The sequence below is a fragment of the Podarcis raffonei genome, chromosome 2 (assembly GCF_027172205.1).
Source record: "Podarcis raffonei isolate rPodRaf1 chromosome 2, rPodRaf1.pri, whole genome shotgun sequence".
Lineage (NCBI taxonomy): Eukaryota > Metazoa > Chordata > Lepidosauria > Squamata > Lacertidae > Podarcis > Podarcis raffonei.
The window spans coordinates 124958364-125100614 of NC_070603.1; the positions used below are offsets into that span (position 1 = coordinate 124958364).

Genomic DNA, 142251 nt, shown 5'->3' on the forward strand with positions numbered 1-142251 from the left:
GGCACGACTTCCCCCTTCTCTCTCACAAGCTGTGATCCTGTTTTTGACCCCAAACAGGTCAATGTGGAAGTCTATATCCAAGCCTTTCACACAATGAACTATGGAGATGTGGAACAGATGGTATAAAAACACTCAAGGTAAGAAAAGCCTGCCACAGAAACATTCTATTCCTAAACTACACGATCAGCACTAAGAAAAATAACAGGGTGGGAGTCAGGTTGAGAAGTCCACATAGCATAGAAATTATTACAGCATTCATACTCTGGTTATCTCCCACTTGAACTACTGCAATGTGCTCTATGTGGGGCTACCTTTAAAGGTGACATGGAATCTACAACTAATCCAGAATGCAGCAGCTAGTGATTGGGAGCAGCCGCTGAGACCACATAACACTGGTCCTAAAAGAAGTACATTGGCTCCCTGTACGTTATCGAGCACAATGCAAAGTGTTGGTGCTGACCTTTAAAGCCCGAAACAGCCTAAGCCCTGTAGACCTGAAAGAGCATCTCCACCCCCATCATCCAGCCTGGACATGGAAGTCCTCCTCTGAGGGCCTTCTGGCCGTTCCCTCACTGCAAGAAGTGATGTTACAGGGAACCAGGGGAGGCCATCCCTGTAGAATGCCCTCCCAAGGAAATAAACAACTACTTGACTTTTAGAAAACATCTGAAGGCAGCCCTGTTCAGGGAAGTTTTTAATGTTAGATTTTTTTTCTGTGTTTTTATATATGCTATAAGCTGCCCAGAGTGGCTGGGGAGACCCAGCCAGATGAGCAGGGGTATTATTGTTGTTATTATTATTATTATAGTATTATAGTATTATTACTACTACTACTACATGGGGTATATTCAGGTATTACAAAAATACATAAATTTGTAAAATTTAGCATTGAATAAATTGTCTCGTATGCTAAATGGGTTAACTAATTTTATAAGAGATAAACCTCTTCAGTCCCGACTTGGGAGGTTACAAGATGTGGGGCCAGCTCCCCCAAGGGAAAAAAGGCGACATCATCTGGTCTAGCAAACACCCTCTCCCCCCAGGGGCCTTGCAGGTCTCACAGCCACCCAGACACCTGACCAGATTCTACTGGATTAAATCCCACCACAGAGATACCAGTTTTAGTTTGCTAAAGCTCCTTTCATTTGAGGCAACTGAAACTGGAATTGTATGGAGGATTTTCAAAACTGCGGTTATGCCCCCATTAAATAAAGTGTACACATCTCACTGTATGCAAACTACAAAAATCTATACAATTTACCAGTGTTTATCTTGTAGTGAGTGAATATTGAACAAAAAACAGAGTTTTATTAATAAAAAGAATCTTTTGAAAGAATGTGGGTCAGGAAATGTGTTCTCCCGGGTAGAAGTCAACTTATTTACTTAAACTATAAGATGTTTCAGTCTTAAACACAGGATTACAGTCACCGCTTCTCTTAAACTCTCTTCACTTAAAAAAAAAAGTTGTTATATGTCAGTTTCTGTTAGTTAGGACAGGTGGTTCAGTTAAATAATACAACACATCTTCCTTCCGCCATCAATGCCCTGGTTCATGAGCAAGGGGCACTTTCCCTCACTAAGCAACCCAACTGCTGAGGTAATTCCAAAATGGCGTAACAGACCCAGGGGTCCCCTTCCCCCCTTGTGACTGGCTTGGGGGGTCTTCTCTCCCTAGAAGAACTGCCCCCTCCTGACTGGAAGGGGACCCAGAAGAGCCTGAATCCCCCAGGATCTGCTTCTCCTGCCTCAAGAGTCAGCCATCCCAGGACACCCCTGTTTGTAAACCTTCCCCAGACCCCTACCGAGTCTCCCTCTCCAGGCTGGGAGGGTCTTTCCTCTCTCAGGGAGGGTGTTCAACTCAACTAGAACCAGTTCTCCCTCAGGCAAATCCTATTCTCCTCCCCAACTCCCACCTCAAAACAATCCCTCTTCATGTTCTCTCATATCAAACTCTCTCCCTCAGTAACAGCTCCTTTTATTTTCCCTCCAAAAGTGCTGTTGTCCAATCAGAGAGAGGTTCCATCCCTCTGGTGGAATTTCAGGGGGACTGAATGACCAGACTCCGGTCCGTCTCTGCCGTCCGTCCGTCACACTTCTGCCTGACAACAACCAGTACAGGTCAGCAGTAGGAAATTTCTGTCCCTCATCACAACCACCAGATCTACTAAAGGTCAATACTTTGTAAGGAAAACTTCAGGAACCTGGAATCTCCATGTATCTACATCACCTTTGGTTTCACGATATGGCAGTTCTAAAAGCGCGGGGGGGGGGGAGCAGGAGTTTGCCTGTGAGAGGAAGAGTTTTGGGCTCCTTGTGAAAGGGAATTCCAGGAAGCAGGAACAACTTCAGACAAGGCCTTTCCCAGGATGGAAAGGAGGTGAGGGAAATCTGACACTCCCTTGTTCATTTTGAAATAGTTTATTACAGGCTTTACAATACGGGGTAAGAATTTCCTTCCAAACCACCACTCAGTGGTTCATGGCCAGGGGAAGGAATAACACCTCAAAGAAAAACACAGCCAAGAGATAGGAAAATTCAATGTCCGGAACGGACCCAGTTTATTGAGAGAGAGATAAGCTATTGCAAAAGCTCCAGTGACCCAAAACCAGAGGTTCATTTTAGTACAACTTTGAGAGGGTTTTTTTGGAGAATGGTACAGGCATTAGCTCATAGAAGTTATACATGTAAGGGAAGGTCAGTCAGGGAGCTAAAACGGTTCTTCTGCCCATTATTTTGGGTATCCTGGGGTCTTGCTGTCTTAGGATTTTCATTTCACTCATTTATTGTCCATCTCCCTGACAACCAGACCATTATAAAGTCCTTAGCTTACCACTCCAATGGCTCCCAACGCCTGGGTAGAAGACTCAAGGGAAGAAGAGTCGGTCACATAAATTTTCTATTTCTAAACATTCCTAAACATTTTAAACAATAGTTTGAAACATAAGTGGGTGGAAGTCGGGGTTGAGAAGTCCACATAGCCTAGAAATTATTAGAGCAGAGACATGTTTCTCTCTCTCCACCACCTTCTCTTCCCCCAGGGTTGCTTTTATTCATCTAGAGGAGCGGGGGAGGGGGTCTCTTTCACACCCCCTCTGGACACTCCAGGAACCCTGCTTTCTTCATTCCTCTATTCCTGCTGCCACTGGAAATAATGTTTTATCTGAACATTGTGCCCATCAGAGAACCAAGGAAGAGGAAGGGTTGTAACACAATTAGTGTATCCATTATAAAAACTACAGAAGGGTTTTATACACATAAGAAGATGGCCTCACTCTTTCTGTGTCTTCATTGTTCATTTAGTATAATTACAACAATAGGTGTTATACGGTTGTTCGTATACTACTAATATAACGAACCCTGCTTCCAAAGCATCACAACTTTGACCCTGTAATTTCCACAATGCTCTATTAGCAATCCCAAAACACCAACATTTCCAACTCCCTCTACCAAAGACTGAACTTCAGCCGACTCAAAGAGCATCAACATTGACCACCAGCATTGCAGGTTCACGCTCTCTGCACACTGCAAACAGTTCATGACGTATGATATTGCATTTCCTATTGTGAGACATCACCTTCATTACTTGAATACATGGGTACAAATTTACATGCAGACACCAGAACTTCGCATGTCCTCTATGCATCCAACGGCTGATTTATATTAAGATCTGCACTCCAACTGAAGCTCCTTCCACACTGACTGAAGCTCTTTCCAGATTCCATATATTTAAATGATTTCTTACTATCAGTAAAGTTCTTGCACACACAATCCCCACATTTAAATGCTTTCCCCCCTGCTGTGAATGTTCTCTGGTGTCTTTAAAATGTCCGCTTTGACCGAGTCTCTTTCCACACTCCTTACAATTCAATGGTTATTCTCTGGTGTGAGTTCGCTGGTGTTTCTTAAGGTTTCCACTTTGACTGAAGCTTTTCCCACATTCCATACATTTAAATGGTTTCTCCTTTGTGTGAGTCTGTAGATGCCTTCTAAGGGTTCCACCATTACTGAAGCTCTTTCCACACTCCATACATTTAAATGGTTTCTCCCCTGTGTGAGTTCTTTGGTGGCTTTTATAATTTCCACTTTGACTGAAGCTCTTTCCACAGTCTATACAGTTATATGGGTTCTCCCCTGTGTGAGTTCTTTGGTGCTGTCTAAGGTTTTTGGTTGAAGTGAAGCTCTTTCCACACTCCATACATTTATATGGTTTCTCCCCTGTGTGAGTTCGCTGATGTGTTCTAAAGGTTACACTATGACAAAAACTCTTTCCACACTCCATACATTTAAATGGTTTCTCCCCTGTGTGTGTTCTTTGGTGGCTTTTATAATTTCCAATTTGACTGAAGCTCTTTCCACACTCTTTGCAGTTATATGGGTTCTCCCCTGTGTGAGTTCTTTGGTGCAGTCTAAGGTTTCCACTTTGACTGAAGTTCTTTCCACACTCCATACATTTAAATGGTTTCTCCCCTGTGTGAGTTTTCTGATGTGTTCTGAGGTATCCACTTTGACTGAAACTCTTCCCACATTCCATACATTTAAATGGTTTCTCCCCTGTGTGAGTTTTCTGATGTGTTCTGAGGTATCCACTTTGATTGAAGCTCGCTCCACACTCCATACATTTAAATGGTTTCTCCCCTGTGTGAGTTTTCTGATGTGTTCTGAGGTATCCACTTTGACTGAAGCTCTTCCCACATTCCATACATTTAAATGATTTCTCCCCTGTGTGAGTTTTCTGATGTGTACTAAGGTTTCCACTTTGACTGAAGCTCTTTCCACATTCCATACATTTAAATGGTTTCTCCCCTGTGTGAGTTTGCTGATGTATTCGAAGCGAGCCATTTTTATGGAAGCTCTTTCCACACTCCATACAGTGGAATGGTTTCTCCCCTGTGTGAGTTTTCTGATGTATACTAAGGTTTCCACTTTGACTGAAGTTCTTTCCACATTCCATACATTTAAATGGTTTCATCCCTGTGTGAGTTCGCTGATGTATTGTAAGGGCATCCCTACGACCAAAGCTCTTTCTACATTCCATACATTTAAATGGTTTCTCTCCTGTGTGAATTCTTTGATGGATTCTAAGTGCTCCACACTGACTGAAGCTCTTTCCACACTCCATACATTTAATTGGTTTCTCTCCCTTGGGCATTTGTTGATGTTTCCTATGAGTTTTGCTCCAGTTCAAGTTCTTTTTGCACTGCATAGCTTTAGATGGTTTATCTTCTGTTGAGTTCATTATTGTAAACTCAGTGTGCACACAGACAGAAGAACATTATGCACATTTTAACTTTGTCTTCATTATTCTCAATGAAATTGAAGGTGTCTCCTCAGAATTTGGATCGCCTTCTCCTTTGGGGGAAAGAAAACCATTTTAGGGTTTCACGGAAGAGGGAAAAGGAACTTAACACAAAGGGAGCCTAATTAACACCACTGTCTTTTTTATTTAAAAGCATCTCCTAGATTCTCTCCTCTCTTCTCTATGTCTCCCTGAGGAAGTATGGCCAGGGAATGGACCACCTGATCTCATGCCCGTCTTGTGATATAGAACTATCCTTGTGGAAATTATCTGTCCGGGACTCCTTTCTCCTTTGGGGTGGGTGGTTAAGCAAATATGTGTGACACTGAAAAAGCTGAATTCTAATGGGAAGACTTTCAGAGGAAAATATCCTTTGGAATAATATACCAATTGCATGTAAGCTGTCAATTGGATTACAAAAGTGGATTATGCATTTCCTAAATGTGGCCAAAAGACTGATACTGATAAATTAGAGGAATAAAGATATGTTTCACCTTAATTAATTAATATATCATTATTCAAACCCCATCCATAAGGCTGGGTTTTCCAACCCTCTGCGCAGCTCCCAACAGAATATTAAAGACACGCTAAAACATCAAACATCGACTTCCAGTTGGTCCACAGAGCTGAGAAGAGATGGGACTCAGCCCTTAGGGGAGAGTTCAGCTCTTTGCGAAACAAAGGGGGAGTCTGCAAGGGCACCACAGCCCCCCCCCAACCCTCAAAAGGATTATTTTGAGGCCACCAGCAGCATAAGGACGTCTCTCCGGCGCCGAAAACGCTCCCCTTGGAGAGCGGAAAGTGCAGCGAGATCAAGACGCCAGCGCGGGACGCCATTAACTACTCGGAGGATTGAAGCCTTGAGTCTATCCTGTACAGCGGCCAGTTCTCGAAGAAAAAGAAACCTGAATCTGGCAAAATGTTGGGAAGTTCTAATTGAGAAAGATTCGGAAGACAGAAGGGATAAAAAAGGAGGCCAGTCCCGATTGTGATTGATTTACACTGCATGAATTACCTGCAAAACGGAGTAAGATTCTAATCTCCTACAGCGAATAAAAATAATAAATATACTTTTTTAGTTCTGAAGGTTTGGTTTACTGAAAGGGAGGTGGAAATCCCTAGAAAATAAACTTATTTGAAACCCTTTGGGAGTTGAAGGAGAATGCTGGAGAAGGAGCTTCCGGCTTTTACTTTCAATTTTAATTTAAACTGCGCAATTTGTAAATTTGCATGAGACATTAATGGACTATTTGGATTACAATGTAATTATGATGGGAGATATGAATGGAGTGGTCTCTACAAATATGGACAAAGCACAAAGACAGGTGGTTTCCAAGGATGGGAGACTACCAAAGACTTTTTTTGAAATGACAGACAATATGGACCTGATTGATATCTGGAGAACAAGGAACCCTCTTGAGAGAGAGGGAACTTTCTTTTCTGAAGCAAAAATGACCTGGACTAGAATCGACCAAATTTGGGTAACTAGTGGGATGGCACCAAAGATAAAGAAAGTGGAAATCTGCCCAAAGACTTGCTCCGACCATAACGCCGTAAGGATGGAAATGAACATAACAACAGCTGGTTCATTCAGATGGAGGATGAATGACTCCCTATTTAGAGATGAAGAGGTGTACAAAAAGGCCCAGAAAACTGTGAAAGATTATTTTGAGATAAATCTGAGAACAGAGGTGGAGAAAAGAATAATTTGGGACGCAAGTAAAGCCGTTATGCGAGGATTTTTGATACAGCAGAACACTTTAAAAAAGAAGAGACAGAATGAGAAGAAAGATAAGATTCTGGAAAGAATAAAAGAAGGTGAAAAAAACCTGAGATCAAAGCCAAAGTCTCATGAAATTTTGAGAGAAATTAAGTTTTATCAGAGGCAGTATATGGAACTGATGAACCAGGAGATAGAATGGAAAATAAAGCAAATGAGACAAAAGACATTTGAATCGGCAGATAAATGTGGGAAACTCCTGGCATGGCAATTGAAGAAAAGACAAAAATTGAATATGGTTACAAGCTTAGAGGTTGAAGGAAAGAACATTTATAGACCAAACGAGATTAGAAACTGTTTTCAGAGTTATTTCAGAAGACTTTATGCACAAGGGCCGGTGGATGAAAAAGAGATAGAAGAATTTCTCAAAAAATATGGATTACAAAAAATATCTGAACAAAGTAAAGTGATCCTGAACCAGAAAATAACTGAACAAGAAATAGAGGGAGCCATTCAAAATATGCAATTGGGAAAATCTCCAGGACCAGATGGATTGACTTCCAGATATTACAAAGCTTTGAAAGAATGGTTGGTACAACCGTTGAAGGAAGTCTGTAATGAAATTTTGGAGGGGAAGAAGGCACCCGAATCGTGGAAAGAAGCGTATATTACACTTATACCAAAATCTGAGACTGAGAAGAACTTGATTAAGAACTACCGCCCTATATCGTTACTTAATGTGGATTACAAAATTTTTGCAGACATTTTGGCAAAAAGATTGAAGAGGGTTTTGGTGGGTGAGATTCATAAAGACCAGGCCGGCTTTCTTCCAGAAAGACATTTATCTGACAATGTAAGAAACCTAATAGATATTATGGAATTACTAGAAGCTAATATTAATACTAAGGCAGTATTAATATTTGTGGACGCGGAGAAAGCCTTTGACAATATCTCTTGGAGCTTTATGAAAAAGAATCTTAAAGGGATGGGGGTAGGCCAAGGTTTTGAGAATGGTATAGGTGCAATTTATTCTGAACAAAAAGCAAAATTAATTGTAAATAATGTGGTTACTGAAGAATTTGCTATTGAAAAAGGGACACGACAGGGGTGCCCAATATCCCCATTACTCTTTATATCTGTCTTGGAGGTTTTATTAAACATGATTAGAGGGGACCAGCTGGTCAAAGGGATTCAGGTCGGAGCTAAACAATATAAATTGAGAGCGTTTGCAGATGATCTAGTATTAACTTTACAAGAGCCAGACACTAGTACAAAAAGAGTTTTAGAGCTAATACAAGTATTTGGTCAAGTAGCAGGTTTTAAGGTGAATAAACAAAAAACGAAGGTATTGGAAAAAAATCTAACAGCAGCGGAAAGAGAGAGGTTTCACAGGGAAACTGGATTAATGGTAGCAAAGAAAGTGAAATATTTGGGGATCAATTTAACATCTAAAAATGTAAACTTATTTAAAGATAATTATGAGAAATGTTGGACAGAAATTAAGAAAGACTTAGAAATATGGTCAAACTTGAGACTTTCCTTGTTAGGTCGAATTGCTGTTATTAAGATGAATGTTTTGCCGAGAATGTTATTTTTGTTTCAAACATTGCAGATTGTGGACAAAATGGACTGCTTCAAGAGGTGGCAGAAAGATATATCTAGATTTGTCTGGCAGGGCAAAAAGCCCAGAATAAAATTTAAGATATTAACTGATGCAAAAGAAAGAGGGGGGTTTGCCCTGCCGGACTTAAAACTGTATTATGAATCAGCGGCTTTTTGCTGGCTGAAAGACTGGCTACTTCTTGAGAACACAGACATTTTGGACTTGGAAGGGTTTAATAACAGGTTTGGTTGGCATGCATATATATGGTATGACAAGGTAAAGACTCATAAAGGTTTTAAGAACCATATTGTTAGGAAAGCACTATATAATGTCTGGATTCGGTATAAAGACTTGTTGGAAAATAAAACCCCCAGGTGGCTGTCACCAATGGAAGCTAAGGAAGTGAAAAAACTTAATATGGAATCCAAATGGCCAAAATATTGGGAAATTATAGAACAAGAGGGGGGGAAAGTGAAACTACAGAGTTATGAGAAACTGAAGTCTAAAGTAAGAGACTGGCTTCACTATTACCAGATAAATGAAGTATTCAAACAGGACAGGAAAATTGGCTTCCAGGTGGAGAGATCAAAATTAGAAACAGAATTGTTAGAACCCAATACTAAGAATTTGTCAAGAATGTACAACTTGCTGTTGAAATGGAATACACAGGATGAAACGGTTAAATCAGCTATGATTAAATGGGCACAAGACATTGGTCATGACATTATGTTTGCTGACTGGGAGCAGTTATGGACCACCGGTATAAAGTTCACGGCATGTAATGCCTTAAGAGAGAATATTATGAAAATGATTTATAGGTGGTACATGATCCCAGTCAAGCTTGCAAAAATCTATCATTTGCCCAATAATAAATGCTGGAAATGTAAGGAAACTGAAGGTACTTTCTATCACCTTTGCGGACGTGCCCAAGGATTAAGGTCTTCTGGGAGATGATCTATAATGAAATTAAGAAGGTTCTTAAGTGTACCTTTCATAAGAAACCAGAGGCTTTTCTCCTGGGCATGGTAGGCCAATTGGTGTCAAGGAAAGATAGGACTTTTTTATGTACGCTACAACAGCAGCAAGAGTTCTCTTAGCAAAGTATTGGAAGACACAAGAACTAGCCACGCTGGAAGAGTGGCAGACGAAGGTGATTGACTATATGGGATTGGCTGAGATGACGGGCAGAATCCGTGACCAAGGAAAAGAGACGGTGGAAGAAGACTGGAAGAAATTCAAACTTTATCTTAAGAACTGTTGTAGAATTAATGAGTGCTAAAATGTTATGGGCAAGGTAAAACAGATTTGCAGCGGTAAATGATTGGGTAAGAGAAAAAGGATTAAAGAAAGTGAATTACAAGTAATTGAGATTAGGGGTTGCTGAAAAAGTTTAAAACAGGGATGCAGAAAAGGGAGGCATGGGGAAGTCGTTGAAATTGGGCTTAAGAAAAAGAGGTTATGAAATTATACGTGTTTATATGTTTGTTTGTCTATGTATTGTGAGTTGTAATGTGTCTTAATTTATGTTGGAAAATCAATAAAAAAATTTATAAAAAAAAAAGGAGCTTCCGGCTTTTACTTTCAATTTTAATTTAAACTACGCAATTTGTAAAAAATATGTTTATGGAGCTATTTTTGCGAGTTAAAATACCAGATCAGCAGAGACAAATATAAAAAGACTGCTAAAGTCTGGTACTGTAAGAAATTTGAGGAGACATTTACAGGAAGAGACTTGGGGACACCCTCCCCCTTTTGGTTAATGAGCATGATGGATTTATTTTCTCTCTCTCTTTTAACTTCACCTTTTTCATTGTTAAGACATTATAATTGTAGTGAATACCTTCCTCTTTTCCTTTCTCCTGGAATATAATGCGGTGGAAGTTGGATTAAGCCACCAAGAGGCGGAAGAATTTGTTTTGTTTTGTTGGTACTTGGTTTTGATTTCTTCTTTTTCTTGGGACGGGGACACAGTGGAAAGTGCGAAAAATCTGTGGAAGTGGTGGAAGACGTTTTTCTCCTGCTTTCTCTTTGTTTTTGTACAAATAATTATTGGATTATTGCAGCATTTACCCTTTGTCCCCCTCTCAGCTATATACATTTGATATAGAACTGGTTGGAGGAAAAAGGGCCACCTAGTGGTGAAAGAGGAAATGACAGTTTAAGAATGACATCATCACAGAAAAAAGGAGGGGAGGGGCAACATCAGGAGAGACCCGGAGAGGGTCAAAGCAAGAAATGGAAGGGAAAGGAGATGTTGCAAAAATGTTTGCAGAACTGAAGAAAGATATTAAAGATATTAAACAAAGTGAGAAAAATATGGAAAGTAGACGGGAGCAGATGGACAAAAAATTAGATTTAACTGTGAATGAGATGAAGAAGAAGAAGAAGAAGAGTTTGGATTTGATATCCCGCCTTTCACTCCCTTTAAGGAGTCTCAAAGCGGCTAACATTCTCCTTTCCCTTCCTCCCCCACAACAAACACTCTGTGAGGTGAGTGGGGCTGAGAGACTTCAAAGAAGTGTGACTGGCCCAAGGTCACCCAGCAGCTGCATGTGGAGGAGCGGAGACGCGAACCCGGTTCCCCAGATTACGTGACTACCGCTCTTAACCACTACACCATACTGGCCCAGATAAAAGATGTGAGCAAGAGAACACAAAATTTAGAGGAAAGATTGAAACCTATGCAACGAAAAGTAAGGAATTTAAAAAAGGAGGATGAGAAAAATAAAAGTGCAGTGTCAGAGCTGAATAAGGAACAGGAGGAATTGTGGGATGCAATTGTGGTGCAGGAATTGAAGCAAAGAGAGATAAATTTGAGAATCAGATCTCTCCCAGAAACAGCAGGACAGAATATTTTAGAAGAATTAATTATTGAAATTGCACAATGGCTAGGAATTGGAAAAGATGAATTTGCCAATACAGTATTGAATGCATTTAGGATAAAAGTTAAATCAAAAAAAGGAAAAAAGTTTCCAGGAGATTGTTTGATGATATTTAAAGATAAGTAGATGAGAAATTTAATTTTGCTAAAAAAATAAGAGAAAAGAAGCTCTATATTGATAGAGCAATGATAATCATATTTAAGGAAATTCCACTTTGTCAGCTGAAATGACGTGATGGATATAAACCTCTGACACAAGTGCTGAGAAAAAACAATATTGATTTTAAATGGGAGTATCTGGAAGGAGTCTCATTCTACTACAAGGAAAAGTTAAACTGAAAAAGATGAAGTAAAAAAATTCCTCCAGAGGTACAGGGAACTGGATAAAGAGGAAGAAGGGGCAGCAGCAGCAGGAACAGATACCATAGACCAAGAATAAGAAGTAGAAGTAGAAGATAATAAATTAGAAGAAGAAGAAGAAGAGGAGGAGGAGGAGGAAGGATAAGTTGAAAAGACTCTAGTTCACAAATAGTAGCAAAAACAAAACGACATGAACACTTATGACATGGAGTGTTAATGGTTTGAATAACAAAACTAAAAGAAATAATGTTGAAAAGATTCTATTAAAAAGAACTTTTTTTAAGAGAGACTCATGTTTTTTTGAGAGACTCATGTTGCAAGAAAACATAGAAGAATTTTGGTAAAAAAGAAATTAGGAAGTGAATTTATTTCATCAGACAAGAGTAAAAAGAGGGGTGGTGTTGTATATAAAAAATAAATATGAAGCGAGACAAATCTTTGTGGATCAAAAAATAATTATGGGGGACCTGAATGGGGTAATTTCATTGGAAATTGATAGAATGAGAAATGGGAATAGAATAGAAAGAAGGTAAACTACCCAAAACTTTCTTCTCTATGGTAGAAAGCTGCAATTTGATTGATGTGTGGAGATTAAAACACCCGTTGGAGAAACAATTTACAGTGGTACCTCGGGTTAAGAACTTAATTCGTTCTTGAGGTCCGTTCTTAACCTGACACTGTTCTTAACCTGAGATACCACTTTAGCTAATGGGGCCTCCCGCTGCTGCTGCGAGATTTCTGTTCTTATCCTGAAGCAAAGTTCTTAACCCCAGGTACTATTTCTGCTGTTTACCAGCTCCATCTGGTATGCAGGCTGAGACCCTATCTTCCCCTCGGACTGCTTCGCCAGAGTGGTGCATGCTCTGGTTATCTCTTGCTTGGAGTACTGCAATGCGCTCTATGTGGGGCTACCTTTGAAGGTGACCCAGAAACTACAACTAATCCAGAATGCGGCAGCTAGACTGGTGACTGGGAGTGGCCGGCAAGACCACATAACATCGGTCTTGAAAGACCTACATTAGCTCCCAGTACGTTTCCGAGCACAATTCAAAGTAACCTTTAAAGCCCTAAACAGCCTCAGTCCAGTATATCTGTAGGAGCATCTCCACCCCCATCGTTCTACCCGGACACTGAGGTCCAGCACCAAGGGCCTTCTGGCGGTTGCCTCACTGCGAAAAGCCAAGTTACAGGGAACCAGGCAGAGGCCCTTCTCGGTAGTGGCACCCATCCTGACAAACGCCCTCCCACAAGATGTCAAAGAGAAAAACAACTACCAGACTTTTAGAAGACATCTGAAGGCAGCCCTGTTTGGGGAAGCTTTTAATGTTTGATGCATTACCGTATTTTAATATTTTGTTGGAAGCCGCCCAGAGTGCCTGAGGAAGCCCAGCCAGATGGGTGGGGTAAATAAGTAATAAATAAATAAATAAATAATGATAAAAATTTCAGCTAGACCCTACTGGCACCATTGGAGGAAGTAATGAACAATATTTTGAAAAAAGGAGATACACCAGAGACTTGGAAAGAAGCATATATTACACTGATACCCAAACCAGACTCAGACTTATGACAGGTTAAAAACTACAGGCCGATTTCTTTGTTGAACAGTGATTATAAACTATTTGCAAATATTAAGGTTTTCTTCCTGGCCGCCAGATGAAGGACAATATAAGGAATATTGTGAATATTATTGAATACTTGACGGCCAGGAATGAAAAGCAGGCAGCCATAATATTTGTGGAAGCTGAGAAGGCCTTTGATAATATATTTGGGAATTTATGATTAAAGACTTAGAAATGATGGAAATGGGTCAATTGTTTATGAGAAGTTTAAAAGCAATATATTCAAGTCAAAAGGCAAAATCTATTGTGGATAATGTATTCACAGAAAATATTGAAATTACAAAAGGGACAAGACAAGGGTGTCCACTATCACCATTGTTATTCATATCGGTTCTGGAATTCTCCTGAATAATATAAGGTTAGCAGAAGGAATTAAAGGAATATCAGTCAGAAGGAAAGAATATAAAGTAAAAGCCTTTATGGATGAGTTGGTAATAACAATTGAACCAATAACAAGTCCGAAGGAAGTACTAGAAAAAAGTGAACAGTTTAGACAAGTAGCAGGCTTTAAAGTAAATAAAAATAATCAGTTTGTTAAAAATATGGACAAAAAGATAGTGGATCAGTTGCAATAATAAACAGAAACAGGGGTGGTAAAGAAAGTGAAATACCTAAGAATATTGTTAACCCCCCCAAATATAAATTTCTATCAAGAAAAGCACAACCAGGTATGGAATAAGATTAAGAGAGATTTGGAAGTGTGGGGAAGGATGAAATTGTCACTTTGGGGAAGGATATCGGTTATAAAAATGAATGTGCTACCAAAAATGTTATTTTTGTTTCAGTCAATTGATGGAGTACACAGAATTAGCTAAGATGACCGGGAGAATCCGAGAACAGCGGGACCAAAAATTCCTGAAGGACTGGAGTAAATTTGTGAATTATTCGAAGGGCAATGGTGTTCAATTGAATACGCTTGTAGGATAACAAGAAGTCTTGTGAAAAATGGAGATAAGAAATAATAAGAGTTAAAAGATAGGATGTTAAGATTTTGATTATATAAACAGTAGTAAAGAGACAAATTGTAAACAGAAGAGAGATAGGATGAAATCATTAGAAGGGAATGATGGAAGTCACTGGCTAAAAGTAGCCAAGATGTGTAAGAGATGATAAGATGGATGTTTTGTTTGGAAAGTTTATGTTAAAAATCTTTAAACTTCCCTAAATAGGGCTGCCTTCAGATGAATTGACAATATGAGAACACTCACAATGGTTGAATGGATTGCTTATAGACGTAGACTTTGTTTGGATAAACAAGGGCTCTGGTACATGTTTATGGACTCTGGGCTTATTTGCAACCATTCAGATGTAATTGGCCAGTACTAAGCCATTCCACTTGAAGTCTGGAATGTCATGTGGATTTATAGCTCTTCTTTGTGCTTTGGTTTCCTGCGCTCTGAATGCTGCTGTTTGTGTGAACTCTGTGGAGAGGCCAGTTTGGCGAAATGATACTGGACCCAAGTAGTCAGTGAATTATGAGCAGAATACCATAATTCCTTAATATCCTACAGATCTGGAAGGGCTCTTTCTATGTTCCTACACGCTGAAAGGAAACACACAAAGATACAGTCTCACAGAAAAGTGGAAGTACAGACCTCTCAATTTCTCCAGGACACGTCTCCGCGATTTTCTTTTTCAATGCAGCTGATGTCAGACTGGTGTATCAGACGCTGTCCTAACTGGAATAAACAAAAGAGAAGTGTTATTGATGTCCTATGGGATTGTTAAAAGTATTCAAAAATATTCATCTTTAGAAGCAGAGCTACACGTTCCTCCAGTTGCTGGACTTTGTCTTCTAAGAGGGCAATCAACATACAATTGCTGCAGGTAAAGCTGCCTGCAAACTTTGGCAAGATGGCAAACATTGCGCAGGAACCGCAGGCGACTGCAGCTGTTCCCTCACCCTCCATCTTGAAAACGTGTCGTAGGGGGTGGCTACAGTGGTCCTCCATCTTAAAAAGCGTGAAGACAGGACAAATAATCCCCCCAAAAAACCTAGGTCTCCCCCAACAAACGTTTGAGACTAGCTCCCCTAAATCTAAAAGATGGATCAAACTGCGCGCGCCGCCAGGCCTCTGACCTTTGCACAGGTAGAGCAGCTAATCAGCCACAAAGAAACACACACACAAGAAAACCCTTTTGCTCCTCCTTCAGCTGCTGCCTTCCTGACAGTAAGAGCTGTTCGACAGTGGAATTTGCTGCCAAGGAGTGTGGTGGAGTCTCCTGCTTTGGAGGTCTTTAAGCAGAGGCTTGACAACCATACGTCAGGAGTGCTCTGATGGTGTTTCCTGCTTGGCAGGGGGTTGGACTCGATGGCCCTTGTGGTCTCTTCCAACTCTATGATTCTATGAAATTTGGACGTCCTGCCAGCACAGAGGTGGGCCAGGACCACCCACACGGGACCTCCCTCCTGCAATAAACTCGAAGCCTGAGCAAGTGAGAAATTTTCCGGTAACTTAAGGGAGGGGGTTCCTCGCAGGATCTTCCTGCCTTTTCTCTCCAGTGGCTGGACTTGGGAGAAAGAAGCATCCTGGAAAGAACTGGGTGGGGAAATGGGACCCCCCCCCCTTTTCAAGGATCCCTCCCCGTCCCTCTCTCCAAGGCAGATTTCTTGCCAGGAAGGGAAAAGCCAAGGCAGCCCCTCTGGAGATTCCCCCGCCAGCGCCCAAGATGGAGACATCTCTTCCAAAAGGCCACGGGTCTCTCCCTCTCCCCCCCCCCACAGGGTTCCCCCCTCCCCCGCCAAAGATGCTTCCATTGATCCCCCGGCCTCCAAACTTCCTTCGCCCTCCTCCCTCCGTCGCCCCTGCGCCCAGAAACCCCCTTGGCTCCGCACGCCCCTGCGCCCCCAAATGCGCGTGGCGCGGGGGCTTCCAAGGAGAAGGCGCCGCGGAATCCCGGCAGGGGCCTCCTGTGCAGAAAGGACCCCTGCACCCCCGCCCTTGTGCATGTCCCATAGTGCTATGGTGTTTCTGGGGGGGGGGCTCCAAAGGAGATGGAGCCATGCAAGTCCTGCAGGTCTTGGGTCCCCACTTCGCAGCGGGATTGCATGGATCCAGACCCTCCTGGTGGGCCCCAGTAAAGGCGCTTTTGGGGAAGGTGGGGAGAAATGGAGGGGTCTTTGTCCTTTCCCCCCTCCCCATTTCACCCCCTTCCCCATCCCTGCATCTTTACCCCTTTGTCCTCTCTTCTGCCCCTCCGCCTCCCTTGCTCGCTCTTCCGATGTCTTTTCCTGCAACAGAAAGAGCAGGGCGGGAGGAGTTAGTCCAGCGACGCCCCCCACCCCTTCTCAAGCCCCTCCCGATGCTCCTTTTTCCCGCCTGCCAGGAAAAGTCCGGCCCATAGAGCTATGGGGCAGAGCAGCCCCTGCCGGTGCTCGGATGGGAACCGGCACTGAGGATTTTCCCAGGCGTTGCATGGGAGGCCTCTCTGTCTCTCTCCTCTCTATGATACGGGGGGGGGGCAGTTCTTCCCTGCTCAGTTCGTCTGGGATCCTGCATCTCAGCCCGCAAGGCCCCTTTTCTGTGGTTAGACCAAGCCTGCAGGGCGGTTCTTTGGCCACTGCTTCCCTGCCTCTGCTTTACAGGAAGAGCAGCAAACTCTGTACATGCCCAGAGAATACTGTATGAACTCCCACCACACTGTTACCAGTTTTAGTTTGCCACTAAACGAACCACCCGTCAATAATGCAGGGCTCTTTTGCCCCACGTGGATCATGAACCCGCAACCCTGAAAGGAGGGGCCTCATGCTGTGCCCACTGAGCTCTCCCACCTTTCGCCCCTAAGGGACCGGGGCCCCTAGGGGTTGGCCCCTCTGGATGCACCTTTCCCACCATGAGAGCCTAGCCGAGCGTTGCCACGTCCAGAATCTGGTGGGATCCCATGGCGGGATCCAGATCCCTCTTGGTGCCTTGCCCACTTTCTCCCTGGGCAGAAATCCCCGAGCGGCAAGGCCACGTAAGGGTTAAGGGGAGAGAGAGCCCGGCTGCCTAGTGCGGCCCGGAAAAGGCCCCTCTCTCCATCACCCCACTTCTCTTGCCGCTTGTTTTGGGAGGCCTCGGGGGGGGCAAGTCCTTTGGGTGAAGGGGAGGCTCTGGGGCGGCTGGGGTGCAGAAAAGGCTGTTGGGGGGCTGAGAGATGAATGGGAGGATCCCCTGGGTGGGTGGGTGGAAAGGAAACCATGGGGCCCAAGGCCTTTGAGGTCCCTGCAACCCCCTGCCCAACCCCCACGAACCCGGGGGGGGGGAGAGAGCTCTTTGGGGGCTCAGAAATGGGTGTCCCTTGAGAAGGGGGGAGGACTCCAAGTGGGGGAAGAGGGTGGGCCCCTGTATTTGGCAGATGCTTTCTTTGTGACCCCTGCATTGCAGAGGGGTTGGACTAGATGACCCTGGGGTCCCTTCGAGCTCCACCGTTTTATGGTTCTGGGGGGTAGAGGACAGATTGAATAAGTATCACCAGAAAACATTTAAAAACGGGGCTCCTTGTGTGACCTGAACTGTGGGTTCTCACATATGGGAATGTCCAAAATTCAGCAATCGATTGACGTTGGAGAGAGACTAAGTTGAGAAATAAGACCAAGGGTAGATATTGATATAGGAATGTATTAGATAAAATGTAAAGAAATATACAATAAGAAGAGTACATTCATTTGTAAAAAAGGAATATACAGTGGTACCTCTGGATGCGAACGGGATCGTGTTCCGTTACTTCCAGGTGCTCACGGAATTCAACCCGAAAACGCTCAACCTTAAGCTCTCTTCACTAAAAAAAAGTTGTTATACTTCATTTTCTGTTACTTAGTTATGACAGGTGGTTCAGTTAAATACAGCACAGCTTCCTTCCCCGATCAATACCCTGGTTCATGAGCGAGGGGCACTTTTCCCCAGCTCCCCCTCTAAGCAACCCCACTGCTGAGGTAATTCCAAAATGGCGTAACAGACCCAGGGGTCCCCTTCCCCCCTTGTGACTGGCTTGGGGGGTCTTCTCTCCCTAGAAGAACTGCCCCCTCCTGACTGGAAGGGGACCCAGAAGAGCCTGAATCCCCCAGGATCTGCTTCTCCTGCCTCAAGAGTCAGCCCTCCCAGGACACCCCTGTTTGTCGACCTCCCCCAGACCCCCAACCGAGTCTCCCTCTCCAGGCTGGGAGGGTCTTTCCTCTCTCAGGGAGGGTGTTCAACTCAAACCAGAACCAGTTCTCCCTCAGGCAAATCCTATCCTCCTCCCCAACTCCCACCTCAAAACAATCCCTCTTCATCTTCTCTCATATCAAACACTATCTAACTCTCTCCCTCAGAAATGGCTCCTTTTATTTTCCCTCCAAAAGTGCTGTTGTCCAATCAGAGAGAGGTTCCATCCCTCTGGTGCAATTTCTGGGGGACTGAATGACCATAGAATCATAGAATCATAGAGTTGGAAGAGACCACAAGGGCCATCGAGTCCAACCCCCTGCCAAGCAGGAAACACCATCAGAGCACTCCTGACATATGGTTGTCAAGCCTCTGCTTAAAGACCTCCAAAGAAGGAGACTCCACCACACTCCTTGGCAGCAAATTCCACTGTCGAACAGCTCTTACTGTCAGGAAGTTCTTCCTAATGTTTAGGTGGAATCTTCTTTCTTGTAGTTTGGATCCATTGCTCCGTGTCCGCTTCTCTGGAGCAGCAGAAAACAACCTTTCTCCCTCCTCTATGTGACATCCTTTTATATATTTGAACATGGCTATCATATCACCCCTTAACCTCCTCTTCTCCAGGCTAAACATGCCCAGCTCCCTTAGCCGTTCCTCATAAGGCATCGTTTCCAGGCCTTTGACCATTTTGGTTGCCCTCCTCTGGACACGTTCCAGTTTGTCAATGTCCTTCTTGAACTGTGGTGCCCAGAACTGGACACAGTACTCCAGGTGAGGTCTGACCAGAGCAGAATACAGTGGCACTATTACTTCCCTTGATCTAGATGCTATACTCCTATTGATGCAGCCCAGAATTGCATTGGCTTTTTTAGCTGCCGCGTCACACTGTTGGCTCATGTCAAGTTTGTGGTCAACCAAGACTCCTAGATCCTTTTCACATGTAGTGCTCTCAAGCCAGGTGTCACCCATCTTGTATTTGTGCCTCTCATTTTTTTTGCCCAAGTGCAATACTTTACATTTCTCCCTGTTAAAATTCATCTTGTTTGTTTTGGCCCAGTTCTCTAATCTGTCAAGGTCGTTTTGAAGTGTGATCCTCTCCTCTGGGGTGTTAGCCACCCCTCCCAGTTTGGTGTCATCTGCAAATTTGATCAGGATGCCCTTGAGTCCATCATCCAAGTCGTTGATAAAGATGTTGAATAAGACCGGGCCCAAGACAGAACCCTGTGGCACCCCACTAGTCACTCTTCTCCAGGATGAAGAGGAACCATTGATGAGCACCCTTTGGGTTCGGTCAGTCAGCCAGTTACAAATCCACTGAGTGGTAGCAAAGTCAAGACCGCATTTTACCAGCTTCTTTACAAGAATATCATGGGGCACCTTGTCAAATGCCTTGCTGAAATCAAGGTAGGCTACATCCACTGCGTTCCCTTCATCTACCAGGCTTGTAATTCTGTCAAAAAACGAGATCAGGTTAGTCTGACATGACTTATTTTTCAGAAATCCATGCTGACTATTGGTGATCACAGCATTCCTTTCTAGGTGCTCACAGACTGTTTGCTTAATGATCTGCTCCAGAATCTTCCCTGGTATTGATGTCAGACTGACTGGGCGGTAATTATTTGGGTCCTCTCTTTTCCCCTTTTTGAAAATAGGGACAACATTTGCCCTCTTCCAGTCTGCCGGGACTTCGCCTGTTCTCCAGGAATTCTCAAAGATGACTGCCAGTGGTTCTGAAATCACATCTGCCAGTTCTTTTAATACTCTTGGATGCAGTTCATCTGGCCCTGGAGACTTGAATACATCTAGACTAGCCAAGTATTCTTGTACTATCTCCTTAGTTATTCTGGGCTGTGTTTCCTCTGCTGAATCATTTGCTCCAAATTCTTCAGGTCGGGCATTGTTTTCTTTATCGGAGAAGACTGAGGCAAAGAAGGCATTGAGGAGTTCAGCCCTTTCTGTGTCCCCTGTTTGCATTTCACCATCTTCTCCTCTGAGTGACCCCACTGTTTCTTTGTTCTTCCTTTTGCTACGAACATACCCATAAAAGCCTTTTTTGTTGCTTTTAACCTCTCTAGCAAGCCTGAGTTCATTCTGTGCTTTAGCTTTTCTGACTTTGTGTCTACACGTGCTGGCTATTTGTTTGAATTCCTCTTTGGTGGTTTCCCCCCTTTTCCATTTTTTGTACACATCCTTTTTTAATCTTAACTCAGTTAAAAGTTCTTTAGATAGCCACCCTGGCTTCTTTAGGCACCTTCCATGTTTCCGTCTCATTGGTATTGCCTGAAGTTGTGCTTTTACTATCTCCCTCTTAACAAACTCCCAACCATCATGAACTCCGGTCCATCTCTGCCGTCCATCCGTCACACTTCTGCCTGACAACAACCAGTACAGGTCAGCAGTAGGAAATTTCTGTCCCTCATCACAACCACCAGACCTACAAAAGGTCAATACTTTGTAAGGAAAACTTCAGGAACCTGGAATCTCCATGTATCTACATCACCTTTGGTTTCACGATATGGCAGTTCTAAGAGCAGAGGTGGGGAAAGCAGGAGTTTGCCTGTGAGAGGAAGAGTTTTGGGCTCCTTGTGAAAGGGGATTCCAGGAAGCAGGAACAACTTCAGACAAGGCCTTTCCTAGGATGGAAAGAGAGTGAGGGAAATCTGACCCTCCCTTATTCCTTTTGAAATAGTTTATTCCAGGCTTTAAGATACGGGGTAAGAATTTCCTTCCAAACTACCCCTCAATGGTCCATGGCCAGGGGAAGGAATAACATCTCAAAGAAAAACACAGTCAAGAGATAGGAAAATTCAACGTCCGGAAGGGACCCAGTTTATTGAGAGAAAAGCTATTGCAATACCTCCAGCGACTCAAAACCAGAGGTTCATTTTAGTACAACTTTGAGAGGGATTTTTTGAAAAAGGTACAGGCATTAGCTCATAGAAGTTATACATGTAAGGGAAGGTCTGTCAGGGAGCTAAAACGGTTCTTCTGTCCATTATTTTGGGTATCCTGGTGTCTTGCTGTCTTAGGATTTACATTTCATTCCTTTATTGTCCATCTCCCTGACAACCAGACCTTTAGAAAGTCCTTAGCTTACCATTCCAATGGCTCCCAACGCCTGGGAAGAAGACTCAAGGGAAGAAGAGTCGGACACATAAATTTTCTATTTCTAAACGTTTCAAACAATAGTTTGAAAGATAAGCGGGTGGAAGTCGGGGTTGAGAAGTCCACGTAGCCTAGAAATTAATACAGCACTGAGACAGCTTCCATCAGAGAAAGTAAGATGAAGGTATAACAAAGGTACATATGTTTCATTCACTGTTAGGTTATATGAATTCTATCATATGCTAAATGGGTTAACTAATTTTACAACAGAAACACCAGTTCAGTCTTGGCTTGAGAGGTTGCATAACGTGGGGGCAGATACAGAAGGAAGATCCAGCCCCCCCCAAAGAGAAACAAGGCTGCAGCAGCTGGTCTAGAACACTCTTTCCCTCCAAGCCGTATTAACGGATCCTTCTCTAGGAGGACTTGGAGGAGCCACAGACCCTTGGGAAGGGGAGAGGAGCAAAGGATGCCCCAGAGCCCCTCTGGAGAAGTTACTGACAGCACCCCAAACAGAATCACCCACCCAAGGCCATGTTTCTCTCTCTCCACCGCCTTCTCTTCCCCCAGGGTTGCTTTTATTCATCTAGAGGAGCGGGGGAGGGGGTGTCTTTCACACCCCCTCTGGACACTGCAGGAACCCTGCTTTCTTCATTCCTCTATTCCTGCTGCCACTGGAAATAATGTTTTATCTGAACATTGTGCCCATCAGAGAACCAAGGAAGAGGAAGGGTTGTAACACAATTAGTGTATCAATTATAAAAACTACAGAAGGGGTTTATGCACATAAGAAGATGGCCTCACTCTTTCTGTGTCTTATTTGTTCATTTAGTATAATTATAACAATAGGTGTTACAGTTGTTTGTATTGTTGTTGTTATGGTTGTTCGTATACTACTAATATAACGAACCCTGCTTCCAAAGCATCACAACTTTCACCCTGTAATTTCCACAATGCTCTATTAGCAATCCCAAAACACCAACATTTCCAACTCCCTCTACCAAAGACTGAACTTCAGCCGACTCAAAGAGCATCAACATTGACCACCAGCATTGCAGGTGCACGCTCTCTGCAAACTGCAAACAGTTCATGACATATGATATTGCATTTACTATTGTGAGAAATCATTACTTGATTACATGGCTACAAATTTACATGCAGACACCAGAACTTCACATATACTCTATGTATCTAGCGGCTGATGGATATTAAGATCTGCACTCCAACTGAAGCTCCTTCCACACTCCATGCATTTAAATGGTTTCTTCCTATGCGAGTTCACTACTGTTTTGCACAGTTTTCACTCTGATTGAAGCTCTTTAAACACTCCATATATTTAAATGATTTCTCGCTGATTTATGTCCTTCCACACTGACTGAAGCCCTTTCCACATTCCATATATTTAAATGATTTCTCACTATCAGTAAAGCTCTTTGCACACACAATCCTCACATTTAAATGCTCCCCCCCCCGCTGTGAATGTTCTCTGGGGTCTTTAAAATGTCCGCTTTGACCGAGGCTCTTTCCACACTCCTTACATTTAAATGGTTATTCTCTGGTGTGAGTTTGCTGATGTCTCTTAAGGTTTCCACTTTGACTGAAGAGCTTTCCACATTCCATACATTTAAATGGTTTCTCCTTTGTGTGAGTCTGTAGATGGCTTCTAAGGGTTCCACCATTACGGAAGCTCTTTCCACACTCCATACATTTAAAAGGTTTCTCCCCTGTGTGAGTTCTTTGGTGGCTTTTATAATTTCCACTTTGACTGAAGCTCTTTCCACAGTCTATACAGTTATATGGGTTCTCCCCTGTGTGAGTTCTTTGGTGCAGTCTAAGGTTTTTGGTTGAAGTGAAGCTCTTTCCACACTCCATACATTTATATGGTTTCTCCCCTGTGTGAGTTCGCTGATGTATTCTAAAGGTTAGACTATGATGAAAACTCTTTCCACACTCCATACATTTAAATGGTTTCTCCCCTGTGTGAGTTCTTTGGTGTATTCTATAATTTCCAATTTGACTGAAGCTCTTTCCACACTCTATACAGTTATACGGGTTCTCCCCTGTGTGAGTTCTTTGGTGCAGTCTAAGGTATCCACTTCGATTGAAGCTCTTTCCACACTCCGTACATTTAAATGATTTCTCCCCTGTGTGAGTTTTCTGATGTGTACTAAGGTTTCCACTTTGACTGAAGCTCTTTCCACATTCCATACATTTAAATGGTTTCTCCCCTGTGTGAGTTTGCTGATGTATTTGAAGGGGCCCACTTTGATGGAAGCTCTTTCCACACTCCATACAATGGAATGGTTTCTCCCCTGTGTGAGTTTTCTGATGTGTTCTAAGGTTTCCACTTTGACTGAAGTTCTTTCCACATTCCATACATTTAAATGGTTTCATCCCTGTGTGAGTTCGCTGATGTATTGTAAGGGCGTCCCTACGACCAAAGCTCTTTCCACATTCCATACATTTAAATGGTTTCTCCCCTGTGTGAGTTTTCTGATGTATTCTATAATTTCCAATTTGACTGAAGCTCTTTCCGCACTCAACACATTTAAATGGTTTCTCCCCCGTGTGAGTTCTTTGGTGCAGTCTAAGATATTCACTTTGATTGAAGCTGTTTCCACACTCCATACATTTAAATGGTTTCTCTCCTGTATGAGTTCGCTGATGTGTTCTTAGGCTTCCATTATGGACAAAGCTCTTTCCACACTCCATACATTTGAATGGTTTTTCTCCCGTGTGAATTCGCTGGTGTGTTCTAAGGTGTCCACTTTGACTGAAGCTCTTTCCACACTCAACACATTTAAATGGTTTCTCCCTTGTGTGAATTCTTTGATGGATTCTAAGTGCTCCACGCTGACTGAAGCTCTTTCCACACTCCATACATTTAATTGGTTTCCCCCCCTTACGAGTTTGTTGATGTTTCCTAGAACACTCTTTCCCTCCAAGCCGTATTAATGGATCCTTCTCTAGGAGGACTTGGAGGAGCCACAGACCCTTGGGAAGGAGAGAGGAGCAAAGGATGCCCCAGAGCCCCTCTGGAGAAGTTACTGAGAGCACCCCAAACAGAATCACCCACCCAAGGCCATGTTTCTCTCTCTCCACCACCTTCTCTTCCCCCAGGGTTGCTTTTATTCATCTAGAGGAGTGGGGGAGGGGGTCTCTTTCACACCCCCTCTGGACACTCCAGGAACCCTGCTTTCTTCATTCCTCTATTCCTGCTGCCACTGGAAATAATGTTTTATCTGAACATTGTGCCCATCAGAGAACCAAGGAAGAGGAAGGGTTGTAACACAATTAGTGTATCAATTATAAAAACTACAGAAGGGGTTTATGCACATAAGAAGATGGCCTCACTCTTTCTGTGTCTTCATTGTTCATTTCGTATAATAACAACAATAGGTGTTATACGGTTGTTCGTATACTACTAATATAACGAACCCTGCTTCCAAAGCATCACAACTTTCACCCTGTAATTTCCACAATGCTCTATTAGCAATCCCAAAACACCAACATTTCCAACTCTCTCTACCAAAGACTGAACTTCAGCCGACTCAAAGAGCATCAACATTGACCACCAGCATTGCAGGTTCACACTCTCTGCACACTGCAAACAGTTCATGACATATGATATTGCATTTACTATTGTGAGACATCACCTTCATTACTTGAATACATGGGTACAAATTTACATGCAGACACCAGAACTTCGCATGTACTCTATGCATCCAACGGCTGATTTATATTAAGATCTGCACTCCAACTGAAGCTCCTTCCACACTGACTGAAGCTCTTTACAGATTCCATATATTTAAATGATTTCTCACTATCAGTAAAGTTCTTGCACACACAATCCTCACATTTAAATGCTTTCCCCCCTGCTGTGAATGTTCTCTGGTGTCTTTAAAATGTCCACTTTGACCGAGGCTCTTTCCACACTCCTTACAATTCAATGGTTATTCTCTGGTGTGAGTTCGCTGATGTCTCTTAAGGTTTCCACTTTGACTGAAGCTTTTTCCACATTCCATACATTTAAATGGTTTCTCCTTTGTGTGAGTCTGTAGATGGCTTCTAAGGGTTTCACCATTACTGAAGCTCTTTCCACACTCCATACATTTAAATGGTTTCTCCCCTGTGTGTGTTCTTTGGTGGCTTTTATAATTTCCACTTTGACTGAAGCTCTTTCCACAGTCTATACAGTTATATGGTTTCTCCCCTGTGTGAGTTCTTTGGTGCAGTCTAAGGTTTTTGGTTGAAGTGAAGCTCTTTCCACACTCCATACATTTATATGGTTTCTCCCCTGTGTGAGTTCGCTGATGTATTCTAAAGGTTACACTATGACGAAAACTCTTTCCACACTCCATACATTTAAATGGTTTCTCCCCTGTGTGTGTTCTTTGGTGTCTTTTATAATTTCCACTTTGACTGAAGCTCTTTCCACAGTCTATACAGTTATATGGGTTCTCCCCTGTGTGAGTTCTTTGGTGCAGTCTGAGTACACTTTGACTGAAGCTCTTTCCACACTCCATACATTTAAATGGTTTCTCCCCTGTGTGTGTTTTCTGATGTGTTCTGAGGTATCCACTTTGATTGAAGCTCTTCCCACATTCCATACATTTAAATGGTTTCTCCCCTGTGTGAGTTTCCTGATGTGTTCTGAGGTTTCCACTTTGACTGAAGCTCTTCCCACATTCCATACACTTAAATGGTTTCTCCCCTGTGTGAGTTTGCTGATGTTTACTAAGGTTTCCACTTTGACTGAAGTTCTTTCCACATTCCATACATTTAAATGGTTTCATCCCTGTGTGAGTTCGCTGATGTATTGTAAGGGCGTCCCTACGACCAAAGCTCTTTCTACATTCCATACATTTAAATGGTTTCTCTCCCGTGTGAATTTGCTGGTGTGTTCTAAGGTCCCGACTTTGACTGAAGCTCTTTCCACACTCAACACATTTAAATGGTTTTTCCCTTGTGTGAATTCTTTGATGGATTCTAAGTGCTCCACGCTGACTGAAGCTCTTTCCACACTCCATACATTTAATTGGTTTCTCTCCCTTGGGCGTTTGTTGATGTTTCCTATGAGTTTTGCTCCAGTTCAAGCTCTTTTTGCACTGCATAGCTTTAGATGGTTTATCTTCTGTTGAGTTCATTATTGTAAACTCAGTGTGCACACAGACAGAAGAACATTATGCACATTTTAACTTTGTCTTCATTATTCTCAATGAAATTGAAGGTGTCTCCTCAGAATTTGGATCGCCTTCTCCTTTGGGGGAAAGAAAACCATTTTAGGGTTTCACGGAAGAGGGAAAAGGAACTTAACACAAAGTGAGCCTAATTAACACCACCGTCTTTTTTATTTAAAAGCATCTCCTAGATTCTCTCCTCTCCTCTCTATGTCTCCCTGAAGAAGTATGGCCAGGGAATGGACCACCTGATCTCACGCCCGTCTTGTGATATAGAACTATCCTTGTGGAAATTATCTGTCCAGGACTCTCTCACTTTCCTTTCTCCTTTGGGGTGGGTGGTTAAGCAAATATGTGTGACACTGAAAAAGCTGAATTCTAATGGGAAGACTTTTAGAGGAAAATATCCTTTGGAATAATATACCAATTGCATGTAAGCTGTCAATTGGATTACAAAAGTGGATTATGCATTTCCTAAATGTGGCCAAAAGACTGATACTGATAAATTAGAGGAATAAAGATATGTTTCACCTTAATTAATTAATATATCATTATTCAAACCCCATCCATAAGGCTGGGTTTTCCAACCCTCTGGGCAGCTTCCAACAGAATATTAAAGACACGCTAAAACATCAAACATCGACTTCCAGTTGGTCCACAGAGCTGAGAAGAGATGGGACTCAGCCCTTAGGGGAGAGTTCAGCCCTTTGCGAAACAAAGGGGGAGTCTGCAAGGGCACCGCAGCCCCCCAAACCCTCAAAAGGATTATTTTGAGGCCACCAGCACTATAAGGACGTCTCTCCGGCGCCAAAAACGCTCCCCTTGGAGAGCGGAAAGTGCAGCGAGATCAAGACGCCAGCGCGGGACGCCATTAACTACTCGGAGGATTGAAGCCTTGAGTCTATCCAGCACAGTGGCTGATTTTCGAAGAAAAAGAAACCTGAATCTGGCAAAATGTTGGGAAATTCTAATTGAGAAAAGATTCGGAAGACAGCAGGGATAAAAAAGGAGGCAGCCCCGACTGTGATTGATTTACACTGCATTTACACTGCATGAATTACCTGCAAATCTCCTACAGCGAATAAAAATAATAAAATAATAAATATACTTTTTTAGTTCTGAAGGTTTGGTTTACTGAAAGGGAGGTGGAAATCCCTAGAAAATAAACTTATTTGAAACCCTTTGGGAGTTGAAGGAGCCCGCTGGAGAAGGAGCTTCCGGCTTCTACTTTCAATTTTAATTTAAACTGCGCAATTTGTAAAAAATATGTTTATGGAGCTATTTTTGCGAGTTAAAATACCAGACCAGCAGAGACAAATATAAAAAGACTGCTAAAGTCTGGTACTGTAAGAAATTTGAGGAGACATTTACAGGAAGAGACTTGGGGACACCCTCCCCCTTTTGGTTAATGAGCATGATGGATTTATTTTCTCTCTCTCTTTTAACTTCACCTTTTTCATTGTTAAGACATTATAATTGTAGTGAATACCTTCCTCTTTTCCTTTCTCCTGGAATATAATATGGTGAAAGTTGGATTAAGCCACCAAGAGGCGGAAGAATTTGTTTTGTTTTGTTTTGTTGGTACTTGGTTTTGATTTCTTCTTTTTCTTGGGACGGGGACACAGTGGAAAGTGCGAAAAATCTGTGGAAGTGGTGGAAGACATTTTTCTCCCGCTTTCTCTTTGTTTTTGTACAAATAATTATTGGACTATTGCAGCATTTACCCTTTGTCCCCCTCTCAGCTATATACATTTGATATAGAACTGGTTGGAGGCAAAAGGGCCACCTAGTGGTGAAAGAGGAAATAACAGTTTAAGAATGACATCATCACAGAAAAAAGGAGGGGAGGGGCAACATCAGGAGAGACCCGGAGAGGGTCAAAGCAAGAAATGGAAGGGAAAGGAGATGTTGCAAAAATGTTTGCAGAACTGAAGAAAGATATTAAAGATATTAAACAAAGTGAGAAAAATATGGAAAGTAGACGGGAGCAGATGGAGAAAAAATTATCGATTTAACTGTGAATGAGATGAAAGCCCAGATAAAGGATGTGAGCAAGAGAACACAAAATTTAGAGGAAAGATTGAAACCTACAGAACGAAAAGTAAGGAATTTAAAAAAGGAGGATGAGAAAAATAAAAGTGCAGTGTCAGAGCTGAATAAGGAACAGGAGGAATTGTGGGATGCAATTGTGGTGCAGGAACTGAAGCAAAGAGAGATAAATTTGAGAATCAGATCTCTCCCAGAAACAGCAGGACAGAATATTTTAGAAGAATTAATTATTGAAATTGCACAATGGCTAGGAATTGGAAAAGATGAATTTGCCAATACAGTATTGAATGCATTTAGGATAAAAGTTAAATCAAAAAAGGAAAAAAAGTTTCCAGGAGATTGTTTGATGATATTTAAAGATAAGTAGATGAGAAATTTATTTTGCTAAAAAAATAAGAGAAAAGAAGCTCTATATTGATAGAGCAATGATAATCATATTTAAGGAAATTCCACTTTGTCAGCTGAAATGACGTGATGGATATAAACCTCTGACACAAGTGCTGAGAAAACACAATATTGATTTTAAATGGGAGTATCTGGAAGGAGTCTCATTCTACTACAAGGAAAAGTTAAACTGAAAAAGATGAAGTAAAAAAATTCCTCCAGAGGTACAGGGAACTGGATAAAGAGGACCTACATTAGCTCCCAGTACGTTTCCGAGCACAATTCAAAGTAACCTTTAAAGCCCTAAACAGCCTCAGTCCAGTATATCTGAAGGAGCATCTCCACCCCCATCGTTCTACCCGGACACTGAGGTCCAGCACCAAGGGCCTTCTGGCGGTTGCCTCACTGCGAAAAGCCAAGTTACAGGGAACCAGGCAGAGGCCCTTCTCGGCAGTGGCACCCATCCTGACAAACGCCCTCCCACAAGATGTCAAAGAGAAAAACAACTACCAGACTTTTAGAAGACATCTGAAGGCAGCCCTGTTTGGGGAAGCTTTTAATGTTTGATGCATTACCGTATTTTAATATTTTGTTGGAAGCCGCCCAGAGTGCCTGAGTAAGCCCAGCCAGATGGGTGGGGTAAATAGGTAATAAATAAATAAATAAATAAATAATGATAAAAATTTCAGCTAGACCCTACTGGCACCATTGGAGGAAGTAATGAACAATATTTTGAAAAAAGGAGATACACCAGAGACTTGGAAAGAAGCATATATTACACTGATACCCAAACCAGACTCAGACTTATGACAGGTTAAAAACTACAGGCCGATTTCTTTGTTGAACAGTGATTATAAAACTATTTGCAAATATTAAGGTTTTCTTCCTGGCCGCCAGATGAAGGACAATATAAGGAATATTGTGAATATTATTGAATACTTGACGGCCAGGAATGAAAAGCAGGCAGCCATAATATTTGAGGAAGCTGAGAAGGCCTTTGATAATATATCTAGGGAATTTAAGATTAAAAACTTAGAAAGGATGGAAATGGGTCAATTGTTTATGAGAAGTTTAAAAGCAATATATTCAAGTCAAAAGGCAAAAATTATTGAAAATAATGTATTAACAGAAAATATTGAAATTACAAAAGGGACAAGACAAGGGTGTCCACTATCACCATTGTTATTCATATCGGTTCTGGAATTCTCCTGAATAATATAAGGTTAGCAGAAGGAATTAAAGGAATATCAGTCAGAAGGAAAGAATATGAAGTAAAAGCCTTTATGGATGAGTTGGTAATAACAATTGAACCAATAACAAGTCCGAAGGAAGTACTAGAAAAAAGTGAACAGTTTAGACAAGTAGCAGGCTTTAAAGTAAATAAAAATAAAAAGTTTGTTAAAAATATGGACAAAAAGATAGTGGATCAGTTGCAATAATAAACAGAAACAGGGGTGGTAAAGAAAGTGAAATACCTAAGAATATTGTTAACCCCCCAAAATATAAATTTCTATCAAGAAAAGCACAACCAGGTATGGAATAAGATTAAGAGAGATTTGGAAGTGTGGGGATGGATGAAATTGTCACTTTGGGGAAGGATATCGGTTATAAAAATGAATGTGCTACCAAAAATGTTATTTTTGTTTCAGTCAATTGATGGAGTACACAGAATTAGCTAAGATGACCGGGAGAATCCGAGAACAGCGGGACCAAAAATTCCTGAAGGACTGGAGTAAATTTGTGAATTATTTGAAGGGCAATGGTGTTCAATTGAATACGCTTGTAGGATAACAAGAAGTCTTGTGAAAAATGGAGATAAGAAATATTGTTAATAAGAGTTAAAAGATAGGATGTTAAGATTTTGATTATATAAACAGTAGTAAAGAGACAAATTGTAAACAGAAGAGAGATAGGATGAAATCATTAGAAGGGAATGATGGAAGTCACTGGCTAAAAGTAGCCAAGATGTGTAAGAGATGATAAGATGGATGTTTTGTTTGGAAAGTTTATGTTAAAAATCTTTAAACTTCCCTAAATAGGGCTGCCTTCAGATGAATTGACAATATGAGAACACTCACAATGGTTGAATGGATTGCTTATAGACGTAGACTTTGTTTGGATAAACAAGGGCTCTGGTACATGTTTATGGACTCTGGGCTTATTTGCAACCATTCAGATGTAATTGGCCAGTACTAAACCATTCCACTTGAAGTCTGGAATGTCATGTGGCTTTATAGCTCTTCTTCGTGCTTTGGTTTCCTGCGCTCTGAATGCTGCTGTTTGTGTGAACTCTGTGGAGAGGCCAGTTTGGCGAAATGATATTGGACCCAAGTAGTCAGTGAATTCTGAGCAGAATACCATAATTCCTTAATATCCTACAGATCTGGAAGGGCTCTTTCTATGTTCCTACACGCTGAAAGGAAACACACAAAGATACAGTCTCACAGAAAAGTGGAAGTACAGACCTCTCAATTTCTCCAGGACACGCCTCCGCGATTTTCTTTTTCAATGCAGCTGATGTCAGACTGGTGTATCAGACTCTGTTCTAACTGGAATAAACAAAACAGAAGTGTTATTGATGTCCTATGTGATTGTTAAAAGTATTCAAAAATATTCATCTTTAGAAGCAGAGCTACACGTTCCTCCAGTTGCTGGACTTTGTCTTCTAAGAGGGCAATCAACATACAATTGCTGCAGGTAAAGCTGCCTGCAACCTTTGGCATGATGGGAAACATTGCGCAGGAACCGCAGGCGACTGCAGCTGTTCCCTCACCCTCCATCTTGAAAACGTGTCGTAGGGGGTGGCTACAGTGGTCCTCCATCTTAAAAAGCGTGAAGACAGGACAAATAATCCCCCCCAACCACAAAGAACTCATAACCCACCTACTTTCAGCAGCCAGAAACACCATAACCAGACACTGGAGAGACCTGTCAGGAGTAAGCATGGACCAATGGTACCAAATAGTATGGGAAACAGCCCTACTGGAAAAATTAACTAATAAACTGAAACTGACAGGGGGACAAACAGAAGAAGACACCTTCACCCCGGTATGGCTCCTCTTTATCACATACACAGCCCAACAAGACAATGACAATAATCCACCAATAGCATACAAATCAATATGGCTAACCTGATCCAAAACACCCACCCACCCCATTCACACATGAAAACAAAGATCACCACAGCCAATCACAAGCAAACAATCACACCCTAGGCCAACCCCAACCTCTCTCACCACCAAAGGAACACAAGTGAACAACACAAGCAACGCTGACACCAAACTCTACATACACTAAGCATAATAGAAACACCACCACCTGACCCCACCCCCATCCATCTTCCCTCCCTCCACCCCCTTTCTTTTCCCTTTTTTTTTCTTCTCCCCCTAATGCCTCAACAAATGAAACGGATTTGTCAAAATGTTACATGGGGGGGGGGGGGAAATACGAGGCATTACACTTCTGTAAAACAAGAAAATCCTAAATAAAATATTTTAAAAAAATAACCCCCCCAAAACCTAGGTCTCCCCCAACAAACGTTTGAGACTAGCTCCCCTAAATCTGAAAGATGGATCAAACTGCGCGCGCCGCCAGGCCTCTGACCTTTGCACAGGAAGAGCAGCTAATCAGCCACAAAGAAACACACACACAAGAAAACCCTTTTGCTCCTCCTTCAGCTGCTGCCTTCCTGACAGTAAGAGCTGTTCGACAGTGGAATTTGCTGCCAAGGAGTGTGGTGGAGTCTCCTGCTTTGGAGGTCTTTAAGCAGAGGCTTGACAACCATACGTCAGGAGTGCTCTGATGGTGTTTCCTGCTTGGCAGGGAGTTGGACTTGATGGCCCTTGTGGTCTCTTCCAACTCTATGATTCTATGAAATTTGGACGTCCTGCCAGCACAGAGGTGGGCCAGGACCACCCACACGGGACCTCCCTCCTGCAATAAACTCGAAGCCTGAGCATGTGAGAAATTTTCCGGTAACTTAAGGGAGGGGGTTCCTCGCAGGATCTTCCTGCCTTTTCTCTCCAGTGGCTGGACTTGGGAGAAAGAAGCATCCTGGAAAGAACTGGGTGGGGAAATGGGACCCCCCTTTTTTCAAGGATCCCTCCCCGTCCCTCTCTCCAAGGCAGATTTCTTGTCAGGAAGGGAAAAGCCAAGGCAGCCCCTCCGGAGATTCCCCCGCCAGCGCCCAAGATGGAGACATCTCTTCCAAAAGGCCACGGGTCTCTCCCTCTCCCCCCCCCCACAGGGTTCCCCCCTCCCCCGCCAAAGATGCTTCCATTGATCCCCCGGCCTCCAAACTTCCTTCGCCCTCCTCCCTCCGTCGCCCCTGCGCCCAGAAACCCCCTTGGCTCCGCACGCCCCTGCGCCCCCAAATGCGCGTGGCGCGGGGGCTTCCAAGGAGAAGGCGCCGCGGAATCCCGGCAGGGGCCTCCTGTGCAGAAAGGACCCCTGCACCCCCGCCCTTGTGCATGTCCCATAGTGCTATGGTGTTTCTGGGGGGGGGGCTCCAAAGGAGATGGAGCCATGCAAGTCCTGCAGGTCTTGGGTCCCCACTTCGCAGCGGGATTGCATGGATCCAGACCCTCCTGGTGGGCCCCAGTAAAGGCGCTTTTGGGGAAGGTGGGGAGAAATGGAGGGGTCTTTGTCCTTTCCCCCCTCCCCATTTCACCCCCTTCCCCATCCCTGCATCTTTACCCCTTTGTCCTCTCTTCTGCCCCTCCGCCTCCCTTGCTCGCTCTTCCGATGTCTTTTCCTGCAACAGAAAGAGCAGGGCGGGAGGAGTTAGTCCAGCGACGCCCCCCACCCCTTCTCAAGCCCCTCCCGATGCTCCTTTTTCCCGCCTGCCAGGAAAAGTCCGGCCCATAGAGCTATGGGGCAGAGCAGCCCCTGCCGGTGCTCGGATGGGAACCGGCACTGAGGATTTTCCCAATCGTTGCATGGGAGGCCTCTCTGTCTCTCTCTCCTCTCTATGATACAGGGGGGGGCAGTTCTTCCCTGCTCAGTTCGTCTGGGATCCTGCATCTCAGCCCGCAAGGCCCCTTTTCTGTGGTTAGACCAAGCCTGCAGGGCGGTTCTTTGGCTACTGCTTCCCTGCCTCTGCTTTACAGGAAGAGCAGCAAACTCTGCACATGCCCAGAGAATACTGTATGAACTCCCACCACACCGTTTTCACTTTTCACCAGTCAATAATGCAGGGCTCTTTTGCCCCACGTGGATCATGAACCCGCAACCCTGAAAGGAGGGGCCTCATGCTGTGCCCACTGAGCTCTCCCACCTTTCGCCCCTAAGGGACCGGGGCCCCTAGGGGTTGGCCCCTCTGGATGCACCTTTCCCACCATGAGAGCCTAGCCGAGCGTTGCCACGTCCAGAATCTGGTGGGATCCCATGGCGGGATCCAGATCCCTCTTGGTGCCTTGCCCACTTTCTCCCTGGGCAGAAATCCCCGAGCGGCAAGGCCACGTAAGGGTTAAGGGGAGAGAGAGCCCGGCTGCCTAGTGCGGCCCGGAAAAGGCCCCTCTCTCCATCACCCCACTTCTCTTGCCGCTTGTTTTGGGAGGCCTCTGGGGTGGCAAGTCCTTTGGGTGAAGGGGAGGCTCTGGGGCGGCTGGGGTGCAGAAAAGGCTGTTGGGGGGCTGAGAGATGAATGGGAGGATCCCCTGGGTGGGTGGGTGGAAAGGAAACCATGGGGCCCAAGGCCTTTGAGGTCCCTGCAACCCCCTGCCCAACCCCCACGAACCCGGGGGGGGGGGGGAGAGAGCTCTTTGGGGGCTCAGAAATGGGTGTCCCTTGAGAAGGGGGGAGGACTCCAAGTGGGGGAAGAGGGTGGGCCCCTGTATTTGGCAGATGCTTTCTTTGTGACCCCTGCATTGCAGAGGGGTTGGACTAGATGACCCTGGGGTCCCTTCGAGCTCCACCGTTTTATGGTTCTGGGGGGTAGAGGACAGAAGAAGAAGAAGAAGAGTTTGGATTTGATATCCCGCTTTATCACTACCCTAAGGAGTCTCAAAGCGGCTAACATCCTCCTTTCCCTTCCTCCCCCACAACAAACACCCTGTGGGGTGAGTGGGGCTGAGAGACTTCAAAGAAGTGTGACTGGCCCAAGGTCACCCAGCAGCTGCATGTGGAGGAGCGGAGACGCGAACCCGGTTCCCCAGATTGCAAGACTACCGCTCTTAACCACTACACCACACTGGCTTGATTGAATAAGTATCACCAGAAAACATTTAAAAACGGGGCTCCTTGTGTGACCTGAGCTGTGGGTTCTCACATATGGGAATGTCCAAAATTCACCATTCGATTGACGTTGGAGAGAGACTAAGTTGAGAAATAAGCCCAAGGGTACATATTGATATTGCAATGTATTAGATAAATGGTAAAGAAATATAAAATAATAAGTGTACATTCATTTTTTAAAAAGGAATATACAGTGGTACCTCTGGATGCGAACGGGATCGTGTTCCCTTACTTCCAGGTGCCCGCGGAAATCAACCCGAAAACGCTCAACCCAAAGCTACTTTAACCTGAGGTACGACTGTACAACGGGATATAAAGGAAGTCCGAAGTGTTGGAATATATATAATTTTGGAATAGTTTTTTGTCCTTGTGTTTCCCCCCCCCCTTTAAGCATATAAACTTTGTATACAAGCTGAAAATTACAGTATAATAAGCCTTGTGATATAATATGATTATGTTAACCGATGTAACATAAGACCATTAATAAATAAATAAAACTGGAAGGCCCACCCCCCAAGTTTATTATTATTATTGGGCAAAAAAAATTCCTGCATTGCAGGGGTTGGACTTGATGACCCTCGGGGGTCCCTTCCAACTCTGTAGTTCTATGATTAACCACCAGTCAATAATGTGGGGGACTCACCCGCTAACTGCCCCCTATTAAATATACAGTGGTACCTCGGGTTACATATTGTCAGGGAACTGCCATCGCAGCCAGGAGTGGAGGAAGGGCTCCCAAGCGATGCCGGAGAAGGGCCCCTTCAGGGAGAGAGGGGACTCATCGGCCGGGGAAGGAAATCAGCGTTACACCAGGGAGAAAGGCGGGCAGAGGCAGGCTTCGGAGAGATGGCTCCAGGACTCTTCGCCAGAGACCAGCGGGGAGAGCACGGGTCCTCCGCTGCCCACACCCACCCTGCACAGAAGACTTCCGCGCAGGGAGGCTAGGCGGAGACTATCCATCAAGGATCTTTTATGTTGGAAGAAGTTCAGGAAACGCCCACTGATGGATTCTGCCAGTGACTGAGACAGACACGGAATCAGGACTGTCCAGCCAGGGAAAGGTTTATCCAGGCAATCTCGCCGAGAGTGGCGGCAACTTACGCACGAGCAACCCCCAATTCCCATTACACATATGCTTCAGGTACATACGCTTCAGGTTACAGACTCAGCTAACCCAGAAATAGTGCTTCAGGTTAAGAACTTTGCTTCAGGATGAGAACAGAAATCGTGCCATGCGGCACGGCAGCAGCTGGAGGCCCCATTAGCTAAAATGGTGCTTCGGGTTAAGAACAGTTTCAGGTTAAGTACGGACCTCCAGAACGAATTAAGTACTTAACCCGAGATACCACTGTAGCGCGCACATCTCACTGTATGCAAACTACAAAAATCCATACAATTTACCACAGTTTATCTTGTAGTGAGTGAATATTGTCTCGGGCAGAAGTTGAACAAACAACAAGGAGTTTTATTAATAAAAAAAAGTTTTTGAAAGAAAGTGGGTCAGGAAATGTGTTCTAGGTAGAAGTCAACTTATTTACTTAAACTTTAAGATGTCTCAGGCTTAAACACAGGATTACAGTCAAAGCTTTTCTTAAGCTCTCTTCACTAAAAAAAAGTTGTTATACTTCATTTTCATGTCCATTACTTCTGTCCATTATTTTGGGTATCCTGGTGTCTTGCTGTCTTAGGATTTACATTTCATTCATTTATTGTCCATCTACCTGACAACCAGACCTTTAGAAAGCCCTTAGCTTACCATTCCAATGGCTCCCAACGCCTGGGAAGAAGACTCAAGGGAAGAAGAGTCGGTCACATAAATTTTCTATTTCTAAACGTTTCAAACAATAGTTTGAAAGATAAGCGGGTGGAAGTCGGGGTTGAGAAGTCCACGTAGCCTAGAAATTATTAGAGCACTGAGACATAGCTTCCATCAGAGAAAGTAAGATGAAGGTATAACAAAGGTACATATGTTTCATTCACTGTTAGGTTATATGAATTCTATCATATGCTAAATGGGTTAACTAATTTTACAACAGAAACACCAGTTCAGTCTTGGCTTGAGAGGTTGCATAACGTGGGGGCAGATACAGAAGGAAGATCCAGCCCCCCCCAAAGAGAAACAAGGCTGCAGCAGCTGGTCTAGAACACTCTTTCCCTCCAAGCCGTATTAACGGATCCTTCTCTAGGAGGACTTGGAGGAGCCACAGACCCTTGGGAAGGGGAGAGGAGCAAAGGATGCCCCAGAGCCCCTCTGGAGAAGTTACTGACAGCACCCCAAACAGAATCACCCACCCAAGGCCATGTTTCTCTCTCTCCACCGCCTTCTCTTCCCCCAGGGTTGCTTTTATTCATCTAGAGGAGCGGGGGAGGGGGTGTCTTTCACACCCCCTCTGGACACTGCAGGAACCCTGCTTTCTTCATTCCTCTATTCCTGCTGCCACTGGAAATAATGTTTTATCTGAACATTGTGCCCATCAGAGAACCAAGGAAGAGGAAGGGTTGTAACACAATTAGTGTATCCATTATAAAAACTACAGAAGGGGTTTATGCACATAAGAAGATGGCCTCACTCTTTCTGTGTCTTATTTGTTCATTTAGTATAATTATAACAATAGGTGTTACAGTTGTTTGTATTGTTGTTGTTATGGTTGTTTGTATACTACTAATATAACGAACCCTGCTTCCAAAGCATCACAACTTTCACCCTGTAATTTCCACAATGCTCTATTAGCAATCCCAAAACACCAACATTTCCAACTCCCTCTACCAAAGACTGAACTTCAGCCGACTCAAAGAGCATCAACATTGACCACCAGCATTGCAGGTGCACGCTCTCTGCAAACTGCAAACAGTTCATGACATATGATATTGCATTTACTATTGTGAGAAATCATTACTTGATTACATGGCTACAAATTTACATGCAGACACCAGAACTTCACATATACTCTATGTATCTAGCGGCTGATGGATATTAAGATCTGCACTCCAACTGAAGCTCCTTCCACACTCCATGCATTTAAATGGTTTCTTCCTATGCGAGTTCACTACTGTTTTGCACAGTTTTCACTCTGATTGAAGCTCTTTAAACACTCCATATATTTATATGATTTCTCGCTGATTTATGTCCTTCCACACTGACTGAAGCCCTTTCCACATTCCATATATTTAAATGATTTCTCACTATCAGTAAAGCTCTTTGCACACACAATCCTCACATTTAAATGCTCCCCCCCCCCCGCTGTGAATGTTCTCTGGGGTCTTTAAAATGTCCGCTTTGACCGAGGCTCTTTCCACACTCCTTACATTTAAATGGTTATTCTCTGGTGTGAGTTTGCTGATGTCTCTTAAGGTTTCCACTTTGACTGAAGAGCTTTCCACATTCCATACATTTAAATGGTTTCTCCTTTGTGTGAGTCTGTAGATGGCTTCTAAGGGTTCCACCATTACGGAAGCTCTTTCCACACTCCATACATTTAAAAGGTTTCTCCCCTGTGTGAGTTCTTTGGTGGCTTTTATAATTTCCACTTTGACTGAAGCTCTTTCCACAGTCTATACAGTTATATGGGTTCTCCCCTGTGTGAGTTCTTTGGTGCAGTCTAAGGTTTTTGGTTGAAGTGAAGCTCTTTCCACACTCCATACATTTATATGGTTTCTCCCCTGTGTGAGTTCGCTGATGTATTCTAAAGGTTAGACTATGACGAAAACTCTTTCCACACTCCATACATTTAAATGGTTTCTCCCCTGTGTGAGTTCTTTGGTGTATTCTATAATTTCCAATTTGACTGAAGCTCTTTCCACACTCTATACAGTTATACGGGTTCTCCCCTGTGTGAGTTCTTTGGTGCAGTCTAAGGTATCCACTTCGATTGAAGCTCTTTCCACACTCCGTACATTTAAATGATTTCTCCCCTGTGTGAGTTTTCTGATGTGTACTAAGGTTTCCACTTTGACTGAAGCTCTTTCCACATTCCATACATTTAAATGGTTTCTCCCCTGTGTGAGTTTGCTGATGTATTTGAAGGGGCCCACTTTGATGGAAGCTCTTTCCACACTCCATACAATGGAATGGTTTCTCCCCTGTGTGAGTTTTCTGATGTGTTCTAAGGTTTCCACTTTGACTGAAGTTCTTTCCACATTCCATACATTTAAATGGTTTCATCCCTGTGTGAGTTCGCTGATGTATTGTAAGGGCGTCCCTACGACCAAAGCTCTTTCCACATTCCATACATTTAAATGGTTTCTCCCCTGTGTGAGTTTTCTGATGTATTCTATAATTTCCAATTTGACTGAAGCTCTTTCCGCACTCAACACATTTAAATGGTTTCTCCCCCGTGTGAGTTCTTTGGTGCAGTCTAAGATATTCACTTTGATTGAAGCTGTTTCCACACTCCATACATTTAAATGGTTTCTCTCCTGTATGAGTTCGCTGATGTGTTCTTAGGCTTCCATTATGGACAAAGCTCTTTCCACACTCCATACATTTGAATGGTTTTTCTCCCGTGTGAATTCGCTGGTGTGTTCTAAGGTGTCCACTTTGACTGAAGCTCTTTCCACACTCAACACATTTAAATGGTTTCTCCCTTGTGTGAATTCTTTGATGGATTCTAAGTGCTCCACGCTGACTGAAGCTCTTTCCACACTCCATACATTTAATTGGTTTCCCCCCCTTACGAGTTTGTTGATTTTTCCTAAGAGTTTTGCTCCAGTTCAAGCTCTTTTTGCACTGCATAGCTTTAGATGGTTTCTCTTCTGTTGAGTTCATTATTGTAAACGCAGTGTACGCAGTGACAGAAGGACATTATGTACATTTTAACTTTGCCTTCATTATTCTCAATGAAATTGAAGTTGTCTCCTCAGAATTTGGATCACCTTCTCCTTTGGGAGGAAAAAAATCATTTTAGGGTTTCATGGAAGAGGGAAATGGAACTTAACACAAAGTGAGTCTAATTAACAGCACCGTCTTTTTTTTTAAAGCATCTCCTAGATTCTCCCCTCTCTTCTCTACGTCTCCCTGAGGAAGTATGGCCAGGGAATGGACCACCTGATCTCATGCCCTTCTTGTAATATAGAACTATCCTCGTGGAAATTATCTGTCCAGGACTCTCTCACTTTCCTTTCTTCTTTGGGTGAGTGGCTAAGCAAATATGTGTGACACTGAAAAAGCTGAATCCTAACGGGAAGACTTTCAGAAGAAAATATCCTTTGGAATAATATACCAATTGCATGTAAGCTGTCAATTGGATTACAAAAGTGGATTATGCCTTTCCTAAATGTGACCAAGAGAATGATACTATAAATTAAAGGGGGAAAATATGTTCCACCTTAATTAATCAATTAATTAATTATAATATATTATTCAAATCCCACCCATCCGGCTGGGTTCCCCCAGCCCTCTGGGCAGCTCTCAATGGAATATTAAAACATGATTAAACATAAAACATCGGCTTCCTGTTGGTCCGCAGAGCTGAGAAGAGACGGGACTCAGCCCTTAGGGGAGAGTTCAGCTCTTTGCGAGACAAAGGGGGAGTCTGCAAGGGCGCCCCCCCCAAAACAGGAGTAAAAAGAGAGGGGTGGTGTTTTATTAAAAAAATATGAAGTGAGACAAATCTTTAAGGTCAAAGAAGGGAGGAAAACTGATAATTGTCAGGATTTATGCACCAAATGGCAGTAACACTGAATTTTATAGAAAGTTGGAAGAGAAATTATTTGACTTTGTGGATCAAAAAATAATTATGGGGGACCTGAAGGGGGAAGTTTCATTGGAAATTGATAGAATGAGAAAGTGAATAGAATCAAGCTTGTTTGTTAAAAATATGGACAAAAAAGATAGTGGACCAGTTGCAACAATAAACGTAAACAGGGGTGGTAAAGAAAGTGAAATACCTAAGAATATTGTTAACCCCCCAAAGTATAAATTTCTATCAAGACAACCACAACCAGGTATGGAATAAGATTAAGAGAGATTTGTAAGTGTGGGGAAGGATATCGGTTATAAAAATGAATGTGGTACCAAAAATGTTATTTTTCTTTCAGTCAATTGATGGAGTACACAAAATTAGCTAAGATGACCGGGAGAATCCGAGAATAGCGGGACCAAAAATTCCTGAAGGACTGGAGTAAATTTGTGAATTATTTGAAGGGCAGTGGTGTTCAATTGAATACGCTTGTAGGATAACAAGAAGTTTTGTGAAAAAATGGAGATAAGACATATTGTTAATCAAAGTTAAAATATAGGATGTTAAGATTTTGATTATATAAATAGTAGTAAAGAGACAAATTGTAAACAGAAGAGAGATAGGATGAAATCATTAGAAGGGAATGATGGAAGTCACTGGCTAAAAATAGCCAAGATGTGTAAGAGATGATAAGATGGATGTTTTGTTTGGAAAGTTTATGTTAAAAATCAACATACCCAAAACTTTCTGAGAAAATAAAAAATGGAAATTTTAAATGATAATGGAAAATGGAAAAAAGCTAGCTAAAAACCCAAATGATATAATGATTAATCAAAATATTAAGATATTACAAAGTCAATTTTCAACAATTGTGAATCAGGAAGTAGAATGGAAAATTAAAACGATGAAACAAAAGAACTTTGAAAACACAAATAAATCAGGAAAATGGCTAGCATGGCAGATAAATAAAAGAAAATCTCAAAAGACATATATAAAATTAAAATTGGAGAGAAAGAAATAGAGAATCTGAAAGAAATAAGAAAATGATTTGTAAATTTCTATAGACAATTGTATAAAAAAGGTGGAATAGAGAACAAGTAGAAGAATTTTTAAAGAAGAATGGAGTGCAACAAATCCCAACAGAAAAGAAGGATAGACTGAATGAATTAATAGAAGTGGAAGAAATTTGGAGAGCAATAAAGGACTTAAAATCAGGAAAAGCACTAGGAATGGATGGAGTTACTGCAAGACAGAAGTACTGTTTTTAGGGGACAGGAGGCGGGTGGGTGTTGATGACTCCCTGGTCCTGAATGGGGTAACTGTGCCCCAGGCACCTGTTTATCAGCTCCATCTGGTATACAGGCCGAGACCCTATCTGCCCACAGACTGCCTCACCAGAGGGGTGCATGCTCTGGTTATCTCTCGCTTGGACTCCTGCAATGCGCTCTATGTGGGGCTACCTTTGAAGGTGACCCAGAAACTACAACTAATCCAGAATGCGGCAGCTAGACTGGTGACTGGGTGCGGCCGCCAAGACCACATAACTCCGGTCTTGAAAGACCTACATTGGCTCCCAGTACGTTTCCGAGCACAGTTCAAAGTGTTGGTGCTGACCTTTAAAGCCCTAAACGGTCCAGTATATCTGAAGCAGCGTGCTCACCCTCATCGTTCTAGCTGGACACTGAGGTCCAGCGCCAAGGGCCTTCGGGCGGTTCCCTCACTACGAGAAGCCAAATTACAGGGAACCAGGCAGAGGGCCTTCTCGGTAGTGGCACTCGTCCTGTGGAACGCCCTCCCACCAGATGTCAAAGAAAACATTAAGTACCAGACTTTTAGAAGACATCTGAAGGCAGCCCTGTTTAGGGAAGCTTTTAATGTTTGATGCATTACCGCATTTTAATATTTTGTTGGAAGCCGCCCAGAGTGGCTGGGGAAGCCCAGCCAGATGGGCGGGGTATACGTAATAAATTGTTGTTGTTATTAAATATTATAAAAAATTCAGCTACACCCTACTGGCACCATTGGAGGAAGCGATGAACAATATTTTGAAAAAAGGAGAAATACCAGAGACTTGGAAAGAAGTATATATTACACTGATACCCAAACCAGACTCAGACTTATTACAGGTTAAAATCTACAGGCCGATTTCTTTGTTGAACAGTGATTATGAACTATTTGCAAATATTAAGGCTTTCTTCCTGGCCGCCAGATGAAGGACAATATAAGGAATATTATTCAGTACTTGACGGCCAGGAATGAAAAGCAGGCAGCCATAATATTTGTGGATGCTGAGATCGCCTTTGATAATATATCTTGGGAATTTAAGATTAAAAACTTAGAAATGATGCAAATGGGTCAATTGTTTATGAGAAGTATAAAAGCAATATATTCAAGACAAAAGGCAAAACTTATCGTAAATAAATGTATTAACAGAAAATATTGAAATATTGAAATTACAAAAGGGACAAAACAAGGGTGTCCATTATAAAGTGAAGAAAAGAGGAGTGGTGAGCTACGCAAAGGAAAAGTTGGCCCCTAAGTTAATTTTTAAAGATGAACAAGGAAGATATTTGGCAATTGAAATACAAGTCCAAGGAGAAAAACTATTGATAATAGGGATATATGCTCCAAATGAAGGGAAGTCAGAGTTCTTCAAGAAATTGCATGAGACATTAATGGACTATCTGGATTACAATGTAATTATGATGGGAGATATGAATGGAGTGGTCTCTACAAATATGGATAAAGCACAAAGACAGGTGGTTTCCAAGGATGGGAGACTACCAAAGACTTTTTTTGAAATGACAGATAATCATGGACTTGATTGACATTTGGAGAACAAGGAACCCTCTTGAGAGAGAGGGAACTTTCTTCTCTGAAGCAAAAATGACCTGGACTAGAATTGACCAAATTTGGGTAACTAGTGGGATGGCACCAAAGATAAAGAAAGTGGAAATCTGCCCAAAGACTTGCTCCGACCATAATGCCGTAAAGATGGAGATGAACTTAACAACAGCTGGTTCCTTCAGATGGAGGATGAATGACTCCCTATTTAGAGATGAAGAGGTGTACAGAAAGGCCCAGAAAACTGTGAAAGATTATTTTGAGAATCTGAGAACAGAGGCGGAGAAAAGAGTAATTTGGGATGCAAGTAAAGCCGTTATGCGAGGATTTTTAATACAGCAGAACACTATAAAAAGGAAGAGACAGAATGAGAAGAAGGATAAGATTTTGGAAAGAATAAAAGAAGGAGAAAAAAAACTGAGATCAAAGCCAAAGTCCCATGAAATTTTGAGAGAAATTAAGTTTTATCAGAGGCAGTACATGGAACTGATGAATCAGGAGATAGAATGGAAAATAAAGCAAATGAGGCAAAAGACATTTGAATCGGCAGATAAATGTGGGAAACTTCTGGCATGGCAATTGAAGAAAAGACAAAAACTGAATATGGTTACAAGCTTAGAGGTTGAAGGAAGGAACATTTATAGACCAAATGAGATTAGAAACTGTTTTCAGAGTTACTTCAGAAGACTTTATGCACAAGGGCCGGTGAATGAAAAAGAGATAGAAGAATTTCTTAAAAAACATGGATTACAAAAAATCTCTGAACAAAGCAAGGTGATTTTGAACCAGAAAATAACTGAACAAGAAATAGAGGGAGCCATTCAAAATATGCAATTGGGAAAATCTCCAGGACCAGACGGATTGACTTCCAGATACTACAAAGCTCTGAAAGAATGGCTGGTACAACCGCTGAAGGAAGTCTGTAATGAAATTCTAGAGGGGAAGAAGGCACCCGATTCGTGGAAAGAAGCGTATATTACACTTATACCAAAATCTGAGACTGAGAAGAACCAGATTAAGAACTACCGCCCTATATCATTACTTAATGTGGATTACAAAATTTTTGCAGACATTTTGGCAAAAAGACTGAAGAGAGTTTTGGTGGGAGAGATTCACAAAGATCAGGCTGGCTTTCTTCCAGGAAGATATTTATCTGACAATGTGAGAAACATAATAGATATTATGGAATTATTAGAAGCCAATATTAATACTAAGGCAGTATTAATATTTGTGGACGCGGAGAAAGCCTTGGACAATATCTCTTGGAGCTTTATGAAAAAGAATCTTGAAGGGATGGGGGTAGCCAAGGTTTTGAGAATGGTATAGGTGCAATTTATTCTGAACAAAAAGCAAAATTAATTGTAAATAAGGTGGTTACTGAAGAATTTGCTATTGAAAAAGGGACACGACAGGGGTGCCCAATATCCCCATTACTTTTTATATCTGTCTTGGAGGTTTTATTAAACATGATCAGAGGGGACCAGCTGATCAAAGGGATTCAGGTCGGAGCTAAACAATATAAACTGAGAGCGTTTGCAGATGACCTAGTATTAACTTTACAAGAGCCAGACACTAGTACGAAAAGAGTTTTAGAGCTAATACAAGTATTTGGTCAAGTAGCAGGTTTTAAGCTGAATAAACAGAAAACGAAGGTACTGGAGAAAAATCTAACAGCTGCTGAAAGAGAGAGGTTTCATAGTGAAACCGGATTAATGGTAGCAAAGAAAGTGAAATACCTGGGGATTAATTTAACATCTAAGAATGTGAATTTATTTAAAGATAATTATGAGAAATGTTGGACAGAAATATATTTAGAAATATGGTCAAACTTGAGACTTTCCTTGTTAGGCCGAATTGCTGTTATTAAGATGAATGTTTTGCCGAGAATGTTGTTTTTGTTTCAAACATTGCAGATTGTGGATAAAATGGACTGTTTCAGGAGGTGGCAGAAAGATATATCTAGATTTGTCTGGCAGGGCAAAAAGCCCAGAATAAAATTTAAGATATTAACTGATGCAAAAGAAAGAGGGGGGTTTGCCCTGCCAGACTTAAAACTGTATTATGAATCAGCGGCTTTTTGCTGGCTGAAAAACTGGCTACTCCTTGAGAACACAGACATTTTGGATCTGGAAGGGTTTAATAATAGGTTTGGTTGGCATGCATATATATGGTATGACAAGGTAAAAACTCATAAAGGTTTTAAAAACCATATTGTTAGGAAAGCACTATATAATGTTTGGATTCGGTATAAAGACCTGTTGGAAAATAAAACCCCTAGGTGGCTGTCACCAATGGAAGCTAAGAAAGTGAAAAAACTTAATATGGAATCTAATAGGCCAAAATACTGGGAAATTATAGAACAAGAGGGGGGGGGAGTGAAGCTACAGAGTTATGAGAAATTGAAGTCTAAAGTAAGAGACTGGCTTCATTATTACCAGATAAATGAAGTATTCAAACAGGACAGGAAAATTGGCTTTCAGGTGGAGAGATCAAAATTAGAAACAGAATTGTTAGAACCCAATACTAAGAATTTGTCAAGAATGTACAACTTGCTGTTGAAATGGAATACACAGGATGAAACGGTTAAATCAGCTATGATTAAATGGGCACAAGACATTGGTCATGACATTATCTTTGCTGACTGGGAACAGTTATGGACCACCGGTATAAAGTTTACGGCATGTAATGCCTTAAGAGAGAATATTATGAAAATGATTTATAGGTGGTACATGACCTCAGTCAAGCTTGCAAAAATCTATCATTTGCCCAATAATAAATGCTGGAAATGTAATGAAACTGAAGGTACTTTCTACCACCTTTGGTGGACGTGCCCAAGGATTAAGGTCTTCTGGGAAATGATCTATAATGAAATTAAGAAGGTCCTTAAGTGTACCTTTCATAAGAAACCAGAGGCCTTTCTCCTGGGCATGGTAGGCCAATTGGTGTCAAGGAAAGATAGGACGTTCTTTATGTATGCTACAACAGCAGCAAGAGTTCTTTTAGCAAAGTATTGGAAGACACAAGAACTACCCACGCTGGAAGAGTGGCAGACGAAGGTGATAGACTACATGGGACTGGCTGAGATGACTGGCAGAATCCGTGACCAAGGAAAAGAGACGGTGGAAGAAGATTGGAAGAAATTTAAAGTTTATCTTAAGAACTGTTGTAAAATCAATGAGTGCTAAAATGTCATGGGTAAGGTAAAACAGATTTGCAGTGGTAAATGATTGGGTAAGAGAAAAAGGATTAAAGAAAGTGAATTATAAGTAATTGAAATTAGGGGTTGCTGAAAAAGTTTAAAACAGGGATGCAGAAAAGGGAGGCATGGGGAAGTCGTTGAAATAAGGCTTAAGAAAAAGAGGTTATGAAATTATACGTGTTTATATGTTTGTTTGTCTATGTATTGTGAGTTGTAATGTGTTTTAATTCATGTTGGAAAATCAATAAAAAATTTATTTAAAAAAAACAAAAACAAGGGTGTCCACTATCACCATTGTTATTCATATCGGTTCTGGACGTTCTCCTGAATAATATAAGCTTAGCAGAAGGAATTAAAGGATTATCAGTCAGAACCCTCCAGCAATGGGCATTGTCTATCATGATAATGGGTCCTTTACCCTTGAAGCCCACCAATATATCAATGATATATGAATCCCGAAAGCATTTTCATGGCACCCTCCACCCATATTTTTGGGTTGCTGTACAGTGGTACCTCGGGTTACAGGCGCTTCAGGTTACAGACTCCTCTAACCCAGAAATAGTACATCGGGTTAAGAACTTTGCTTCAGGATGAGAACAGAAATCGCATGGTGGCGGCGCGGCAGCAGTGGGAGGCCCCATTATCTAAATTGGTACCTCAGGTAAAGAACAGTTTCAGGTTAAGAATGGACCTCCAGAACGAATTACCGTATTTTTTGTTCTATAAGACTCACTTTTTCCCTCCTAAAAAGTAAGGGGAAATGTGTGTGCGTCTTATGGAGCGAATGCAGGCTGCGCAGCTATCCCAGAAGCCAGAACAGCAAGAGGGATCGCTGCTTTCACTGTGCAGCGATCCCTCTTGCTGTTCTGGCTTCTGAGATTCAGAATATTTTTTTTCTTGTTTTCCTCCTCCAAAAACTAGATGCATCTTGTGGTCTGGTGCGTCTTATAGAGCGAAAAATACGGTAAGTTCTTAACCCAATATACCACTGTACAACAGCATCAATGATCAGTCGTGCAGTGGAAAGTGAACATTGCTACTTACCGTGATGGGTTCCTTCTCTGCAGGGAGGAAGTGGGTCTCATGTGAGTTGTCAACATCCCCTCTCCCCTGGTAGGAAGTCAAACTTTCGAGATGGGCAAGACGACCCTCTCGCTAGCTCAATTTGTGCTTAAGCAGGTAGCTGTATAGCAACAGAACAGGAAGATAAACCCCGAAAGCATTTCCACAGCACCCTCCACCCATATTTTTGGACTGGTGTTCAACAGCATCAATGATCAGTCATGCAGTGGAAAGTGAACATTGGCACTGACCGTGATAGGTTCCTTCTCTGCATTGAGGATGGGGGTCCTTTGTGGGGTGTCAACACCCCCGTCTCCCCTGGAAGGAAGTCAAACTTTCCAGATGGGCAAGACAACCCTCTTGCCAACTCAATTTGTGCTTAAGCAGGTAACTGTATAGCAAGAAATAAACAACAGAACAGGAAGAAAAAGGAAGACAACTTCTTAGGATAAAGGAACTCAATGGTCCCACAGTTACTGTGGAGAACTTCCTAAAGGTCCCTGTAAGGTAGTCCAGGTAAAGAAGAGAAGAAAACCCAGGTAAGGGTGGAAATGAAAGAGAAGGGAGAAGGAGGAGAAGAGGACACAGGAGGACTCTGGACATTTGGGTGGGGGAGTCCCAACCCCCAGGACAACCCTTGTTTCTCTGAATCTGATGGTCTCCCCCTCCTCAGAGAGTGAAAAGGCCGCAGGAAGAGAAGAGAGGAGACAGGAGACAAAGGAGGAGAAAGGGAAGAAGAAAGGAAGATCCCTTCCGAAACCGCGTTCCTGACTTTTCTCTTCTGCCCTCCCTGGACCTCTCATGCAGCTGACCTGGCCTGGGGGTTGCTCTGCCCACCAGGTCTGCCCTCTTGAAATTTGGACCTCCTGCCAGCACAGAGGTGGGCCAGGACCACCCACACGGGACCCCCCTCCTGCAATAAACTCGAAGTCTGAGCAAGGGGGAAAGTTTCCGGTAACTTAAGGGAGGGGGTTCATCCCAGAATCTTCCTGCCTTTTCTCTCCAGTGGTTGGACTTGGGAGAAAGAAGCATCCTGGAAAGAAGTGGGTGGGGAAATGGGACCCCCCCCTTTTCAAGGATCCCTCCCCGTCCCTCTCTCCAAGGCAGATTTCTTGCCGGGAAGGAAAAAGCCAAGGCAGCCCCTCCAGCGCCCAAGATGGAGACATCTCTTCCAAAAGGCCACGTGCATCTCTCTGTTCGGCAGGGCTCCCCTCCCACCGCCACGGATGCTTCCATTGATCACTCAGCCCCCCAACTTCCTATGCCCTCCTCCCCTCCTGCGCCCAGATGCCCCCCCCGGCACCATTCAACCCTCGCCCTGCGCGCCCACCTCTCCATCCGGAGGGGCCTCGCAAGACGAGCCACTGGGGGGGGGAGGGAGAGAGAAGTAAGGGGGGTCTCTATCCAGGCCTCTCTCTCGCCCTTTCACCCTTCCATGGACTCCCTCTACCCCCCCAGGGAACTAATGTTCGTGGCGGGGGTGCTTCAAAGCAGAAGGCGCCAGGAAACCCTGCAAGGACGTCCTCTCCAAAAAGGCCCCCGTGCATATCCCATAGTCAAGTGTAATTGGGGTGGAGGTGATCTCTTGTGTTGGAGGGGCTTCATCGTCCCATGTAAGATCTGGGGGGGGGGGAATAGGGAGGGGGTCTTTGTCCTTTCCCCCCTCCCCATTTCACCCCCCCTTCCCCATCGCTGCCTCTTTACCCCTTTGTCCTCTCTTCTGCCCCTCCGCCTCCCTTGCTCGCTCTTCCGATGTCTTTTCCTGCAACAGAAAGAGCAGGGCGGGAGGAGTTAGTCCAGCGACGCCCCCCCCCTTCTCAAGCCCCTCCCGATGCTCCTTTTTCCCGCCTGCCAGGAAAAGTCCGGCCCATAGAGCTATGGGGCAGAGCAGCCCCTGCCGGTGCTCGGATGGGAACCGGCACTGAGGATTTTCCCAGGGGTTGCTTGGGAGGCCTCTCTATCTCTCTCCTCTCTATGATACGGGGGGGGGCTGTTCTTCCCTGTTCATTTCTTCCTATACTGGACGCTCTGGCATCCTGCACCTCAGCTCACAAGGCCCCCTTTCTGTGGTTACACCAAGCTTGCAAGGCGGTTCTTTGGCCACTGCTTCCCTGCCTCTGCTTTACAGGAAGAGCAGCAAACTCTGCCCATGCCCAGAGAATACTGTATGAAATCCCACCACACTTTATCACTTCTAGTTTGCATTTGAAGCAACTGAAACTGGAATTGTATGGAGGATTTTCAAAACTGCGGTCATATCTGGAGATTGCATCTTGAATACCATTTTGGAAGACTGAAGGTGCAGCTTTGTTTGCTTTGCAAGGATTAAAAACTTCCCACTTCAAGAATGAGTACTTTACCCAGTTACCTTGGAGGAGGTTCCACTGAATTCATTGGGATAGATCAGTTTGCAAAGCACGAGAGTCCTAATCTCAGGGTTGTGGGTTCAAGTCTCACATTGGGCAAAAATATTCCTGCATTGCGGAGGGGTTGGACTAGATGACCCTCAGGGGTCCTTTCCAACTCTGCAGTTCTATGATTAACCACCAGTCAAGAATGCGGCAGACTCACCCCACTAACTGCCACCCTTTAAAGAGAGTGTGCACACCTAACAGTACACCAACCTCAAAGATCTCACCAATTTACCACAGTTTTTCTTGTAGTGAGTGAATAGAGATTCAGACAGAAGTTGAACAAACAACCATGAAGGTTTTATTAACAAAAAAGAAGTTTGTGAAAGAAAGTGGGTCAGGAAATGCGTTTTCCTTGGTAGAAGTCAACTTATTTACATAAAATATAAGCTGTCTCAGGCTTAAACACAGTGTTACTTAACCTCTCTTTACTCAAATATCAGTTGTTATATTTCAGTTTCTGTTACTTAGTTATGTCAGGTGGTTCAGTTAAATACTGATAATACAACACATCTTCCTTCCCTGATCAAAGCCCTGGTTCATGAGCGAGGGGCATTTTTCCTCAGCCCCCCCTCTCTCTAAGCACTGCTGAGGTAATTCCAAAATTACTTAACAGACCCAGGGGATCCCCTCCTCCCTTGTGACTGGGGGTCTTCTCTCCCTAGAAGAACTGCCCCCTCCTGACTGGAAGGAGACCCAGGGGAACCTAAATTCCCCCAGGATCTGCTTCTCCTGCCTCAGAGTCAGCCCTCCCAGGACACTCGTTTGTAGGCCTTCCCCAGACCCCCAACGGCATGGACGTTCTCCTCAGGGAGGGTGCTTAACTCAAACCAGAACCAGTTCTCCCTCAGGCAAATCCTATCCTCCTCTCCAACTCCCACCTCAAAACAATCCCTCTTCATCTTCTCTCATACCAAACACTATCTAACTCTCTCCCTCAGAAATGGCTCCTTTTATTTTCCCTCCAAAAGTGCTGTTGTCCAATCAGAGAGAGGTTCCATCCCTCTGGTGGAATTTCAGGGGGACTGAATGACCAGACTCTGGTCCGGCTCTGCCTTCCGTCACACTTCTGCCTGACAACAACCAGTACAGATCAGCTGTTGGAAATTTCGGTCCCTGATCACAACCACCAGACCTACTAAAGGTCAATACTTTCAGAGGAAAACCTCATGATTTGGGAATCCCCACATACCTACATTGCCTTAGGTTTCACGTTATGGCTGTTCTAAGAGCAGAGGTGGCAAAATCAGGAGTTTGCCTCTGAGAGGAAGAGAGTTTGGGGCTACTTTATGAAAGTTCATTCCAGAAACTAGGAGCCACTTTGGAAAAGGCCTTTCCCAGGAATGAACAGGGTGAGGGAAATCTGACTGTGGAGGCAAATTCTGCATCCATACATCCTTCCACAGTGGGGATCTGAGGCATAGCTAGGGGTCAGGGGCAATGAGCGCCACACCACAGGGAGTGGCACTACGCCAGAGCCATGCGTCTCTCCTGGGAGTGATATGATGACTTGGGTGCATGCAGGCTCCGCGCTGCCCACAAAAGGCAATGTGGGTCAGCTGGGTGTTGGAGCAGAACGGGCCTCAGGCGCTGATATTCTGGTGCGCCTGGCACAAGCCCCACCGCCCTGGGTGTCCAAGCGGCCAGCTACACCACTGTTGGGGACATAGGTTTCCAGGTGGGAGTCGACTGTGGTGAGGGTTTGCCAAACGTGCTTTCCTCTTAGAACACTCCCCCCTTTTGTCATGGTTTTGATCACCTTTAAAGTCCATGACACCTTTGCTAAAGGCTGTTCTCCCATTGGAGCACTCACAGGTCAGAGTTTCCCGATTGTCGGTGTTTATACTACATTCTCTCAAAGGTTAATGTCCAGGGGAGGGAATAACACCTCAAAGAAAAACACAGCCAAGAGATAGAAAAACTCAACATCCGGAAGGGACCCAGTTTATTTTGAGATAAGCTATTGCAATAGTGTCAGTGACTCCAAGTCAGGAGTTCATTTTAAAACAGTTTTGAAAGAAATGTACAGGCATTAGCTCATAGAAGTTATACATGAAAGGGAAGGTCACAGGTCAGGGAGCTAAAACTCTTTTTCTGTCTGTTATCTTGGGTGTCCAGGTGTCTTGGAATCTTAGGATTTATATTTCACTCACTTTTTGTCCACCTACCAATCCTTAGCATTCCATTCCCATAGCTTCCTATGCCTGGAAAACTCAAGGTGAGAACAGTCGGTCACATAAAAGTGCTATTTCTAAAACGATTTAAACCGTTGTTAGAATGATAAGGGTATGGGAGTTGGGAGTTCAGAAGTCCACATAGCATAAAAATTCTTACATTACATAGAGTCCATCACAGAGAGTAGTTGCAGATACAGTGGTACCTCAGGTTACATACGCTTCAGGTTACATACGCTTCAGGTTACAGACTCCACTAACACAGAAATATTACCTCGGGTTAAGAACTTTGCTTCAGGATGAGAACAGAAATTGCGTGGCAGTGGTGCAGCAGCAGCAGGAGACCCCATTACCTAAGGTGGTGCTTCAAGTTAAGAACAGTTTCAGGTTAAGAACAGACCTCCTGAACAAATTAAGTACGCAACCAGAGGTACCACTGTATTACAAAAATACATACATTTCATTCAGTGCTAAATTATATGAAATCTATTGTTTACTTGTTAAATGGGTTAACTAACAGCCTCTAGCCCAACATGATCCAAGGGGAAAGAGAAATTCGTGTCCACCACCATCACCCTGCCTGCCTCGAGCTGCTACTTGAGTGGCTCTGACCATGACAGTCTCAGAACTCCTGAGGCACAGGTGTGCAGCCCAGCCACAGAGAGGAGGGCCTGGGGCTCAAAGCTTTATTTAATCCTTTATTCCTGAAGCCACAGGAGATAATGTTTTAACTGCACATTGAGTCCTTCAAATAAGCAAGAATGAGGAGGAGTTGTAGCACAATTATCAATAACAAAAACTATACAGGGGTTTCAACATTACTTTATGTACATAAGATTACTTCACTCTTTCTGTGTCTTATTTGTTCATTTAGTGTAATTACAACAATAGGTGTTATACGGTTGTTCGTATACTACTAATTTAACCATCCCTGCTTCCAAAGCATCACAACTTTCACCCTCTAATTTCCACAATGCTCTATTAGCAACCCAAAAACACCAACATTTCCAACTCTCTCAACTGAAGACCAAACTTCAGCCAACTAAAAGAGCATCAACGTTCCCACCAGCATTGCAGATTCATGTTCTCCACAAACTGCAAGCAGTTCATGACCTATTATATTGCATTTACTATTGTGAGACATTACCTTCATTACTTTAATACATGGGTACAACTTTACATGCAGACACCAGAACTTCAGATATACTCTATGCATTTAACGGCTGATGTATATAAGGATCTCCACTCCAACTGAAGCTCCTTCCACACTCCATGCATTTAAATGGTTTCTTCACATGTGAGTTCACTATTCTTCAGATGTTTTCACTCTGACTGAAGTTCTTTTCATTCTCCATAAATTTAAATGGTTTCTCCCCGTGTGAATCCACTGCTGTTTTCTAAGTGCTCCACTCTTAGGGAAGCTCTTTGCAAACACAACCCACACATTTAAGTTCCTCCCCCCATGAGTGTGTTCGTTGATGTATCTTAAAATGTCCAAATCAACTGCCGCTCTTCCAGCACTCTATAAATGAGTTCATTGATGTATTTTAAAATGTCCCGACTGAAGCTCTTTCCACACTCCATTCATTTAAATGGCTTCTCCCCTGTGTGAGTTCTTTTGTGTACGCTAAGGCTTCCACTTTGACTGAAGCTCTTTCCACACTCCATACATTTAAATGGTTTCTCCCCTGTATGAGTTCGCTGATGGGTTCTGAGGTACCCACTATCAATGAAGCTCTTTCCACACTCCATACATTTAAATGGTTTCTCCCCTGTATGAGTTCGCTGATGTATTTTTAAATGTGTACTTTGACTATAGCTCTTTCCACACTCCATACATTTAAATGGTTTCTCCCCTGTATGAGTTCGTTGATGTAGTTTAAAATGTCCACTATGATGGAAGCTCTTTCCACACTTCTTGCATTTAAAGGGTTTCTCCCCTGTATGAGTTCGTCGATGTATTTTATAGTATCCACTTTGACTGAAGCTTTTTCCACAATCCATACATTGAAATGGTTTCTCCCCTGTATGAGTTCGCTGATGGCTTTTGAGGTTCCCATTATCACTGAAGCTCTTTCCACACTCCATACATTTAAAGGGTTTCTCCCCTGTATGAGTTCGTTGATGTAGTCTAAGCTTACCGCATTCACTGAAGCTTTTTCCACAATCCATACATTTAAATGGTTTCTCCCCTGTGTGAGTTCGTTGATGTACTCTAAGGGCTACACTATGAGAAAAGCTCTTTCCACATTCCATACACTTAAATGGTTTCTCCCCTGTGTGAGTCTGTAGATGGCTTCTAAGGGTTCCACCATTACGGAAGCTCTTTCCACACTCCATACATTTAAATGGTTTCTCCCCTGTGTGAATTCGTTGATGCATTTTAAGGGATCCACTTTGACTGAAGCTCTTTCCACACTCCATACAATTAAATGGTTTTTCCCCTGTGTGATGTCTTTGGTGTAGTCTAAGGTTTTTGGTTGAAGTGAAGCTTTTTCCACACACTATACATTTATATGGTTTCTCCCCTGTGTGAGTGCGTTGATGTATTGTAAGTTTTCCCTTTATAATGAAGCTCTTTCCACAGTGCAAACATTTAAATGGTTTCTCCCCTGTGTGAGTTCGTTGATGTATTCTAAGGGTTACGCTATGACCAAAGCTCTTTCCACACTCCATACATTTAAACGATTTCTCCCCTGTGTGAGTTCGATGATGTATTTTATAGTGTCCACTCTGACTGAAGCTCTTTCCACACTCCAAACATTTAAACGATTTCTCCCCTGTGTGAGTTCGCTGATGTATTTTATAGTGTCCACTCTGACTGAAGCTCTTTCCACACTCCAAACATTTAAATGGTTTCTCCCCTGTGTGAATTCGCTGATGTATTTTATAGTGTCCACTCTGACTGAAGCTCTTTCCACACTCTATACATTTAAATGGTTTCTCCCCTGTGTGAGTTCGTTGATGTATTGTAAGGCTTCTATTTATACTGAAGCTCTTTCCACACTCCATACATTTAAATGGTTTCTCCCCTGTGTGAGTTCGTTGATGTATTGTAAGGCTTCTCTTTATACTGAAGCTCTTTCCACACTGCATACATTTAAATGACTTCTCTCCTGTGCGAGTTTGTTGATGTTTCTTAGGAGTTTCAATCCAGTTCAAGCTCTTTCCACTCTCCATAGTTTCAAATGTTTTGTCTACTGGGTGAGTTCATTGATGTTAACTAAGTGTATACACTGGCTGAAGCATATTACACACATTTTAATGTTCTCTTCATTATTCCCAGTGAAATTGCAGATAGCCTCTCAGAATTCTGAATGCCTTCTCTGTTGCTGTTTGCGAGTGGAGGGGAAAAAATCCTGTTAGGGTTTCAAAGAAGAAAAAGGAACTTCTTAAAATTAAACATCACGGCCTTGGATCCTTGTACCTACAGGACCGCCTCTCCCAGTATGCCCCACAGAGAGCCTCAAGGTCCATAAATGGCAACACCCTAGTGGTCCCGGGCCCTAAGGAAGTTAGATTAGCTTCAACCAGAGCCAGGGCCTTTTCAACTCTGGCTCCGGCCTGGTGGAACGCTCTGCCTCATGAGACCAGGGCCCTGCAGGATATGATTTCTTTCCGCAGGGCCTGTAAAACAGAGTTGTTCTGCCTGGCCTTTGGCTTGGAGCCAATTTGATTCCCTCCCCCTCTTTCTTTCTTTTTTTCCTTTCTTCTCCTGTGATGAGGCTGCATTTTAATATTTTAATGTTTCAATATTTTAATTGTTGTATTTTAATCTTGTTTTTAGGTTGTATTCATTCAACTTGTTTTTATTATTGCTTGTTAGCCGCCCTGAGCCCGGCCTTGGCTGGGGAGGCCGGGGTATAAATAAAATTATTATTATTATTATTATTATTATTATTATTATTATTATTATTATTATTATATTCTCCCCTCTGCTCTGTCCAGGACTCTCTCACTTTCCTTTCTCCATTGCGGGAGGGGGAGGGGGTGGCTAAAGGAATATGTGTGACACTGAAAAAGCTGAATTCTAACAGTGAAGACTTTCAGAGGAAAATATCTTTTGGAAATATATACCGATTGCATGTAAGATATCAACTGGATTACAAAAGGTGATTATGCACTTCCTAAATGTGCCCAAGAGACTGATATTGATGAATTGGAGGAATAAAGACAAGTTCCTTTTTAATTAATAATAGTTGTTGCTTTTGTTGTTGTTATTTCTACCCTGCCCGTCTAGCTGGGTTTCCCCAGCCACTCTGGGTGGCTCCCAACAGAATATTAAAAACATGATAAAACATCAAACATTAAAAACTTCATTAAATAGGGCTACCTTCAGATGGATTGATGATACGACAACACTCACAATGGATGAATGGATTACTTATATATGTAGAGTTTGTCTGGATAAACATACTGACATTTGGAATGAGTTCATAGAGAACATAGTAGGTTTCTAATAACCATATATGCAGTACGAGAATAATATTATGGTATTTTTTGCACCTTTTCTCTCTTTTATTTTTCCTCACTTTATTTTCTATAACAGAAATTATATTTATTATTCAGATGTCTACATGTAAACCCTCCAGCAATGGGCATTGTCTATCATGATCTTGGGGTCTTTACCCTTGAAGCCCACCAGGCTGTGAAAGTGCATACATCTATTCTCACTTGATGCCGATGGAGAGTATCACAGGTTGTAACTCACTCTACCAAAAACCAGAAGTAATGAAGATGATTTCAATATATAAATTTCTCTCTGGTCGGGGACAGAGGGTGGCGCTTGGGGGGGGGAATTGTCATCGCGCCACTCCTTGGTGTGTGGTGTGCCTCAGGGTGCGATACTCTCCCCGATGCTTTTCAACATCTTTATGCGCCCCCTCGCCCAGCTTGTCCGGAGTTTTGGCTTGGGCTGCCATCAGTATGCTGATGACACCCAACTCTATCTGTTGATGGATGGCCATCCTGACTCGGCCCCAGACACACTGATCAGATGTCTGGAAGCTGTGGCTGGATGGTTACGTGGGAGCCGGTTGAAGTTAAATCCTTCGAAGACAGAGGTCCTCTGGCTGGGACGGGACAATATGGGATTGGGGGAGCAACTCCCATCTCTTGCGGGGGGTGCAATTAGTGCCAGCACTGTCCGTTAAGAGTTTGGGTGTAATCTTTGATACCTCCCTCTCCATGGAGGCACAGATTACAGCTATAACAAAGGCGGCATTTTTTCATCTCCGCCAAGCTAAGCAGTTGGCTCCTTACCTCTCTCGCCGTGACCTAGCCACTGTGATCCACGCGACGGTCACCTCCAGACTGGATTATTGTAACTCGCTCTACGTGGGGCTGCCCTTGAGACTGACCCAGAAACTCCAGCGGGTGCAGAATGCCGTGGTGAGACTCCTTACGGGGTCTTCGCTGCGAGATCACATTCACCCGGTACTATACCAGCTGCACTGGCTCCTGGTGGAGTACAGGATCAGGTTTAAGGTGCTGGTTTTAACCTTTAAAGCCCTATACGGCCTAGGACCCTCGTACCTACGGGACCGCCTCTCCTGGTATGTCCCACAGAGGAACTTACAGTCTTCAAATAAAAACATCCTGAAGGTCCCAGGCCACAGAGAGTTTAGGCTAGCCTCAACCAGAGGCAGGGCTTTTTCGGCTGCGGCTCCAATCTGGTGGAACGCTCTGTCACAAGCGACTAGGGCCCTGCGGGACTTGACATCTTTCCGCAGGGTCTGCAAGACAGAGCTGTTCCACCAAGCCTTTGGTCAGGGCGCAGCATGACTCCCTCCTTTGGCAATCTCCACAGAACTTTAGCTTAATGGTTGCCATCAATTTGATCTTAATTAATTTTTATAATGAAATGTTTTTAGAATGTTGTACTATTTTATTGTTGTTAGCTGCCCTGAGCCCGGCTTCGGCTGGGGAGGGCGGGATATATATAAAATTTATTATTATTATTACTATTACTATTATTATTATTATTAAATCCCAAAAGCATTTTCACAGCATCCTACATGTACCACAATTATTAGTACAAGTTAAGGGGTAATGGACATATTATGACTCATGTTTTTGTGGGCTGTGTACACACCTGAAGGTGTTGAATGATTGGTGAAGGACCCTGTGCGAAAAGCTGGAAATGGACGGTCTCCCATGGTTTCAAGCTGGGAGAAGAAATGGAAGCCTCCAGGTGAGGTCCCTCCCCTTTCTGTGTGAGACAAGGGTTAAGATCTACCTTTGAGACAGCGTTAGAAACTGATATATGAAAGCTAGCAGCTAAATGGCAGCTTCCATTTAGGTTATGGGCACAACAAAAGAATGTCTGGGCTGCAAAAAACAAATCCATGCTTCTTCTGCCTGCTCCCCTAATATTCTTAAGATGGTCTCTTCTCCAGAATTCAGAGAGTGGCTGGAAGTGGGGAGGCAGAAAAGGTCCTCCTTTCCTTCCACTCTGCAGTTTTAATCTGAAATCATAGGTACAGTACTGTGCCCAGAGCTCAGAAACTGCTCATGCTAATGAAATTCCCTGTTGCAAAATTTGCCCAGAACAACGGGAATTTCAAACGCTGCTTTGAGACAGGTAGACATTGTATTCTTTCTTTCTTTTTGTTGTCATTTAAATTAATTTTGTTTTTTTTTAAAATCATATGGTATTATGAAAAAGTTTGAATGAAATTTTATGAAACAACAAAAAACACACACCCTGAAAACCTGGGGTGGGGGTGGGGGAATTTAACCACTCTTTTCAGGGAGGTGCAGTTCCCCCATCAAGTAAATAAATAAAATACTTAACTAACTGACCAATTGTGTCACAGACAATTCGGTTCTGCCCTACCCCCCCAAATGTGCCCCCCATAAATCCTGGCTACGCCCATGCCTTCTGGACCCCCGCCCCCCATCTCCCACACCAAAGGCCACCTCTGTCTCTTATCTTTCTCTCTGCAGATGCTTGGCTGTTCTTATCTTCCCAAAGGATGCTTCTATTCATTCCCCAGCCCCCCCCAAACATCCACTGTCCCCCTACTTCCCGGATTCTCCCCTGCGCGCCCAAGGTCTCCCCAGCCATAGCTGTCAACGTTTCCCTTTTTAAACGGGAAATTCCCTTATTCCTCGCAAGAAAAGGGAAAAGTTGACAGCTGTGCTCCCCAGCGCGCCATCCTCTCCATCTGGAGGGGCCTCGCAAGAAGAGCAGGGAGGCGGGAGATGCAGGAAAAAGTGGGGGTGGGTCTCTATCCGCTTCCTTAAACCCTTGCGTGGACTACTGTTCTCCACCTGTGGGTCCCCAGATGTTGCTGGACTACAACGCCCATCATCCCTGAGCTCTGGCCTTGCTAGCTAGGGGTGATGGGAGTTGTAGTTCAACAACATCTGGGGACCCACATGTTGAGAAAGGCTTGGCTCCGTCTCTACCGCCAACAGGGCCCCGCGCGACACGGAGGCGCCTCTCGCTACACGCGCGGAGCCAGGAGCGCCCCAGGGATCCCTGCCTGGGAGAAAGCGGAATGCGCAGCGTCGGCGTCACGTCCGAGGCCTCGGTTCAAACACAGCCCTGCTTGGGGACGGGGGCTCCCGCAAGGACCCCCTAATGGTGGGCACCGCATTTCAATTCCAGCACAGGCGCCAGTAAGGGGGGGGGGAAGAGTGGAGGGCAGCTGATTATCTCTTGCCCCCCCCCCAAGGAAAACGCGTGTTGGGGGGGGGGTGCGCGAAAGGAGATCGTGCAATGCAAACCCTGCAAATGTTGGGTTGGCAGCTGTATTGCATAGATCCAGGCCCCTGTCGCTGGGTTTTTTTTGGAGGGGGGTCTCTTTGCCGTTCGCACCCACGCCCCTTTGCTGCGTCTTTACCTCTTTGTCTTCTCTGGCCACCCGATCCTTTGTTCGCTCTTCCGATGACCTTCCTTGCAATATGAACGCGGAAGGAGGGTGTGTTGTCCACTGACACCCCCTCCCCCCCTTTTAAGACCTCCCTCGGAACCGGACGTGACGGCGCTGCCTTTTGCCTCTTCCTCTTTGGGCTCCGTGGGAAATTGCAACACGCCCCACCACCCCCCATAGCTGTCAACTTTTTCCTTTTCTTAAGGGAAATTCCCTTATTCCGGATAGGATTCCTCGGAAGAAAAGGGAAAAGTTGACAGCTATGCCCACCCTCCATTTACCGTGGGGGCAATTGTTGCAAGCGGATCGAGATTAAAATTGGGTGCTGGGTGGGGGGAAAGTACCCCCCTCCCCCCAGTGAAGCAGCTCCCCCCCCTGCACTTAGGGTCTGCACATGGTTGGAGTCGGACGGGGGGGTCTCCTCCCCACAGCGGAGAATTGAAAATGGGGGGGGGTTGCCCTCTTTTAGCGTCGGAGATCGAACCTGGGGCTTCCCTATACATGCAAAGCATCTCCTCTGTCATTGAGCTGCCCCCCCCGCAAAGGAACTGACTTTGACCCCCTCCAGCAAAACGGGCAGAACACCGCCGGCCTACTTTGCAGGGCGACACTCCCCTTGGGAAATGGGTGTCACAGTGGCGGGATCCCCCCCCCCAATTAACAGAGATAAATGCAAACCTGTGTAACCTTCAGATCCAGGAGTAGTTTTTCCAGAGGTGGGGGCTGTGGGTGGGTCTCTTTCCGTGCCGCTACCGGGGATCGAACCTGAGACCTGCCCACAAAAGAATTGGGGATTCTTGTTTGCAGGGAGGGGGAGGGCGGATCTCCTGCCACTCCCCCCCTTCCTATTCCCAGGGTCAATGAGCTCTGCTTCCTAGAGAGGCAGGAAGTTTGTGGTGGCGGGGTGGGGTGGGGTTGTAGAGGCTGAATGGGAGGGGAGGGGTCTCCATGCACATCCCCAGGCAAGGAGGAGGCCTGGAGAGGAGAAAGAGGTGCTGCGTATTTGGGGGTGTTTCGGGGTTGGTGGGGGAGAGGAGGGGAAAGATTCGCTTTCCTTGCACCTGAATCTGCAAGCAGCTGGCAGGGGAGGAGAGAGGGGAAGGATTCCCTTTGCAAAGGAAAATCTCCCTGCTCCCACTTGTCCCTCTTGGGATCTGTAGTCCGCCTCCCAAGTGGATCTCGTTTCTTCGGGAAGCACTGCTGTGCAGCCCAGTCTCATGCATGTTTACTCAGAAGTAAGTCCTGCTCTGTCCGTCCTATCTAATAGCCTTCTCGTTTATATCTGCAATCGCCCTCCACTCGCCCCCTCCCTCCGCTCCTTTGCTAAAGCCCCCTTGGGCTGGGGAGATAGTAGGGGGGAGGAAGGCTTTGGCGCAGTAGAAGCAGCCCCCTATATGGGGGGGGGGGCTTGGAGAGCTGCTTTTCTAGCCCTAGAGCTGGAGAGCAGAGTCGTCTTTGGGTTGCGGGAGATGGAGGAGATTTTGAATAGGAGGTGGGGCTGAGGAGCAGACAAAATGCTAAAGGAAGTCGGCCTTAGAGTTTGGAAGGGGACCCCCAAATGTCATCTAGTCCAACCCCGGGCAATGAAGGAATCTCAGCTAAACCATCCAGGACTGATGGCCCTCCAGCCTCAGCTTAGAAACATCCAAGGAAAGAAGGAGAGTCCACTAGCTCCAGAGGGAGACGGTTCCACTGTTGAACAGCTCTTATTAACCCTAACCCTCCACCACGTGACAGCCTTTAAGATATTTGACAATGGCTATCCCATCTCCTCTCAGTCTCCTCTTTTCTGGACTAAACATACTCAAGTCCTTCAACTGTTCCTCATAAGGCTTGGTTTCCAGACCCTCGATCATCTTGTGAGATTCCTTAGCAAGAAAGAGGCTGCTACTGGAAAAAGTCAAAGGGAAGCAAAATGTGGGTTTTTGGGGAGGGGGGAAGCCCCCCAGCTCCCCTTTCAGAACTTGTAGATGGGGGGGGGCTGATGGACTGTGGTTTCCTTGGAACGAAGGAAAGAGTCTTCCTGAGGTTGCTCATGTTGAGGGGGGAGGCAAATGGGGAGGAGTGCTTGCTTCAAAACAGGAGGGAAGGGGCAAATTTTGGATTTCCTGGAGCCTGAAAAAACACCTCGTCAGTCTCCCGCTAGGCAAGGAAAATGGGTGCATGGATGGCGGTATTTGAAATTGATTGGGATCTTAAGGGCACTTTTAAAAGCCTCATGGCAAAAGACCGGAGGGATTAAATAAATGCCCAATCCCCAGTTTTGTACTTGGGAGGAAGAAATACATTACCCCCCAGCTGATTTTGATGCTGTCTCCAAAAAGAGGCTTCTCTAGACATCCTCTGGGAAGATTGTTAGGGGCAGATGAAAGCCGGCGTGAGTGCGCATGGGGGAGGGATCTGGCCCCTCTTGCAGGACTGGCGCAGCACAGGGTTGCTGAAGGTCTTTCTCCTCTGTTTCTGCCAGCCTCACTCCTGCCCAGTCTCCTCGCTTGCCTTGAAAACATTCAGGTTGGCAGGAGGGCCTCGTAATGCTATAGGCTGACCAAGATGTACACACATATGTACGTTCCTTAGAGGAAGGCCTGGGGCGCCATAGTTCGTCAGCATGCCTCCATCCTCCAACTACAATCCCCTAAAAACTGAAGCAACTTTTAATATCATGATGTTCATGACATCCTTCCCGTTTCCTGTCTTTCCCCTGCAGGCCCAGGAGTGGCCTTACTTGAGAGCTGCTTCCTGCTTTGAAGTGCATCGTGGCAACACCTGAGAGAGTCCCAGGAGTGTCCCAGTTTACGCCTCCATTCCCTCTGTCTTCCACAGGCAGCGCAATGGCCTCAGAGGCACCGTTTGGACCGTCTCATCTTAGGGGTGGGATGGAAAGAGGTTCCAGGCAGCTCCCTCAGGTAGGGTAAGAGTATTGGGTGTGGGGAGGAGAGAGGAAAAGAAGAAGAGAGGGGGACAAACCAGCCTCCCTCTGTGTTGCGTGGGGAATATTTGTTATTACAGCGGTACCTTCCCTAACCCTCTGCCGATTCTTGTTTTCCCCCCAGCACAAAACCTCCTGGTTTCCCTGAGCGCCGATGGGCCTGTGACAAAGTGGCAAGAGGTGACCGCGCAGGTCTCTGCCTCGATGAGCTTGCAGTGCAAAGGGGTAGGAGAGGGCAGAGGCAAGAAATGGACAAATGGACAAGAAAGCAGTCTGGGGAAATGCAATTATTTACAGTGGTACCTCGGGTTACATACGCTTCAGGTTACAGACTCTGCTAACCCAGAAATATTACCTCGGGTTAAGAACTTTGCTTCAGGATGAGAACAGAAATCGCACGGCGGCAGCGGGAGGCCCCATTAGCTAAAGTGGTACCTCAGGTCAAGAACAGTTTCAGGTTAAGAACAGACCTCCGGAAAGAATTAAGTTCTTAACCCCAGGTACCACTGTATTTATGTTAGTGGATTTATCTTGCCCAGGGCAATCCAAAGAGGATTACGACCAACCAACGAAACAGACAGGGATGAAGGGGATCTAAGAGAAGTTATCTCTTCTTCTTCTTCTTCCAGCATCTGGTGACCTTTGAGGAGGTGGCTGTGTTTTTCACGGAGGAGGAGTGGGCTTTGCTGGATCCCGACCAAAGAGCTCTGCACAAGGAAGTCATGGAGGAGAATTATGAGATGGTGGCCTCTCTAGGTAAGGATGCATTTTTATCCCTCTTGACTCTTAGATGTGGAAGGTGTCAACCAGCTCTTTCTGCCATGTATTCATGCAGAGTAGGAATAATTTAAGAAGAATAGCCTGCGTGGATTCCCCTCCACGATATTTGCAGCTTTGCTCTCAGAAGCAGCATCCATATATTCACACGCACACCCCTTGTGACAGTGGGGACCACAAGGCCCTCTCCTGCACATGTTGCATGTCTTTATAGGATCCGGATATGGTAATCCCTCCTCTTTGCTTTTGTGGCCGTAGATACGGATTGATTTGAAACGGCCAGGTGATTTGTGGCCAAAAGGAGCTAATATTATCGCTTTCCTTGGCAGAATCAGACCTCAGTTCCTGTTGGGAAGAAAGACAAGATCCATTTCTCCTGGTCCCTAAAGAAGGGGAGATATCAGAAGGTAGATGTTTAGCTGCATTTGGGGGTCCTTTTTTTCCTCTGGAAAGAGAGAGAGCAGAAGCCTGTTGCCTTTATGACCAGCTTCTGGGCTTCCTGTAAGCATCTAGTTGACTCCTATAGGACTCTTCCTGTAAGCATCTAGTTGGCTCCTATAGGACATCTAGTTGGCTCCTATAGGAATCTAGTTGGCTCCTATAGGACTGGGACAAAATAGACCGGGGGGGGGGGCAACCATGGGACTCCACCCCCCGCCCCAGTTCCCGCTGTCCCCAGGCCATGACCCATGACCACCTCTGCTTCACGTCCTTTTTTCCTTCCTGGGTCGTGTCCTTGAAATCTGCAGGTGTTTCTTGCTTGCCTGGGTGGAAGAAAGAGAAGGGTGTGTGTAGAAACTGCTCCTGTCCAGAGGTTGCATTTACATTCGTTGTTACACCCAGTTCTGCCTCTGGTCCCACAGAGTGCGAGCACCCGGCCCTCAGACTGTAAAAAGCTGCCTGCACAGGGTCCAACAGGGTTTTCTTCTGAAGAGCAGAGATGGTGTCCGTGCTGAGGTTTAAATTTAAAATAGCCTCCGCATTGCCTCTGAGGTTAATGTACAGTGAGATCCTCTTCACAAGTGCCAGGTGGATTCTGCTGGGTCCATGTGCCCTTCTTCTCTCCCTCAGACAGAGTGTTAAGATCTTGCCTTCCCCTTATTTTGGGAAGGGAGCCATGGCAGTAGTAGGGCTAGGCATGTCTGGGTATTTTGCACTCGGAATTAACTGGCCGCTTTGAAACATTTCCCAAACCAGACTTCATCGCTTGGGTGGAAGGAGACAATCCAATTGGATGGTGCTTTGAGAAAGGGGAGAGATAATCAGACACAGCAGTGCGAGGTGACAGCTTGTGTGAGGTGGAGCAGGAAGGGACTCGTGGTGTTGTCTTGAGAAATTAACTTCAGATTTAGCTGTGTGGGGAGATAAGTGGGGGACGTGTTTGAAAATGGTAGAAGAGGCAGAAAACTGGGCTCGATTCTCAACGGGAGTCTCTGCTTCTACCTTGCAATTTGAACAACATTTTCTTTTTCTTCCACCCCCAAAACAGGTAATGGGCAGAGGAGAGAGAATTATGAGGAGCCACCAGGAAATGTGGAGCATAAAGTAGGGAAAGAGACATTTGTAAATCAACTGTCACACCAAAATCATATAGGCAGAAACGTGTCAAATAATGGGAAAAGGAAGTCTTCCACTACTCAGGACATTGGTGTCCATGTAGCCCTGAACTCACAGGAGGAATGCACAGGAAAGAGCAGTGTGGAGTGTGAAAAGAGTTTCACTCAGAGTGGAAGCATTAGTTTACATCAAAGAACCCAAACGGGGGAGAAAGCGTTTCAATGCACGGAATGCGGAAAGAGCTTAAGCAGTGCTGGTAACCTTATTAAGCATAAAAAAACCCACACAGGGGAGAAACCATTCAAATGCACGGAGTGTGGAAAGTGCTTCAGCCAGAGCGGAAACCTTATTGCCCACCAAAGAATCCACACAGGGGAGAAACCATTTAAATGTATGTTGTGTGGAAAGTGCTTCAGTCTCAATCACCATCTTACTTTACATCAAAGAACCCACACTGGGGAGAAACCGCATAAATGCATGGAGTGTGGAAAGAGCTTCTGTACAAGCAGTTTGCTTATTGCACATCAAAGAACCCATACTGGGGAGAAACCATTTAAATGTATGCTGTGTGGAAAGAGTTTCAGTCTCAATCACCATCTTACAATACACCAAAGAGTGCACACTGGGGAGAATCTGCATAAATGCATGGAGTGTGGAAAGAGCTTCAGTTATAAGAGTGCACTTACTTTACATCAAAGAACCCACACTGGGGAGAAACCATTTAAGTGTATGGAGTGTGGAAACAGCTTCAGACAAAGAAGAACCCTTACTGCACATCAAGGAACCCACACTGGAGAGAAACCCTATGAATGCATGGAGTGTGGAAAGAGCTTCAGTTGTAGGAGTGCAATTACTGTGCATCAAAGAGCCCACACCGGGGAGAAACCATTTAAATGTATGGCGTGTGGAAAGAGCTTCAGTCGGAATGGAAGCCTTACTACACATCAAAGAACCCACACCGGGGAGAAGCCGTTTGAATGCATGGAGTGTGGAAAGAGCTTCAGCCGGAGGACTGCACTAACGGTACATCAAAGAGAGCACACTGGGGAGAAACCATATGAATGCATGGAATGTGGAAAGAGCTGCAGTTGTAGGAGTGAACTTACTTTACACCAAAGAACCCACACGAGGGAGAAACCGTATGAATGCATGGAGTGTGGAAAGAGTTTCAGTTGTGCGAGTGCACTTACATTTCATCACAGAACCCACACTGGGGAGAGACCATTTAACTGCATGGAGTGTGGAAAGAGCTTCAGATATAGTGGAAGTCTTACTGTACATCAAAGAGCCCACACAAGGGGAAACCATTAAAATGTAGAGAGTGTGGAAAGAGTTCAGTGGGAGTGAAGACCTGACTGCATCTGAGAACTCACACAGGGGAGAACACCTCTAAGTGATTGGAATATAAAGAACAGCAGTAAATGCAGCAAACTTGCTTAACACAGAAGAATTTACAGAGGGAGAAACAAATCGAGATTCACTGAGTGTAAACAGCACTTCACTAGAAACTGAAGTATTTACCACACATGGAAGAACCATAACAGGGAGTAAACTTGAGTGTAGAACAAGCATCTTGTGGCACCTGAAAATTCATGATGATAGGTTTTGTTGCCTCTAAGAAAAATAAGAAATTCCTAGCACTGCTATGCTAATTGCCCACGATGGTCTCCCCATTCTGCCTAATGTCTTGGCCATCTGGCATATTATTATTAATGCAGTAAGTGGAGAAAGAAAGGAGGCAAAGTTTAGGCACTTGGTCAGAGGTGTGGCGAAAGGCATTGGTCTGCTGCTGTCGCCCTTTCTTTACGTGAAACTCTCATGTCTCAGGTTTCACCCATCAAGTATTCAGAGTCCCCAAGTGGCTTAGAGTGCCTAGTTGGGAAATGTGATATAGGTAACTGACTGTGACTTTTTATTTATTTATTACGCCAGACTCTCCACATAGGGAAAGAATCACAGGCCAGTCCTTCCAAAGGGATGGTGGTGCCAGACCTTAAAACCTGAGCTGCTGTATTTTGTAATCTGTTCAACCTGTTTTCTTGCTTTCCCCCTATCTTTTATTCTAAATAAAGTTTCGCGATCCAAACAGCATTTCAGTTTGCCCTGTTGCTGAAGCTCTTTGGGATACCATCTGCTCAGATGCACATCAAATATCAACGTAAATGATTGATGCTTAGATTAAAGCAGCTGTATGTGTGGCCTCCAAATTAGAACAGCGTGGCCCAAATCTTACAGCCCTCCCACCTACTTCCCAAAGCTGGGAAAGTGCTAACTTGGCTTTGGGAAGAAGGTAGGAGGACTCTAGGACCCCAACACAGCCTTCACACCTCCTTTTTGGAGCCCAGCACCTCACTCCCCACTTTGGGAAGGTGGTGTGAGGGCTGGTGGGGTGTCAAATGTTGCTGAGGACTACAAAAGAATAGAGTGCTGCTTGCACACCTTATGTGGCAGAGGAAGGGGGCCAGGGAAGTGACCCAGGAGAGGGGACCTGTGATTTATGGGGTGTCATGACATCCACCAGTGGAAGATGGGAGTGCCTGGCATGCTCTGGTCCATGGGGTCACAAAGAGTCGGACAGGACTAAACGGCTAAACATCAACAGTGACACCCACAAGGTCAGCATGGCACCCTGCTAATTTCAAACCCTGGCCAGAGTGCTCACCTTACTTTACATCAGATAACCCACACTGGGGAGAAACAGTTTAAATTCATGGAGTGTGGAAAGATCTTCAGTTGTAGAAGTGGCCTTACTAAGCATCACAGAACTGACACCTGGGCTAAACCATTTGAATGTATGTAAGTCACCTATAAGTTCCAGTGCAGGTAATGCACAAATCCAGTAATGAATAATAAGCAATAATTGATAAAGGCTAATTGGCCAATTAAGCAAAAACACAAGTCATAAAAGAGCAGGAACAAATGTTATTAGCTTATAAACACCACAAACTGAATCTGTACTTCGCTAAATTAAAAATTCTGTTTTTTCTTTTTTGGAGTAATTTTTATTAGAATTTGAAAAGGGCATGAGAAGGAATAAAGGGTGAAAGGTAAGAGAAACAGGGAGAAAATAGAGACAGAAAGAGATGAGAAAGGGAAAGGAAAGAAAAAGAATAAAGAACTTGCGATTCTTCGTGTGTCAGCTATATATAAACGTTATTCAACTCATCCACTCCAATGTAACACCCAACAAAACTACTTTCTATAAACCAACATTATCAAGATTCTTATTTTTGTTTTTGGAGAGGGGGACATTTTTTTAATGCACTTTAACGGCACTCTGTGAGCACAGCCTGACCCCCCCCCCCACTTCTCTCCTACAGTGTGTTTCCCAAGCCGCTTCAGCTGAGATTCCTGCATTGCAGGGGGTTGGACTAGATGACCCTCGGGGTCCCTTCCAGCTTTCTATGATGCCCCACAAGGTGGTTAAGTTAGTTTCTCGTTTCCTACATTGATGGCTGATGCTCTGTCCCTTTTCCTCAGAGTCTGTCAGCTGCTAGAAAAGGTAGCAATCCAGGGTTTGTGAGATTTGAGCAAGGTCTCTGATGAATAAAGCCAAGGCTACATTTGACAAAGGATCACCTCCATGTTTTCCAACCCCAAAGCGTCGAGGGGGGTTTGGTCAAGGAGTTGTTGGGCCACGGATTTGTGTCTTATCGTCACTGCCAGAGACTTGTATGGTGTGGCAGATTGTGGTTACATGGGCAACCATTGTGTTCCCTCTTTGTGCTGAGGGGATTCAAGGAGGTTCCCTCAAACCTCGGTCGTCATGGAGGTTATTGGGTCAGTTTCCCTCAGAAACAAAAAAAAGGGGGATGAGGAGCCTGGAGGGGAATCCTGGAGAGTTTCCAGAGATGTTTCTGTGGAGAAAAGGTGGGACACACTTTTCCTCAGAACAGGCAGGGATCAATATATGATCACTGGGCAGAGACAAGGGAGCCTCCCTCCATCTGAGGAGTTTCCCGCTCTTTTCCCTGAAGGTGGCAAAACACAACAGTTTCTGTGAGGAAAGCCCCCTCTCCATGTCTCTCCTCGAGGCCTGAAAGCTCTGGGAAGCATTGTGGATACAAGATACCCTCGCCTAGGGGGCTGCAGTCAGATGAACAGCTAAATACAAATCCCCTCAGGAGTTTCAGTTATGTGAGGATTCGAAGGCTTCCGGCCCCCTCCAAGGGAAGGCCCTTGCAATGGACATTTGTAGGAACACTTACAAGGGCATTTGGCTTCCTTAATAGCTACGGTCGAAATTAAACTTGAGGTTTGAGGGACTCTTCACTCCCCCCCCCCTTTTTTTTGTTTCTGAGGGAATCTGACAAAATAACCTCCAGGAGGTTCCCTCAAACCTCGGTCGACATGGAGGTTATTTTGTTTCCCTCAGAAACAAACAAACAAATCTGGTGGGGAATCCTGGAGAGTAGGATTGGACCAGATGAGCCCCCTTCTGCTATGTATTAAAGTTCTCACCCTGGCCACCAGGGGCATTGTGTATATAGTTTTCACTCAGGTCCACTTCAGTTAATTTAGGCGGGAAACCCTGGGGTGTTGTTTTTACAACGTTGACAGCCGGCTGCCTATAAAAGCAGGTTGGTTGAGCTGTGTTCAGTTCAGTTCCAGCTTGCTTATAAAGAACTGCTTGCAGAAATCTCTGTGTCGTCTGCTATGTCAACCCACAACTTAATACCTTCCATACCTGTTGGAAATTCAAGCCCTTCTCATGAGAAGGTGGCAGCAGTCCCAGGCACCCGGCTTGAGTTCCCTGTTGACCTCCCTGGCTGCATTGCCCAGCAGACGCAGGCAAGGTCTCGATCAGCGATTCTTCTCAAACGTGAGAAGAACACACCCCTCTTTCCTGCCTCCCCCCCCCCCAGGCAGGGGAAAGAGATAGACAGAAATGTATTTACATGCCTTTTATTTCTGTCTTTGCAGCGTTACAAAAAACATGACTGCTCTCTTCAAATTCCAGCAGTGTTGTGACTAAAACTTCCTGTACATCCTGTACAGCTCATATTACACTCTGAGGTAATTCCGGTGCTGCGCACTGTGAAATGACTGCCCCTCTGTTCCCACAGCAGTCCCAACATTCCCATCATGTTTACACTTCAAGCTAGGACTTTGCAGCTGCATTGCTTCATTATCGTAACAGTTTTTACAATGTTGACAGCCGGCTGCCTATAAAAGCAGGTTGGTTGAGCTGTGTTCAGTTCAGTTCCAGCTTGCTTATAAAGAACTGCTTGCAGAAATCTCTGTCGTCTGATATGTCAACCCACAACTTAATACCTTCCAACTATGATTCTCTGTGTGCATAATATATAACACAGATGTGATTCCTGAGTTGCAGGGGGTTGGACTAGATCACCCTTGGGACATCTTCCGTCTCCACACAATTTTGTACTGTGTATGAACCTCAAGGACCAAGTGGCTCAACGATGGCCCCCCATCAAGGCTGCTTCAGTCTTTGGGCTCTAGAAGAAGGGGATCTCCCCTCGTCTTTCTGGAATCCATCGGATCGCCAGCCAGAAGGCATCTAGGCCTGGGTGGACCAAAGTGGGCAGCTGTTATTAACAAACTTTTCCAGGCTTTTCAACAATTTCCTTTGCTTTCCTGTAACTGCTTCCCCTCCCATATAGCAAAGGTTTTAGGTAGAAGGCTTCATTATGGCTTCCCTGAACCACAAAACTGCCCCAGTAGCAGAACCAGTCGGCTTTGCAAACGCAGCAGATGTGACATTTAGGGTTTGGAAAGTACGGATCTGGAAAGTGCCATAATAATAATAATATTTTTATTTATTTATTTATTTATTTATTTATTTATTTATTTATTTATTTCCAGCCCATCTGGCTGGGTTTCTCCAGCCACTCTGGGATGCTCACAACAGAATATTAAAAACACGGTAAAACATCAAACATTAAAAACGTCCCAGTAGACAGGCCCTCCAAGTGTCCTTGTTTTCCAGGGACAGTCCCTGATTTAGAGAAGCCGCCCCGGTTTTTGATTTGATCCCAGAAGGTCCAACTTTTCCTTAGGACGTCCATGTTTCCATCAGAGGAATGTTGGAGGGGATGGAATTATTTGACCCCTGAGTCATCTGAAGGCAATCCTGTATAGGGAAGGTTTTTCTAAAAAATGTTTTATTATGTTTTTATAGACCTTGGAAGCCGAGTGGCTGGGGCAACCCAGTCAGAGGAGCGGGGTGTAAATAGTAAAATGACCGGGATGATTAGGACGTGCCTAATTTCATCGGAGAAACGTTGGAGGGGAACAAAACACGAGAGGCCCCCACAAACCGGGAGAAGACCAACTAGACTTGCAGCATTTCCCAACCTTGGGTCTCCAGCTGTTTTTTCCAGACTACAATTCCCATCATCCCTGACCACTGGTCTTGCTAGCTAGGGATGATGGGAGTTGTAGTCCAAAAACAGCTGGTGACGACCCAAGGTTGGGAAACACCGAACTAGAGCTTAGCATGCAAGACTTTGGCCGATTAGGAAGGTTATGGGGATCTCGGGCATGAGATCTGGGATCTTGCCAAGATCTGCTCCCCCCACCCCCAATGCTTGGGGCCCAGGATTTGTGGATTCATCCACTTTTGTGTCTTGATATGAGGTATCGTCTCACTTGGACAAAAAACAAGGACACCAGCCAGGAATACCAGAGTAAAACAGCAGCCAGTAGGCTTGGTCTTTATTGAAGACTGTCGCGACAGGACTCCCACCTGCCACAAGGTGGAACAAGATGGAAGCCCCAAACAAAAGAGAACCCAAACTTTTATTAGCTGCTAATCCCCATGTTACACCCCCCCCCAAACTACATCACTCATACATCACGAAAAGGGAGGGCTGGTGGCCGTAATCTGAGCATCCTGGACCCTGCCCCATGGTTCTCCTTGCCCTCCACCAAACACCTATCAAGTGTAACAAAAAAGATATTTACATTTCCCTGTTTCCCAGCTAAGTTAATCACACCCTTCATCTGGGTTTGTTATTTCTGGAATGGCTACCTGTCTGGCACTCAGGTATCAGGATGCCAGGAATTATCCCTCAGGCAGAGGGGCTGCTGAGGAGCTGAGCTCACCTGTCTATATGAATTTCTGAAGTTTTCCAGTGAGCCAGTACATAGATACATTGATCAGTGAATTCTTACACTTGGTATCGTGCAGCAGAGGCCCTTTGAATAGATAGGAAGAAACTGTGATGAAGTGTTTTGTGGCGACAAATCATAAAAGTCACAAAAGTGATTGCGCTGGTTTTGGTAGTGGGCTGCACGTGCATGATATCTGCTGGAGGGGCAACCCCACCAACCTATACATAAATTCCTGCAACACAAGAAACTGGATTCCTTTCCCAGCTCACTTCAGGAGGCTCAGCCTCTGGGGGCTTCATGTCACGGGGCTGCTCTTTTTTGGAAAAAGAGCCCCAAGTGCGTTTCTGCAGCCGCGGTGGACCCCTTAGCGTGGGGGGTGGGGTGGGGGGTGGCAGCAGGCAGAGGGAGTGGAGTTGAAGCCTTAGTTTACAGGGGATTCATTTGCCCGCTTGCCCCAGGACCGAGGAGAGAACAAAAGCACCAGGGAAGCAACTTCTTCTTCGGAGAAAAGAGTTTTATTGAGATCTGCGCAGAGGCAGCCAGTGGAATACTTTCCAAAGACTGGCGGCGCCAATACACGTAAACAAGCATTCTTATACCTGAGAGCATACACTCATCTCCCCAATCCCCCCAATCAGCTGGCAATGTTATAACTTATTACCTTATATGCCATATGGCTATATGGCTAGCTAAGCCCCCCTCCCTTTCTTCTCTTGAGTTACTGAAGCAAGAAGCATGAAACAAGAAGCAGCTTCTGGCTTGCAGAACTGAAGCAATTGCGGTTTTTGCTAGCTGCTTTACCACAAATGCAGAAGTTAGTTTGGGTGCAGATAATATTGAGTTTAACCCTTCCTTCTCCCTTCAGAGTGGGTGGGCTTCTGTATGCAAGACCCTGGAGAGAAGGAGGGCCCCTCTGCCGCGTCCCCAGCTGCAAAGGCCTCTTGCGGATTCTCTCCGGGCTTTTGCAAAGGGATACCGGGAGTGGGTGGGGGGCGATGGGGAGGGAGGCCCTCTCTGTGTGGGTCCGCGGCGAGGAAGGGGTTAAAGCGAGCGAGGCTGGGTTCCTGGAGAGGCGTGCAAGGAGGAGGAGGGGAGGGGGCACGGGAGGGAAGGAGGGGGCGGGTGGCTGCGCGGCGCACAGAGCACCCAACGAGCCTGGGGTTTTTCTCCCCTCCTCCCACCGGGACCCCCCAACCACCCACTCAGGTTGGATCTTCCTCCCAGCTGGGGGTGGGAGCGGGGAGCAGGTGAGTGGCAAATTCATTTGGGGGCGGGCTGCAAAGGTGGGGGTAGGGAGAAGAGGGGAAAGGCTCAGCAGCGGGTGGAGACAAAAGGAGGGAGGGGTACCAGGCGCTTAGCTGGGGAGAAAGGGTGGGGGAGCTCTTCTCCCCGCCCCCCCGTCCCACTCCAGTTATTCCCTTCCTCTGGCCAGCCCTCTCCCACCTCCTCTGCCGGCTGCCAGCGTCAGAACAAAAGATTTGCACTGGAACCAGTATCAAACCAGTTTGCATTAGGAGGAGAGAAATAGGTGTTGGGGGAGCGCACCGGTTGGGGCTGGGGCTCAAGGGCAGGGAGGGGCAAGGGCAGAACCTCTCGCTGTGGGGTTGGCAAGCAGAAAGCTGGTTTTAGCCTCCTTTGTTGCTGACTGGTCTTGATTTTTTACAGTTTGTTTTTTCTCTCTCCAAAGAGAGGCCTCCCGTCCCAAGTTTTAAACCTCTCAACTGCCCCTTGGGGTAGGTTGGAGTGTGGGATGGTGCCAGATTCATGACTGAGCGGGTTCTGGGATTTGTAGTTCGGTGAGGGGGTAAACTATAGTCCCCATGATTCTTGGGGGAGGGGAGCCAAGTGGTACCTGGATGGCTTTGAAAGAGGATTACTGTAGACAGATTCAAAGTGGAGAGGGCTACCTATTGTTGTTGTTGTTTAGTCGTGTCCGACTCTTCGTGACCCCCTGAACCAGAGCACGCCAGGCACTCCTGTCTTCCACTGCCTCCCGCAGTTTGGTCAAACTCATGCTGGTAGCTTCGAGAACACTGTCCAACCATCTTGTCCTCTGTCGTCCCCTTCTCCTTGTGCCCTCCATCTTTCCCAACATCAGGGTCTTTCCCAGGGAGCCTTCTCTTCTCCTGAGGTGGCCAAAGTATTGGAGCCTCAGCTTCAGGATCTGTCCTTCCAGTGAGCACTCAGGGCTGATTTCCTTAAGAATGGATGCGATTGATCTTCTTGCAGTCCATGGGACTCTCAAGTGTCTCCTCCAGCACCAGAATTCAAAAGCATCAATTCTTCGGCGATCAGCCTTCTTGATGGTCCAGCTCTTACTTCCATACATCACTAACTGGGAATACCATGGCTTTAACTATATGGACCTTTGTTGGCAAGCTGCTGTCTCTGCTTTTTAATATGCTGTCTAGGTTTGCCATCGCCTTTCTCCCAAGGAGCAGGCGTCTTTTAATTTCGTGACTGCTGTCACCATCTGCAGTGATCATGGAGCCCAAGGAAGTAAAATCTCTCACTGCCTCCATTTCTTCCCCTTCTATTTGCCAGGAGGTGACGGGACCAGTGGCCATGATCTCCCTTCACAATTGGAAGCAGCAGTTCTTCCGAATGCCAGTTGCTGGAAAGCATTGTGTTCAGATGCTGCTTGCAGGTTTCTATCAGGCATTTGGTTGGCCCCTATGAGAAAAGAACACTGGACTTTACAGGCCATTGGCCTGACCCAGCAGGCTCTTCTTATCCTCTTAACCCTGGTCTCCCACCTCCACACCCAACATGCCAAGCACTGCACCACACTGCCTCTGCTACTTCTAGTCCCTTAAATCCATAGAATCATAGATTGGTAGAGTTAGCCCAACCTCCTGCCATGCAGGAATCTCAGCTAAAGCATCCATGACAGATGGCCACCCAACCTCTGCTTAAAAACCTCCAGTGAAGGAGAGTCCACAGCTTTCCCAGGGAGACTGTCCCACCAGAGCACGAGAAAATAAGCTTGCTCCATCCTCCATGCATCAGCCCTTGAGATATTTGAAGATGACTATCATATCTCCTCTCAGTCTCCCCTTATCCTGACTAAACTTGCCCAGCTCCCTCAATCGTTCCTCATAAGGCCTGGTTTCCAGACCCTTGATCATCATGGTCGCGCCCCTCTGCACACGTTCCTGCTTGTCAACATCCTTTTTAAATTATGCTGCCCGGAACTGTACATAGTACTCCAGGTGTCGTCTGACGAAGACAGAATAGAGTGGTACTATGACTTCCCTTGATCTGGACACTAGACTTCTGTTGATATCCTTGAATAGCATTAAATCCCCGCCCCCAGCTGCATCACACTGTTGACTCATGTTAAGATTACGGTCCACTAAGACCCCTAGATCCTTTTGACATGTATTACTAGTAAGCCAGGTGTCCCCAATCTCATATTTGTGCAGCTGTTATTCTTGCCCAAGTGTAAGAACCTTGAATCCCGATTCCGCCTTCTTCAGTGATAGCTACCTCTCCCAATGTGATGACATCTGCAAATTTGATTAACTTCCCCTCAAATTCCTTTGCCCAAGTCATTTATAAAGATGTTGAGCAACAACGGGCCCAGGACAGAACCCTGCGGCGCCCCAGTTGTCACTTTCCCCCAGGATGACAAGGAACCACCAGTGAGTATTCTTTGGGTTCAGTCAGTCAACCAGCTACAAATCCACCTAACAGTTACCTTATCCAGCCTACGTTTTACCAACTTCTCTGCAAGAATATCGGGGGGGACGGGACTTTGTCTTGGCTGCTTATAAGTCTCTGCCGTCTTTTACAGGTTCCAGCCAGGATCACCATTCGCTCCTAGCAAAGCATCTTTCCCTTAGGCGTGTGCAAGAGGGGGGGCTTGCAGACTTTGCCGAACATCGACACCCTCCCCTCCAACGCCAGTCAAATTCCGGCAGCCTTTGGTTTGGGAACAGAATTCTCCACAGAGCAAGGCAATCCTTGGATTCCTTCAGGGAACTTTGGGAGATGGAAAAGCCAGACTCAGCGGCTCCCTGGGGAGGAAAGGACCCCGACGTCACCCAGACTGGGAGCACTGGGGAGGTCTGGGAAAGGAACGTGCAGCAGATCCTGGGCGAGGGCAATGCCAGCTCAGACGTCCAGCGCCAACACTTCCGGGCGTTTTGCTACCAGGATGCCGAGGGCCCCCGCGAGGTCTGCAGCCGCCTCCACCACCTCTACCGCCAGTGGCTGAAGCCGGAAAAGCTCACCAAGGCCCAGATGCTGGACCTGGTGGTTCTGGAGCAGTTCCTGACTATCCTCCCCCCGGAGATGGAGAGCTGGGTCAGGGAGTGCGGAGCGGAGACCAGCTCCCAGGCAGTGGCCCTGGCCGAAGGCTTCCTCCTGAGCCAGACGGAAGAGAAGAGGCAGGAAGAAAAGGAGCAGGTGAGAGCACTTTCTTTAAATCATGGGAGTTGGGAAGGAGCCAGAGTCCAACCCCCTGGAATTCCTCCCCCTGCCCGCCCCATTAATTTGTTATAATAAAAGAAAGCAAAGTTTAATAACAGAGCCCCAATAAAATAAAATAAAGCAAAAGCAGAAGGGGTATCTAAAACTAACGAGACAGGAGCAAAATTCAATCAATTAGTAGCACAAATGGATTTACCTTATCCTGCATGTTACTGCTCCAGTACTTTTATATTAGAAGACTCAATTTCTCAATAAAGACATTATATTGTTTTCTGTCCTTTCTGGTTTTTGCCGCATACGTTAGCTTAACCATGCTCACTGTGTTCCTGATTTTCATTATCCATTCTGTCATGGACGGTCTTCTCATTCACCTACCCCACCCAGATTTGACAAAAATAATAATTCTAGAAGCAGTTAAGAGGTGTTGCATTCATTCCCTGTTATCTATTGGTTGTTTGTTTAATATGTCTGAATAGCAAAAACTGGGGGATCCATGGGTAAAAATATAGCAAGCTATTACTTGAGTTTCCTTCGCCGTATCTTCCTAGAATTTTCTGATTTTGGGGACATGCCCAGAGTATGCGCCATATCCTAGCTTTTGTGGCTTTACACCTCCACAAGCAACATTGGTTATTCTGTATATCCAGGTAAGATGTGGTGGTGTTAGGTATAATAAAAATACATACATACACACATACATGCATGCATGCATACATAAAACCGACTGGGTTTCCCCAGCCACTCTGGGCAGCTCCCAACAGAATATTTAAAACATGATAAAACATCAAACATTAAAAACTTCCCTAAACAAGGTTGCCTCCAGATGTCTTGTAAAAGTCAGATAGTTGTTTATTTCCTTGACATCTGATGGGAGGGCGTTCCACAGGGCCACTACCGAGAAGGCCCTCTGCCTGATATCCTGTAATTTTGCTTCTCGCAGCGAGGGAACCGCCAGAAGGCCCTCGGAGCTGGACCTCAGTGTCCGGGCTTAACGACACTGTTACAGTGGAACAGAAGCTTGTAAAATATTTCTTTTAGAATCACATTACCTATTTGCTGAGGAACTGTATGCCAAAACCGATTCCAACAGTTGGATGGAAGTTCCCATCCAAATCCCTCTTCCTAATCCCTTTTCTCCATTCCCCACTTGAGAATCCCCACATTTTGTTTCAGGTTCAAGGTACGAGAAAAGGGGCTCCTTCTTCCCCCAAAGTAGATAAGGTCCCGCCAGCCAGCAGGAGGAGGCAGCTGTTCCGAGGAGCCATTCCGGGGGGCGTTGGAGGGGATGCTTCTACCTTGCTGGGTAAGGAGGAATTGGGAGCACATTTTGGCTTGATCTTGGTCTCTCGAGGGGGTTGCCTAGATTCTGGACGTTGCTTTTTATTTTTTTTCCCTTTTTTTTAAATAAATGTTTATTGGAATTTTACAAAACATAGAAATCAAACAAACACATATATCAAAACAGAAAACACCAAATACACACTTAATAAAGAAAAGAAAAAGAAAAAGAATCCACTTTTAAGTTTCAAGGTTCTATATCCCTCTTTTCCTGACCTCCTCACATCTCCCTTTTTTGTATTCCTCTTTATTCCGTCAAATTCAGCAAATTCTAACCCTCTTTCAAACCTCATTTATAATTGTATATTCCCACTTATTATGTCTCTAATTTCCCTTATCTTGGTCCTTTACTCCACCCTATATACTTTGACATAATATTATTCTAATCATACCCCCCTTCTCTTTTTTGAAATTCTTTTTTCATACCTCTTTTAACCATATCCCAAATGCCATGTTACCTTCACATCCCACATCCTTTTAGCATTCAAACATTTTACAATATTTCTGTAGATAATCCTTGAACTTTTTCCAATCCTCTTCCATCAACTCTTCTCCCAGGTCTCGGATTCTGCCGGTCATTTCTGCCATCTCCATATAGTCGATCACTTGCATCTGCCATTCTTCCACGGTGGGCAAATCTTGTGTCTTCCAATATTTAGCGAGAAGTATTCTTGCTGCTGTTGTTGCGTACCTGGGCGTTGCTTTTTAGGACATAAGAAGAGTTACTGCCTCGCAGCCAGACCTACTTTGCAGGGTTGTTGTGAAGATAAAATGGGAAGGTGGGGATGTAAGAATAGCCTTGCCCACATAATGAACCATCCTTTTCTCACGGTGCCCCTCCCATGCCCCAATGGGAAACTTGCATACTTTTAAGTTTCCCTTCCATCAGTGGTGAAAGGGTGGGGAGGTGGGAATTTTGCCCTCATCTCTAGCCCTTTTAAAAACTGGGGTGAGGGGTGGGAATCCAAGTTTTTTGTTTTTTTTTGTATAATTGTATTATTATTATTATTATTATTATTATTATTAATTGAATTTATATACTGCCCTATACCCGGGAGTCTCAGAGCGGTTCACAGAATAAAATCAAGATATAAAACCACAAAGTACCTAATAAAAATAAAAACAACCACCCAATAGCCCCACCCACCACAAAAACACAAACATTTTAAAAGGACATAGGATGTAAATTGGATCAACCAAAGGCCTGGTTTAAAAGGAACGTTTTTGCCTGGCGCCTAAAGGCGTATAATGAAGGCGCCAGGCGAACTTCCCTGGGGAGAGCATTCCATAGACGGGGAGCCACTGTAGAGAAGGCCCGTTCTTATGTTGCCACCCTCCAGACCTCTCAAGGAGGGGGCACACTTTAACTTTTCACTGTCAGAGAAAAAAGTGTGGCTTATATTTGGGCCAATGTGGTAATTAAGCCCCAGGCAGTTCAGGACTGAGAAACAACTGAGGTGGCGGGTGCAGCATCTCGCCTCCTTTCCATTTCCTTCCTTTCTCTTCCTTCACAGATAGCCAAGCTCCTCTGGCGGATGGTCTCAGCCCTTCCTTAATGTGTGACGGAGCGGAAATGGTTGCTGCGCAGTTGCCCGGACAGGTAGGAGCGGAAGAACTGGGGAACTGAGGAAGGAGGGTCAACTTGGGTGCCTCCATCACCTGTACACGTCTGTGGGCCTGAAAGGATGTGTCTCTTAACCCCAGTCAAAGGATGTTCCAAAGCTGAGAAGGATCTGAGCGTCCCTGAGCGAACTCTGGATCTTGCAGGGAGAGCCTCTGTCCCTTTCAAAGGTTTATCATAGAATTGTGGAGTTGTGGAGTTGGAAGGGAACCAAAGGGTCATCTAGTCCAGTCCCCTGTAACATCATCATCACCATCACCACCACCATCATCAGCATCATATATTATTATTTATAGCCTGCCCATCTGGCTGGGTTTCCCCAGCCAGTGTGGTGTTGTGGTTAAGAGCAGTGGACTCGTAATCTAGTGAACCGGGTTCGATTCCCTGCTCCTCCACACGCAGCTGCTGGGTGACCTTGGGCTAGTCACACTTCTCTGAAGTCTTTCAGCCTCACTCACCTCACAGGTTGTTTGTTGTGGGGGAGGAAGGGAAAGGAGATTGTTAGCAGCTTTCAGACTCCTTAGGGTAGTGATAAAGCGGGATATCAAATCCAAACTCTTCTTCTTGTTCTCCCAACAGAATATTAAAATCACAATAAAATATCAAACATTAAAAACTTCCCTAAACAGCCTTCAAATGTCTTCTGATAGTTAGATAGTTCTTTATTTTCTTGACAGCTGATGGGAGGGCATTCCACAGGGCCAACGCCACTACTCAGGAGGCCCTCTGCCTGGTTCTCTGTAACCTCACTTCTCGCAGGGAGGGAATCACCAGAAGGCCCTTGGAGCTGGACCTCAGTGTCCTTGCTGAACGATGGGGGTGGAGATGCTTCTTTGGTTATACTGGGCTGAGGCTGTTTAGGGCTTTAAAGGTCAGCACCAATACGTTGAATTGTGCTCGGAAACGTACTGGGAGCCAATGTAGGTCTTCCAAGACCAGTGTTTTGTGGTCTCTGTGGCCACTCCAGTCACCAGTCTAGCCGCCACATTCTGGATCATTTGTAATTTCCGGCTCACCTTCAAAGGTAGCCCCATGTAGAGCGCATTGCGGTAGCCCAAGCGGGAGATAACTAGAGCATTCACCACTCTGACGAGACAGTCTGCGGGCAGGTAGGGTCTCAGCCTGCGTATGTAGGGCTCACAGCTCTCTCTTTTTAATTGTTCCATTAGCTGTGATGAGCATTTTCTTTTCCTCTTCTTTCCAGGGCCCGGTGACCTTTGAGGAGGTGGCTGTGTACTTCACAGAGGAGGAGTGGGCTCTGCTGCATCCAGACCAAAGATCTCTGCAGTGGGAGGTCATGGTGGAGAATTATGGGAACTTGGTCTCTCTGGGTAAGGCTCACCTTTTCCCCTGTTAACAGAAGCTATGCAGTGATGGGTCACAGAGGTCAGTCTGTCCTGGTCAAGAAACGGCTGTAGCTGTCCCATCCGCTGAAGCTGGTGCAAGGCACTCTTAGCCACTGGGTCTCGGGTGATGAGTGGGGGTACAATGCCATCCAAAAACAGGCAATGGACCAGTTATCCAGACTTAAGAATGTAAGAAGAGCCCGCTGGATCAGGCTGGAAGCCCGTGGAATCCAGTGCCCTGTTCTCGCGGTGGCCAACCAGATGCTTATTATGGGAAACTTGCAAGCAGGACATGAACACAAGGGCAACTCTTCCGTCCTGTGGTTTTCAGTAACTGGTACTCAGAAGCATTGCTGCCTCTGATGGGAGCCAGAACATATCCATCATGGCTAGTAGCCATTGATAGCTGGAGCTCTCCTCCATGGCATTGTCCAATCCTCTTTCTAAGCCATCTAGGTTGGAGGCCATCACTGTCTCCTGTGTGGGGTTAGGCCCATAGTTATGAACCAACCTGGACCCTGCGATCATCATCCTCTGGAGGCACTTATTCAGGTACCATCTCTTTCTTACCAACGCAAGAAAAGGGTTGGGATGGAGGGTTGCCTGGAGGGTGGCAAAATGAGAACGGGGCCTTTTCTGCAGTGGCTCCCTATTGCGGAATGCTCTCCTCAGGGAGGCTTGCCTGGCACCTTCATTACATGTCTTTAGGCGCCAGGCAAAAAGCATTTCTCTCCAATCAGGTGTTTGGCTGATTAACATGCTATGACTTTTAAAATGTGTTTGTAGGAGGGGAGCTCTTCGTTTTGTTTTTGTTTCCTTATGTACTCATTGTTCTCATTTTGTATTTTTCTGTTGTGAACCACCCTGGTATCTTCCGATAAAGAGCGGTATGCAGTTTTAATTTGCCCACAGTGTTGTAAGAATGGAAGAAAAGCTTTTCTCTGCCCATTTCCTCCATATCTGCTTCTCCCATATCGCCTCTTACTCATCTTCTCTCTAAACTAAAAAGTCCCACGTGCTGTAACATTCCCTTAAAGGGAAGTCGCTGCATCCCCTTGCCCTTTTCTGAAACTTTTCCAGCTCTACAATATCCTTTTTGAGGTGTGGCAACCGGAACTGTACTCAATACTCCAAATGTAGTCGCATCACAGTTTTAAATAAAAAAGTTATGATACAACTGGGATATACAGTGGTACCTTGGTTCTCAAATTTAATCCGTTCCGGGAGTCCGTTCGACTCCTGGAATGGTTTGAAAACCAAGGTGTGGCTTCTGATTGGCTGCAGGAGCTTCCTGCACTCAATCGGAAGCCATGGAAGCTGTGTCGGACGTTCGGCTTCCAAAGAACGTTCGCAAACACTCACTTCTGGGTTTGCGACAGTCGGGAGCCGATTTGTTTGACAACTAAGCCATTCGACTACCAAGGTACCACTGTAGAAGTGAGTTGGGCTTTTGCTTGGTGGCGTGAGGTTCATTTTCCTCTTTCTCCCTTCAGGTGAAGCGATGGAGAGCGGGATCATTGCCAAACAGCAGAGAAGTGACTTGGAGCCGCGAGAACCGGTTTGCAAGGCGGAGGGTGTCTTGCTTGAAGGAGCCAACTTCCACAAAGCCCCGACGCAAGAAAAATGTTGGGATGGAAACGAAATGCAGGCGCTCCCTCCCTTGTGCGTGGAAAGCATGGTGAGCAAGCTCAGCATCCGAAGGCATCAGAGGATCAACAAGCGGGAGACCCTTCTGGAATGCTCCGAGTGCGGAAAGGTCTTCAACCGGCGCTACAGCCTCACCAGACACCAGAGAGTCCACACGGGCGAGAAGTGGTGGATCTGCTCGGTTTGCGGGAAGAGCTTCAGCCAGAGGTACCACCTCACTCGGCACCAGCGAGTCCACACAGGGGAGGAGTGGTGGATCTGCACGGTGTGCGGGAAGAGCTTCCGGTGCAGCAACAGCCGCCTGAGGCACCAAAGGATCCACACGGGCGAAAAGCCGTTCGAGTGCTCCGAGTGCGGGAGGCGCTTCAGCGAGAGCTCCACGCTGTACAAGCACCAGAGGGTCCACACCGGGGAGAAGCCGTACAAATGCCTGGACTGCGGGAAGAGCTTCCGCCAGAAGATCAACCTCACCCGCCACCGGACGGTCCACACGGGGGAGAGGCCGTACCCGTGCGCCGAGTGCGGGAAGAGCTTCAGTCAGAGGGTGAGTCTGACTCTGCACCGCACCATCCACACCGGGGAGAAGCCCTACAAGTGCTCGGAGTGCGGGAAGGGCTTCAGCCAGCGGATCAACCTCACCTCGCACCAGAGGACCCACACGGGGGAAAAACCGTACCAGTGCTCCGAGTGCGGGAAAAGCTTCAGCCGAAGCAACAGCCTCGCTTATCACTTGAAGCACCACATAAATGTTCAGTGCGTTGAACTTGTGCCGGAAGAGAAACCATAGATCAGTGGTAATTTTTTAAAACGAGGGAAACTCTGGGGAATTTTTAGAAATGCTCAGAACTTGAGATGGTGCATTGGTCCTGCCTTTTAAATGACTTGTGTCTCTGGTGGTCATAGACTCACAGAGTTGGAAGGGTGACCCAAAGGTCATCTAGTCCAACCCCCTGCCGTGCAGGAATCACAGCAAAAGGACCCCTGACAGGTGGTGTCCCAGACTCCTTTGAAAAACCTCCAGTGAAGGTCTTTCCCACCTTTTTCCCACCTTCCAAGAAGAAATGTATGAATACAGTGGTACCACGGGTTACATACGCTTCAGGTTACAGGCGCTTCAGGTTACAGACTCCGCTAACCCAGAAATAGCACCTCAGATTAAGAACTTTGCTTCAGGATGAGAACAAAAATTGTGCTCCGGTGGCGCGGTGGCAGCCAGAGGCCCCATTAGCTAAGGTGGTGCTTCAGGTTAAGAACAGTTTCAGGTTAAGAACGGACCTCCAGAACGAATTAAGTACTTAACCTGAGGTACCACTGTAATTAGATGAGCTTTCTTAGCCTGTCAGGCCCAACCACAGGCAAAGGTGACCGGGCCAATGGACCCAACCAGCATGCAAACTGTCCTCTAGATAATGTGCGGGGTTGAGAAATCAGCTACCCTCAGAGGCTCCATGTTGTCTGGCATTTCGTCTTAACATAAAAACGTAAGGAGAGTCTTCTGGATCAGGCCAATGGACCATCTAGTCCAGCATCCTGTTCTCACAGGGGCCAATCAGGGGCCCATAGAAAACCCGCAAGCACAAGAGCAACTCTCCCCTCCTGTGGTTTCCAGAAACTGGTATTCAGAGCCATCTATAGCCCACTCCTCCTTCACAAATTTGTCTAATCCTCTTTTAAAACCATCCAAGTTGGTGGCCGTTCCTGCCTCTGGTGGCAGGGAGTTCCGTGGTTTAACTGTGCGCTGCATGAGGAAGTTCTCTTACCCTTTTACCAGGTTGTGTCTCGGTCTCAAGGTGGGTCACTACAGCGGCACTAGCACCCCACAAAATTAAGAAATGGATCCTTCTTTGGTGAAAGGTGGGTCCAAGGTGTGAAAAAGGTGGAGGCTGCTGTTCTGTGATCCCATCCTGTTTGTCTCCTGGTTTCAGTGTGAGTATCCATGACTGCAAGGATGGATCCCCTTTCTTACCTGCTTTGCCACATGGGGGCATTTATTTTGCCGTCGTTTATTCATTTACGTTGCTTCGTCATCACACCAAGGAAGTGAATACCTTCGGGGGCAGAGGTGCAGGGAGTCCTGGGCTGCATGCTTCTCCTCACAGCGGCCAAGCAGAGGTTTGCCCAGGAGTCTTTGATGGGGAACATTTTCACAAAACCGAGCTACACAATGTCAGCTGGATCATCCCCTTCTCTGTATCTACTTGCTCGACTCTTCAAAGAACTATTTCAGTAGCAGAAGCCATGCTGGCACTTCTACAGCAAGACTTGTTCTTCTATACATTTGGTAGTTCTATCTTTATTAATGCTTTCCATCAATTTACCCAGAGCAGCTGTTAAGGCCTGCAATTTCCTGGATCCCTACATTGCTTCCTGTTGAGGCACCTCCTGTAGTTTCCTGTAGTTGCCACAAATGCACTCCCTCCCCAGCCCACCCCCAATAAGAAAACACGGCCTTGAAGGAGCTCTGCATCTATAGGATCCTCATAGCATGGATCCTTGTGAAGTAAAAGTGGCCCCATCGCATGCATTTTTTCCGGGGAGGGGGGAGTGGATCTGCTGGCTTGAGGGAACATCAAAACTTGCAGCTAAGGACGCAATTAAATTTCCAAACAGTAACAATTTACTGCACATTTATTCAGAAGCTAGTTAAAACTCTTTAGCTTCAGTGATACCAGCTTTTCAATGTCGTCAGTCATTTATACCTCCAGTACCCCACCGCCACTCCCTTGCCCATAACCCCACCCTCCTCTTTGGGAAATGCACAACACACCATTTGGGGCCAGGGATAGCAGTGGGGTGGGAGGACCTGAAACAGCCAAATTTCGGTCCTGCGACTCGATGCTGAATGTTGGAGCAGAAGGGATAGGGAATGGAGTGACCTGGGAAAGGGCAGGCTTTCGTGGCTGGCTGGAGCGCGGGGTGGAAGCACTCCATTGCAGCCCTCACTTTTACCCTGGGGGTTTCTCAGTGCGCCTTCTCAATGGGGACCTTGTGGCTAGGAGGAACCCCGGAAGTCCTGGGAAGGCAGCCACGAAAACCTCAGATAACTGGCAAAGCTCAAAGGCTTTTGGGTTCATGTGCCATCAGACCCGGCGGGTCTTCCACTTCAAAACCTGGCACTTCCACCGGTTGCTACACGTGCATCTTTTTGGTTAATTTCTTGGAGATGGAGCAAAACGCTCAGAATCGGTCCCTGTGCATGTTCCATCGCTTAAGAATGTCAAAGCTTTTGTGTAGAGCGTGATGAGAATATTTAGAAAACCGAGGACACTTGATCATCATCATTTTTTACATGGGGTGGGCAGGCTATTCAAAAACACCTGACCTCATCTACGTGGAAGGGAAGCGCCCTCTCTCATTTTTGGCATGCTGTGGACCCTGCTGGAAACTTGCCGTCTTGTCTTCCTGTGATGTTTTTCTCATTTACTGGATTTCTACTCTTAATTAAAACTGCTTGCCTTCTCCTAACTGAGAAACCCGTGTAAGTGTTAGAGCTTGCCTATATCTATCAATCTAATAATCCGATAGCTTCCTAACCTGAGTGGGTGTTATTTTATGGTGGTTTTATTGTAGGTTGGGTTAATAAAGCCTTCAAATACATCACCCCTATTTCCTCGGTAGGGTTTTATTTCCTCTCCCTTCATGGTCTCCCAAATGAATCTCCTGATTCTACAGAGGAACGCCAGCAGACCAACGATTTAAGTGGAAAAGTGGGCCTTTATTTATATAAGCACAGCCTCCTTAAGGATCAGTCACAGAGGCCGGCCCAAGACATTTTGGCACCTGAGGAGAACCACAAAATGGTGTCCACCTGCCAAGGAAGACGGGGTGAGTGAAGATCTATGTTGGAAACAGTGGCGTAGCGTGGTGGGTTCGGGGGGGGGCCAGCCTCACCGGGCGCAACATCTGGGGGTTAGGGTTAGGGGGCGCAAATCCACGGGTTAGGGGTGCAAATTACTTGCCTTGCCCCGGGTTCTGACAACCCACGCTACACCACTGGTTGGAAACAAGGGGGGAACAAAGAGCTACATTGGGAACGAGGGGGAGGGAGACCAGCAGCCCCTCCTGCTCACCAAGCGGCAGCATGGGCAGGGATGCCATGGAAGGGGCAGATCTGGCTTCGAAGGGGCAATGCCTCAGCTGTTGTTGCCACTGTGGTAGGAGCAGCAGGCGATGCATCCCTTGGAGGCCAGATCTGCCCCTGTGGATCCTGCCACTTGAAGTGGTTGCAGCCCCTCGCCTCATTGGTGGGCCGGCCCTGGGAGAGAGAACCGGAATGTTGGTGGCGAGTGATGATTGGCTGGGAGTTTGAAAGCGAATGTTGAATGTGAATGAGAAGGCAGTTGAGGGCCAGAGCTTGGCGGTTGGTGTCTGGAGTTGGGAAGACCCTCTTGGAAAACGCCCGGGAAGGCTGCCAACTTCCCAAGACACCGGGGCATCTCTCCGATGGTCACTCTCTGGCTGTAAATCTCCCTCAGTCCAGGGAGACTGGCAGTAAGCAACCCCTCCCTCCTGAAAGGAGCACACTTGTCTTCTGGCATCTCATAGCAGAAGGAAGAGTCAATTAGTAGCTCTAAACTATTTTACAGTCTATATACAAAGAATCCATCAGCATGTCTGTGCTCTCTCAGCAGCAGTACAGAACAGCATCACACACAGAAGTGAAACTAAACTTCCAACAGTGCTGAGACTTCCTGTCTCACACTCTCAGACACTAACATGATATACCTTGGTCCAGTATACCTGAAGGAGCGTCTCCACCTCCATTGTTCTGCCCAGACACTGGGGTCCAGCGCCGAGGGCCTTCTGGTGGTTCCCTCGCTGCAAGAAGCCAAGTTATAGGGAACCCGGCAGAGGGCCTTCTTGGTAGTGGCACCCGCTCTGTGGAATGCTCTCCCACCAGATGTCAAAGAGAAAAATAACTACCAAACTTTTAGAAGACATCTGAAAGCAGCCCTGTTTAGGAAAGCTATTAATGTTTAATAGGTTATTGTATTTTAGTGTTTTGTTGGAAGCCGCCCAGGGTGACTGGGGAAACCCAGCCAGATGGGCGGGGTATAAATAATAAATTGTTGTTGTTGTTGTTAACTTAGTGCTATGTACTGGAGCAGCACGGGTGGATAAAAATCCTAACAGGCCCTTGTGTCATGCAAAAGCTCTGAACTCTTTGACTGGACTCAGGTGTATGTATATATGTGTAAATCATAGAATTGCAGAGGTGGAAGAGGAACCCAAGTGGCATCTAGTCTAAGTCCCTGCAATGCAGGAACCTCAGCTCAAGCATCCATGACAGACGGCCGTTCAACCTCCCCTTTAAAAAACCCCAAAGGAAGGAGAGTCCAAACTCCCCGCCCCCCAGGGAGACCATTCCACTGTCAAGCTGATCTTAACTGTTAAAAAAAGGGAACTGTTGTCGCGCTCTTCTAATACTATCGTCAGCAAAGTTCAGGCCAAACTCTCTCGCATGCAAACACATGGCTGATGTCAGACAGAGAGTTGCATCTGCAATCCCTCACAAACATGTTTTTCTCCAGCTCTGTGGCTTCCCCTCAAACCACCGAATGGCTCCAGGATGTTGCAGAGAGGAGCTTTCCTCCTATTGTAATTACAGAAATCATGGTGATTTTCTATAGCTGAAGCCCAAGAGAGATTTCTGGACGTTGCCCAGGCTTCAGAATCAAGGCCAACATGAGGTTACTCATTGCATCATTCCTGGGGGAATAATATCTCTGTCGGAGACAGAGTGAGTCAAGATTTAGAGCAGGTGTTAAGTGGGGGAGATGTGTGTGTGATATTTAAAAACTCTGAAGTCAGTGACCACTAGCTCCATGGGTGATGACACTGCAGCTTTGCTCTTGCATGAGATTTCCCTTGCATAAGCTCACAGGAAGAAGAAGAGTTTGGATTTGGTATCCCACTTTATCACTACCCGAAGGAGTCTCAAAGCGGCTAACATTCTCCTTTCCCTTCCTCCCCTACAACAAACACTCTGTGAGGTGAGTGGGGCTGAGGGACTTCAAAGAAGTGTGACTGGCCCAAGGTCACCCAGCAGCTGCATGTGGAGGAGCGGAGACGCGAACCCGGTTCACCAGATTACGAGACTACCGCTCTTAACCACTACACCACACTGGCTCTCAAGAGAGGTGCAGGAGCTACAGCCAGAATGGTATCCCTGCTGTTGCTACTTCTGCTGCTGCTATTGATGCCTCACGGGGTCTTTGGAAACCCCAAGGCAAAATGCCATCTGAATCTGATCAGGGAAGAAAAGGGAGCGCAGAATTTCTTCCGGCCTGGAGACTTCCTCGTTAGTGGGGTCATCTCTCCAAAACAATTTTACGATCAATTTCCATATGTCTTTTCTCAGCCCCCATTAACTAGGTTTGATGAGTAAGTAACTGTATTCTGGTGTCTCTTATGCTTCTTTACACACACACACACACACACACACACACACACACACACACACACAGAATTCCACTCCCTACTTACTAGGGAAAATGCCCCTATTTCATGACTGGGACCATCATGTTGTTGCTGGACTTCATCTCTCTGACTCCTGGTCACTGGCTATGTTCCCTGGGGGCTGATGGGAATTGGAGTCCTGCAACATATGGAGGGCCACAGGTTTATAACACACCTGTCCTGTTTCCCTTTGTCATCCCTGCTTTGTTGCTTGCTCAAAGGAATCTGATCAGGGATGAAAAGGATGCATTGAGGTGAGGGAAGAAGATGCTAGGACTGGATATGGTGGTGGTGGTGGGAATAGACTTGCAGGCTGAGCTCTCCATTTCAGCAACTGGGCATCTATGCAAGAAGACAAAGGGACCCCCAAAGCAACAGCAACCTTGGCAACAAGGTTCCACAAACTTTCAAAAAGGAATGTCTTCATTCAGTTTTGTTTTTTGAAAGTTGTGTGTTTTTCTGCTTCAATGAAGAGAGTACACCTCTTCTGAAGCGGGGAATTGATTTCCAACTTGAAACAAGGATATGTCTCTTCTCACCCCTCACTACAAACGTACAAGCTGTTCTTTGGTGATCATATCATAGTTATTTTCATTAAATGGTGAAGAGCAGTTTCACATTGTTTTTATTAATCTGTTTATTGCAGTGTGTCAGATAGACGCTACTGGCACATCTTATCCTTCCTGTTCACCATGCAGGAGATCAATGGGGACCCTGGGCTCTTACCCAACATCACCCTGGGCTACAACCTCTATGAGAACTTTTTCGATGCAAGGATGACTTCCGATGTCATGCTAGACCTGCTTTCGGGTTGGGAAAGCAACATCCCAAACTATACCTGTGGAAAAGGGAATAATAACCTGCTGGGTGTTCTTGAAGGGGCCAATTCTGTAATCTCAAAACAGATTTCGACCATGTCAGGCATCTACAAAATCCCACAGGTATGAAGGAGGGCATAAAACCTCATTTTTCTTCAGAGGAGTCAAGATTTTTACCTTGAGACCAAAACAAATCACTATTCTCTCCCTTCCCTCACTAGATCAGTTATGGCTTTAATGCTCAGACTCTGGATGATAAATCCCAGTTCCCTTTTGTCTACCGGATGCTCCCCAAAGAAGATACTCAGTCCCAGGGGATTGTCCAGCTGCTCCTGCATTTTGGATGGACGTGGGTTGGCCTCTTTGCTCCAGAAAATGAGAATGGAGAAAGGTTTGTGGGTGCCTTGACATCTCAGATGATCCTCCATGGAATCTGTGTCGCCTTCACACATAGGCTATCAGAAAGCAATCCATATCGATCACTTGTGCCAAATGTGCCAGTTATGATATGGAGACAAGTCAATGTATTTGTTTACTATGAGAACACTTACACAGGATGGCTACCAGTCATGGCCCTACAACAAAGATACCATAAAGAAGCTGAGGCAAGAGTTTGGATCACAACAGATTTTCATGACATCAACTATAATTTACTTTTGGGTCCAGAGTTTTTCCATCCCATCCATGGTTCCTTCTCCTTTGTAATGAAGACCAAAAAAAGAACCATACATGACTACTATACACCATCTTCATACCTCCTTTATTGGTTTTGGAGGAAAGCATTTTATTGCCTATATTCGAAGCATACCTTGTCTGTGAAAGGTCGGACAAAATGCACCGAGAAGGAGAAGCTGGAGACTCTGCCCCAGGAGGAGCTGGAGAGATCCCTGTCCCAAGACAGCTACAGCACTTACTTCCATGTCCAGGCCGTGGCGCACGCTTTACATGCTGCATGTTCATCAAGATCAAAACGGATGCCGAGGATGAGTGGGACAGACAGTTTGGGGTGTCAAAGTCTACAACCATGGCAGGTATTTCCTTTCACCTTTTTGCAAACTTCAATCCATCTTCCCGACTGCGGAATAAAATCTAGTAGCAGGACAAAAAATTTGTCCTTTCCTAAGACAAATCCAATTGATGAGGTTCTGTTGCAGATCAATATTTCTGCCCACCATGGGGATTTCATAAGAGGACCCTCTCATTTTCCAGTGGTTACTCCTTAGTGCTCTGAGAGAGACCCAGTCATCTTAACTGAAGATGGTGTGTCTTCATCTCCTCCTCTGTCTCCGCTGGCCTTTGGTGAGCAGCTGCAACATGGACAGAGCAGGAAAACAAGCCTTCTGGTCACAGAGGTCTTCCCCACGATGCTGAGATGTACACTCATTGAGCTTTTTCTATTTTAATCTTTATATACTGTCCTTTGGGGTGTGTGTGTGTGTGTGTGTGTGTGTGTACACAGGTTGGTTTATAATATGTCAACAGAACACAATTATTAAAAGTGCTGAAAGTTTCAAAACAATACCAACCAACTCTGTATAGGATAAAACAGAAGACAAAAAGAATAGCCATAGCAGGGACCTTTTGCACGTGCCGGAAATGGTTATTGAAAGCAAAGATGTTAAATAATTGGAACTTTCTAACTGTGTGTCTATGTGCAGAAATTAGCACCAGGGGTGCAACGAAGCAGTGAGTGTCACAATTGGGACTGTTTCTGTTCTTCTACAATGTTTCATTCCACTAAGATGAGAGCCAGTGTGGTGTAGTGGTTAATAGAGGTAGACTTGTAATCTGGTGAACCGGGTTCTCGTCCCCGCTGGGTGGCCTTGGGCTAGTCACACTTCTCTGTAGTCTCTCAGCCCCACTCACGTCACAGAGTGTTTGTTGTGGGGGAGGAAGGGAAAGGAGATTGTTGGCCGCTTTGAGACTCCCTAGGGTAGTGATAAAGCGGGATATCAAATCCAAACTCCTCCTCCTCCTCCTCCTCCTCTCCTCCTCCTCCTCCTCCTCCTCCTCCTCTTCTTCTTCTTCTTCTTCTTCTTCTTCTTCTTCTTCTTCGTACACTGGGATGGAATGACTGGCTCTCAAACTGATCTAGGTCAGTGGTTCCCACTGGGGGTCCCTTTAACCCAGCCAGGGAGTCTGTGGCACCATTCACATAATAAAAACACTCTGCCTGCCTGTGACTCCCAGCAACTTTCATTCCAGCTTCACCCCTTCTTAAGAGCAATCCAGTTTTCAAATACCTCCATGGGTGGAATGTATTTGGATGAGAACGGGGAGCTGCCAGGCAACTATGACCTTGTGAACTGGGTGGTGTTTCTCAACGAGTCTCCTGCCAGAGTGAAAGTTGGGAGTATCGAGAGAGAGACATCCATTGACACAAAGTTCACTATCAACCCGGATGCTATTTTGTGGCCCCAGAGGTTTAACCAGGTGGGGGAAACTTTTTCTATATCGCATCTGTTGGTATGTATTAATTTGTGAAATAATTCACACAGGACTTGGACTGCAGTTCTTTGTCCAGTGCAGGGGTGGGAACTCGCATACAAGGGTGTCCCCCTCATACCGTGACCCCCATATCCATGAAGTGGACATGGAATATCCACATTCCATTTTGAAATCTGGAAATTTGGGTTTGACAGTGACACCACATATAGGCATAGAAACGAGGAACAATGAATGTTGAAGCAAGCAAGGAAACACACCAGATAAGTTTTTCAGGAACGTGCCAAAAGTCTTGGCAGGGCTAGTGGTCCATGAGATGCTGTTGGATCCATCCCAGACTCTATCAACCAACTCCATAGACAGAAATTGTCCCCTTGATGAGCCTTCCTGTCTTTGTGCTTAGACTGTGCCTTGCTCCAGATGCACCGAAAGCTGTCACCCTGGATATTTCAAGGTGATCCAAGAAGGGGAGCCGGTTTGCTGCTATGTTTGTTCTCCGTGTGCGGAAGGGACCATCTCCACCCAGGAAGGTGGGTGACTCCAAGGGAGAGGCCATTTCTTGGGGGAATAGAAAGAGGGTGAAGATTCACTCAAATACTTTTTCTGTTGAGATCTGAGAGCAATTTCCTAACAAGGATCTAGGGCTGAATCTAGACATAAAAAAAAAGTTTCAGGAAAATGTGTTGTAAACATCATAATGGGAAATCACTCTACAGTGTCATCTCGTGTCACAGTGTTATAACGCTTTTTAAATGCTTTTTTTTAAAAAAACCACTGTAGCTGAGTCCCCTTCAGAGTTTGTAATCATCTCCCACAAAACACCTTAACTGCCAAAGGTGAAGGTACAGAAATGTGTCTTCACCAGGCAAAGAGAGTGGGAGAATGAAGACAGCAGAGACACCTCTGGAGGGAGGTCATTGCCTCTCAGCTTTACCTACATCCCAAGGTGATGAAAAGTGAGAAAGGTGATGAAAAGGTGAGATCTTGTATGTCAACTCTATGTCCTTGGAGGAAAGAGGGATGCAACAGTGGAAATTAAATATACCTCCAGTTGGCACAGGTTCCGTTCTGGAGCTCCGGTTGGATCCCGAGGAATTCGCAACCGGAGGTGCCTGTTCTGCGCATGTGCGCAGTGCATTGAGCGCTTCTGCACATGCGTGCACGGCAAAACCCAGAAAGATACTTCCTGGTTTACCGCGTGTGTAACTCGAAGGATACACAACCAGAGGAATGCGTATCCAGAGGTACCACTCTATACACAAATCTTTCACATTGTTATTTCCTCGCCTCCAGAAGATCAGTACCCGCCCCCAAGAAGTATTAGAAGCTATGTGGTTATGGATGCAAGGATTACTAAAGCCACTCTTTTTCTCATTCTCAGATGCAACGCACTGCACCAAATGTCCAGAAGATCAGCATCCAAACAAGGACCAAGTTCAATGTATTCCCAAGATTATCAACTTCCTAGGCTATGAAGAGAATTGGGGGATCCTCTTGGCTTCCCTTGCCCTCTTCTTATCTTTAACCACAGGCTTTGTGTTGGCAATCTTCATTAAATTCCTAGAAACTCCAATAGTCAAAGCCAACAATCGGGACCTCACCTACATCCTCCTCATCTCCCTCATTCTCTCATTTTTGTCCTCCTTCCTCTTCATTGGAAGGCCAAGGAAAGTGACCTGCCTTCTCCGACAGACAACCTTCAGCCTCATCTTCTCAGTTGCTGTCTCTTCTGTCTTGGCAAAAACCACCACTGTGGTCCTTGCCTTCTTGGCCACTAAGCCAGGGAACAGGGCGAGGAGATGGCTGGGAAAGAGTCTGGCCAGCTCCATTGTCATTTCCTGCTCCAGTGTGCAAGTTCTCATATGCAGCACCTGGCTAGGGATCTCTCCTCCATTCCCAGACTTTGACCTCAGCTCCCAGCTTGGAGAGATCATCTTGCAGTGCAATGAAGGCTCTGTTGCCATGTTTTACAGTTCTCTTGGCTACATGGGCTTCCTGGCTGCCATCTGCTTCACGGTGGCTTTCCTAGCCAGGAAGCTGCCTGGGGCCTTCAATGAAGCCAAGCTGATCACCTTCAGCATGTTGGTATTTTGCAGTGTTTGGGTGTCCTTTGTGCCCACCTACCTGAGCACCAAAGGGAAATACATGGTAGCTGTGCAGGTCCTTTCTATCTTGTCCTCCAGTGCTGGGCTTCTGGGATGCATCTTCATGCCCAAGTGCTACATTATTTTACTGAGGCCTGATCTGAACACAAAGGAGCATCTGACTACAAAACACTAAAGACAACATTGGATCTGTAATAGGGCGGAACTCTAATAAGTAGTTCGAAGCAGCCCCCTGCAGAATTGAACTCTCTTGTTCAGGTGTTGGAAGGCAACAGAGTATCTCCTTCCCTCGTCACCTTCTCAACCATATTTTTAATTAGGCTTAATTTGGGGCTAGATCCAGGGGGGTATGCCCCGAATTGGCCTGGATTGGGTGGGGGAGGAGCTGTGCGCTACTTCTTAGTAGTAAGTAAAATACTTACTAATAAATACTTCCTACAGCAGAATCTGGACCAGAACCATGGCTTCCTGTTGGGACAAAACAATTCTGGATAGGATCCATTCTACAAATCTGTTATGGCGCAGAAATACGGGGATTTCTAAAATGAAAGAAATAAAGAAAAAAGAATATGGAAATATATAGTTGTGTTATTTTTTTATTAGGGATCAGATCTCCCTCCACCACTGAAAAACGGCCTGTTTTGCCTTCAGAGTGGCAATATTAAGGGGGAAAGTTTGTGGTGTTTATAAGTTAGATTCTTCAGAGGAGCAAACCCTTCCCTGACAGAATTCCTGGTTTCTACATTTATTTTAACTGTGTAATGCATTTTATTCTTTTTTCATTTTTTGTCTCTTGTAACTGCTTCAGCCACACAAATAAATAATATACATATTCATATTTGGATGGGATCCAAGGCCTGTATCTTTCTATTTTGCTTCTTTTTCCATAGCACAATCATTACTTGTTTCAAACTTCCATAGGTCATACTGTTCTGTGTTAGGATTCGTGCTCCGTGTTTGCAGTCATGAGATTGTTGTCTATCACATGACGGTGTATGTTTTCATTCCACAGTGTGGGAAGTGACAGAGACAGGATGTTTTGTGTTACTGTGTTCCGTGATGTGGGACTATTGTCCTTTGTTTTTTTCTTTTTGCTGTCTGATGAGAAAGAGGAAGGAGCTAAAGCAGAATGCTCCAAGTGTATGATATGTAAATAAAGTAGATTAGCCAAGATGCTGAGCTATTGAGTCTGTTACGTGAAATGCCAATGCTCTGCAGGTTCCTAAGTGTGCTGATGCTTCTTGGTATCAGTCGCTGTGATGTTCGGGTTGGAGAAAGCATTTGAAGCTCCCGAATGATCGACCAGGCGGGAGAGAACATGCCAGTCGGGCATGTGTCTCTACCAGGGTCCTACACGAGAGTAGGACGATCCTAACATTCTGTTCTCTTTGGAGTGCTTCCAATTGTTTAATTATTGTAACAGGTTTTTTAAAAAAAATGATATATTATAATTAAATATTGTAATCCATCCTGGGGCTTTATGGCAAAGAGCAAGTGAAAAATAAATAAAAATATAGAAAGTGTGAAATTATTTGTCCTTCTTTTGGTTTGTAATCAAAGCATCGTCCATCATTTTCAGCAGGCAGTGCTGAGTTCTAGTGTTTCTCCAAGGAGTTCAGAACTTGATTTAATTCTAGCTTCTCTCTACTGAAAAACGAAAAACGCATCATAAATTAATAATGATGATGATGATAATAATAATAATAATAATAATAATAATAATAATAATAATAATAATTACTATTTATACCCCACCCATCTGGCTGGGTTTCCCCAGCCACTCTGCAGAAGAACTCTGAAGAAGAGTCAATTCCGAAAGTATCACAAGAGATAAAAGGTTTTTGGTGAGGTAGCAGGTCTTAAGATTAATAAAGATAAAACTATTGGTTAAAAATATAAAGGATGAGAGGAAAAATAAATTACAAGATGTGTTTGCTGGGACCTATAATCAAACAAAATCTGGAGGACACCATTTACAGAAAGGTAGCTGTGTTGGTCTGCCATAGTCAAAACAAAACAAAAATTTTTCCTTCCAGTAGCACCTTAAAGACCAACTAAGTTAGTTCTTGGTATGAGCTTTCGTGTGCATGCACACTTCTTCAGATACGTATCTGAAGAAGTGTGCATGCACACGAAAGCTCATACCAAGAACTAACTTAGTTGGTCTTTAAGGTGCTACTGGAAGGAAGAAAAAAATTTGTTTTGGAGGACACCATATTAGTGACCCCTCATATCTACAAAAAAGTGGTACGTGAATTTTGTTTAAAATAAAAATAGAGATTTAGGCTGTGTCATGGAGGTGGATAAGGCTATAAACAGCTACTAGCCCTTATGAATATGGCCTCCATCCACTGTTTGAGGCAGGAAGAGTGTGAGTGCTAGTTTTTGGGAATCCCATGTAGGGAAAGGGTTGCTGCACTGACCCCTTTCTTGTGGGCTTCCCTTTGGGGCAACTGGCTGTCCATTTTGAGAAGAAGATGCTGGATTTTATGGGCCCTTCACCTGATCCAGCTTCAGGGCTCTTCTGATGTCAATCATGTTCAGCCAAACTCAACTTTCTCCCTCCTTGAACCTTGTCAGTCTCTTGAGTCAACATGTTTTTCTCCTGCTCTGCACCTGCTCCCGGAGGAGACCTTTCTTCCCCTTACAATTATCAGAACCACAGTGATCTATTCGTATCCCCCTTGCACACCCTTCAAATGTTGCCTTTGGGAACAATAACACAAACCTCAAAATCAAGAGCAGCAGGAGGTTATTTACTCCACCATGCCTGAAAAGTTTGATGTATAAAATGTATTGTGTGCCACAACAAGTCCTTGCAGTCAATATAGAGTTCAGGTGAAAGGGTGTAGGGGATAAGTCCTTGTGAAGCTTAATCAGAACCTAGGAAGCTGCCTTCTAGCTTAGTAGTATCTACTGACTGGTGGCAGCTCTCCAAGTAGAGGACATCTTCAGCCCTACCTGGAACAGTTAGGAGAGGTTGAACCTGGCACTTTTGGGTGCAAGCCAATGATCTATCGTTGAGCTATATCCTTTCCTCTTTGTCTCTGAAGCCAGAGCTGGACATGTCTTTGCAAGAGTTTAGGCTTCTTCTGATTAGCTAGTTATGAAATTGAGAAACAGTCAGAAGGGAAGTGTAGGCGGTGGATTCAGAATGATAGCACAGCTCTTGTTGCTCCCTCTTGTAACCTGCGGGATGCAGCAGAAGGCAAAATGCTCACTGAATCTGGTCAGGGATTTCAATTATGCTGTGAATTTTTACAGACCAGGAAACCATCTCATTAGTGGAATCGTATCTTCAAAATTCATTGGAGATCGTTTGCCCTTCACCTTCTCCAGAACCCCCTTGAACTGGGTTGATGCGTGAGTAATGCATTGATGTGTTTCTGCTTGATGCACCTGGGTCAGCCCCTCTGAGATGAAAGTGACTGAAGCTGGGTGGGTCTCTACTGGATGTCTATGGGGTCCTGAAGCTCTATGGGGTATGACTATTGCAGGTTTTCTGTAGTTAGCCAAAGGAAATTCATTCTCTCATTGTGTCTCATGGAGCGTTTCTTGGCATGAAAACTGTCACTCAGAAAAGTTGCAAGGCAGGCTTTTTCTTTATAGCTGGGTGCAATGATAGATGGGGAGCACAATTTCAATGCACAATTATTTCCCCCAGGCACAAAGCAATCTATGCAACTGAAAACTGTAACTCTCTACTAGGCTTAGGCAGGTGTTCTTCTCATGCTTTGATTCCAAACATGCCAACCCTTTTATGGGAAGCAATGTTTGTGACATATATAATGCCTGGAGAAGACCTTAGATACAACGGCAGCTACTGACCGCTGGACAAAGCAAAGCCCGGCTTCCCCAATCTTCCCTTCCTGTAACGGGGTGGAGGATTCCATGCTGTGGAAAGCTGCTGGGTGTGAGAGATTGTATTAAAAAATATTAGAAGCATTTCATTTATAAAAAAATAAAAGTATAAAGTAGGATTTCCCCACAGAGTCAGTTTAGCATGTGGAAATGAATCCTAAGACTGTCCACCTAACCAAAGGCTTTACTGTATGTATGTATGTATGTATGTATGTATGTATGTATGTATTCTCTAAAGTTGCCCAACTCTTGAGATTAAGACCACCAGCAGGTCTCCAGTGTCTGATACTTGACAATAAATAAGCATGCTGGTATAATTCCAGATTTGCAATTCCAAAGCCACCTTCCTTAATTTGTAATGGCACTTTCTGCAATGATATTCTCAGTACATTTGACCTCCAAAGACATTTCTTAAACAGGAGGTTTTTCTTCTGGAAATATGATTGGGATATAAAAACTGGAAGTCCTCTCAGAATATAAATGAATCTGGGGATAATGTTCATTTTTAGAGCATTCACCATTTCCCCAAAGGATAAGGTTTAATGACACCCATCTATCAATATCTTGGTAGGCCTCTGATTATTTTGTTTGTATTAACTGTAACTAACTGGCGTGCTCTGGTCCATGGGGTCACGAAGAGTAGGACACGACTAAACGACTAAACAACGACTGAGTTAACGACTCTTGGTATTAACGTAATTAAATATGCGATAGTTTCGGTACAAATTCAAAATTGATATTGAATGGATAATTAAATTTTCACCTATTGGCATCAGTTCTAATTTGGACCAATTGATAGAGTATCCTGACATTTTACCCAAAGCATCAGTTGTTTGCAACAGATTGGGGATACACAATGGAGGCTTTGAAATAAACAGAACACTATCATCTGCAAAGAACACCAATTTGTATTCAACAGAATTGTGAAGTGCTCCATGAATCTTACAATGTTGTCTAATGGTGCAAGCCAGGGGTTCTTAACATGCTTGTCTAGTTCCTCGGACCAGTGGAAAAAGAGCAGGCATAAGACTGTTCACTTTAGCTGTAGCTGAAACATACTGTACTTTAATCCATTTTATAAAACCCAGTGGAAATCCAAATTTAGTTAAATCTACTTCTATGTAGTCTTTATAATTTTTGTTAAAAATCTTCTCAGTGTCTAATGATATTATAAAAATTTGATTCTTATTTCTATTTAAATCTATCAAGTTCACCACTAGTCTATTATTATCTGCAGCTTGTCTTGTTGGTATAAAATCAGTCTGGTCATTCTTAAAAACTATCATTATTACCTAATGCATTTGCTTAAATCACTGTTAAAATCTTCATAACAACATTAATCAATGATGTGGGTCAACAGTTCCCACAACCGGTATGATCTTTACTTGGGTAGAACTGTAATATAAGCCTGATGAAATACAGTAGATGGGGTACCCTTATCAAATATCTCTCCTTACAATCAATGAAGTTTTGCTACTAGTAAATCTATATGTCTACATGTTTAGACTCACTTTTGTAATTGTTTCATGTGTTCAAAGTGTTCACCATTCAAAGCGTTCCATTTTTTGTGCATCTGAGAATGTTCCTCCATAGCTTGAGCAGTATAGTGTATTATTACAGCCAAATCTTGCTGCATCAGTTTAAAAATCTCCATAAGCTATTTTAGGGCAGTAGGATTCAAATAGGTTCTAGCCGCCCCCCCTTTTTTGGGTCGGCTATTGCATGCGCAGTTGAAGGGGCTCCATCTTCCACAATAGTTCTGGTATTTATGTTGCTCTTAATTAAGCCTCTTCAAGATTAGGAGTAAAATAAGGTAGCAGATACAATATTACCCAATTAGCCATGATTTTTGTTTGCACAACTTAGTATTATAGAAGTATTATAGAAGTCCGGAAGATATTTAGCAGAGAAAGGAGAAGGAAGTATCTGCTCATGGGGCCATCTCAGACCGGAATGTAGAGCGTGAGAAATGATGAGCTGTCGGCAACTGTGTTTGGCTCCATTCCCTGGCTCCTTCCGAAACGTCATGTGATATCATGCGTCGTGTGTGATGTCAAATGTGCAACCGTCCTGCTCAATCTTAGGTGCAGTTTTTATTTTTATTTTTTTATTTGATTTATATACTGCCATTGATCCTAAGATATCCGGGAAGTTCACAGAATAAAATATTGTTGGCACCTTTGCCGCTGGAGCTGGTGGTGGGTTCAGGGGGCTGATTTGTTTCCTAGTTTTTTCTCCGTTCTCCTCTCCTGCAAGAAATACCATGCACATTGCCCTAGTTACTGTGCTCCTTTCCCATTTGGTTTGATTTATACAAAAAAGAATGTGACTTGCAATTTCATGGAATCAAATACGACTATGTGGCACAATTCTTTTTGCAGTTATTTAAATAAGAGGGGATGGCAAATTCTTAGCTTCTTGCTGGCCGTTCAGGATGTCAATCATAACTCCTGGCTCCTTCCCAACATCACCCTGGGCTACAGCATCTATGAGACCCTTTTTGATGGCAGAACGACTTCGGATGCTCTGACAGATCTGCTTGCTGGCGGGAAAATCAATATTCCAAACTACACCTGTGGAAGGCAGAAAACATTACTGGCTGTTCTTGAACGGGGTGAATCCGACATCTCCATGCACATTGCAGGCATGTTGGGCATCTACAAAATCCCACAAGTAAGAATGGTCTTCAAGTCAGGCACACCTGACATTTGCCATCTCATGAAACAACAAGCTATGCTGAGGATAATAGAACTATATTAATAAATAAATTGAGCAAGGATACTAAGAAAGGAACCCTTCTGACCTAGGAATGGCCATCCGTCAAATGAATCTCAGCTGCCAATTCAAAAAATGGATTGACCTTTAATACAATAGTTCTGGATGGGGTTGGAATTCATACGAAATAACAGGTTGGGTCTTTGGGATAGTTTGGACATGTTGTTGTTGTTTAGTCGTTTAGTCGTGTCTGACTCTTCATGACCCCATGGACCAGAGCACGCCAGGCACTCCTGTCTTCCACTGCCTCCCGCAGTTTGGTCAAACTCATGCTGGTAGCTTCGAGAACACTGTCCAACCATTTCATCCTCTGTTGTCCCCTTCTCTTTGTGCCCTCCATCTTTCCCAACATCAGGGTCTTTTCCAGGGAGTCTTCTCTTCTCATGAGGTGGCCAAAGTATTGGAGCCTCAGCTTCACGATCTGTCCTTCCAGTGAGCACTCAGGGCTGATTTCCTTAAGAATGGAGAGGTTTGATCATCTTGCAGTCCATGGGACTCTCAAGAGTCTCCTCCAGCACCATAATTCAAAAGCATCAATTCTTTGGCGATCAGCCTTCTTTATGGTCCAGCTCTCACTTCCATACATCACTACTGGGAAAACCATAGCTTTTACTATACGGACCTTTGTTGGCAAGGTGATGTCTCTGCTTTTTAAGATGGTGAGCCAGCGTGGTGTTGTGAGCCAGCGTGGTGTAGTGGTTAAGAGCGGTGGACTCGAAATCTGGTGAACCAGGTTCACTTCTCCGCTCCTCCACATGCAGCTGCTGGGTGACCTTGGGCTAGTCACACTTCTCTGAAGTCTCTCAGCCTCACTCACCTCACAGAGTGTTTGTTGTGAGGGAGGAAGGGAAAAGGAGATTGTTAGCCGCTTTGAGACTCCTTAGGGTAGTGATAAAGTGGGATATCAAATCCAATCTCAAGGTTAGATTACTGCAATGAGTTTTACGTAGGGCTGCCTCTGAAGACGGTTTGGAAACTTCAGCTAGTGCAGAGTTTAACAGCCAGGTTGCTCACCGGAGCAAGACAGTTTGAGCATATTATACTGATACTGGTCCAACTGCACTGGCTACTGATTAGTTTCCGGGCCCAATTCAAAGTGCTGGTTTGACCTATAAAGCCTTAAATTGCTCAGAACCACAACACCTCAAGGACCACCTCTTTCCATATGAACCTACCCAGACCCTGAGATTATCTTCTGAGGCCCTTCTTTGTGTGCCTCCTCCTCAAGAGGTAAGGAGGGTGGCAACACGAGAACAGGGTCTTCTCTGCAGTGGCTCCTTGTCTGTGGAATGCTCTACCCAGGGAAGATCGCCTGGCGTCTTCACTATACAGTGGTACCTTTAGTTGCATTCACCTCCAGTTATGTATCCTTCGGGATATGTATGCGGCAAACCCATAAGTATTTTTCTGGGTTTCACCGTGTGTGCATATGCAGAAGCGCTCTACGCACCATGCACATGCGCAGAACTGCTAAACAATGCCACACGCATGTGCAGAAGCAGCACCTCTGGTTGCAAATTCCTCGGGATGTGGCTGGACCTTCGGAACAGATCCCGTTTGCAACCGGGGGTACCACTGTACACCTTTAGGCACCAGGCAAAAACATTCCTTTGTATCTAGGCCTTTGCCTGACCTGATCTACATCCAATACCCTTTTAAAAATGCTGGCTTTTTTATTATTTTGTTTTTTATTTTTGTTTAGAGTTTTTATTTTGATTTTATGTATGTGATCCTTTATGTCAACAGCCCTGAGACCTTTGGGTATACAGTGGTACCTCGGGTTACATACACTTCAGGTTACAGACTCCGCTAACCCAGAAATATTACCTCGGGTTAAGAACTTTGCTTCAGGATGAGAACAGAAATTGTGCGGTGGTGGCACGGCAGCAGCAGCGGGAGGCCCCATTAGCTAAAGTGGTACCTCAGGTTAAGAACAGTTTCAGGTTAAGAACGGACCTCCGGAACGAATTAAGTACGTAACCAGAGGTACCACTGTAGGGCGGTATAGAAATTAAATAAATAATTTCTCCTCTCCTGCAAAGATACCGTGGACATTGCCACACTTTGCCTTACTTACTGGGCTGCTTTCCCATTTGCTTTAATTTATACAAAAAAATGTGACTTTCAGTTTCACTGAACTGAACATGACTATGTGGCATAATTCTCTTTACAGTTTTGTGAATAAGAGGGCATGGCAAATTCTTAGCTTCGTGCTGGCTGTTCAGGATGTCAATCATAACCCCAGGCTCCTACCCAACATCACCCTGGGCTACAGCATCTATGAGACCCATTTTGATGGAAGAACCACTTCTGATGCCCTGACAGATCTGCTTGCTGGTGGGAAAATCAATATCCCAAACTATACCTGTGGAAGGCAGAAAAGGTTACTGGCTGTTCTTGAACGGGGTGAATCCGACATCTCCATGCACATTGCAGGCATGTTGGGCATCTACAAAATCCCACAAGTAAGAATGGGCTTCAAGTTAGGCAAGTTATGCTGAGGATAATATAACTATTTTAATATATAAATTAAGCAAATTAAGAAAGGAGCATAATGCCAAATGTTCAAGTGCTTCAATAGAAATATTCTTCAATACGCATTTACACACCAATAAATCACTAATCTTCCCCGCCCCCAAATCTACAAATAATGTAATAAAAAGCCACACTAAAGGTGAAATAATACTTGGAGGTGACTTCAATGGTATGATTTCATCTCTGATTGTCATATCTCAAACAAGGCGATCAAACCAATAACTTTAAAAGAATAATGGAAGAAAATAGCTTAATAGATATTTTGAGATTCTACCAGCCTACTGATAAAGACCTCACGTTCTATTATCGTGTCCACAATTCATATATCCATAGAGATTTCCTCTAATTACTTCATGCCCAGTAGCAAAAATGACTGGAACTGAAATCCACCCAATGACTTCTGCTGATTATGCCCCAATATCGATAAAGATACAATTTGCAAAAACTCGATCTGACAAAGACTCTCCTCCCTGAAAGAGAGGGGAGTGGTTGTGGGCGGGAGCCCGAGCACCGCCCAGCAGGGGGCGTTGCCCCCTGCCTCCAGCTCACCTGGCTGGCACTCACGCCCCCCCGATGGCCACCCAACCAGGTGCCGTGGAGGGGGCGTGTTCAGCAGCCTTTTGCTGCAGTGCCAGCCTCTCCCTGGCCTCATTCTTCATCAGCGTCCCATCGCAAGTCATCAGCTAGGAGAGTCATCACAGAGAAGAGCCATGAGGTTTGGAGTCGGGGGAGGGGTCTGGTTCCTTGCATGCCTTTTAACTTTAAGAGGCTTGCGTGCGCTCATTGCTTTACTGCTTTTAAAAACCCAGGCATCCAGGTTGGCCTTGCTGTGTCCTCTTTTCCGTGTAAAAACCTACATTTAACCTTCTATTTCCCCCCACTCCTGGTGCTTTTAATTTTTGGCCAGGATGCTTGTATGTTTTCCCCTCTATTGCCCTTGCCTGTCCACCTGCATGGCTGGTCTGGGTGACTGAGAGGGTTTGCCTTACATTTAATTTGTTGGCCAGGGTGCTTATGTGTTTTCCCCCTCCATTGTCCTTGAGAGCCTGTATGGGACAGCTAAATATTTCTGCATTGCTGGGGTTGGACTAGATGATCCCCAGGGCTCCTCCCCAATTTTAAGTCGTGCGTGTGTGTGTGCTTGCAGCGTGTGTTTGTGCCTGCCGTTTATTATTACTCTTCTAGTGTGGGTTTAATTTACCCTGCCACCCCTTCCATTGGTACCACTTAAATCGGGAGCCCACTGTAAAATTTAAAGGCTGCTGGGGCTTGGAATACATTGTGCACTTAAACCTCACCCCTCTTGGTTTCTCTAAGCCACCCCCCCCTCCACTTGATGTTTGGGGGAAGAAATAAGGCAGGGCTTGGGGTGGACAATTCAGGATTTATGATCAGGGAACCATTCCTCAGCACTGCACGTTTAGAACCTTTGAAGGTGTGCCTTTGCCTGGTTCTTGTCATTGGCTGCATTGGCCAGTACAGGCTCCCTAAAGAAAACTGCTTTTAAAGTTCCAAGTTTTATTACGGCAAAAGCCAGTGACACTAAACACCACAAGAACTGCTTTTAAACAACAACAACAACAAAGGTTTCGGCTTATAATACCTTACTAAAAAGTCCAGGTTAACTCACGGTTTATATTTCAAACTTTTCCTTGACCCGCATCGTCATTTTACTCCCTCCACCCCCTCCTCCCTCCAAACTCCCCCCCCCACTTTCCTTCTCCTCCTTCCACCCCTCCTCCCTCCCTCCACCCCCCACCCTTTCAGGAAAGAGATACATCACATTAACCTTAAAAAAAAAAAAGATAAAAAAGAAAAAGAAATAAGGTGTCTTTGGATTTCCCTTTGCCTGAGTCATCACAGTTACCAGACAGGTTTTTTCAACTGCTGGGCAGGCTTGATTGCTCGGCATTGTCTTTTAAGCACCTGGAAGTTCAGCAGCTCTAGTTGCATTGTCAGTTTAACTAACCAGCAGTTTGACCAATTGCTGTCTTTTGTCTATTTAAGCACCTTTATTTCCATCAACTGGTCTTGAGCCGACCTTGTGGGCAAAAAATTTACTTTCTTTGTTTGGCAAAGTTTCCTTTGTTTGGTGTAAGTTTAAGAGCAACCTCACCCCTCCTTTCCAGAGGGCCGCTGGTGTGGGCCTGGAATCTTATTGATTTCCTTTTCTCTTAAGTTGGCTGCAGCTTCTGAGCATCTCCTTGTAAGCAGTTATTTTCAATTCTGTTTGATTACTTGGCAATGCTTTGCGCCTAGATTTGCCTATCATTTAAAAGGGGCAACTTTTTATTGTAGGCAATTATCTTCTAATTCTGTTTGACTGCAGTTGGGGTTCCTTTGTGTATGGGATTGTTCCTTGGAGCCAGGTGCTAATATGTAGCTGAGCGCTGCTGCTTGAACTCTTGCTGGGTTGTGATTTAATAAATATAAATAAATACAAGCGGTGCAGTTAAGTGACGTATAGCTTGTTCATTTTGTCAGCAGTTACGTGGAGCGATTGATAATAGTAATTTCTACTCATAGCTATAAATCCATTGGCTATTAATTGAGATACTATCGATTAATGATTAATTCATCAACCGTGCTCTGAACTTTATTGATACACAATAATTGTACACTGACATTTAATTACAGTCAAGTTATTAATTGATTGGTGATATTAACACTAATTAAAAACAACAACAACAATAATAAAATAATAAAATAAAATAAAATAAATTTGAAAAATAAATAATAATAAATAATTATAATAAATAATTATAATTATAAAAAATAAAAAATTGTAATAATAATTAATATTAAAAATATAGATAAATAAATAAATAAATGAAAATTAAATTTAAAATAATATAATATAAAATAATTAGTGACAAAATAAATAGTAGGCGCATTTTACTAGTACACAGAGCAGCTCATGGCGCCCAAGAGGAAGCGCACGGGTGCAGTACCAGCACACACTGCAGATGGCAACCGTCGTAATAATAAACCCAAACCCATTTCGCAGTTCCTCAATGCCTTCAGATCATTCATTGTTGACTATGAACAGCACTTTCTCCTAGCTATTCTTTAGTTCTATTTGCCTTGTGTTTCTTACTTCCTTGTTTCGCAAACCAGTGGCCAGCAAAGTCCTTCTGGGTCTAGCATTTTCTCCAATTTAGCTTTCTCCTCTCCTCAACCTCTTGTCTATCCATCCAGACAGAAGTGCAGCATCCTATCTTTGGAAGGGTTTCTCAGAGGGTTTCAGAATCCCGGTAGTGGCTCCTTAACCGCGAAGGACTCTCCTAATCAGAAGTCAGTAAGGGAAAGGACATTCGCCTCACCCCACGGGTAGCTAGCCCCACCCCTGGGTGCACACCACATGTGCCACTCCGGGTGCCAGAGCAGCTAGCTCCGCCTCTGGAGTCACACTATGGCATACAGCTAATTGGGATGAACCCAACAGGGCCGCCACTTAGCCCCTGCTTGGTCTCCAGGACAGAGGCACCCCTTCCCAGACCCACCCCCCTTTTTGTGATAATTAGGCAACCAAATGTATCATCCCATAACACCTCATACAGGAATTATTTTTTCCTGGGGAACCTGCCTTTTCCGCCCAGATCAACTACAAGAGCAAGACCACAGCTTTAACAAAATGACAGCCCAAGCAGGAAGACACATGGGAGCAATGGTACTGCTTTGAAGTGTTCCAGATCCATTTCCTGTTCTCCCAATGAGCAGGGCAGCTGTGGACAAAATTGCAAAGAAGTACAATACTGATTTAGTCCTTAGTCCTAGAATCTAGTAAGCCTTTAAGCCCAACAGTCGGAATCGCATAATTTCAATGCTTTAACCATATTAGGGAACATGTATAGTTAGTAAACAAATTGCTAGTTTTGTGAGAAATAACACTTCACTGAAGTGGATAATGCTTTGGCCAAGAGCTCACCTTTGGGAATCTTCTAGAACATGTTGCATATGTAGCAGTTCTGTCTAGCTACAGTGAAACTGAAACCTGACATTTACAGTATCAGATAGAATTGTTCTGGAATGTCCTGGCTGTGTCTGTTGTACAACAGTTTTGGAAATCTGTAGGAGAGTATCCCACCAATCTCTTGTCATACTAACAATCTTGTTATCAACTAACAATCAAAAATGCTAAAATTTTAGCTACATTGGCAACAGGATGTTGGCTAGAAGCAACTGGTTTTCTGAAGCTAAAACGTACAATTTTGTTCTAGGAGTTACTTGATCACAATATAGAACTATTTGTTTATTCCTTATGAGTTTTACACATGATGAAAATGTATACTCAAGCAGATATTCTTATAATCACTGTACTATACTATGATACAGTGCATAATGAACATCCACATTCAGTTAGTCTGTGTGCCTCACGTACTTGGGCATAGAGCTGGACACAGTTGCCCAATCATCCCGCTTACCTAAGGAGAAGATTGACACCCTTAAGGAAATAATTCATACTACCCTTGCACTAACAAAAATCACCCTCAGACAGATACAATCCCTGTTAGGTCATTTCAATTTTGCTTGTAGAGTGGTTTTCCCCGCCTAGCCAGGCTTTCAGTGGGTCTCAAGCACCCACACCACAGGTTCCGTCTTCCAAAGACAGTTAAGGCCGACCTAGAGGTTTGGGTGACATTTTTGGAACACTACAATGGAGTATCCCTATGGCAGGATGTTCTTAACTTGTCCTCAGATTTTCAGGTCCATTCAGATGCGGCAGGGTCCCTGGGCTTTGGCTTGTATTTCAGGGACCGATGGGGCGCGCAACGTTGGCCAACGGGGTGGCAGGGCAAGGGCATCACACGGGATCTCACTTTTCTCGAGTTTATTCCAATAGTAGTGGCCGTGCATATCTGGACGGAGGAGTTTCGAAATCGCCGGGTGTGCTTCAGAACCGACAACCTGGCAGTGGTGAACATACTGGCGAGACAGTCATCCCGATCTGCAAGGGTCTCCTCCCTTCTGCGATGTCTCGCTTCCGGTCGCTGGCACCTGGAGCACAGCTGTTGCCCAAACCCTTTCCGGAGCACCTGTGGAACGTTGGAGACGCAAAGTGATTAAGGGAGTATTAGCGTCTGTCGCACCCTCCACTCTCAGGTCTTACAAGAGGGCCTGGTGCGATTTCTTGGGCTTCAGGTCTGGGACATCTGGGCTTTCGCCTAACGTGCCGCCCACCACTGACTACGTTCTGCAATACCTTTCACACCTCGATGACTTAGGACGTGCGCCTAAAACCTTAAAATACATGCCATTAGCTGCCATTAGCTTCTTCGCTAGGGCCACGTTCTCCTCCGATCCATGCAGTGACTTCCTGATCCGCAGAGCTATCGAGGGCTGGGGCAGGTTACGCGGGATCTCACCTTTCTAGAGTTCTTTCCAATAGTGGTGGCCGTTCACATCTGGACGGAAGAGTTTCGAGATCACCGCATGTGCTTCAGGACCGACAACCTGGCGGTGGTGAACATTCTAGCCAGGCAGTCATCTCGGTCTGAGTGGGTCTCCTCCCTTCTGCGGGTGTTCGTCCTCCGGTGCCTTGAGTACAACATAATATTTTCAGCCAAATTCTTACCCGGAGCCAATAATGACATAGCCGATGCCTTGTCTCGATTTCAGATACCTCGCTTCCGGTCGCTTGCACCTGGAGCACAACTGTTGCCCGAACCCTTTCCGGAGTACCTGTGGAACGTTGGAGACGCAAAGTGATACAGGGAGTATTAGCGTCCGTGGCACCTTCCACTCTCAGGTCCTACAAGAAGGCCTGGTGTGATTTCCTTGGTTTCAGGTCTGGGTTATCTGGGCTCTCACATAACGTACCTCCTACCACTGACGATGTCTTGCAGTACCTTTCCCATCTCGATGATCTGGGACGTGCTCCTAAACCTTAAAGATTCACGTAGCCGCCATCAGCTTCTTTTCAAAAGCTACATTTGCTCATGACCCGTGTAGTGACTTCTTGATCCGTAGAGCCATTGAGGGTTGGGGCAGGTTGCAACCTCCCAGGGCCGAGAGCCGTAAGCCGATTTCTTACGGGTTGTTATCTCAGATACGCATAAAACTCAGGTCAATTTGCTGGTCCAGGTTCGAGGCACGTCTCTTTTCCGCAGCATACGCTATCGCCTTTTTTTGGTGCGCTCGGAGTTGGTGAGGTGGTGTTTGAAGTTGGTGCACGAGGTTCAACACGCGGCCTCCTGTGCGAGGACGTGCAGTTGTCCGAAACTACCGTGACAGTGCGTCTACGTCAGTCCAAGACTGATCAGGCGGGTAAGGGTGTCCTAGTTAAGCTCACGGCGTCGGCACAGCAGGGCCCATGCCCGGTAAAGGACACTAGGAGGTACCTCTACCTCAGACCGCCCGGCCCGGGTCCGTTTCTGGTCCACGAAGATGGGTCACCCTTGTTGAGGCACCAATTCACCAGAGTGCTTCGCAAGGCTATTGAGGCTTGTGGTCTATCCTCCCAGGAGTACGCTGCGCACTCCTTTAGAATTGGTGCCGCAACCACGGCTGCGCACCTGGGGTTACCGGCGGACAGGATCAAAGAGATGGGCCGGTGGAAATCCAATGCTTATAAGTCTTATATTCGCTAGTATGCGACCTGCCGCTTTACCCTACTTACCCGCCTTTTCTTTCTGTCTTTTACCCCCAGTTATGCTCAGAAGAAGCGTGTGGATTTGCGGCCACAGTATAGTTCATTGGGCCCGCGTACAAGCGGTGAGATGCGGTCTTGCATCCAATCTTGGCCTTCCACATGGTGTTTGAGTTTCCTGGTTTTCGAGAAGAGGCATGCGTTGGGAGGAGCTGATGCCATTGCTGTGGGAGAAAGTAGCCAAGTTCGGCCCTCCCGACATCCTTGTGATTCATTTGGGGGAGAATGACCTTGCTAACAGAAGGAGTGTGGACTTGTTGTGGAGCATAAAAAGAGACTTGAATGCATTTGCAGCCTTGTGTCCCAGAACGACGGTGTTCTGGTCCTCCTTCCTGAAAAGAACTGTTTGGCGCGGTGCGCAAAGCTGTATGGCCATTGAAAGAACCAGGAAACTCGTAAACCGGGCGGTAGCCCGTTGAGTGCGCTTTATGTATGGCCAAGTCATTTATCATGACCGTATCCGGATCGGCGACCAAGCTTTATACCGGAATGACGGTGTCCACCTATCGGATTTGGGGAACGACATTTAGTTAGCTAGTGTCATCAAAAGTATCTGGGATTGGTTGCAGCTTTGAGGGTATTGGCAGCGAGCCTTTGGCTCGGGTGGCGGTTAGGCATTGGAATAATGTGTTGTGTGTCGAAGTGCTAGGTGTGGCCATCGCCTATGCCTTCAATTTTTAGGGGTATTCCGTTAAAGGAATCTGGCGGTCGTGTATTCTGTCCGATGCCTGCTTGGCGGGAGGCCATGGCACGACCCTCGGTGACAGCAGGGGTGAGCCTATAGTTGGATTAGCATCAACAGGCTCCACCTACTGGTGAATAAACCCACTTGTTTCGATCCAATGCCTAAGCCAATACCTTTTCATTGCTGTAATCAATAAAGTTGTGGCCTTTTCTAGCCCATCAACCTTATATCACTTGTCCTTGTGTCTTCATTTCACTTCGCGGGGGTCGGGTCCTCGAACCACAAAGACTCTCCTCCCTGAAAGAGAGGGGAGTGGTTGTGGGCGGGAGCCCGAGCACCGCCCAGCAGGGGGCGTTGCCCCTGCCTCCAGCTCACCTGGCTGGCACTCACGCCCCCCCGATGGCCACCCAACCAGGTGCCGTGGAGGGGGCGTGTTCAGCAGCCTTTTGCTGCAGTGCCAGCCTCTCCCTGGCCTCATTCTTCATCAGCGTCCCATCGCAAGTCACCCACCCTCCACTCCCTTTTAGTTAGGGCTTAGGTCATTGGCCTTGCTATGGACCTTAGGTTGGTCGCCCTGGTTGCCCGGGGGGCCTGGTAGGAGTTTTTCCATTTGGCATTAGGCTTTTTGGTTTTTTCGCCTACCTCGTAGCAATCGTCACAACTTTTGTGGTATTGGTGGGTAGGTTAGGCATTGGAATAATGTGTTGTGTGTCGAAGTGCTAGGTGTGGCCATCGCCTATGCCTTCAATTTTTAGGGGTATTCCGTTAAAGGAATCTGGCGGTTGTGTATTCTGTCCGATGCCTGCTTGGCGGGAGGCCATGGCACGACCCTCGGTGACAGCAGGGGTGAGCCTATAGTTGGATTAGTATCAACAGGCTCCACCTACTGGTGAATAAACCCACTTGTTTCGATCCAATGCCTAAGCCAATACCTTTTCATTGCTGTAATCAATAAAGTTGTGGCCTTTTCTAGCCCATCAACCTTATATCACTTGTCCTTGTGTCTTCATTTCACTTCGCGGGGGTCGGGTCCTCGAACCACAAAGTATTATGTTTGGACAACTATGTCTTGCCAATTGAAAGGGTTAGAAATGAGATAGCACAATAGCTTGAATTATTTTTTTAGCCAGAATATTACTCCAGACATAACCTGGCCAGTAATCTGTGATGCAGCAGAAACCTATATTTGTGGAATATAGATACAAAAAAAATTTGAACGATGGAAAGTATAGTTGTTTTATTACGGTCAATGGCCAGTATCAAGATAAAAATATGAATTACAAAATTTAAAAGCTCAGAACAAAATAAAATAGTATAAAATCACATACACATTAAAAAGCAGTTCTAGATGTTTATTTATCTGTCAGAACAGAACCCTTCTGACCTAGAGATGACCATCCGTCAAATGAATCTCAGCGGCACTCAAAGAGTGGATTGACCTTTAATATAATTGTTCTGGATGGGGTTGGACTTCATACAAAATAACAGGTTGCTATCTTTGGGATAGTTTGGACATGGTGACCCACAAGACTTGATTAGTGCAAAGTGCTCTATATGGGGCTACGCCTGGACCTGGTCTGGAGCCTCCAAGGGAAGCAAAAGGTTGAGTCATGGTTTGCGGTCCCCAGCGGCTCAGATGCATAGCTCATTTCCAACCTGAGCTGTGTGTGCATTATTGTGGGAACAATTTTATATAACTCCCTTTCTGTTGAAGTCAAACAGGGCCCTTCTCCACTGACCTTATGCAGTTTGCTGAAGACTTATTATCATTATTACTGCAGCCATTTTTATTTTGGTTTGGTTTAATAGATGCACCTTCTCCCCCCCCCCCCCGCTGAGTCTTTCTTAACTGCTTAGTGACCACTGCACTTAAGTGGTACAAACATTGCTAAAATAAAATTAAAATACTATATTTCAAATAAGGTTGAGGTTGATAATTAAATTTGTCCTGAAAAGCAAAGCATCGGTCTCTTTCCCTTCCCTCACCAGCTCAGTTCTGGCTTTGTTCTTCATGATAAAAAGCAGTCCCCTTTTGTCAACTCAATGGTCCCAAATGAAGAAGCTCAATGCCAGGGGGTGGTCCAACTCCTCCTGCACTTCAGATGGACATGGGTCGGCCTCTTTGCTTCAGACAATGGCAATGGAGAAAAGTTCCTGAGCACCTTGACACCTCTGATGAGCAAAAGGGAAATTTATGCTGCCTTCACTGAACGAGTACAACGGAAAACTTCCATGTGGTTCTCTCATGAGCCATCTGCCATGTGGACACAAGTCAATGTATTTGTTTACTATACAGATTCTCAGTATGGATTTTATGTTATCATAGAGGTACAATCTTTCTTTGAAAGGACACAAACCGGGGGGAAAGTCTGGATCACCACAGGTCTTCAGGACACCATCTTGTTTTATGAGACGGAAGCCTTCCAATATGCCCATGGGTCTTTGTCATTTGTAACGAAGACCCGAAAAGGGACAAAAAAAGACTACTATGAACCAATAGCTTCTGCTTCGTGGTATGACGCAGTTGTATGTTCATATTCAAAGCATGCCTTATCTGTGAGGAGTTGGAAAAGATGCAGAGAGAAGGAGAATCAGATGCTGCTGCCCCAGGAGGAGATTGATGGGATCCACTCCCAAGACAGTTATATCACTTACTATAGTGTCCAAGTTGTGGCTCAGGCCTTGAATGCAGCCTATTCATCCAGATCAAAGCAGAGGTTGATGGTGGGTGGAGAAGACGAGATGGAACCTCAAAGTCTACAGCCATGGCAGGTATGGCCTCTTGCTTTTGAAGATTGTGATTTATTTTCCAACTCTGGAATCATCATGATAGGAGCATAGCATACCCTACAAGTGTCCTGGAAAAACTGGGACATCAGCCATGTACTCATGCGACAAATAGAAGGAATAGCCAACCAATGATTTTCACCTTCAAAGGTCTTTATAATCTGTGACTACCAGGTTTCTGGTGCCACTGTATAGCCATCTTGTGGTCTAAACTACTGAATCTCTTGTCAATCGCAAGGTTGGCAGTTCAAATCTGCACCATGGGGTGAGCTCCAGTTGCTCTGTCCCAGCTCCTGCCAACCTAGCAATTTGAAAGCATATCAGTGCGAGTAGATAAATATCTACTGCTGCGGGAGGAAGGTAAACCGCGTTTCTATGTGCTCTGGGACTCGTCCTGGTCCTCTCTGCACCAGAAGTAGTTTAGTCATGCTGGCCACATGTCTTGGAAAGCTGTCTGCGGACAAATGCCGGCTCCCTTGGCCTGAAAGTGGAGATGAGCATCACTCTCAAAATCGAATTCGACTAGATTTAACTGTCCAGGGGTCCTTTACCTTTTTTCTTTTTAAGCTTATAGCCTTTTTTATATAGTTTCCTTTAAGACTGGTGCTATAGAAAACAGGATCCTGTAGGAGAAAGATGACTCCATCCTTCTTAGAACTTTGTGTTCCACCTTTATTAATTCCATGATGACCATTCTTTACATCATTTCTCAAAATCATAACCAATCTTTTCTAATGGATGCCATCCAACATGGTTTTCTCTGTTCTTCTAGCTTCATTCATTCTTGAAGAAAGTCTTTCTCTCTTCCAATACTTCAGCTGATGGACAGTACTTGGATGAGAATAGGGCACTGGCCATTGACTTTGATATTGTGAATTGGGTGCTTTTTCCTAATAAGTCGCATGCTAGTGTGAAAATCGGGAGCATAGAGAGACAGGAGTCCTCAAATCTAAAGTTCACCATTAGGCCAGAAATAATAGTATGGCCCACACTGTGGAAGAAGGTAGGAGAAATGTTATGTGCCTTTTTAATATTATGATTTCTGTTACGCTCTAATAGCTAGTTGAACAGTACATAGGAGGCTTTTATTGCAAGCATGGACATTGCGCTGATTGGATCTCACTCTTGAATAAGCATGTATAAAAGTTGACAATGAGTAAGAGACTTACAAACTGAATTACAAAATGAACATCTGTAATAAATATATACTCATCCAGCTGGAAAAGCTTCCTAAAATGAAAATGGGAAGTGCAGATATGCCTCACGAGCAAACTAGGTGTCAATTTTTGCACTAGGTGCAGCCTTCATGCCAACCTTGACGATGCCATTTAGCATTTCAAGCAAAGCAGAAATCAGTCAGTCCAGCCTTATTTCACAACTGCACCAACACATAGCAGATGTGATGGCAACTGTGTCAGGAGTTGTTTTAGTGCTGCATTTTGTCAGACCTTTTTATGATGGCTGGTTCAATTCTCATGTTTGTTCTTATTTTGATTCTAGCATTACTGTTAGGTTCTTGTTCCTCAACACTTTCATGCTGCCTGGATTGTCTGTATGTGCAGAAAAGTGCAGTAACAATCTTAAAGGGAAGAAGTAGAAACACAAAAGAGGTTTCACAGCCATTCTGCTTGACAATAAGCAAAAAAGAAATCACTTTTAATGTTTCATGTTTTAATCATCTTTTTATATGTGCTGGAAACTGGCCAGAGTGTCTGGGGGAAACCCAGACAGATGGGTGGGGTATAAATGATGATGATGGTAATAATAATAATAATAATAATAATAATAATAATAATAATAATAAATAATAATAATAATAATTTATTATTTGCACCCCGCCCATCTGGCTGGGTTTCCCCAGCCACTCTGGGCGGCTTCCAACAAAGATGAAAGATACACTAAAATGTCACATATTAAAAACTTCCCTGAACAGGGCTGCCTTCAGATGTCTTCTGAATGTCAGGTAGATGTTTATCGCTTTGACATCTGATGGGAGGGCGTTCCACAGGGCGGGCGCCACTACCGAGAAGGCCCTCTGCCTGGTTCCATGTAACTTGGCCTCTCGCAGTGAGGGAACCACCAGAAGGCCCTCGGAGCTGGACCTCAGTGTCCGGGCAGAACGATGGGGGAGGAGACGCTCCTTCAGCTATACTGGACCGAGGCTGTTTAGGGCTTTAAAGGTCAGCACCAACACTTTGAATTGTGCTCGGAAACGTACTGGGAGCCAATGTAGGTCTTTCAAGCGGTCTCGGCGGCCGCTCCCAGTCACCAGTCTAGCTGCCGCATTCTGGATTAGTTGTAGTTTCCGGGTCACCTTCAAAGGTAGCCCCACGTAGAGCGCATTGCAGTAGTCCAAGCGGGAGATAACCAGAGCATGTACCACTCTGGCGAGACAGTCTGCAGGCAGATAGGGTCTCAGCCTACGTACCAGATGGAGCTGGTAAACAGCTGCCCTGGATACAGATTTGACCTGTGCCTCCATGGACAGCTGTGAGTCCAAAATGACTCCCAGGCTGCACACCTGGTCCTTCAGGGGCACAGTTACCCCATTCAGGACCAGGGAATCCTCCACACCTGCCCGCCTCCTGTCCCCCAAAAACAGTGCTTCTGTCTTGTCAGGATTCAACCTCAATCTGTTAGCCGCCATCCATCCTCCAACCGCTTCCAGACACTCACACAGGACCTTCACTGCCTTCACTGGTTCTGATTTAAAAGAGAGGTAGAGCTGGGTATCATCCGCATACTGATGAACACCCAGCCCAAACCTCCTGATGATCTCTCCCAGTGGCTGCATAATTATTATTCTGGGAGCCTTCCAAAACTTAACAATCCATTTCCTAAAGCCTCGATGCTGCTCCTTCTATTGATTTCCAGACCACGCCTCATGCAAGATGCACAAAGAGCTGTTGCCCTGGATATGCCAAGAAGATTCAGGAAGGGAAGCCTCCGTGCTGCTATGACTGTGCTCCCTGCTCAGAAGGGACAATCTCCACTCAGGAAGGTAGGACACAACGCCAGTGGAAAGAAGCCATGGGTTGAAACTTCTCTTTGAACACAGTGTTCTTTCTTGATCTCTCCCATATGCCAACCATTCCCCACAATGGTAACAGCATTCAGACTGCTGTAGGTGTATGACTTATGTTAGCATACTGAAGTCTCTTTTACTCTGTGCAGATGCCAATGAATGCACCAAATGTCCAGAAGATCAGCATCCAAACAAGGACCGCAATCAATGTGTCCCCAAAGCAATCACCTTCTTGTCCTATGAAGAATATTTGGGGATCCTCCTGGCTTCCGTTGCCCTACTCTTATCTTCAACCACAGGCTTTGTTTTGGGACTATTCATGAAATACAATGAAACTCCCCTAGTCAAAGCCAACAACAGGAACCTCTCCTACATCCTCCTCTTCTCCCTCCTGCTTTGCTTTTTGTCCTCTTTCCTCTTCATCGGCCAGCCAAGGAAAGTCACCTGTCTTCTCCGACAAACGGTCTTCAGCATCGTCTTCTCATCTGCTGTCTCTTCTGTCTTGGCAAAAACCATCACTGTGGTGTTGGCCTTCTTGGCCACCAAGCCAGGGAACAGGCTGAGGAAATGGCTGGGGAAGAGTCTGGCCAACTCCATTGTCATTTCCTGTTCCACTGTCCAAGTTGTCATCTGCATCACCTGGCTGGGACTTTCTCCCCCATTCCCAGACTCTGACATGAGCTCCCAACCTGGCGAGATCATCTTGCAATGCAATGAAGGGTCTGTTGCTATGTTTTACACTGTTCTTGGCTACATGGGCTTCCTGTCTGCCATCTGCTTCATGGTGGCTTTCCTAGCTAGGAATCTGCCTGGGGCCTTCAATGAAGCCAAGCTGATCACCTTCAGCATGCTGGTCTTCTGCAGTGTTTGGGTGTCCTTTGTGCCCACCTATCTGAGCACCAAAGGGAAATACATGGTAGCCGTTCAGGTCTTCTCCATCTTGGCTTCCAGTGCTGGGCTTCTGGGCTGTATCTTCATGCCCAAGTGTTACATTATTATACTGAAGCCCAAACTGAACACGAAGGAGTACCTGACAGCAAAAAACTAAACAGAGAGAGGGAGGAGAGGGAGGGAGGGAGAGGGAGGAGAGGGAGGGAGAGAGAGATTATCCATCTTTCCTGCGGCTGATTGTCTCTATATCACAGAGATTGAGTGGAAGAGTGAACAGGCTGGAGCTGGCCTCACCCAGCTGTGCCCACCTGGGTATTTGGTGCAGCATCAGGGCAGACCTGAGGGTCAGGGAGGGGTAGTATCTGGGTCTAAAGAGAACCCACGTCTCTGTCTAGTTGGGGGGGGTAACTAGAATGTGTGTTCCTCTTTGGAATCATCATATATGATCATGGCTGCGAAAGTTTTATATGCACAAAGATGCAAGGACACATCATGACCAACAATGGAATAATGGCTGTTAAAGCTAACAGGTTTAGCTGAGCTGGCAAAGTTGACATGTTGAATCAGAGAAAGCCATTATTAACATTTTTAAAGACCAGAAACCTCTCATAGACTTTTTGCTTGAAAAAAAATTGGAATAATGACATCTGTATTTGAGGGTTGAAAATAAGGTTTGTTTATAGGTTTATAGATTCTCTCTCTCTCTCTCTCTCTCTCTCTCTCTCTCTCTCTCTCTCTCTCTCCCACACACACACCTTTCTGTGTTTTTATTGTATCCATATAAAAGTCTTGGTTTGGTTTAAAAAGGGGAAAGTATATAAATTTTGTAATTTTCTCTGTAAACCTTAATAAACTATGTAGACATGTAGAAGTTGACATGTTCTTTAATCTTTCTTTAGCTTAACTTTTTACTTAACAATAGTTTGGATTTCTAAATATATCTGTTTTTATCGTTGTCTTTTCCCCAGAAATTTATTCTTCTTCTTGGGTTATTTTTTGTAAACCTCTATCTATAATAAAGTGGTATGTGAATTTTGTTTAAAATAAAAATAGTAATTTAGGCCACATTATGGAGGTGGATAAGGCTATAAACAGCCACTAGCCCTTATGAAGATGACCTCCCTTCACTGTTTGAGGCAGGAAGACTGTGAGTGCTAGTTTTTGGGAATCCCATGTAGGGAAAGGGCTGCTGCACTGATCCCCCTGCTAGTGGCCTTCCCTTTCGGGCAACTGGTTGTCCATTTTGAGAAGAGGATGCTGGACTTTATGGGCCCTTCACCTGATCCAGTTTCAGGGCTCTTCTGATGTCAATCATGTTCAGCCAAACTCAACTTTCTACCTCCTTGAAACTTGTCAGTCTCTTGAGTCAACATGTTTTTCTCCTGCCCTGCACCTGCTCCTAGAGGAGACCTTTCTTCCCCTTACAATTATCAGAACCACAGTGATCTATTTTTATCCCCCATGAACCCCCTTCCAATGTTGCCTTTAAGAACAATAACACAAACATCACAATCAAGAGCAGCAGGAGGTTATTTACTCCACCGTGCCTGAAAAGTTTGATATATAAAATATTTTGTGTGCCTCAGAGTCCTTGTAGTCAAAGTCAGGTGAAAGGGTGTAGGAGATAAGTCCTTGTGTAGCTTAATCAGAATATAGGAAGCTGCTTTCTAGCTTAGTACTATCTACTGACTGGTAACAGCTCTCCAAGTAAAGGATGCTCCAAGCCCTACCTGGAACAGTTAGGAGAGGTTGAACCTGGCACTTTTTGGGTGCAAACCAATGCTCTACCACTTAGCTATATCCTTTCCTCTTTGTCTCTGCAGCCAGAGCTGGAAACGTCTTTACAGGAGTTTAGGCTTCTTCTGATAAGCTGGCTATGGAGTTGAAAGGACCAGTCAGAAGGGACATGTAGCAGGTGGATTCAGAATGATAACACTGCTCTTGTTGCTCCCTCTTGTAACCTACGGGATGCAGCAGAAGGCAAAATGCTCACTGAATCTGATCAGGGATGTCAATTACATTGCAAATTTTTACAGGCCAGGAAACCATCTCATTAGTGCATTAGTATCTGCAAAAATCATTGGAGAGCAGTACCCCTTCACCTTCTCCAGAACCCCCTTGAACTGGGTTTCTGCGTGAGTAATGTATTGATGTGTTTCTGCTGCACTCCTGGTCTCATGATGCACCTGGGTCAGCCCCTCTGAGATGAAAGTGACTGACACAAGGGTGGGTCACTCCTGGAGGTCTATGGGCTCCTAGAGGTCTATGGAGGTACATGGGATATGCCTGCTGCAGGTTTTCTGTAGTTTGCCAAATGATAATCATTCTTTCATTGTGTCTCATGGAACCTTGGAGCATTTCTTGGCATGAAAACTGTGGAGTTCTCCCACTCTCAACCCAATAAAATCTTCTAGAAGTTTATGAATTAGTGCCCCAGAACTGAGCCACAACCCTCACCTGGAGATGAACGGGAGATTGGTTCTCTCACTCAGAAAAGTGAAGGTTGAAAGGCAGGCTTGTCCTTTATAGCTGGGTGCAGTGAAAGGCACAAAGGATCTGATTTCTTTCTGCAGGGTCTGTAAGACAGAGTTATTCCATCTGGCCTTTGGCTTGGAATCAACTTGATCCCCTTCCCCTCTTTCCTTTTTCTTTTCTCCTTCTGTGATGGAACTCCTATTTGGGGACTTCCCTGGCTTTTTTTCTGGCCCACGTAAGACCAGTCTGGATAGTTGGCCTTGGTGAAGATTTGACGTTTTCATCCCCCAAAATTTTTTGATTTGAGCGTCTACTGAAATGAGGCTGCATTTTAATGTTATATTTTAATCTTGTTTTTAAGTTGTATTTTAATCAATTGTTTTTATACCTGGTGTTAGCCGCCCTGAGCCCGGTCTTGGCTGGGGAGGGCGGGGTATAAATAAAATTTATTATTATTATTATTAAAGTAATCTTTGCAACTGAAAACTGTAACTCTCTACTATGCTTAGGCAGGTGCTCTTCTCATGCTTTGATTCCAAACATGCCAACCATTTAAGGGAAGCAATGTTTGTGAGATATATAATGCCTGGAGAAGACCTAAGATACAGTGGTAGCTACTGACCACTGGACAAAGAGGAGCCAGACTTCCCCAATCTTCCCGGTCCTCGTGGGGTGGAGGATTCTAAGCCATGAAAAGCTGCTGAGTGTCAGAGATTTTATTGAAAAAAGTATTAGAAGCATTTGATTTATAAAAAGATAGGGTGAGAAAGAAATGAGGAAAAAAGTGAGTAGGAATGAAAAAAGAGTAAAAATATTGTTATAATACCATACAATAAGCTAATATATTCTGTGTAACCACATTCCAAATACTATTGCATTTATACCAAGAAAGTCTGTGTCTATAAGCTGTTTGTTCATATGTTGCCAGTGTTGTCATGTTGTCAAGCCTTTGATTAAGGGGAATTTCCCCCCAATTTTGAACCAATCAGTTGTTCCATATCCAGTTCTAACTGTAGCTTCTTGTCCCACATAGAGATTTCTCAGGAGACAGATGAGGTGATCAGGCAATCCCATTTCTTTAAGAACTTGCCATAGTTTGCTGTGGTCGACACAGTCAAAGGCTTTTGCATAGTCAATGAAGCAGAAGTAGATGTCTTTCTGGAACTCTCTAGCTTTCTCCATAATCCAACACATGTTTGCAATTTGGTCTCTAGTTCCTCTGCCTCTTCTAAATCCAGCTTACACTTCTGGGAGTTCTTGGTCCACATACTGCTTGAGCCTTCCTTGTAGAATTTTAAGCATAACCTTGCTAGTGTGTGAAATGAGTGCAATTGTGCGGTAGTTGGAGCATTCTTTGGCACTGCCCTTCTTTGGGATTGGGATGTAGACTGATCTTCTCTAATCCTCTGGCCACTGCTGAGTTTTCCAAACTTGCTGGCATATTGAATGTAGCACCTCAACAGCATCATCTTTTAAAATTTTAAATAGTTCAGCTGGAATACCATCAGTTCCACTTGCCTTGTTAGTTGCAGTGCTTTCTAAGGCCCATTTGTCTTCACTCTCCAGGATGTCTGGCTCAAGGTCAGCAACCACACTACCTGAGGTGTACGAGCCATCCATATCTTTCTGGTATAATTCTTCTGTGAATTCTTGCCACCTCTTCTTGATGTGTTCTGCTTCTGTCAGGTTCTTACCACTTTTGTCCTTTATTATGGTAATCTTTGTACGAAATGTTCCTTTCATATCTCCAATTTTCTTGAACAGATCTCTGGTTCTTCCCATTCTGTTGTTTTCCTCTATTTCTTTGCATTGCTCGTTTAAGAAGGCCTTCTTGTCTCTCCTTGCTATTCTTTGGAAATCTGCATTCAATTTCCTGTATCTTTCACTATCTCCCTCACATTTTGCTTGCCTTCTCCCCCCCACTATTTGTAAGGTCTCGTTGGACAGCCACTTTGCTTTCTTGCATTTCCTTTTCATTGGGATGGTTTTCGTTGCTGCCTCCTGTATAATGTTGCGAGCCTCCATCCATAGTTCTTCAGGCATTCTGTCCACCAAATCTAAATCCTTAAACCTGTTTTCTTGGCAGGGATACTGGAGTGGCTTGCTGGTTCCTGCTTCAGGTGGATCATTTTTGGTCAAAACTCTCCACTATGACCTGTCCACAGCAAGGCAGTGATCCATGAAGGGGGTTCTGGTATTTAAGTTGCTCATAATTAAGCCTCTTCAAGATTAGGAGTAAAATAAGGTAGCAGATACAATATTACCCAATTAGCCATGATTTTTGTTCACACAGATTAGCATTGTTTGCAGTTTAGCATTATTTATGGAAATCTCAGACCGGATGTGTTGAGCGTGAGAAATGAGGAGCCATCGGCAACTGTGTTTGGCTCTGTTCCCTGGCTCCTCCCAAAATGTCATGCATGTGATGTCATATGAGCAGCCATCTTCCTCAATCTTAGGTGCAAGTTTTTATTTATTTATTTATTCAATTAATTTATATACTGCCATTCATCCCAATATCTCAGACCAGTTCACAGAATAAAATACTGTTGGCACCTCTGCCACTGGAGCTGGTGGTGGGTTCAGGGGGCTGATTTGTGTCCTTGTTTTTTCTCCATTCTCCTCTCCTGCAAAGATACCATGGGCATCGCCCTACTTTTCTCTACTTACTGGGCTCCCTTCCCATTGGCTTTGATTTATACAAAAAAGAATGTGACTCTCAATTTCACTGAATCTAACATGAATATGTGACATAATTCTTTTTGCAGTTTTGTGACTAAGAGGGGATGGCAAATCCTTAGCTTCTTGCTGGCTGTTCAGGATGTCAATCATAACTCCAGGCTCCTACCCAACATCACCCTGGGCTACAGCATCTATGAGACCCATTTTGATGGAAGAACCACTTCTGATGCCCTGACAGATCTGCTTTCTGGTGGGAAAATCAATATCCCAAACTACACCTGTGGAAGGCAGAAAAGGTTACTGGCTGTTCTTGAAGGGGGTGAATCCGACATCTCCATGCACATTGCAGGCATGTTGGGCATCTACAAAATCCCACAAGTAAGAATGGTCTTCAAGTCAGGCACACCTGACGTTTGCCATTTCATGAAACAACAAGTTATACTGAGGATAATATAACTATTTCATTAAATAAATTGAGCAAAATCATAGTAAGAAAGGAACTTAATGCTAAATGTACCACTGTTTCAATATAGATCTTCTTCAATATGCATTTACAAAACAATAAATAACCATTTCCCCCCCAAATCTACAAATAATGTAATAAAAAGGTGGAATGCTAAAGGTGGAATTATACTTGGAGATGTTTCAATGGTATGATTTCATCTATGATCTGATGCAAGGCAAAATAGCCAATACTTTTAAAATTATTATTATTATTATTATTATTATTATTATTATTATTATTATTATTATTTTATACCCCACCCATCTGGCTGGGTTTCAAAAGCCACTCTGAGCAGCTCCAAACAGAATATTAAAAACACGATAAAACATCAGTGGAAGAAAATGGCTTTATAGATATCTGGAGATTCTACCATCCTACTGATAAAGACCTCTCTTTCTATTCTCATGTCCACAATCCATATATCCATAGAGATTTTCAACAATTACTTTATTCCCAGTAGAAAAAATTACTGAACCTGAAATCCACCCAATGACTTATGCTGATCGTGCCCCAATATTGATAAAGATACAACTTGCAGAAACTCGATCTAACAAAATATTATGTTTGGACAACTACATCTTGCCAAATGAAAGAGTTAGAGGTGAGGTAGCACAATATCTTTATTAATGTTTTTGGCCACAATATTACTCCAGAGGTAAACTGATCCATTATGACTCTTCTCTATTGACCTTATGCGGCCTGATGAAGATTTATTATTATTATTATTCCTGCAGGCATTTTAATTGAAGTTTGGTTTAATAGATGTACCTTCTTGGGTTTTTTTCCCTATCGACTCTTTCTTAACTGCTTAAGGACTACGGCGGTTAAGTGGAATACATTGCTAAAATAAAATAAAAATAGTTTATTTCAAATAAGGTTGATGTTGATAATTAAATTTGTCCTGAAAAGCAAAGCATCAGTCTCTTTCCCTTCCCTCACCAGCTCAGTTCTGGCTTTGTTCTTCGTGATAAAAAACAGTCTCCTTTTGTCAACTCGATGGTCCCAAATGAAGAAGCTCAGAACCAGGGGGTGGTGGAACTCCTCCTGCACTTCAGATGGACATGGGTCGGCCTCTTTGCTTCAGACAATGACAGTGGAGAAAGGTTCCTGAGCACCTTGACACCTCTGATGAGCAAAAGGGAAATTTGTGCTGCCTTCACAGAAAGAGTGCAACGGAAAACCTCCCTGTGGTTCTCTCATGAGCCATCTGCCATGTGGAGACAAGTCAATGTATTTGTTTACTATACAGATTCTCAGTATGGATTTTATGTTATCATAGAGGTCCAATCTTTCTTTGAAAGGACACAAACCAGGGGGAAAGTCTGGATCACCACTGGTCGTCAGGACAACATCTTGTTTTATGAGACAGAAGCCTTCCGATATGCCCATGGTTCTTTGTCCTTTGTAATGAAGACCAAAAAGGAAGCAAAAAAGGACTACTATGAGCCAAAAGCTTCTGCTTATTGGAAGAAAGCATTTGTATGTTCATATTCAAAGCATGCCTTATCTGTGAGGAATTGGGAAAGATGCAGAGAGGAGGAGAATCAGATGCTGCTGCCCCAGGAGGAGATTGAAGGGATCCACTCCCAAGACAGTTATATCACTTACTATAGTGTCCAAGTTGTGGCTCAGGCCTTGAATGCAGCCTATTCATCCAGATCAAAGCAGAGGTTGATGGTGGGTGGAGGAGACAAGATGGAACGTCAAAGGCTACAGCCATGGCAGGTATGGCCTCTTGCTTTTGAAGATTGTGATTTATTTTCCAACTCTGGAATCATCATGATAGGAACATAGCAAACTGTAACCCAAAAGTGTCCTGGAAAAACTGGGACATCCCATTCCCCCCCCTCATTTGCACACAGCAGCTATGTACCCATGTGACAAATGAAAGGAATATCCAACCAATGATTTCCACTTCCAAACACCTTTATAATCTGTGACTACCAGGGTCCTGATGCCACTGAATAACCATCTTGTGGTCTAAACTATTGAGCCGCTTGCCGATTGCAAGGTTGGCATCTCAAATCTGCACTAGGTGGTGAGTTCTCATTGCTTTGTCCATCTCCTGCCAATCTAGCAGTTTGAAAGCTTTCCAGTGTGAGTAGATAAATAAGTACCACTGCAGTGGGACTCATTATGGTCCTCTGTGCACCAGAAGTGGTTTACTCATGCTGGCCACATAACTTGGAAATCTGTCTGCCGACAAACGCCAGGTCCCTCAGCCTGAAAGCAGAGATGAGCACCACACTCAAAATCGAATTTGCCTGGATTTAACTGTCCAGAAGTCCTTTATCTTTCTTATTTTTAACTTATAGCTTTATTTATATCTTTTCCTTTAAGATTGGTGCTATAGAAAACAGGATCCTGTAGTAGAACAATGACGCCATCCTTCTTAGAACTTTGTGTTCCACCTTTACTAGATAAATTATGACCATTCTTTAGATAATTTCTCAAAATCATATCCAGTCTTTTCTAATGGATGCCATCCAACGTGGTTTTCTCTGTTTTTCTAGCTTCATTCATTCTTTAAAGAAGTTCATCTGTCTTCTAATACTTCAGCTGATGCACAGCACTTGGATGAGAATGGGGCACTGGCCATTGACTTTGATATTGTGAATTGGGTGCTGTTTCCTAATAATTCTCATGCTAGTGTGAAAATTGGGAGCATAGAGAGACAGAAGTCCTCAAATCTAAAGTTCACCATTAGCCCAGAAACAATAGTATGGCCCACACTGTGGAAGAAGGTAGGATAAATTTTACATGCCTTTTTAATATCTATGATATCTGCTACATTCTAACAGCTTGTTGAACATTACATATGAGGTTTTTATTGCCATCATGGACACTTCCCTGGAGCTAAATCCCATGGAGCTTAATGGATCTCAAACTTGAATATGTATAAAATTTGACAATGAATAAGAGGCCTACAAAATGATTTACCAAATGAACAGTTGTAATAAATATATATTCATCCAGCTGGGAAAGCTTCCTAAAATGAAAACACTTAAGAGGTTTCACAGCCATGCTGCTCAACAAAAAGCAAAAAAGGAATCATTCCTAATTGGGCCTGAGCTCACTTTGGGTCATAGAAAGTAAATATGCCTTTTCATGCTTCATGTTTTATTATCTTTTTATATGCGCTAGAAACTGCTCAGAGTGTCTGGGGAAACCCAACCAGATGGGTGGGGTATAAACAACAATAATGATAATCCTCCAAAAACTCAACAATCCATTTTCTAAAGCCTCGATGCTGCTCCTTCTCTTCATTTCCAGACCACGCCTCATGCAAGATGCACAAAGAGCTGTTGCCCTGGATATGCCAAGAAGATTCAGGAAGGGAAGCCTCCGTGCTGCTATGACTGTGCTCCCTGCTCAGAAAGGACAATCTCCACTCAGGAAGGTAGGACACAACATCCATGGAAAGAAGCCATGGAACTTCTCTATCTGTGAACTCAGTGTTCTTTCTTGATCTCTCCCATATGCCAACCATTCCCCACAATTGTAACAGCATTCAGATTGCTGTAAGTGTATGACTAAAGTCTCTTTTTCTCTGTGCAGATGCCAATGAATGCATCAAATGTCCAGAAGATCAGCATCCAAACAAAGAGCGAGGTCAATGTGTCCCCAAAATGATCACCTTCTTGTCCTATGAAGATTATTTGGGGATCCTCCTGGCTTCCTTTGCCCTACTCTTATCCTCAACCACAGGCTTTATTTTGGGAATATTCATGAAATACAATGAAACTCCCCTAGTCAAGGCCAACAACAGGGACCTCTCCTACATCCTCCTCTTCTCCCTCCTGCTTTGCTTTTTGTCCTCTTTCCTCTTCATCGGGCGGCCAAGGAAAGTCACCTGTCTTCTCCGACAAACAGTCTTCAGCATTGTCTTTTCATCTGCCGTCTCTTCTGTGTTGGCAAAAACCATCACTGTGGTGTTGGCCTTCTTGGCTACCAAGCCAGGGAATAGGCTGAGGAAATGGCTGGGGAAGAGTCTGGCCAACTCCATTGTCATTTCTTGTTCCACTGTCCAAGTTGTCATCTGCACTACCTGGCTGGTACTTTTTCCTCCATTCCCAGACTCTGACATGAGTTCCTTACCTGGAGAGATCATCTTGCAATGCAATGAAGGGTCTGTTGCTATGTTTTACGCTGCCCTCTGCTACATGGGCTTCCTGGCTGCCATCTGCTTCACGCTGGCTTTCCTAGCCAGGAAGCTTCCTGGGGCCTTCAATGAAGCCAAGCTGATCACCTTCAGCATGCTGGTCTTCTGCAGTGTTTGGGTGTCCTTTGTGCCCACCTACCTGAGCACAAAGGGGAAATACATGGTAGCTGTGCAGGTCTTCTCCATCTTGGCTTCCAGTGCTGGGCTTCTGGGCTGCATCTTCGTGCCCAAGTGCTACATTATTATAATGAAGCCTGAACTGAACACTAAGGAGTACCTGATGGCAAAAAACTAGAGAGAGAGAGAGAGAGAGAGAGAGAGAGAGAGAGAGAGAGAGAGAGAGATTATCAATCTTTCCTTTTTCTATTTAAAGCATTGTCAATCACTTTCAACAGGTTATGCTGAGTTCTTGTATTCCTCCAGGGAGTTCAGACATTCAGCTTTTGTTTTAAACTGTCATTTTCCTTTCAGTCTCTCTGTAATCTCTTTCAGTGGTTTAAACAACCACATTTTATCTGTCCATGTCCCTCTCTTCTCACTGTAATCTCTCCCCACTATCTATTCCTCAGTTGCCTCCTGGCTGTGAGGCCTGCTAGACCTGCACTCTATTTAACAAGCCTTTTCCCACCTGATCTTAGACAGCACTGGGTCCTGACTGACCAGGTGTAAAGGCTGAGGCTGCTGAACAACATTTTGGGTTGGGATCTTGTTTAGAGAATTAACTGGGTTTAACGTTTGTGGGGTTTTGTTGTTATTTCTATTGAAGGAAGGGCGATGTCTCTGGGAAGAGAGGAGCTGGGGAGAGCAGGGTGCCCCCAGTTGCACTTGTTCAGAGTAGGGGGAGGTATAGTGTGGGTGGTGAGGCAGGCCAGACCAGGAGCACATGGCACAGGCAGTTAGTGATTGTGCTGTGTGCTATCTGCTCCTCCAACCTGGGGAATTGCAGCTGTCCTATCAGCCAGCTCTTTGGCCTGCGGCTTCTGCTGTTGCATCTCAGGTCAGCTCAGAGTAAGACCTCTTTTGTCCATGATTTCATTGTGGATGACAAGGCCAATCGTGTCTATATCATAGAGACTTGGGTGGGTGATTAGGGTGGAGTTGGTCTCACCCAGCTATGTCCACCTAGGTATTCAGGGCAGCATCAGGGTCGACTTCAGGGTCAGGGAGGGGGAGTTGCTGTGGTCTGTAGAGATCCCATCTCTCTCTCCCCAAGTTCTCTGTCAAGTTGGGGGATCTAGAGTGTGTGTTCCTGGCATTGAGTAGTAAGGACAGATGAGGGACTCTGCTGGTTTACCACCCATCTCACTCCTCAGCAGTCTCTCTGCCTCAGCTGACAGAAGTGATCTCGGAGGTAGTGTAGAGGACTCCCAGACTGTTAATTTGGGTGGACTTCCAGGCCAAGGCAAATGATTCCAGGGTGGCTCAGGACTTCATGGCTGTCAGGATGACCATGGGGCTGTCCCAACATGTCACCATCCCATCGTATGTGACAGGCTACATTCTGGACCTTGTATTTTCAACTGGGCAGGAAGAGGGTGATCTGAAAGTGGGGGACATTGCCATCAGTTCCTTGTCAAGTTCAGATCACTTCCTGTTAAGATTGAGGCTATCAGCACCTTTTCCTCTTTGCAGTTGGTCCACCCTTGGAGGCTACTTGATCCAATGGGTTTCTAGATTGCTCTGTGGTATTTTCCAGTCAATATGTATTTGTATGTAAAGGTAAAGGTACCCCTGCCCGTAAGGGCCAGTCTTGACAGACTCTGGGGTTGTGCGCCCATCTCACTCAAGAGGCCGGGGGCCAGCGCTGTCCAGAGACACTTCCGGGTCACATGGCCAGCGTGACAAAGCTGCATCTGGTGAGCCAGCGCAGCACATGGAAACGCCGTTTGCCTTCCTGACAGTAAGCGGTCCCTATTTATCTACTTGCACCTGGGGGTGCTTTCGAACTGCTAGGTTGGCAGGCGCTGGGACCGAGCAACAGGAGCGCACCCCGCCACGGGGATTCGAACCGCCGACCTTTCGATCGGCAAGCCCTAGGCGCTGAGGCTTTTACCCACAGTGCCACTCGCGTCCCTATGTATTTGTATATTTGACAATAATTCAGTTTTGAATCTATTTCATGTTCCTTGGACATAAATTCTCTTCAAACATATATAAGTTGTTACTTTACATTCTTGTTACCAATAAAGTGAAACAACCATATGGCATATTATTTCTTGATGCAGAGAAAGCTTTTGATCGTTTAGAATGGGGCTTTATATATCGTGTATTGGATTATATTGGGCTAGGCAGGGAATCTATCACATGGATCAAGTTCATATATTTTAATTCTAAAGTCTATATTTCAGAGAACAGGACAAAATCAGACTCATTCAGATTTTGCAGAGACTGTTCTTTATTCCCCTTGTTGTTTACACTCCCAATTAGACTGAACCCAAAGGGTGCTCATCAATGGTTCCTCTTCATCCTGGAGAAGAGTGACTAGTGGGGTGCCACAGGGTTCTGTCTTGGGCCCGGTCTTATTCAACATCTTTATCAACGACTTGGATGATGGACTCAAGGGCATCCTGATCAAATTTGCAGATGACACCAAACTGGGAGGGGTGGCTAACACCCCAGAGGGCAGGATCACATTTCAAAACGACCTTGACAGATTGGAGAACTGGGCCAAAACAAACAAGATGAATTTTAACAGGGAGAAATGTAAAGTATTGCACTTGGGCAAAAAAAATGAGAGGCACAAATACAAGATGGGTGACACCTGGCTTGAGAGCACTACATGTGAAAAGGATCTAGGAGTCTTGGTTGACCACAAACTTGACATGAGCCAACAGGGTGACGCGGCAGCTAAAAAAGCCAATGCAGTTCTGGGCTGCATCAATAGGAGTATAGCATCTAGATCAAGGGAAGTAATAGTGCCACTGTATTCTGCTCTGGTCAGACCTCACCTGGAGTACTGTGTCCAGTTTTGGGCACCACAGTTCAAGAAGGACACTGACAAACTGGAATGTGTCCAGAGGAGGGCAACCAACATGGTCAAAGGCCTGGAAACGATGCCTTATGAGGAACGGCTAAGGGAGCTGGGCAGGTTTAGCCTGGAGAAGAGGAGGTTAAGGGGTGATATGATAGCCATGTTCAAATATATAAAAGGATGTCATATAGAGGAGGGAGAAAGGTTGTTTTCTGCTGCTCCAGAGAAGCGGACACGGAGCAATGGATCCAAACTACAAGAAAGAAGATTCCACCTAAGCATTAGGAAGAACTTCCTGACAGTAAGAGCTGTTCGACTGTGGAATTTGCTGCCAAGGAGTGTGGTGGAGTCTCCTTCTTTGGAGGTCTTTAAGCAGAGGCTTGACAACCATATGTCAGGAGTGCTCTGATGGTGTTTCCTGCTTGGCAGGGGGTTGGACTTGATAGCCCTTGTGGTCTATTCCAACTCTATGATTCTATGATTCTATTCTATTCTAGCAGAGGCAATCAGATGTAATGATATAACCCACAGAGTTACAACTAGTAGAGAGAGAAAAAAAATTGATCTCTGCAATGACCATGTTGCATAATTTTTGGGGGAAACCTGAAAGAAACCCATGGAAATGTCGTGACTGCTTGATTAATTTAGCAGGATGTTGGGATATAAAATTAATATAAGAAAATCAAAAAGTAGGGTATTGAATGTTGACAGAAGACCAGACCAGATGGCAGTGCCACGTAGACCTCATTAAAGGAAGCCAGTTACTCTGTGTTATGTAGATGTTCATAAACAAGAGGGGTGGGCCATGTGCTGTGACCCTCCAAATATTGCGGGAAGACAACTCACATCAGCCCTAACCATTGGCTATGCTAGCTGCTAGGAGCTGTAATCAAACAAAATCTGGAGGGCACCATGTTGATGACCCCTGTTTGGACTGGTAAAGCCCCGTCCAAACCCAACTTTCCCTTTGCTAGCCATTTATCAGAAGTTTCCCAGAGTGGCTGAGGCAACCCAGTCAGGTGGGCGGGGTACAAATAATAAACTATGATTATTATTATATCATTGAGTCAGATGGAGGATGTTGCAAGGCGCTTGTGTATTCCCCCTATAATTACCAAAGTCATTGTCATTTATTCTTGTTCTTGCCAAAGCACAAAGGGCCCTTAACCTCCCACAAAGCTCATCATTGAGCCTAGCAATAGAAACATCACAATCAAGAGCAACAGTAAGTAGTTTTCATGTCTATGTGTCAAATACTCAGATGCCCCTGAGAGCCTGCCAATGTTTGAAGGGGAGGGGAATCTTTCAGTGATATTTTCCATCATGTACAGTGGTAGCTCGGATTAAGTACTTAATTCGTTCTGGAGGTCTGTTCTTAACCTGAAACTGTTCTTAACCTGAAGCACCACTTTAGCTAAGGGGCCTCCTGCTGCTGCTGTGCCGTCGCTGCACGATTTCTATTCTCATCCTGAAGCAAAGTTCTTAAGCCGATGTATTATTTCTGGGTTAGTGGAGTCTGTAACCTGAAGCATATGTAACCTGAAGCGTATGTAACCCGAGGTATCACTGTACTTTAGATCTGAAAGCCCAGCTGGACTCCAACTAGCTGAATGAGCCGCCCCAATAAAGTTCTGACTTTTAGGTCTCTACACACCAAAATAAACTTTGGACTACCCTGTTTAATATATATTTATGACTATCTGAATAATTTTGACACAACATTTTTTCTAATCAAATCCACGGTGTTTTTGTAACTTAAAAAAAAAAAAGGCATGTTGGGGACTCCCTGAACACTGAGGCAGCACCTAATCCAGGTAGGACCACATACAATGTGATAAAACAAAAGCATGTGCACAGATTATTCTGTCAACCTACAGCAGAAATTCCTAATATAAAGGTCACAGTTGTGGTTCGATGTGCTTGGATTGCATCCAAGTAGGAAATGGATTTTCACCTTGCAATGAGGATATGCCTTTTCTCCCTCATCACAAACCCAGAGGCCTATATCTGGGGATCAAATCATACATGACCTCAGTCCAGTGTGCTGGTGCTGACCTTTAAAGCCCTAAACGGCCTTGGCCCAGTATACCTGAAGGAGAGTCTCCACCTCCATCGTTCAGCCCGGACACTGAGGTCCAGCTCCAAGAACCTTCTGGCAGTTCCCTCCCTGTGGGAAGTGAGGTCACAGGGATCCAGGCAGAGGGCCTTCTGGGCGGTAGCACCCTCCCTGTGGAACACCCTCCCCTCAGATGTCAATAAATAAATAACTACACAACTTTTAGAAGACATTTGGGGGATGGGATTTCTGTCCCACATATTTACAGCCGTCTTCCCTGGACTTTCTGAGATCCTTTTGATTGCCTATGTGGAAGATTCAGCCTAGGGTCTTTGCTACAAAGATATTAAAGATGCTGTCTGCCATTCGAGTTACTTCTCAAAAAGTATTTCAGGGAAGCGAGAGGCACAGGAAAAGATTCCTGGAATAATAAAGAGCTTGGAGCATTTGAGGACAGATTGGTGCATTTTTGGTTTTTCAGTAGAGAAACCACTGAGCCTAGGGTCTGCCGATTGGAAGGTCGGCGGGTCGAATCCCCGTGACGAGGTGAGCTCCCGTTGTTCGGTCCCAGCTCCTGCCAACATAGCAGTTCGAAAGCACGCAGTACAAGTAGATAAATAGGTGCCGCTCTGGCGGGAAGGTAAATGGTTTTCCGTGCACTGTTCTGGTTTGCCAGAAATGGCTTAGTCATGCTGGCCACATGACCCAGAAGCTGTACGCTGGCTCCCTTGGCCAATAAAGCGAGATGAGCACCGCAACCACAGAGTTGTTTGCAACTGGACTTAACTGTCAGGGGTCCTTTACAACATCAGATCTGTTGAACTCCTTGAAGAAACACTACAACTCAGCACCGCCTGCTGAAAACGATGGACGATGCTTTGAATATAAACCAAAAGAAGGACAAACAATTTCACACTCTATATGACGTATGGAAGTTTGAAATAAGTAATTATTGTGCTGTGGAAAAAGAAGCAAAATAGAAAACCACAGGCCTTGGATCCCATCCAAATATGAATATTATTTATTTGTGTAGCTGATGCCGTTACAAGAAACAAAAACTTAAAACACAATAAAATGCATTACAAAGTTAAAATAATTATTGAAACCAGGAATTCTGCCAGGGTAGAGTTTGATTCCCTGAGGAATCTAACTTACGAACACCACAAACATTTCTCCTTAATATTGTCACTCTGATGGCAAAACAGATCATTTTCCAGAGGTGGAGGGAGATCTGATCCCTAATAAAAAAATTAACACAAATATATTTCACAGAATTGTGGAATGGATCCCATCCAGAAATGTTTTTTGTCCCAACAGGAAGCCATGGTTCTGGTCCAGATTCTGCTGTATGAAGTATTAATTAGTAAGTATTTTAGTAAGTATTTTACTTACTACTAAGAAGTAGCACACAGGTCCTCCTCCACCCAATCCTGGCCAATTTGGGGCATACCCCCCTGGATCTAGCCCTAAATTAAGTCCAATTAAATATATGGTTCAGAGGGTGACAGGAGAAGGAAATGCTCCATTTCACTCCCACACCTGAACAAGAGAGTTCAATTCTGCACGGGGCTGCTTCAAACTCTTTGCAGTGATACCTTGGTTCTCAAACTTAATCCATTCTGGAAGTCCATTCCAAAACCAAAGCGTTCCAAAACCAAGGCACGCTTTCCCATAGAAAGTAATGCAAAATGGATTAATTCCTTCCAGACTTTTAAAAACATCCCCTAAAACAGCAATTTAACATGAATTTTACTATCTAACAAGACCATTGATCCATAAAATGAAAGCAATAAACAATGTACTGCGGTCACACAATCAATCAATCAATCAATCAGTAGCTGAACTGGGTTCCACACAGTCGCAAAAACAAAACGGAGCTGTAAAAACAAAAACGCAAAATAAATAACAAAAACAGACAGACCTCAGCATAATGCTTAAAACGGAACTGTGGCACCCAAAACAGAAGTGTGGTACTCAAATCGGAAGCGTAAGACTCAAAATGGAGCACATTTAGCTTCCCAAAAAAGTTCGCAAACCGGAACACTTACTTCAGGTTTGTAGTGTTTGGGTTCCAAGTTGTTTGAGTACTAAGGCGTTTGAGAACCAAGGTACCGCTGTATTAGAGTTCCGCCTTATTACAGATCTGATGTTTAGTGTTTTGTCGTCAGATGCTCCTTCGTGTTCAGATCAGGCCTCAGTAAAATAATGTAGCACTTGGGCATGAAGATGCAGCCCAGGAGCCCAGCACTGGAGACCAAGATGGAGAAGACCTGAACGGCTACCATGTACTTCCCCTTGGTGCTCAGGTAGGTGGGCACAAAGGACACCCAAACACTGCAGAAGACCAGCATGCTGAAGGTGATCAGCTTGGCTTCATTGAAGGCCCCAGGCAGCTTCCTGGCTAGGAAAGCCACTGTGAAGCAGATGGCCGCCAAGAAGCCCATGTAGCCGAGAGCAGCGTAAAACATGGCAACAGACCCTTCGTTGCATTGGACAATGATCTCTCCAAGTTGGGAGCTCATGTCAAATTCTGGGAATGGAGGAGAGATCCCTAGCCAGATGGTACAGATGAGACCTTGGACACTGGAGCAGGAAATGACAATGGAGTTGGCCAGACTCTTTCCCAGCCATCTCCTCACCCTGTTCCCAGGCTTGGTGGCCAGGAAAGCCAGCACCACAGTGGTGGTTTTTGCCAAGACAGAAGAGACAGCAACTGAGAAGATGATGCTGAAGGTTGTCTGTCGGAGAAGGCAAGTCATTTTCCTTGGCCGTCCAATGAAGAGGAAGGAGGACAAAAAGCAGAGCAGCAGGGAGATGAGGAGGATGTAAGGAGAGGTCCCGGTTGTTGGCTTTGACTATTGGAGTTTCTAGGAATTTAATGAAGATTGCCAACACAAAGCCTGCAGCTAATGACAAGAAGAGGGCAAGGGAAGCCAAGAGGATCCCCCAATTCTCTTCGTAGTCTAGGAAGTTGATAATCTTGGGAAGACATTGATCTTGGTCCTTGTTTGGATGCTGATCTTCTGGACATTTGGTGCAGTGTGTTGCATCTGAGAATGAGAAAAAGAGTGGCTTTAGTATTCCTTGCATCCATAACCACGTAGCTTCTAATACTTTTTGGGGGGAGGGGGGTGCTGATGTTCTGGAGTTCAGGAAATAACAATGTTTTATCTGTGCACTTACTTAGTTTTATCTGTGTACTTATTTAGTTTTATCTGTGTACTTATTTAATTTTCACTGTTGCACCCCTCCTTTCCTCCAAGGACATAGAGTTATAACACAGGATTTTTCTCACTTTTCATCACCGTGGAATGTAGGTAAAGCTGAGAGGCAATGACCTCCCTCCAGAGGTGTGTCTACTGTCTTCATTCTCCCACTCTCTTTGCCTGGTTGAAGACACATTTCTGTACCTTCACCTTTGGCAGTTAAGGTGTTTTGTTTTGTGGGAGATGATTACAAACTCTGAAGGGGACTCAGCTACAGTGGGTTTTTTGTTGTTGTTTTTTTAAAAAAGCATTTAAAATGCGTTATAACACTGTGACACGAGATGACACTGTAGAGTGATTTCCCATTATGATGTTTACAACACATTTTCCTGAAACTTTTTTGGTATGTCTAGATTCAGCCCAAGATCCTTGTTAAGAAATTGCTCTCAGATCTCAACAGAAAATGTATCTGAGTGAATCATCACCCTCTTTCTATTCCCCCAAGAAATGGCCTCTCCCTTGGAGTCACCCACCTTCCTGGGTGGAGATGGTCCCTTCCGCACACGGAGAACAAACATAGCAGCAAACCGGCTCCCCTTCTTGGATCACCTTGAAATATCCAGGGTGACAGCTTTCGGTGCATCTGGAGTAAGGCACAGTCTAAGCACAAAGACAGGAAGGCGCATCAAGGGGACAATTTCTCTCTATGGAATTGGTTGATAGAGTCTGGGATGGGCCCAACAGCATCTCATGGACCACTAGCCCTGCCAGGACTTCTGGCACATTCCTGAAAAACCTCTTTGGTGTGTTTCCTTGCCTGTTTCAACATTCATTGTTCCTTGTTTCTATGCCTATATATGGTGTCACTGTGAAACCCAAATTTCCAGATTTCAAAATGGAATGTGGATATTCCATGTCCACTTCATGAATATGGGGCTCACAGTATGAGGGGGACACTCTTGTATGTCAGCTCCCACCCCTGCAGTGGGCAAAGGACTGCAGTCCAAGTCCTGTGTGAATTATTCCACAACTTAATACATACCAACAGATGCCATATAGAAAAAGTTTTCCCCACCTGGTTAAACTTCTGGGGCCACAAAATAGCATCTGGGTTGATAGTGAACTTTGTGTCAATGGATGTCTCTCTCTCGATACGCCCAACTTTCACTCTGGCACGAGACTTGTTTGGAAACACCACCCAGTTCACAAGGTCATAGTTGCCTGGCAGCTCCCCGTTCTCATCCAAATGCATTCCACCCATGGAGGTATTAGAAAACTTGGTTGCTCTTAAGAAGGGGTGAAGCTGGAATGAAGGTTGCTGAGAGTCACAGGCAGGCAGAGTGTTTTTATAATGTGAATGGTGCCACAGACTCCCTGGGTGGGTTACATGGACCCCCAGTGGGAACCACTGACCTAGATGATGATGATGATATTTGTACCCACCCATTTGATTGGGTTGCCCTGGACACTCTGGGCATTAATGACAAGCTGGCCAGAGCTCTTAGAGCTCTTTGGGACAAGAGCGGTGAATGCAGAATCAATGCTTATGCCAGGGATAGGCAAACTCAGCCCTCCAGATGTTTCGGGACTACAACTCCCATCATCCCTAGCTAACAGGACCAGTGGTCAGGGATGATGGGAATTAAGTAACAAAACATCTGGAGGGCCGACTTTGTCTATGCCTGGCTTATGCTAATGGACATATGGGGTGATTTGTTACTGAATTTTTAGCAGCAATTTGAGAGCCAGTCATTCCATCGCAGTGTACATCTTAGTGGAAACAACATATTGGAGAAGAACCGAAACCGTGCCAATTGTGCCAATTGCTGCTTTGTTACACACCTGGTGCTAATTTCTGCACATGGACACAAAGTTAGAAAGTTCCTATTATTTAATATCTTTGTTTCAATAAGCATTTTTAGTACGTGGAAAAGGTATGGCTATTCTTTTTTTCTTCTGTTTTATCCTATACACAGTTGGTATTGTTTTGAAGCACTTTTAGTAATTGCGTTCTGTTGATATATTATAAACCAACCAGTGTACACACACACACAGAGAGAGAGAGAGAACAAAGGGCAGTATATAAACATTAAAATAGAAAAAGCAAAATGAGTGTACAGCATCGTGGGGAAGACCTGTGTGACCAGAAGGCTTGTGTCCCTGCTCTGTCAATGTTGCAGCTGCTCACTGAAGGCCAGTAGAGACAGAGGAGGAGATGAGGACACACCAATATCAGTTAATCATAGAATCATAGAATCATAGAGTTGGAAGAGACCACAAGGGCCATTGAGTCCAACCCCCTGCCAAGCAGGAAACACCATCAGAGCACTCCTGACATATGGTTGTCAAGCCTCTGCTTAAAGACCTCCAAAGAAGGAGACTCCACCACACTCCTTGGCAGCAAACTCCACAGTTGAACAGCTCTTGCTGTCAGGAAGTTCTTCCTAATGCTTAGGTGGAATCTTCTTTCTTGTAGTTTGGATCCATTGCTCCGTGTCTGCTTCTCTGGAGCAGCAGAAAACAACCTTTCTCCCTCCTCTATGTGACATCCTTTTATATATTTGAACATGGCTATCATATCACCCCTTAACCTCCTTTTCTCCAGGCTAAACATGCCCAGCTCCCTTAGCCGTTCCTCATAAGGCATCGTTTCCAGGCCTTTGACCATTTTGGTTGCCCTCCTCTGGACACGTTCCAGTTTGTCAGTGTCCTTCTTGAACTGTGGTGCCCAGAACTGGACACAGTACTCACAGTTAAGATGACTGGGTTCCTCTCAGAGCACTAAGGAGTAACCATAGGAAAGTGGGATGGTCTTCTTATGAAATCCCCATGGTGGGCAGAAATATTTATCTGTACAAGAACCTCATCAATTGGATTTGCCTCAGGAAAGGACAAATTCTTGTCCTGCTACTAGATCTTATTTCACAGTTGGAAGGATGGATTGAAGTTTGCAAAAAGGCGAAAGGAAATACCTGCCATGGCTGTAGACTTTGACACCCCAAACTGTCTGTCCCACTCATCCTCGGCATCCGTTTTGATCTCGATGAACATGCAGCATGTAAAGTGTGCGCCACGGCCTGGACATGGAAGTAAGTGCTGTAGCTGTCTTGGGACAGGGATCTCTCCAGCTCCTCCTGGGGCAGAGTCTCCAGCTTCTCCTTCTCGGTGCATTTTGTCCGACCTTTCACAGACAAGGTATGCTTTGAATATAAGCAATAAAATGCTTTTCTCCAAAACCAATAAAGAAGATATGAAGATGGTGCATAGTAATCACGTTTGGTCAGTTTTTTGGTGTTCATTACAAAGGAGAAGGAACCATGGATGTTCTCAAAATCCTTTGGAGCTGAATGCAAATTCATGTTGATGTCCTGAAAATCTGTTGTGATCCAAACTCTTGCCCCAGCTCCTCCCATGATTATATTTTGTAGTGCCATGACTGGTGCCCATCCCGTGTAAGTGTTCTCGTAGTAAAGAAATACATTGACTTGCCTCCATATGATAAATGGCACCTTTGGCCCGAGTGATCGATATGGATTGCTTTCTGCTAGCCTATGTGTGAAGGCAACACAGATTCCACGGAGGATCATCAGAGCTGACAGGGCACCCACAAACCTTTCTCCATTCTCATTGTCCGAAGCATAGAGGCCAACCCACGTCCATCCGAAATGCAGGAGCAACTTGACAATCCCCTGGGACTGAGTATCTTCTTTGGGGAGCATCCGGTAGACAAAAGGGAACTGGGATTTATCATCCATAGCCTGAGCATTAAAGCCATAACTGATCTAGTGAGGGAAGGGAGAGATTAGTTTTGGTCTCAGGATGCAGAACTTGACTCCCCTGAATAAAAAGTTGGATTTTATTCTGTCCTTCATACCTGTGGGATTTTGTAGATGCCTGACATGGTCGAAATCTGTTTTGAGATTACAGAATTGGCCCCTTCAAGAACACCCAGCAGGTTATTATTCGCTTTTCCACAGGTATAGTTTGGGATGTTGCTTTCCCCACCTGAAAGCAGATCTAGCATGACGTCAGAAGTCATCCTTGCATCGAAAAAGTTCTCATAGAGGTTGTAGCCCAGGGTGACGTTGGGTAAGATCCTGGGGTCCCTGTTGATCTCTTGGATGGTGAACAGGAAAGACAAAATGTGCCAGTAGTGTCTAGCTGACTGCAATAAACTGCAATAAACAGATTAATAAAACAATTTGAAACTGCTCTTCACCATTTAATGAAAAGAATTGTGATTTGATCACCAAAGAACAGCTTGTATGTTTGTCGTGAGAAGAGACATATCCTTGTTTCAAGGTGAAAATCCATTTCCTGCTTCAGAATTCTCATTCTCTCTCTCTCTCTCTCTCTCTGTGTGTGTGTGTGTGTGTGTGTGTGTAAAGAAACATAAGAGACACCAGAATACAGTTACTTACTCATCAAACCTAGTTAATGGGGGCTGAGAAAAGACATATGGAAGTTGATCGAAAAATTGTTTTGGAGAGATGACCCCACTTACGAGGAAGTCTCCAGGGCGGAAGAAATTCTGCGCTCCCTTTTCTTCCCTGATCAGATTCAGGGGGCATTTTGCCTTGGGGTTTCCAAAGACTCCCCGAGGCATCAATAGGACCAGTAGAAGTAGCAGCAGGGATACCATTCTGGCTGTAGCTCCTGCACCTCTCCTGTGAGTTTATGCAAGGGGAATCTCACGCAAGACCAAAGCTGCAGTGTCATCACCCATGGAGCTAGTGGTCACTGGTGACTTCAGAGCTTTTAAAGATCACACACACATCTCCCCCACTTAACACCTGCTCTAAATCTTGACTCACTCTGTCTCCGACAGAGATATTATTCCCCCAGGAACGATGCAATGAGTAACCTCATGTTGGCCTTGATTCTGATGCCTCGGCAACATCAATAAATCTCTCTTGGGCTTCAGCTATAGAAAATCACCATTATTTCTGTAATTACAATAGGGAGAAAGCTCATCTCTGTGACATCCTTGAGGTTTGAGGGGAAGGGACAGAGCTGGAGAAAAATATGTTTGTGAGGGATAGCAGATGCAACTTTCCGTCTGACATCAGCCATGTGTTTGTGTGTGTGTGAGAGTTTGGCCTGAACTTTTGTGACAATAGGATTTGAAGAGCCCTACAAATGGGTCAGTCCATACAGCCAGTGGACAAATGGCCTGTGGCCATCCAACCTTTTCTTTAAAACCTCAAATAAAGGAGAGTCTGCAGTAGAGAATCATACCATATAGGGTTTCGACTTACTGAGCATGCTCAGAAGAATGTGGTTGGTAACTGGAGGTGAAATCTGATCCTGCAATAAAATTTTAGCAGACCATGAGGAAGCTCCTTTGCTTAAACTGGTAGTCAGTACACATGCTTTCCACTGTGGTAACTTTAGAGCAATCACATGGGTTAGTTCCTTATAAGGAAAATAGAGTGAGGGAAACCCAGTATTTGGATTGGATAGAAAATTTAAACTTAATGTAATTTGTGGAATGTGGTTTTTCAATGTATAAAATGGTATGGAATGCATTAGAACGGGGCCAGAGAATTTGGGAAGAAATCTCTCCTGGTCATTTCTGTACAGAAATAAAATAAAATAAAAGTTGGAATCTTATTTTTCATAACT

The 142251-nt window shown here is 44.7% G+C and overlaps 6 protein-coding genes, 1 long non-coding RNA gene and 2 pseudogenes across 11 annotated transcripts; 3 read left to right on the forward strand and 6 right to left on the reverse strand.

Moving 5' to 3' along the window:
- Positions 1 to 1288: 1288 nt before the first annotated feature.
- Positions 1289 to 18864, reverse strand: LOC128409520 (uncharacterized). Its single transcript, XR_008329242.1, has 2 exons — positions 18229 to 18864; positions 1289 to 1435 (listed from the first exon to the last, which is right to left on the reverse strand). It is a non-coding gene; the product is annotated as an uncharacterized LOC128409520 (long non-coding RNA).
- Positions 3008 to 58866, reverse strand: LOC128409407 (gastrula zinc finger protein XlCGF57.1-like). 3 transcript variants are annotated; one of them, XM_053379874.1, is made up of 5 exons: positions 57506 to 58866; positions 31792 to 31875; positions 16657 to 16714; positions 15078 to 15161; positions 3008 to 5349 (listed from the first exon to the last, which is right to left on the reverse strand). In XM_053379874.1, the coding sequence occupies exon 5, from the start codon at positions 5234 to 5236 to the stop codon at positions 3872 to 3874; it is 1365 nt and encodes a 454-aa protein (XP_053235849.1). In that variant the 5' UTR covers positions 5237 to 5349; positions 15078 to 15161; positions 16657 to 16714; positions 31792 to 31875; positions 57506 to 58866; the 3' UTR covers positions 3008 to 3871. The 3 variants fall into 3 exon arrangements, with proteins under 3 accessions (XP_053235849.1, XP_053235850.1, XP_053235848.1); XM_053379875.1 differs by lacking the exon at positions 57506 to 58866 and adding an exon at positions 49156 to 49504; XM_053379873.1 differs by lacking the exon at positions 57506 to 58866 and adding an exon at positions 34022 to 34248.
- On the reverse strand, positions 22597 to 24633 carry LOC128409412 (zinc finger protein 227-like). Its single transcript, XM_053379885.1, has one exon. It carries the CDS (start codon positions 24591 to 24593, stop codon positions 23262 to 23264), a length of 1332 nt encoding a protein of 443 aa, XP_053235860.1. The 5' UTR covers positions 24594 to 24633; the 3' UTR covers positions 22597 to 23261.
- Positions 24842 to 50282, reverse strand: LOC128408874 (zinc finger protein 91-like; annotated as a pseudogene).
- LOC128409382 (zinc finger protein 709-like) lies at positions 52668 to 61656 on the reverse strand. 2 transcript variants are annotated; one of them, XM_053379811.1, is made up of 2 exons: positions 61496 to 61656; positions 52668 to 56260 (listed from the first exon to the last, which is right to left on the reverse strand). In XM_053379811.1, the coding sequence occupies exon 2, from the start codon at positions 56106 to 56108 to the stop codon at positions 54513 to 54515; it is 1596 nt and encodes a 531-aa protein (XP_053235786.1). In that variant the 5' UTR covers positions 56109 to 56260; positions 61496 to 61656; the 3' UTR covers positions 52668 to 54512. The 2 variants fall into 2 exon arrangements, with proteins under 2 accessions (XP_053235786.1, XP_053235785.1); XM_053379810.1 differs by lacking the exon at positions 61496 to 61656 and adding an exon at positions 60779 to 60892.
- Positions 61657 to 61920: 264 nt separating this feature from the next.
- LOC128409380 (zinc finger protein OZF-like) lies at positions 61921 to 68157 on the forward strand. Of its 2 annotated transcripts, XM_053379806.1 has the most exons (5): positions 61940 to 62043; positions 63516 to 63714; positions 64367 to 64493; positions 64844 to 64921; positions 66004 to 68157. In XM_053379806.1, exons 2-5 carry the CDS (start codon positions 63640 to 63642, stop codon positions 67380 to 67382), a joined length of 1659 nt encoding a protein of 552 aa, XP_053235781.1. In that variant the 5' UTR covers positions 61940 to 62043; positions 63516 to 63639; the 3' UTR covers positions 67383 to 68157. The 2 variants fall into 2 exon arrangements, with proteins under 2 accessions (XP_053235782.1, XP_053235781.1); XM_053379807.1 differs by lacking the exon at positions 63516 to 63714 and having other exon boundaries at positions 61921 to 62043.
- Positions 68158 to 74340: 6183 nt separating this feature from the next.
- On the forward strand, positions 74341 to 84438 carry LOC128409374 (zinc finger protein 773-like). The gene is made up of 6 exons (XM_053379786.1): positions 74341 to 74395; positions 76945 to 77558; positions 78756 to 78885; positions 80435 to 80520; positions 81746 to 81872; positions 83381 to 84438. The coding sequence occupies exons 2-6, from the start codon at positions 77142 to 77144 to the stop codon at positions 84319 to 84321; spliced, it is 1701 nt and encodes a 566-aa protein (XP_053235761.1). The 5' UTR covers positions 74341 to 74395; positions 76945 to 77141; the 3' UTR covers positions 84322 to 84438.
- Positions 84439 to 90495: 6057 nt separating this feature from the next.
- LOC128409350 (metabotropic glutamate receptor 7-like) lies at positions 90496 to 95933 on the forward strand. Its single transcript, XM_053379727.1, has 4 exons — positions 90496 to 90934; positions 91033 to 91842; positions 93660 to 93786; positions 94638 to 95933. Exons 1-4 carry the CDS (start codon positions 90686 to 90688, stop codon positions 95534 to 95536), a joined length of 2085 nt encoding a protein of 694 aa, XP_053235702.1. The 5' UTR covers positions 90496 to 90685; the 3' UTR covers positions 95537 to 95933.
- A 39637-nt stretch (positions 95934 to 135570) lies between these two features.
- Positions 135571 to 140424, reverse strand: LOC128408875 (vomeronasal type-2 receptor 26-like; annotated as a pseudogene).
- Positions 140425 to 142251: the final 1827 nt, after the last annotated feature.

Bases quoted from the DNA above. Each gene is read 5' to 3' on its own strand.
- LOC128409407 (XM_053379874.1), bottom strand. From the start codon at position 5,236: ATGAACTCAACAGAAGATAAACCATCTAAAGCTATGCAGTGCAAAAAG.
- LOC128409412 (XM_053379885.1), bottom strand. From the start codon at position 24,593: ATGGAGTGTGGAAAGAGCTTCAGTCAGCGTGGAGCACTTAGAATCCAT.
- LOC128409382 (XM_053379811.1), bottom strand. From the start codon at position 56,108: ATGGAGAGTGGAAAGAGCTTGAACTGGATTGAAACTCCTAAGAAACAT.
- LOC128409380 (XM_053379806.1), top strand. From the start codon at position 63,640: ATGGCCTCAGAGGCACCGTTTGGACCGTCTCATCTTAGGGGTGGGATG. The intron at 63,715-64,366 runs GTAGGGTAAGAG...TTCTTCTTCCAG, and splicing joins GTTCCAGGCAGCTCCCTCAG to CATCTGGTGACCTTTGAGGA. The intron at 64,922-66,003 runs GTAGATGTTTAG...CCCCCAAAACAG, and splicing joins AGAAGGGGAGATATCAGAAG to GTAATGGGCAGAGGAGAGAG.
- LOC128409374 (XM_053379786.1), top strand. From the start codon at position 77,142: ATGGAAAAGCCAGACTCAGCGGCTCCCTGGGGAGGAAAGGACCCCGAC. The intron at 77,559-78,755 runs GTGAGAGCACTT...ATTTTGTTTCAG, and splicing joins GGCAGGAAGAAAAGGAGCAG to GTTCAAGGTACGAGAAAAGG. The intron at 78,886-80,434 runs GTAAGGAGGAAT...CTTCCTTCACAG, and splicing joins GGATGCTTCTACCTTGCTGG to ATAGCCAAGCTCCTCTGGCG.
- LOC128409350 (XM_053379727.1), top strand. From the start codon at position 90,686: ATGCAGGAGATCAATGGGGACCCTGGGCTCTTACCCAACATCACCCTG. The intron at 90,935-91,032 runs GTATGAAGGAGG...TTCCCTCACTAG, and splicing joins GCATCTACAAAATCCCACAG to ATCAGTTATGGCTTTAATGC. The intron at 93,787-94,637 runs GTGGGTGACTCC...TCTCATTCTCAG, and splicing joins GACCATCTCCACCCAGGAAG to ATGCAACGCACTGCACCAAA.